General features: G+C 40.7%; 2 protein-coding genes across 2 annotated transcripts; both read right to left on the minus strand.

The window, feature by feature from the left end:
• Nucleotides 1-26,986: 26,986 nt before the first annotated feature.
• Nucleotides 26,987-59,658, minus strand: LOC122731059 (steroid transmembrane transporter SLC22A24-like). The gene is made up of 10 exons (XM_043970876.1): nucleotides 58,977-59,658; nucleotides 55,317-55,420; nucleotides 54,402-54,556; nucleotides 54,137-54,305; nucleotides 42,378-42,495; nucleotides 39,492-39,607; nucleotides 35,412-35,626; nucleotides 31,828-31,930; nucleotides 28,046-28,252; nucleotides 26,987-27,380 (listed from the first exon to the last, which is right to left on the minus strand). The coding sequence occupies exons 1-10, from the start codon at nucleotides 59,376-59,378 to the stop codon at nucleotides 27,314-27,316; spliced, it is 1,656 nt and encodes a 551-aa protein (XP_043826811.1). The 5' UTR covers nucleotides 59,379-59,658; the 3' UTR covers nucleotides 26,987-27,313.
• Nucleotides 59,659-83,702: 24,044 nt separating this feature from the next.
• LOC122731293 (steroid transmembrane transporter SLC22A24-like) lies at nucleotides 83,703-120,138 on the minus strand. Its single transcript, XM_043971305.1, has 10 exons — nucleotides 119,737-120,138; nucleotides 116,334-116,437; nucleotides 115,420-115,574; nucleotides 115,155-115,323; nucleotides 108,222-108,339; nucleotides 104,970-105,085; nucleotides 93,009-93,223; nucleotides 90,093-90,195; nucleotides 84,443-84,646; nucleotides 83,703-83,823 (listed from the first exon to the last, which is right to left on the minus strand). The coding sequence occupies exons 1-10, from the start codon at nucleotides 120,136-120,138 to the stop codon at nucleotides 83,757-83,759; spliced, it is 1,653 nt and encodes a 550-aa protein (XP_043827240.1). The 3' UTR covers nucleotides 83,703-83,756.
• Between the last annotated feature and the right edge of the window lie 1,758 nt (nucleotides 120,139-121,896).

Below are 121,896 nucleotides of genomic sequence, written 5' to 3' on the forward strand. Positions count from 1 at the left end.
TCAGCCTATTAATTCACATATTCATCCATATAAGCATCCCTCAATGTATTCCTCTCTTTATTCATTCTCTTCATCTACTTACCCATCCATCCATTTATCCTAGTAATATTTCTTATTACAGGCAGCTAAGTGCTGTAGGGATAGAGACAGAAAGATCTGAGTTCAAATCCTGCCTTAAAATTTACTAATTGGGTGGCTCCAGGCAAGTCATTTAACTTCTGTCATCCTAGTTTCCTTACCTATAAAATGGGGGTCTTGGCATCTACATCCCAGGGTTGTTGTGAGGAACAAATGACATAATACATGTAATTTGCAAACCTCAAAGTGCTCTCTAAATGGTAAGTATTATTTGTTGGCTTCATTTAGCAAATAAATACTTATTGTGTCCTTACTCTGTGTAAGGTTCTTTGCTAAGTGATGAGGTGGTAATATAAGATAAATTCAATAATCCCTTCCTTAAAGGAACTCAGTAAATCTGAATTCAAACCAAACTCCAGCCATTTATTCATCATTTCTTCCATTCACTTGTTCATCCTATCCAACCATTTCTCTGTCTCTGGGTCTCTCTCCCTATCCATCCATCCATACATGTTTCTATCTATCTACCTATCAATAAATCTATCTATCTACCTATCTATCTATCTATATACCCATCCATCCACCCATCCACCCATCCACCCATCTATCCATCTATCCATCTATCCACCTATGCATCTATCCATCTATCCATCTATCCATCCATCCATCTATCCATCTATCTATCTATCTATCTATCTATCTATCTATCTATCTATCTATCTATCTATCTATCTATCTATCTGTGTATTGCTCTATTTCTCTATCTACCATTCCTCTCTATCTAATCATCTATCTTGGCCTGGCTTTGAATCCTGGTTCTGCCACTTATTAGCTCTGCTGATCTGGGCAAGTTGGTTCTCCTCTTTGAGCTTATTTCCTTTTCTTTAAAATGAGAAAATTCCAGATGGTACCATGACTCAGTGGAAAAATTGATGCCTTTGGAGACAGAGGCCATGAGTTCAAATTCCATCTCTTAAGGACACTACTTGTATGGCCTTGAGCAAGTTATTTCAATTCCCTAGATCTCAGTTTACTCATCTAAAAAATGGGATTTGGATCAGATAGCCTCTGAGGTCCTTTCCAACTATGGATCTTTGACTCTATGACTCAGGGGTCTCAAACTTCTACTCTTAATTGTCACTGGCATACAGACTGAACCTATGATTTTATCCTTATGTAGATGTATAGGGAACACCCAGGTAAAGAAACTCAGACTGGTCTTTACTCAATAATCTATAGTCCGTGAGTTGCCTAATGCACTGAGGAAGCAAGTAAAGGGTACAACCAATTTAGTCATTTTTCTTGAATACCAATGCCATTTATTTCATTTTTTTCCCATGTTGTTATTGTTGTTCAGTCATTTTTTCAGTTGTGTCTGACTCTTTATGACTCCCCATTTGAGGTTTTATTGGCAAACATACTGGAGTGGTTTGCCAGTTCTTTCTCCAGCTCCTTTTACAAATGAGAAAAGTGAGGCAAACAGGGTTAAGGAACTTTCCAAGGGTCATGTGGCTAATAAGTGTCTGAAGCTAGATCTGAACTCACTTAACCACAATTGCCTTAAATATCCAGGGCCATCTCCAGTCATCCTGTTATACACATATTGTCACTGGACCCAGATGACTCTGGAAGAGAAAGTGAGACTGGTGATTTTGCAAAGCCCTCCTTCATTTAAATCCAAGTCACTGCAAGTCATGACATCACCTATTGAAACAATAGTCCTCTTCAAGAATGAAGGTCAAATAACAGTATTGAGGAGTTAAGTGATTTCCAGGATCACAAAGAGTGTGAGCATGAGAAGAGACTTGAACTCAGTCAGTCAATGAGCCTTCATTAAGTACTTACTACATGTCAGGCACTCTGCTCAGTGTAGGGGATGCAAAGAAGGGCAAACACAAGGTCCTTGCCCACGAGGAGCTCACATTGTAGTGAGGGAAACAACCTGCAAACAACTAGGAGTGTCTAAGAGATAGACAGTGGGAATGGGAGGTACTTCCTGGCTAGGAGAGCAGATCTCCTTCTCCTTTGCCTCTCAGGTACTGACACTCAAGGACCCCATAATACCATCTATTCCTGCCCCCAAGAGCTTCATGCTCTCAGATTTAGGTTACAATGGAGGCAACCAGAGGTACATCCTTTCCCCCCACAGTCCCTTGGAAGAATCAAGACTCAGTTTCATTTCAGTGTCCTTATCTTCCAAAGGTAGAGGTAGAGAGGGAGGTCTGAGCAGCCCAGGAAGGTCACAACCAAGCCAGCTTTAAGGATGGGCAAGGAGTTTCTCCTCAAAGATGACAACAACAGCAATAATAATAAAGTTGATATTTATACAGAGCTTACCGTGTGCCAGGCACTGGGCTAAGCACATTACAAATATTATCTAACAAAAACCCTTGAGGTAGGTTCTATTATTATGCCCATTTCACAGATGAGGAAATGGAGCCAGGCAGAGTTTAGATGACCTGACCAGGGTCATCCAGGTGGGAAGTATCTGAAGCTGGATTTGAACTCAAGTCATCTTGACTCCAGGCTCAGCACTCTATCATTGGGCTACCTAGCTGCCTCTTCTCTATCCCTTAGGCTACCTAGCTGTTGCTGATCCTATGCTACCCCTACTTTCCCTTTTCCCCTTGCCTCAAAGCCCACTCTCTTACCTTGAGGCAGAAATGCACTGGGAAGTATGAAGAGTCCAGCAAGGAGGAAGAAAGTCACTACTATTGTTCGACGGCCAAGGCAGTTCATGATAAGCAAGGCCCCAAACCTGCTGAGGAAGTTGGAAGCTCCCAAAAGAACCTGGAGCATTTGAATATTGCGCCCCAAGCTGTGTAGATCCAGAGAGAGTCCATAGAAAAGCATCCCTGTTGTGAAACTGCAGCAGACAGTGGGGAAGGGGGAGAGAATTCACCATATTTGGAGCCCAGGGCTCACCCTTAAATGCAGTTTGGTTCAACAAACTTTTATGAAAGACCTGTTGGGTCTGGCATGTTGGGGGTGGCATGTGTGTTAACACAGAAATAAGAGCAATTATTCCAAAAATTACACGAGAAATACATCCCTTTCTCCTGATTTTTTCATGTAGATAATGAATGACCTGATTGCTAGAGAATTGAAACCAATGTTCATCCTTAGCAGCCAAGAGAGTATAAGATGTTCTTTTAATCACAAATAAAGCAATTTTATCCACAGTTACATTAGGCCCTGTACATTCAGAAACACTACAGTTAGTACAGGTAACTTCCCAGTAACAAGATGAAGTAAACTAGATCTACTCTTCTCAGTAATATTGATATTCTCAACCAAGCAAAGTTTCCTCTCAGACAAGCCCGAAAGGTGTCAGTATAAGTCACGTTTTAATGCAGGCCCTGTAATGAAGAGTTGTAATATCCTGTCACAGGTCCAGTGGCCACCAAGATTTTCTGTATATGTCTATTGTCTGTCTGATTACCAATCCACCACGGCTCTGGATATCCCCCTATCTGGCGATGGTGTCCAGGGAATTCCAGCACCGAGAGTCATTATGCCTGTAAAGAATTAATTGTTATTTGAGGTTTTTATGACCCCATCTTTTGGCTAGAATTTTTTTAAAAACCTCGGCATGCACTGGCCTGGCGCTCCGCAAACCACATGGTGCTCCACCCACTGGTTGTAGCCATTGCCGTGGCACTGGCACCTCACGTCATCACCACTCACCGATGCCTACATGGGCCTGGCAAAATTATAATGATTGGAAGTCTAGTGAGAGAAGTCATGTGACTGTCAGAGAGGCCAGCCAAATGGCTGGGGGCTGTGTGTGGTCAGCCTGGGGTCTGCTGGGAAGAAGGGAATTTTTCTGGCATTCTAACTTGAAGCTGGAAGGTGACAGGACACAGCTATGTGTTCTCAGCTGATTCCTGGGTGGTGGTGGTGGTGTTCAGGTTGTATACTTTCCCTTTCCCCATTTTATTTCCTTTCCCTTGATCCTACTGATCCTGTTTGTGTTTTTTTAAGTTCGTTCTTGTTAAATAAATCCTGCTCTGTTTTGAGGGAGGCTGTCTGTCTCCTTCCTTGCCACAGTATTGCGGCAAGCCGCTTAGCTAACACTCCCCAATTAAAAATTGGTCCCCACATGCCAGGACACAAATTGTAAGCCACCAACCTCCGTACAGTGAGTCAAAGACATGCGACAGTGCAAAAAGGGGGGGTCAAGAGTCTGTCCACAATCCACGATGTCCATAGGGCGTTCTACAGGAGCCTTTAGTGGAATCACAGTCTTTTCCCAAAATCCCATGCATTGTCATAGAACCATCTCCATAAGCAGTAGTATATTCCTTTCCCTCACCTATATTTTTCAGGGTGTTAATAAAATCACTCATAGCTGAAAAAGCCAAAAAAGAGGGGTAAGGGTAATAAACATGTGTAAAAGTAACATTTGTAACCAGTGTATATACTTCGAGATTAACAACAGTAAAACACAAATGAGGAGTTTCTACTAACCCTAAAAAATTATATCTAAGGATTGTACCATTGGGAGTTTTATATGGTTCTTTTCCCTTAAATTCCTGATTCAGTGGATCAACACCTCTTAATTTAAAGGATCCATTGCCATACATTACCGGTTCTGGTATAAACTGATCCCATCCCACCATCTCTACCCATGGGGGGTTCTTCCATAAAACTGATCTCTTATCTTCCATTGCTTGCCCCACCCTGATCTGAGTCAGTAAATATATCATGCTAACAAGATGTGTCATCAGGCATCTTTGATGAGGCTTCCTTTTTCCTCTCCGCATCTGTCTCCTCCTTTTTTGCTCCATCCCCAGTTTCCTCTTCGACATCCCTTATCCATCTGACTGATAGTCACTGGAATCCATCATCTGAAATGACAGAAACATATCCTCTCCCCCTAATGCCTACAGGGTGTGGTCCATGCCACTGCCCCTGCTGATCTTTCTACATCACCTTATTTGATATTTTATCACAAACTTTATGCAAGAGGAGTGGTGGTAAATGCACATTTTTAAAGAATAGTTGTGAAGGAGGAGTTAAAGAATGAGAATTAATTGTTAAGTTATCAATGGTGTATATAGCTTGTGCTAAAAGCTTGCTTAGGATGTAGATTTCCCCCTTTTTGTTTTTGAAGAAACATTTTGAGAGTTTGATTCTTCTGTACCACTATGGTTTGTCCTTGTGGTAAATATTCCATGAATCACAAAAATCCTTAAAATGTTTACTAGTGTAGGCTGGACCATTGTCTGTTTTCAATATTTTTGGAGGACCAGCAATTTGAAAAGTATTAAGCATGTGTTCTATTACATTTCCTGCTCTCTCACCCATCAAACAGGTGGCAAAAGTAAATCCTGATAATGTATCAAATGTAACATGACACAGATGTCCAAAAGGAGAATGTGTGACATCCATTTGCCAAATATGCAAAGATGATGTTCCTCTGGGATTCACACCTTCCCGAATTGCTCTTTGAAAAGGAAGGCACTGAGCCAATGCCAGACCCCAGAGCCCCTATGCAGCGTGGACCTATGCCTGCTGGTGGCCCCCCTCCCCGAGGTCTTTTAGGAGATGCTCCAAATGACCCCCGTGGAGGGACTTTGCTTTCAGTCACTGGAGAAGTAGAACCCAGAGGTTACCTGGGACCACCTCATCAAGGGCCTCCCATGCACCACGTCCCTGGCCATGACAGTCGTGGCCCTCCCCACGAAATGAGAGGAGGGCCGCTGGGAGAGCCTCGACCTCTAATGGGAGAGCCCAGAGGGCCCATGTTGGATCAGAGGGGTCCACCCATGGATGGCAGAGGTGGAAGAGATCCCCGAGGGATAGATGCCAGAGCTATGGAGGCCAGAGCCCTGGAGGCCCGAGGCATAGATGCGAGAGCAATGGAAGCCAGGGGGATCGAGGCCCGAAGCTTAGAATCAAGGGCCATGGAGGCTAGGGGCATAGATGCAAGAGGAATGGAAGCGAGAGGCCCTGGCCCCAGAGGCCCAATGCCTGGGGGACTCCAGGGACCTGGGCCAATCAGCATGGGAGCAGGCGGCCCTCAGGGACCCAGGCAGGTCCCAGGCATGCAGGGATCTGGTCTTCAAGGAGGGGGTCAGCCTGGGGGATTTAGTCCTGGACAGAATCAAGTTACTCCACAGGATCATGAAAAGGCTGCTTTGATCATGCAAGTGCTCCAGCTGACCGCAGACCAGATTGCTATGCTGCCTCCTGAGCAACGACAGAGTATCCTGATTTTAAAGGAACAGATACAAAAATCTACTGGCGCCCCTTGAATGGTTTAAAGAAAGCTTGACCGAAATACTGCATGTCCAATTTCATAATTATGGAGAAGAATACAGAATCAGAAGTTTTTGTATCCCAACACTTGAATGATCTTAAATGGTGGTGGGCAGAGGGTATCTGACACCTCCACCAGAAGTAAAAATCTGCTTGTCCTGATTGTCGGGGTTTGGTTCATTATGGGGGGAGGGGGGAGGCGTCCGTTTAATTTGTATGTTTTATGTGAATTAAAAATAAATTTCCCCCCGCATTTGTGTGTACCCCTAATCAAGATGTGTTATGTCCTTTTTGCCTTGGAGTGGGGCCCAGGGAAGTCGTTGCTTTTGTTTCAGCTGAAGGCCAAGGGACAACTTGTTAGATTGTGGTTTCTGCTATTGTCCCTGAACTGTGTTCCCCAGCTCTGTTTCCCTTTGTATTTCAATAATTGATTGAACAAACATTAAGTGCTACTGTATATGAGATTATGCTAATCAGTCTTTTACTCTTCTTGATGGTCAATTATCAGCTGTAAGATTTTCTAGAACCAGCTTGTGTTCACTTTGTTTGTAGCCTATGTAACTAGAATGTGTCTTGTGGAAAACTACTTAGAATGTACTACTCTGTATCTAATAAGGTAAAATAATAAATTAATTGAGCCGAAGCTGCTTGCTCAGTTGGAGCAAGAAAATGTCCAGAAAGGCAAGAAAGGAGCAACATTGGCAAGACAGTATGTTGCTTCTAGAAGAGTCCAAATATCATGATGTATTTTGATGTCAATAGCAAATGAATTCTTGTATGTTGTTTAGAGTGCCAGCAAAGATGCTATGTTTGATAGTGATTACAGTATGTGTCATCTACGTCATAGAAATAGACAGCACTTGCCTGTTCTGACATAAAGCTCTCAGGTCTTTGGAAAGTCAATTAAAAACTGTTTTGGAGGTGTTAAAAAAAAAAAAAAAGAAAAAAAAAAAAAGAAAAGGAAGGCACTGAGTACAAGACTTTACTATTCTACAAGCCTGTTCTTTTGAAATAGGAAACATTTTTCTTAGTTGTTTAGCAGATTGATGAAATCTAGCATGAGAACAAGTAGCAGCCTGAAAGGAACAATATAAAAATTGATCAACTAAGTGATTACCTGAAAAAATAGGTCCTAGTAACTGGGTATGAGAAGGAATATGTAAAACATAAATCGAAGTAGATCTCTCTTGAATTATTGTTTGTAACTCTTTAAATAAGATAAATATCATCTTGGAGGAATGTTTTCTAAGAGAAGTCTCTATACGGCTTATCACGTGAGAAGCATATTTAGAATCAGTTATTAAATTAAAAGACTTGTCTTTATTAAAATATAAGGCAACCATAATGGCTGTAAGCTCATTTTTCTGAGTTGATTGAAAAGGAGTAGAGAATACCACAGTCTCTTTAGAGGCTTCATCGTAAAAGGCAGCTTTATTATCTTTGGTAGCATCTGTAAACACATTTTTCCTTCTATTGGACTATTCTTTACTATGTGAGGGAAAATCAAAGAAGTCTGACTCAAAAACTTAATGAGTCCCTGGGGACTTTGATATCTAAAAACAGAAGGGAACCACAAAAGGTTCTGCCATTGTGAAGATCATCTATTTGTTTATGTGTATAAAACAAATTAACATGTGCAGGTTCCGTTCCCCTTAACAGTATATGTCTCTTAACCATTTTCTCTATTAATTGTGCAACCAACTCTGGATAAGGACAGAGGGATGTGGATGGCTGGTGGGATGTGTAACCCCACTCTATTATTTTGTCCTGTTGAGTAATGGCTGCAGTGGGTGATAGTGGTGTGTTGATTATTGTCAAATCTGTGGGTAAATTTTCATTAATCCTGTCTAACCTGGCTGCATGAACAGCTTTCTCTACTTTTTGTAAAGCCAGTTCTGCCTCATGAGTTAATTCACGAGGAGACTTAAGGTTAGAGTCTCCCTCTGGTGTCCTAAATAATGGTTCCAGCTCATGGTTAGGAATTCCTAAGGAACTGCGGAGCCAATTTTTATCTCCCAGTAACTTCCTGAAAATCATTCAAGGTAGTCAACTTATCTCTTCTAATTTATAATTTCTGAGGTTGTGTATATGAATCAAATAATCTATATCTAAATATGAAATAGGGATCTCAGTCTGCATTTTATCTGGTGCTATAATTAAACCATACTCCTGTAAGCACTCTTGAAGGTAAGGAAAGGAGTTACTAATAACTTGATTCTCAGGATGAGCCATGAGAATATCATCCATGTAATGGATAACTACAATCTGAGGATATATTTCCCTATATTTTCTAAGGCTTTGAGCAACATAGATCTGACAAAAAGTAGGACTATTTTTCATTCCTTGTGGTAATACCTTCCACTCATAATGATCATAAGGTTCCTGTAAGTTAATAGAAGGCAAGGAAAAAGCAAATTTCTCAGAATCTTGAGGTTCCAATGGTATATTTAAAAAGCAATCTTTAAGGTCTATGACCCAAACAACCCATCCCTCAAGAATCATATTCGGGTTGGGCAATCAAGGCTGCAAAGCACCCATTGTTTCCATTCTCTCATTTACTTTCCTAAAATCTGTTAACATTCTCCATTTTCCTGATTTTTTCTTAAAAACAAAAACAGGAGAATTCCAAGGACTGGTAGATCGTTGTATATGACCAGCCTTTAGCTGTTCCTTTATGATATCTTTTAAGGCAGGGAGCTTTTCCTTGTTTAGGGGCCACTGGTCTACCCAAACGGGGTCCCCCGTTTTCCATTTAAGGGGTAGGGCCCTGTGCCCTCTGCTTTCCAGGGCCCCTAAGTAAAATGTTGACCAGAAGATAAAGTGACTTTCATTCCCTTTAGAATGTCACAACCCCACAGATTAGTGGGAAGGTCGGGAATGTATATTGGCCTAAAATGCCCTTTCATGCCCTCACATTCCCAAGACATGAGTTGTGTAGCTCAGTAGCCAGGCACCTCACCTCCCACTCCTCTAATGAGATTTTCTTGAACAAATCCTACATGGTGAGGCCAACTATATTTATTGAGAACAGGGCTATCTGCACCTGTATCAATTAGTCCATCCACAAGCTTTCCTTCCACTAATACAGCAAGCCTAGGTCTCATCAAACTAATATCTTGTGTCCAAAATGTATCCATTTTTCCCGTACTTGTCCTATTCCTCCCTGCATCAAAAACAGTTCATAATGAGGATTATGAATGGTTAAATTTAAAATTCCCTGTGTCCAATCCTTATGATTCATTCACTTGCCTAGGAGAAACCTCCAATTTATTATTTGGCTCAGTCAGTTAACACAATCGTTCCTGCACGTTCTTTTCCTTTTACCTGAATTTGCTTAGCTGATAGAGGGTATATAACATAGGATTCTGCTGCCTGGAAATCACTAAGCATTCTGCACTTTACTTGAGGAGGGGCCCCTTGGGGATCCCGAGATAACGTCTGTGTTGGGCCAAGTGTGGAGGTAGCGCCACCTCCTGGTCAGGATACAGTTGAGTCCCTCATTGTTTGTTGCCGGGCCCAGGGACTGGCCCCTGTTCTGGTTTCCCGACCTGCAATCTCTAGTCCAATAATGTCCCTACACTTAGGGCACTTCTAAGTAGGGGTTTTCCCCTTTCTACAATCCTTTTTAAATTGTCCTGGTCTGCCACAATTGAAGCAATTTCCAAAAGACTTAGAGGCCTGGGGGGGGGGGGCAGCTAGGTGGTGCAGTGGATAAAGCAACAGCCCTGGATTCAGGAGGACCTGAGTTCAAATCTTACTTCAGACATTTGACACTTACTAGCTGTGTGACCCTGGGCAAGTCACTTAACCCTCATTGCCCTGAAAACAACAACAACAACAAAGACTTAGAGGCTTCAGCTTGATAAAAACTGGCCATGACAGCAGCTTGAAATGAATATGTGCCTGCTTCCATGGCTTTCCTCACCATACCCTCTAATGAGGCTTGTGGAGGCAGGGCCATCAGTAATCTTTTACAATCAGCATTACAATTTTGTTTCACTAACTGTTTAACTAGTTCTTCTAGACCATGGTCTGGTCCCAATGTTCTTTCCATAGCTCTTTGCACCTCTGCTACAAAGTCTGAAAAATTCTGGTCTGCTCTCTAACTTAATAAATTGCTTTAAGGTCTTTTTATTTACCTTAATCCCTTTTCCTACAGTTACTAACTGCAGAGTATATACATCTTTATTGAGGTCTTTTAAACCTCGAGTTACATTTTGTCCCATTTTGGATCCAAGCCGATATCTTTCAAAAGGGAGAAAATTAAATTAACCCGAGCTAAACGGTGCTCAGAGTTCTTTTGGATCCTATCCCCCACTCCTGGTTTCTTACCAGATCCTGTAGCACATGCTTCCTTTTTCCCAGGGGATCTCCTACATGATCTGCAACAACACAGAGCCACCTACTCTGGGCACAGCTTCAACTGTCCCTCCGGGGTCCCAGTGGGGGCCCCTGTTCGGGCGCCAGTTGTCACAGTCATGGGTTTGGGCAGAAGATGGGAGTTGAGGATCAGAGACAATAAATAATTGACACGTCAGTACCACCTAATGGGTGAATAACTGTGCGTGATCTTTATTCAGGATCACTCAGTATTTAAAGCAAAAACCCACAAAGAAATCAAATAGAGTCTCTACCAGAATAATTCTAAGAGAATAAGAGTCATTTTTCAACCTTTCAGCCTGGACATGACATAACTAGTTCCAGGCCTTCACAGGGCGAGGTTAGCACAACTAGCTCCTCAGATCCTAGGATACCAGCCAAGCATTGTCTCTGGAATTCAAACTTTGACCACAAAATTCTCCCAGGAAACTCTTGCTGCTTCAGTGACCACGGCCTGAATCTGGGAAGGGGGAATTCAGTCAGAGGGATGACAGAGAGCCTTCTGGGTTTGCCACAATTTCCCTCCATTCTAAGGAAAGCTTATCTGATCTTTTCTTTTAAAAATGTTTTGGGGGGCAGCTAGGTGGCACAGTGGATAAAACACTGGCCCTGGAGTTTGTTGAACCATTGAGGCCAAATCCAGACTCAGACATGACATTTACTAGCTGTGTGACCCTGGGCAAGTCACTTAACCTTCATTACCCCACAAAAAAAGTTTTGTTTCCTTGATTTTCAGGCTTTGCTCCAAAGCCTCTCCATTCCCTCATCATGTTAGTAAAAGAGAAAATAAATAAATATGGCAGGTTTAGCATCTCCTTGGCACTAGTTCAAGGTTACAACAAATGTGTCTTGAATTTTTCTAACATTTCATCTCTTCAATCTTTATTAGAAAGATAAAATGTGTCTTTCATAAGCCCCATGAGCATTATAAATATAAATTTCTTCCTGGTTCATCCATCAAGAACGTCAAAGCACAGTACACTCCATGGGATCATCAAAGTCATTAGTGTGGAGGAAGAACCATTTGAAGAATCCTATAACAAACTTTTATACCTTGCTGAGTTGGAAGTCCCCTTAGAAATAAGAGATGGATTCAAAAAACTTAGAAACAAAACTATTCTATTTTAAACAATGTTGACACTGGATCATGAAATTTATTTCATACAAATTTCACTGGGACTGATTTCCTAAATGATCACGCATATTCCTGAAGTCATGAACAGTAATATAATCATATAATAAAACTTTCCTAATCTTGCTTCAAGGAAAGCTGTGCTACATTGGCTTAACATCTATTAATAGATCTGCTCAGTTACTAGCTCTGCCTCAGTTGACAGGAAGTCCTCTTGACAAGCAGATTATCTCAAGGCTCCAACCCTAGGACTTAAGTCAGTCTTGGGTTCTGACATTTAATGATTTTCAGAGTGGAAAATCAAGTCAAAGTTTCAGCCTTCATTTTCATACACAAGCAGAGAAATAAATGAGAGCCTGTGATAAGTAAACTATTTTCAGGGCTTCAGTGCTGCTGTTTGCAGGATCTGTCAACCAGCCAAAGTTTTCCTTTTTAAGTAATGGGCTTTCATCACTCATGATATTGCCATTTCTCCATAGCCTTTTCTCCCAGCATCATAATCCTTTCAATCCTCATCTTGTATCTGGTTTCCAGTCTTCCCTGTCTGTGCTGTCTACCCACTTTGGTACCTGTACCCCATCTGTGCAGATGATTCCATTCTCCCAGTGAGTTCCATGAAAGTACTCCATGGGATTTGGGGCATCTGTTTGGAGAAGTATTCTAGACACCAAAATTCCAATGTTGTTGTCATCACTTTATTCATACTCATGATGATTTCCTATATATCACCATTCTTGCCAAAGAGTTCATAGACCTGTTCTTCAGCTGTGTATAAGGAAAGGTTCCCAACATGCAAGGTGTAGGATTTATTCAAGAACTTCTCTTGGTCTCCTCATCTTAGAAGTGCAGAATGAAGTATTGGCCCAGCTGCATGTAGGAGTTGCTGTCCAGCAGGCTCAGGAACTCTTGTGACACAAAGAGTGGGAACCATGGTAACATGGCTGGGGATAGCAAGAATGGACCCACCTAAGGAAACAGCTGGATTCACTGCACAGATCATTATCCTGAACCATTGAGGCCAAATTAGTGCTGTCTGTGCACCTGTTCTTGATTGTCACACTGCTCATGTTGCTTGCAATTTTGCTGAACTGAAGGAGAAGATTCATCATCATTCTGGTAAGAAGCTAGAAGATGTCCCTAGATTCCTGAAATCTGGTGATGCTGCCATGGTTGACATGGTTACAGGCAAGCTCAGAGAGATTCTCTGATGATCCTCCTCTGGGTCATTTTGTTGTTCCTCATATGAGGCAGACTGTTGCAGTTGGTGCCTTCAGGGTAGTTGACAAGAAGGCTGCTGGAGCTGGCAATTTCACAAAATCTGCCCAAAAGGCCCAGAAGGATAAAAGAATATTCTGTGCAACACCTGCCACCCCAGTCTTAATCAGTGGTGGAAGAAGGGATTCAGAACTGTGTGTCTCAATTGGATATTCAAGTTCGATAATAAAAGATTGAGTAATGATTCCAGTACAATGTAAAAGCTTCAGGAGGAAAGGAATGTTTTTGTGGACCATTCATCTCATGGCAGTTTTAAGTTATTAGCTTTTAAAATCAGTCATTTTTCAATGGAAACAACTTGACCAAAAATCTGTCACAGAATTTTGAGGCCAATGGAACAGTTTAATGTGAAGAGACTAAAAGCTTATTGGTTTATGGATTGATTGTTATAAGGGAAGGTACCGTTCTGGGTTGGGAAGGAGGAAAGGATTATGGTACTAAAAATGAAAGCATCAATCAAACTTATTTTTAAAAAGTGGAGATGACCTTAATTCCATGTTCCTCTGATAGTCCTAGCTCTCCTCACATTCCTTCATCCCCTGAAGTGTCAGCTCGACCTTACCCTCTCTTCTTGTCTCCATATATTAAAGTCAGAATCTTCTCAACCCTCCCACTGCCTGACCCCAGGGTGGTGCCCAGGAAAACATATTTTCCAATAGCCTCCAGAAGAGAAATGGAATTGACTTTCATGAGTCTGCCTAAAGAACAGTTCTCTTTGAAACCAAGGCCTAACAACTTCAACATTGCTATTCTTCACAAGATGTTATACAGAATATGGACTGCCACAATATCTTAAGAATAGAAATTTTGAGTCCCCCAGAGAGCTGTGGAGAAATTCATGGAGGGCATAGACTGAAAAGTATCCCTAGAAAAGTTATGTAGCATAATTGAGGGATATCCTCTGGGCAGCCTGCATCATGCATGGGCAACAGGATCATGCCAAAATGTTGCCCTCCAGTGTTACTTCTTGGCAGCCTTTAAACGATTCATGAGAGATCATTTCAAAAGCCTTTCCTACCTAGACTGTAGAAAGTGAGACTCTCCTTAGCACCAGAGAAAGGGAATTGTAGTAACAGCTGTAATTGTCTTGCTAAGAGCTGTTTCTCTTGATGGAGCCAGAGAAAGCATATCTATAAGGATCTGTGAGATAAACTATGGAGAACACAGAAATAAGATGAGGAGAAACTACTTTCTTATTGAACCTCATTCAGCTGTTATTTTATGAAGAAGCTTCATAAAGGTCATTAGATGAGGAATGAGTCTGGAGAAAGATTAGTAAGTGGGAGAAATTGGAGTGACTGTTTTCCCATCATAGCTGGAGAGAAGCTGGAGAAGACAGAGAGAAAGAGGCATATTTTAAGGTGTAATTTTTTAACCTTTATCTTCAATAAATCAATAAACATTTGTTATATGCTTACAATGTGCCAGGCCCTGTGCTAATGGTGGAGACACAGGGAAAAGGCAAAAATAATGAACATCATCGAAGAGCTCACATTCTAATGGGGAGATTACACATAAAAACAAAATGGTATTTCTATAAATGCCTATATTAAATATAAATATATTTCTACTCAGCTTTAGTCTTTCCATCAGAAATTGTTTTTCAAAAAAAAAGGGAAAAATAAAAAGAAATTGTTTTTACTCCATTAGGATGTTGGCTTTGTTCAGTCATTTCAGTAAGGTCTGACTCTTCATGACCCCATTTGTTATTTGCTTGGCAAAGATACAGGAATGGGTTTTTTTTTTTTTTGCAATTTCTTTCTTTAGCTCATTTTTACAAATGAGGAACTGAGGCAAAGAGATGTAAGTGACTTGCCTAGGGTCAAACAGCTAGTAAGTGTCTGAGGCTTGACTTGAACTCATGAAGAAGAGTCTTTCTGACTCCAAGTCCTATATTCTATCCACTGTTACACCTAGCTATCCCACTAGAGCTTAGAAGGGATCCAAAAGGTCATAGAGTCTGACCCATTTATTTCAGAGGAAGAAATAGGTATTAGGAAGGTAAGTAATTTGTCCAAGTTTACATAGCTAATAAAGGATAAAGGTGGGGTTTCAACTCATGACTTCTTATTTGAAATTTAATGATTTTTCTATCTCACCTCTTGTGTCTTGGGATATTCTTCTTGGTATATTGTGGAACATCTGTTCATCACTAATAATTTTCATTTTATTTTCTTTACTTCTTGTAACCTAGAGATAATTTGATGAAGGTACCTGGATTCAAGTCGATCTCATCCATCTGTGAGAACCAAGAAAGCATGAGGTGACTTTTCTGAGATTTTGAAGGTCAGATTGATGCCCAGAAGTTACCTCTACCTTTAGGTCATGTCAATCAATGGACTTGAATGTGACCAGCCAATTAGCTTGGACCTGTGTGTGGGGCCACCCCTCTTCTTATCCAGCAGAGAGCTTCCACTCAAGGAGACTCAGAATCTCTCTCTTTCATTGGGGAACAAGCTCGTGGCTGCAGAAGAAACAGGCCAGGGTAGACAGGTTTCCCAGCTTTCTGAACTTCATGTGTTCTCTTGGATAGCTAGGTGAAGGAGGCTTTCTCTCTCTCTCTCTTTGCTAACCCCTAATATACTTTAATAAATGCTTAAAAGCCTAAACTGTTGCTAAATTTATCAGTAAATCTTAGCTAGTTTTCCCAAAAAAACTGGGGGGGGGAGGTAAGGACACACATTAGATTTAAAACATCACAGTTGGAGAGCCACAAAGTGGAGTGCTGACCCCCTCAATCTTCAAGTTGGGTAAGAAACTCTCTCTTCCTATGTGCCTATCCCTTTAATTTCAAAGTACTGCTAAGTACCAGCTATTTTCCCTTTAAATTTTTTTAACTCCCTAAGTACCTCTCTTCTAACTTTAGCCTAGCTAATCAGACAAGAAGGTGAAAAGATCATGTTAATGCTTGGTCAGTTTGAATTTAATGAATATTTTTTATTCCTATTCTTCTGTTTGCTGGGCTTTGTTATGTGGTATAGAAAGTTATGAATGTCATGGAGAGGATTAGAAAGAGTGATATTACCCAGGATTCCCCATTAGGAAAGCTATTCATGGATTGGGATGAGGGAAAATTTACAGTGAAATCAACCATGACCAGAGGAAAGCTTATTGAATTGTTTTATGTGGCATAGCATATTAGAGGAAGATGGCCCAAACATTGGTCATTTAATCTCCAAATACTGAGGCATTTGCAAAGAATCCTGTGCCACTGTCCACCTAAACATTCACTTTATTGGAAAATCTGGTTCAGAGCGAACATGGATTCTGATACTGGGAATAAAGGACAAAGAGGATCCAGGCCCCACCTTGAATCTGAGCCTGTTTCTCAGGCTAGAATGCCAAGTGGTCCAGCTTCTATCTCCTCTCCCTCTATTTCTTCTACAGACAATTCACCTCGAGAGGAGGCAGAGAAGCCCGAAATTCTTCCCTTTCAAGAGATCCTCACCCATGATTGAAAGGGTACTATATGTAGTAAAGCTCAGACAATATACACCTTTTGGGCCCAAAGATTTGAGTTTATGGAAATGAAATATTCCTAAATTTGATGAGGATCCCACAGAAGTTATCAATCAGTTTAGAGCAATTTTCAGAGGATATCAGTCCACTTGGGGTGATGTTACTGATCTCATGGAAACGATATTATCCCCAGGGGTGTAAAACCTAAAATTTCTGACTGTGATGTTTAAAATCTAATGAGTGGCCACCTAAAATTAGAAGCTTTGGCACCAGTCTTTAGGCATTAAGCATTTATTCAAGTATATTAGGGGTCAGCAATGGGGGGGAGGGGAGCAGCCTTCATCTAGCTATCAAAGAGCAAGCATCTGTCCTCCTGCCAACAGCCAGTCCCTGAACCAAAAGAGCAAGATCCTTTTCCACTTCCCCCAGAAGCCCCCTGTGAAATAGGAAACAGGGCCATCCTCACACACAGTTCCAAGCTAATTGGCTGATAGCACTGATTGACATGACTAAGAGGTGGTAACTTCTGGATGCCAGGCCACTTCCAGATGCTAAGTCCCATGTTTTTTTTTTTTTTCAGGGCAAAGCCGCCCTGGTTCTCACAATGTCCCTCTCAGCAGGGGGTGAACTCCTTAAAAACATCAGGAAAAGTTACTACTTGATGCCCTTTAGAAGACCCTAACTGGGACCCCAATATCCCTGAACATTTTGATATGTTGCAGGAAGCAAGGGAAACTTTGTTGAAGGCAATGGAATCCTGTGCTAGTAATACTGATAACTGGCAAAAATTTATAGATACAGTTCAAGAACCTAATGAAAAACCTAATATACTGTATGACAAACTGTGAAGAGTACCAAGCAATATATTAGACTAGACCCATTGGGTTCTAGAGATGCCCATTTTATGCACTAGTCCTTGCCAGGAATACAGAAATATTTTGAAAGGCAGTGTCCAGGTTGGAATGCCCCGAGTACTGACAAAATTAAGGAAATAGCAACATATATTTATGAAGGAAATGAGAGGGAAGAAAGGAACAAACAGAACATTTTAGCTCTATTACAGGAAACCATGAGACCGTGAGGTCAGGTAGTTGAGAATTGCTATCAACCCCAGTATCACTATCAACCCCCTAGATTTTGCTATTACTGTAATAGATGGGGGAACATAATGTGGTACTGTAGGACTATGCAAAGGAAACAGAACCGAAACAGATATAGTTTCTCTCAGAGAAGTACAGAGAGGCAGAATCAAAATAGATATAGATCTTTTCAGGGGGGTACAGAGAGGCAGAGTCAAAACAATTATAGACCCTTTCAGAGGGATATAGAAGGGCAGAATCAGAACAGTTATAGGCCCTCTCAAAGGGGTACAGATCAGAGAGATATATAGGACTGATGGTGTAGGAGAATCTGAAGACTTTACCTTTCCAGACCCCGAGATATTTAGCCCTCTTGTACCAGTCCATTCACCTCCCCAAAGTAATGAACCCCATGTAACTTTTAGGGTTGGGGATACTTATTATGATTGTTTATTAGATATAGGAGCCATGTGGTTCAGTGGATAGAGCACTCTGAGATCTGAGATCTGGCCTCAGACACTTGACACTTACTAGCTGTGTGACCTTGGGCAAGTCACTTAACCCCAATTGCCTCACCAAAAAAAAAAAAAAGAAGAAGAAAGAAAGAAAGAAAGAAAAAGAAAAGAAAAGAAAAGAAAAGATACAGGAGCCAAAAGATCAATCCTAGTAAGCAAACCTGACCCTGAATGTACATCTATTGGATCTCTAAATGTAGTTGGAGTCTCAGGGAAAACTCAAACAGTTACAAAATTAACCCCTCCCATGGTGTCTATGGGTCCATTAACAGTAGAACATTCATTTCTACTTATGCCAGACTCTCCTGCAAATCTATTAGGTGTAACCTCCTTTGTAAACTTAGAGCAACCATATCTTGTTCCCCAGATGGTGGCATTTCCCTGGAATTCCCAGAGGACACTGTTCACTTTCTGCCAATTTTGATTACAGACACTCAAGGAACAATAAGGGATATATCCAAAATCCCCTCTGACCTTCCTGAGTCCCTATGGGCCTCATCCTCTACTGAAGTGGGGCTCCTTAAATCTTCTATGCCTGTTACCTTTAAAGTTAAAGGGGGACCACCCCCATCCATTCCACAGTATCCATTGTCTAAAGAAGCTATAGAAGGAATCACCCATATAATTGAGGCTTTGAAAAGCCAGAGTATTATTGTTCCATGCCATCATTCTGCATGTAATACTCCCATTTTTACAGTTAAAAAACCCAAGCCTGGGTCTGATGGTAAACCTGTTTATCATTTCATACAAGATCTTAGAGCGATAAACTCTTATGTAATACTGAGACATGCCATAGTCCTTAGCCCTGCATATGATGCTACATGCTTCACTGTGGTAGACCTCTGCTCTGCCTTTTTCTCTTGCTTTCACCTGGAAAAATACACAGTAGACCTGGACTAGACTCCCACAGGGATTTGTACACAGTCCTACATTATTTTCCCAAATTTTACAGAAGAATCTGACCTCCATTACCTTTAAAGGCTCCACTTTAGTACAATATGTTGATGACTTACTTTTAGCCTCCCCTAATGCTGAAATCTGTCAGGAAGATAGCCATCACTTATTATTAGAGCTACACAAAAGAGACCACAAGGTTTCTAAGTCAAAAGTACCATGGTGCTTGCCCCAGGTAGAATATTTAGGTTTCATTCTGGCTGCTGGAACTCACTCTGTCTCTCCTGAGTCCAGGTCACTCAAAAACTTTCTTCCCCCACTACTAAGAAGCAGTTAAGAGCCATTTGGGGAGCTACAAGCTTTTGTAGACAGTGGACCTCTTCTTTCAGGGAGCTCACTGAGTTAGTTGAGAGCCAGTGAAATGTACTCCTGGAAATATTGACTCATTCCTGGTTGTTCAGCCCCTGGGGCAGTGACAGCAATCTGGTGGCAAGATGTCTGGGTGGAAGATCAGGGATGGATGTTTGAATTTCCCCTCTGAGCTCCTAAACAGGTGAATTCCAAGGGCCATCCTTGATTCCAGAAAACTAATATGATATGATATGAGGGGCAGGGGAAACCTTGGGGTCAGAATGTTGCTTAGGGTATCAGACAGGATCATTTTGTCAGTTTTGCTGAACTGTTTTTCTAGATCATATGATTTTGGCAAGTTATGTTGTCTGTGCATAGACAAGCATCTTGAGGGGTAGTTATGGAAAGAGCTCTCCTTTCCTTGGAATTTCCCTCAGCATGGGGCTTTCTCTCTGAGATGCCCTTAGGACCAATGGTTTCTGGCTGGGTTCACTTCCAATTTTTTGACACTCTAAAGAGAGCTACTATAAATATTTTTGTACATGTGGGTCCTTTTCCCTTTTTTATGATCTCTTTGCAATGCAAACCTACTTGTGGTATTACTGGGTCAAAGGGTATTCACAGCCTCTTACCAATTTGGGCATAGTTCCAAATTGCTCTCCAGAATGTCAGAAGAAGTATTCTTATATTTCTTTTTTTGATAATCAGTATTTTTATTTAAAGTTTTGAGTTCCAAATACTATCCCTTCTTTCCTCTCTCCCCTGTCCCCTCCCTGAGTCAGTAAACAATCAGAAATAGGTTATATATGTGCAATTATGAAAAACATTACCATATTAATCATTTTGTACAAGAAAACTTGAAGAAAAGAAAAGAGTGAAAGAAAGTGAAAAATAGCATGCTTCAGTCTGTGTTTCATCAATATCAGTTATTTCTTTGGAGGCAGACAGCATACTTCATCATTAGTTCTTTGAGATTGTCTTGGATCAGTGTATTGCTGAGAATAGTTGTCATTCACAATTCTTCATCAAAGAACTACAAAATCTACAAAAATACAAAGTGAAACAATCTTCTGGCTTAACATAACTGAGAAGATTTTCAGGAAAGGTCTGTCTTACCTGGGTTAAAGGGGAGTGCATCTCAGCACAGAGGGTGTCTGGGCAAACCAGCAAAAGGCTCTTAGCTACAGCATGGATCACCAGCTTAGGATCCTTGATCCTAGCTCAGCAAGCTAGTGGCATAGAAGGCCAATTGTGAGGCCTCCAGCTTCAATGCAGAAGGCAATCTGCCAACTGAGCTATCTGTTACCCAATAGGCCCAACTAGGCTGAGCCACTCTAGTGTAGTGAGCAAGATGTAAGCTGCTAATATTTCAGAGCAGAAAGCCAGGGACTGGGACCCTCGCCCCCAGCAAAAGAAGCTTGGAATAGTGTGTGCTGTAACCCAGAAAAGAACTCAACTTTAAAAGACATGAAAGAGGCTAAAATGTGAATAAGAAATAGAAAAGAAACCCTCACCATATAAAATTACTATGGCAACAGGGAGGACTAAAACATAAACTCAGAGGAAGACAACAATATCAAAATGCCTACACGTGTGGTCTTTAAGACCAATTGATCTCAAGAACAAAAAGCCCTCTTGGAAGATCTCAAAAAGGACTTTATTAACCAAATAAGAGAGGTAAAAGAGAAATTGGGAAAAGAAATGAGGGTTATGGAAGAGAAAGTCAATAATGCCTTAAAAATAAAATTGGATAAATGAATAAAAGGAGGTGCAAAAGCTGACTGGAGAAAATAATTCCTTAAAAATCAGAATTGGGAGATCGGGGGCAGCTAGGTGGCGCAGTGGATAGAACACCGGCCCTGGAGTCAGGAGGACCTGAGTTCAAATCCGGCCTCAGACACTTAAGACTTATTAGCTGTGTGACCCTGGGCAAGTCACTTAACCCCAATTGCCTCACTAAAAAAAAAAAATAAATAAATAAATGAATAAATAAATGTTGAAAACTATCTTTAATGTAACTGGAAAAAAGTAAAATACTATGAAGAAATTTTTTTTTATTTAAAAAGAGATAGTTTTATTACTTCATTGCCCATTCTTATTCCCTCAACTTCATTTCTTCTCTTATTGACATTGCTATAATTTCTAATAATTTCTAATACTATATTGAATAATATTGATGGTAATGAGTATCCTAATTTAGCTGCTGATCTTCCTGGTAAAGTTTATAACTTATCCCAACTACAAATAATGCTTTTGATGGTTTTAGGCATATGCTTCTTGATCACTTTAAGGAAAAATCTACTTATACATATTCTTTCGTGTTTTTGATAGAAATGAGTTTTGGATTTTGTCAAAAGCTTTTCTGCAGGGTCAGCTAGGTGGCACAGTGGATAAAGCACCTGCCCTGGATTCAGGAGGACCTGAGTTCAAATCTGGCCTCAGACACTTACTAGCACTGTGACCCTGGGCAAGTCACTTAACCCTCATTGCCCTGCAAAAAACAAAAAATAAAAAAGCTTTTCTGCATCTATTGATGTAATCATGTGATTTTTATTATTTTTGTCATTGATATAATCAATTACGTTAATATTTTCCTTTACATTAAACCATCCCTGTATTCCTGGTATGAATCCCACTTAAATACGTGTATAATGTTTGTGATATATTATTGTACCATGCTACTTAGCGTGTTATTTAGGATTTTTTTCCTGCAGGGCAATGAGAGTTAAGTGACTTTCCCAGGGTCACATAGTTAGTAAGTGTCAAGTGTCTGAGGCCGGATTTGAACTCAGGTCCTTCTAAATCCAGGGCTGGTGCTTTATCCACTGCACCACCTAGCTGCCCCCTATCTAAGATTTTTGCATCCACATCTTTTAAGTTAGTTGGTCAATACTGCTCATTCTCTGTTTTTTTCTCTTCTTGGGTTAGATATCAGTGCCATATTTCTTTCATAAAAGGAGTTTGGTAGGACTCCTTCTTTCCCAATATTCATTTAATATTGAAATAATTTGATCTTTGAATGTTTGGTAGAATTCACTAAAAAATTTATTTGGTACGATGTTTCATTTTAGGAAGCTCATTCATGCTCTATTCAATTTTTTTTTTCTAAAATACATCTATTTAGATATTCTATTTGCTCTTCCGTTACTTAATTTCTTTAGCACTGCTTTTCTTCTCATGAAACTGTACAAAATATGGGCTGCCACAGTAGCTTAAGAATTGGAATTGTGAGTCTCCCACAGAAATATGGAAAAATTCATGGAGGGCAGCTAGGTGGCGCAGTGGATAAAGCACCAGCCCTGGATTCAGGAGGACCTGAGTTCAAATCCGGCCTCAGACACTTGGCACATGTGTTCTCCTCACATGGGCTCCTTCTTCATGTTCTCTACTTATTCTTTTTTCCATGGATGGTACTTATAATTACAAGAAAATATTCTACATTGTGGTAAAAATTATTTGCGGTAAAGATTTAATGTTCCTATTTTTAGCTAACTCATTTGGGAGGGGCCACACCTGGCCCACCCCGAGGTTACAAAGGCAGTTTTTTGAAGGACTTCCCCTTTTGGGGGAGGGGAAATTGAATGCTCCTGGAAGAGAGGCAGGCTACTTCTGGTATGTGAGCTTGCTCTCGTTCTTTCTTTTGGTCCTGGCTCTTGTGGTGGTGTGTGCTGGTTCTCGGTCTGGCAGGCTCCTCAGGCTTGGGTGAGTTACTTACAGAAAACCCTAAATTCCTTTGAACTAGCTAAATTGGAAAGGGTCTGGGTTAAGCTTAGAGTTAAGAATATCTATCTGTATTTCTATTTTCCTATTTCCTCATCTTTGATTGTTAATAGTTTCACCTTTGTTGTTTAATTAATTCCCAAGTAATAAAATCTGATCCTTTTGTGAACTAAAACTTAGAGGCTCCTTTCTTATTGGCCTGGGAGAAATATCTAAAAAGGGCTGCTCAGAGGGGAGGTTAAACCTCAAAGGGTCCCTCAAATTTCTGGGACCCCAATATTAAGGCGAGTCACCCAAATAACGCTCCAAATATCCAATTTTGGTCCTCACACCATGAAATCTCACTCTGCTATTCAGGTCAGTGTGTTTTCTTTGAGCTGATTGTGTCCTCTGGCTGAGTCCTGATTGGAAAAAAGCCATCTGTAGGCACTTGTGAGCTATAGAGTTATGTGTGCCTACCCACAGAGGACTTTGTGGCCCTGCCTTAGACAGTCTTTTGGAGAGCTCTCCCTGCTGTCTGCAGAGTTTCTTCAAGGGGCATTGCCTCTTCAGTGGGCATGCATGAGGAAAATCAACCTGTTATATGCTTATGTTCTTACATTCCTTGTTCAAGATTTTGCACTCTTGGCAACCATTTGGGTGCCATCTATGGTCATATGGATCTCACCAAAAGGAAGCAGGAGTCATTTGCAGTGATGCCTGTTGGGAAATTACCTTTTATATGTTTAGCACCTGCTGCAGGAGGACATTCATGTGTTGTCCATTACTATAATCACTCCACCTCTGAGTCTCAGTTTCCACATCTGTAGAAAGAGGACAATAATACCTATAGTACTTGCCTCACAAGTAAGTCCATTTCACAGATTAGGAAACTGAGACAGACAGGCATCAGGCACTTATTAAATGGGTGACCCTTGACAGGCAGAGTGCCAAGGGTCACCCATTTAGTAAGGGTCTAATGCCTGATTTGAATTTGTCTCACCTTAGCTCCACAATACATGGTGAGTCTAGTTTTTCCTCCCTATTTTCCCTAAAGCCCTTCAGCTTATCTATTGAAGTATTGAAGCAGCTGGTGAGTTACTAAAAGTTAACATTTTACTAAGCACATTGCCCTGTTTGAGTGATCTTTTGACCCTATCTAATCTGAAGTTCAAGGTTAACCTCTGCATCATATTGTGTTGTTTAAAATCTAATGTGGGTTCTAATCTGTCCCCCCCCCAGTTTTGGGGGGAAAGTAGCTAAAACCACTGATAAATTCAGCAAGAGTATAGGCTTTTAAGGATTTATTAAAAGATATATTATAAGATAGTGAAGAGAGATAAAGATTGAGAACAGATTCCTTATAGCAAGGAAATCCTAGCTTTGCTAGCAGCCCCTGTGAAGTTCTGCCACCAAGCCAATGTCTTGAACCAAAAGAGGAAGCTCCAGTCCCCCAGCCTCAGTTTCCTACTTCCTGTCTTCCTCCCCGTCATGGGAGGTTCTTCAAGTTGATTGGTCGAGAGTGGTCTCCTGTTGATGTTGCAGTCCACAGCCTCAGGGTTGGCCACATGTGGTCTCAATTTAATCAACCTTAACTAGGTTCATCTTCTGAGAACAACACCCTACTCAGGGCCAGCCAGGTGTGGTCCTGATTTAATCATCATTAAGTCTCACCCATTCAATCAATTCCAAATCAATCTTCAGTTGGGGCTCCTGAACATCTGCAAAGTCCCATTATTTTATCACAATATGGATAGATCTTTATTTTGTTTCACTGAGAAAATCAACCATATTCTCGTTGTCATCTCACAGGAATCAGGAAGATGTTGGCCTTTGGGTCCAAGCACTTTCCTTTCTTTGATGTGGCTTAAAGCTGGTTAAAGCTTAGAGTAACTCTGGTCACCTGGAGATCAGGTACAGGTGGCAGCAAGGCTATGGGTACAGATCAGTCCCCTGAACAAGCCTTTAGACAACTTCAGTGAGCTCTACCACTAAGCAGGATCTTGGATGGTTTCCACCTGACCTTGTCTTTGCCATGGCTTTTGCCAAATTTCTGCTTAGGTCCAGCTGACCCTGTGGCCTTTGGTCTTGGTGGTGGGCTGAAGAGATGTCAGCTGCTCTCCCTAATTGTTGATCCTGAGCAAAAGCCCCTGGGAAAATTTTACTGCTGCTAGGCAGTGGGGTGGAAGTGTTGACACAGACACCATCTTCCCCAAGTGGGTCAAGGTCACTCACACATTTGCCACTGCAGGACCCCATAGTATCCTTTCATTCCTGCCCTTGGGGAAGGCATCTTTGTTGGGCTCCTTCAGCTTCCTGCTGTCTGTATGTCAGCTCCCAATTGCCAGGGCTCTTCTCTCCTTATGGGGGCATTTTTTGCTTCCTTCTGTAACTGTGTGTATTTCTCTCTTAGATGTGGTATAATCTTATTAAGCAAGTATTTGGGGTACAATATGCCATGCTAAGGAAGGTGAGGGAACATGGGGTGGAGACAGAGGGAAATGCCCTCCCTGTGCATCGCCCCCCCCCAACCAATGGTAGAAGTATAGCCCTAAACAAAACTCTTTCCCCCTTCCCAGAATGTGTCCAGACCTAGCAAACTCAGCATTTTCTCAGTTACCAATGGGCAGGACCATCTTTGGCCAGGAAATGGCAAGTTTCCCTTCTAATTCCATCAGGGAAACCCTTTAGCTTTGTAAAGGGCCAAAAGGAAAGAAACTCATCTTTGCAATTCCTAGAACATCTAGTACACCTTGTTTTCCTCTGTTAGATCTCTCTTACCTTCTAAGATTACACCATCTGAGACTGAGGGGAGCTGGGCAAGGGGCATTATTGGACATGACTGAAACGACTGAACAACAAACAATGTTCCAGGTACTGTGCTAAGTGCTGAGGGTACAAAGAAAAGCAAATGTGAGCTCTCAGTGAAACAGGGAGAGACACCATGCAAACAACTGCGTATGAATAAATGGCACAGGACAAATTGGAGATGATTGATGGGAGGCAGGCAGTGGAATAAAGAGGGATTGGGAAAGGTTTCTTCTATGATGAAAGATTTTAGTTGGGACTGGAAGGAAGCCCAGGAAACCACGTGGCAGAGAAGAAGGAAAGCATTCTGGGTGTGGGTGAGGTGGTAAAAAGCTCATCACCCCAAATCACAGACTTGGAAGAGAACCTTGACAGTCTCCACCTCTTCATGCAGTCATCATGGAAACTCTGCCTGAAGCCCTGCCAGCATGGGGAGTCCCCAGTCCTGGGGCAGCCACAAACAGGAGGAAGCTATTCCTGAGATCAAGCCCAAACGTATCCCTTTGTCACTGCCACTGTTCCTGGTTCTGTCCTCTGAGCAAAGCAAATCAAGCCTAATTCTTCCTGTGCACACCTCTTTGGGTGCTGGCACCCAGCTAGCCCATGCCCCTGAGCCTTCACTTCTTCAACCTAACGTGGCCAATTGCTTCAACTGATAGTCAGATATTACAGACTCTAGGCCCTTCAAGATTCCCCATGCTCTCTTCCAGATCTTCTCCAACTTATTGATGCTTTTCTTAAACCTGAGTGCCACTTTGTTGGAGGGCTTGAAATGGCTGGCAGAAGAGTTTGTCTTTGATCCAAAAAGCAAGAGGATACACTGGAGAGTTTTAGGGAGACAGAGAAGGAAAAATTAGAAATCACCTTTGAGTCCCCTTTCCAGACTGAAGCATGGGCAGCTAAATTCCCCTGGAAATACAAATTCTGTTCAAGGGGGAAACTTTTGGAGCAGGGACTGTCCTAGGACAGGCTTCAAGCCACTGACTTCTACATGGGGACACTCCTTGCATTGAGGGTTATGTCAAGTAAACAGAAACCGGCTCTCTGGGGAGTATTCTCTGGGACTCTTTATTTTAAGGATATTTTAAGGATATTCTATTTCTTTGTCTGAGTTTGGGTAGTGTCCCCAGATAGAAGATGATCTCATTGAGAGCAAAGCTTGCTGGGTTTTGCCATTGTATCTCCAGTGCCTAGCACTCAGTAAGTATTTAACTAATACTTCTTGACTCCTTCATACTTCTGAACCCTCCAGGGAGCCTGGAGTCCAAGCAGGACCACTGGTGCTATAAATAATGGATGCATTGCCTCCCCACCATGACAAGAGAAAAGCCAGGTTTGGTTACAGTCATTTTCTTCTCCGTCAGAATCTTGGAACAATCCTAAAAGTGGGTTATTTTCACCAGGCTGTCACCCGAATCTCTTGGTCTTGCTACTTCTCTTGAATGTCTTCCCATGAATCAATGGAAAGAAAAGAAACAAATGTGAGTGTGTATAATGGAAGGAAGGGAAAGAGGATAGACATTTATGAAGCACCCACTGTGTGCCAAGCACCACCCTTAATTACTTTTATAAATATTACCTCATTTGATTGGTTGGGAGGAAATTTATCTACAATGGGAGGCCAGGAGAATCTTGATAGCTATTTGATGGCTAGCAATGCCTTTTTGTTCAATGAGTTCATGTCTTTAGGCGCCCCCTGGTGGCAATCCCTACACCAGCTTCCCCTCACCCTCTGGAAGGGTAGATCTGGAAAGGTACTGAAAGCAATATTGGTCTTGCTCCTGGAAAGACCTTGTCAGTTGATTCCCCTGTGGATCCATTCACCCTCCCCGTGACTTTCCAGACCAAAACATTCCTCTAAGCCCACTATTCTCTAATGCATGTTCTCTTACCCTAGTAGAATGTAAGCCCCTTCAGGGTAAGAACATTTTGCTTATATATTGGTTTTCCAAGTGCTTAGAACAAAGCTGTATGAAGCGCACAGTGAGTGTTAAATAAATCCATGCATGCGTGATTTCATTCATCCAATCCAGTTTCCTCTTTTTACATATGAGGAAGATGAAACTCGGGTAAGTTAAGTGTCCTTCCAAGATGCCACAGGTGGTACTCACCCACATTCTAGATCTTGGATGGTGTCAGGCATTGGCTTGTTCCTGGTTTCAGGGAGGAAGAGGAAGACCACTAGGCTGGCAGTGATGGCTACAACTGCAAAGATGATCCGTGGCATGGCTGGCATATATTGCTTGAGTATATTCATCAATGGAGCCAGCATTGCCCCAATCTGATCTACCATGAGAATAAATCCCCCAGATATGTTCCTGTCAGGACAAAAAAGATCTGATTGTCCTAGATTCAACACCTGTTAATATTCCCTTCCTATAATTCCCTGGTTTTTTGTTTGTTGTTGTTGTTGTTGTTTTGCAGGGCAATGAGGGTTAAGCGATTTGCCCAGGGTCACACAGCTAGTAAGTGTCAAGTGTCTGAGGTTGGATTTGAACTCAGGTCCTCCTGAATTCAGGGCTAGTACTTTATCCACTGTGCCACCTAGCTGCCCCCTATAATTCCCTGTTATTAGAATCTGTAGTGTGTACTCATGGAATGCTGAAATTCTTAAAAACTGCAGGAAGCTCAGGGGCTCCTGAATGTTATCAATTGGAAGAGAAAGAAACTTCTGCTCATTCCCCAAATGATTTCTCAGCAAGAAAGCAGATATGTTCATTTCAACTTTTAACAATTGGAGTGACCCTTCTCTCATATCTCTTTCCTAGAAGAGTAAGTTCCTGTAGGGTAGGCCCTGTTGACTAAAAAAACTAGGAAAACTATGCACAATGAAGACAATACTATTAAATGGAAAGAATTGCAGAGTTATGAAAAGACACTCCCTCCCTTCAACTCCTTTGAGTTGAGATTTGAAAGGTACACAGGCATGAAATACTCTAGACATTTTCAGACTTTTTCTAGGGATCAATCAGTTTTACAGATTTTTTTCTCTCCTTCCTATTTTTCTTTTAAAAAAATGTTCTCTGTTATATGGGATGGTTCTCTAGGAGAAGCAGAAGGAGAAGAATAAGGGGAGAGATTTATCACTACATTTTAAAAAGGACTATGCTCATCTTCATTTTCAGAGATCATAATAAAATCCTTTCTTCTTTTCCTCCTTCCTTTCTCTCTTCATTCCCATTGTGCTCACTCTCACTTTTCTGTTTCTCTCCCTACCATTATTTCTCATTCCTTCCTTCCTTTTCTACAGGCAGCCTAATGTAAGGGATAGTTTATTGGACCTGGAGTCAGAAAGACTTGGTTTTGAATCCATGAACCCTGGCATGGACTTGTATAGACTCCAAGCATTGGTTAAAACCTCAGTGGCCATCTAATTCAACTCATGCAAGAAGAAATCCCCCCTATAGGTTCAGCATCTGTTGGAAGGTCTGAAAGAAGGAGGACCTCACTATCTCTTGAGGCAGCCCATCAGCAGGGACAACTATGATGCTAGGAAGTTTTTCCTGCAAAGACTAAATGTGCCTGTGAACATCCACCATCACTCGTGGTTCTGACTTTGGTTAGGGCCAAACAGAACAAGGCTACTCTCTCAAAAAAAAAAAAAAAAGACTAAATATGCCAATCCCTTCACTTGCTCCTGTTATGCCAGAAGCCCATGGCCCTTGGCCATCCTGGATTTCCTCTTCTGGATACATTGACATCTGTGGTGCCCAGATAAGATGTGCCAAACACACATATATGGTTTACATTGATCTGTATTCACTTTGATCTCCTCAGCACAATGCTCTTGCCTGTTAAAGTTCTTTTTTTGTTTTTTTGTTTTTTTGGTGAGGCAATTGGGGTTAAGTGACTTGCCCAGGGTCACACAGCTAGTAAGTGTTACGTGTCTGAGGCCGGATTTGAACTCAGGTCCTCCTGACTCCAGGGCCGGTGCTCTATCCACTGTGCCACCTAGCTGTCCCTTAAAGTTATTTTATATCCTGACTCTCTCTGCCAGTGTGTTAGAGATCTCTCCTACCTTTAGGCCATTGGCAGATTTGATGAGCAGGCCATGTATGCCTTTATCCAAGAGACTGACATAAAGAGTAAAGAGAACAGGGCCAGGCACAGATCCCTGGGGCTCTCCACTGCAGACTTCCTGCCACATTGACAATGAACAATTAAGAACTACCTTAAGATATAGCCATGAAAGCAGTTCTAAATAGCTGATGCATCCTCATATAATCCATGTCTCTCCATCTTTTCCCAAGAAGAATGAGATATTTTACCAAGTGTTTTGTTAAAATCAAAGTAAACTCTATCCACAGCATCCCCCTTATCTGCTATTTCAATAATTCTGTCCAAAAAGGAAAACCTGGGGCAGCTGGTGGTGCAGTGAGTAGAGCACCAGCCCTGGAGTCAGGAGGACCTGAGTTCAAATCCAGCCTCAGACACTTGACATTTACTAGCTGTATGACCCTGGGCAAGTCACTTAACCCCCATTGCCTCAACCAAAAAAAAAGGAAAACCTATTTTAATGTGACATGACTTGGTTTTGATGACACCACCTTCCTGACTCTTCATAACTAATGCTTCCCTTTCTAGATATCCATAAACCATCTTTTAAGTAGTTTGTTCCAGAATTTTCTCGGAATCCAAGTCAAGCTCATGGACATACAATTTCTAGTTTCTGTACCTTCCCTTTTTGAAATAGTCAAACATTTCTCCTCTTATCTTGTGGCACCTTTCCTGTTCTCTGTGATCACTGATTATCACTGACAAAGCTCAGTCATTAACCTATTGCTCTTACATGACTTGTTCTGGCAGGATCCCAAAATGCAGTTCATCTGGCCCAAGTCATTGAATTCATCACTCTTGCTGTCCCTTACTTTCCTTGGGTACAGCTAGTGGCATGCTGGCAAATGTTTAACAAAAAGTTCTCCTGGAAAGAGTCTGTCCCTCTTGTGAGTCTTTTGCTCACACACCAACTGCTTGATCAAAGATTATTCAAAGAGAACCACAGGGAGTCATCTGAGTTCAATGACAGAATACCTGACCATGCTCCACCATTAATATTTGGGGTTGCATCAGGCTGAGGGCAATGTGTAAGCCTGTAAGGGATGGGTTCTTATTGGTCAATCCCTGTTTAATATTTCTTCTTTCACATGCCATCACAGACTCGTGTGAGACAGGGATCAGCATAGACAGATCTATTTGGTGACCACCTGCCTTCTAGGACCTCGGATACCCATGTGTGAGTTGTTTATAATAAATCTTTATTATTTGCAATACTGGCTGTGACCGTACCATTATTCAGTATCTTTTATCTTGGCTTATGGAGGAACTTACTCCTCCTTTCCTGGAATCCAACAAGTTGAAGCTGCTAATGTTTTAGGTTGGCTACTTCTTGAGGTTGACTCTAGTCCTACATCTATAGAAACAGCTTCGTGTGCTTCATTCCAAATCTCCCTCTGAAAACTCACTGTAACATGGAGGGGATTCTGGATCTTCAAAGGTCACATGAGACAGAACCCATGGTGGCCTCTACCAAGCTGGAAAAGTTTCCTTGTGGGTCCAGGTACAATCTCTACCTTTCTTGTCTGAGAACTAGTATGAAAGGTTTCATGTCACCAATCATCAGTTTGGTTTCAAGGAAAATGGAAGTTTTTCTCCAGTGTCAAAAAATGTCTGAGAGAATGGTCTTCTAAGTTTGAGAGGAGCTGATATTGGTGTCGGGAGGAGGGAGGTCAAGATCTCTGGACCTAGAAGGTGAGAGCCTGGTTATGTCAGAGAAAGCCCCAGACAAAATCTCCCTGGTTTGCCACAAGGATCTAGTCTCTTGTGTCTCTCCTCATCCCCCCTCCTCCCAGAAATGGCAATGGCTGCTTCTTTTCCCCAAAATTCTCTGTCCTACCTGACTACTGTGGGTAGGAGCTCAGCATAATAGACAGCGTTACAGGAAATGCAAACCACAGCACAGACGATTGCCAGCATTACAAAAACCACACATGCAATTCCTATAAAGCAGAAGACCAAAAAATCTCAATAAACCAGAGTTCAACACAACTTGGAGCCATTCATTTATTTGGTCATTCATTCATTTATTCACCCTCTTAATTCACATATTCATCCATATAATCATCCCTCAATGTATTTCTCTCTTTGTTTATTACCTTCATCTACCTACCCATTCATCCATTTATTCTAGTAATATTTCTTATTAGAGGCAGCTAAGTGCTGTAGGGACAAAGACAGAAAGATCTGAGTTCAAATCCTACCTTAAAATTGACTACCTGGGTGGCTCCAGGTAAGTCATTTAACTTCTGTCATCCCAGTTTCCTTAAGCTATAAAATGGGGGTCTTGGCATCTACCTCCCAGGGTTGTTGTGAGGAACAAATGACATAATACAAGTAATTTGCAAACCTCAAAGTGCTCTCTAAATGGTAAGTATTGTTTGGGGTTTTTTGGTAAGTATTATTTGTTGGTTTCATTTAGCAAATAGTTATTGTGTCCTTACTCTGTGGAAGGCTCTGTGCTAAGTGATGATGTGGTAATATAAGATAAATTCAACAATCCCTTCTTTTCAGTAAAGCTGAATTCAAACCAAACTCCAGCCTTTTATTCATGATTCCTTCCATTCACTTGTTCATCCTGTCCAACCGTCTCTCTGTCTCTGGGTCTATCTACCTATGTATCCATCCATGTATCTATCTACCTACCTATCAATCTAATTTTTTTTTTTTGCTGGGCAATGAGGGTTAAGTGACTTGCCCAAGATCACACAGCTAGTTAGTGTCAAGTGTCTGAGGCTGGATTTGAACTCAGGTCCGCCTAAATCCAGGGCCGGTGCATTATCCACTGCACCACCTAGCTGCCCCCAACCTATTTTATCTATCTATCTATCTATCTATCTATCTATCTATCTATCTATCTATCTATCTCTCTATCTGTCTGTCTGTCTTTCTATCTGTCTATCTCTTTCTCACTCTATCTCTATTTACCATTCTTCTCTAGTCATCTATCTTGGCCTGGGTTTGAATCCTAGTTCTGCCATTTATTAGCTCTGCAGCTCTGGGCAAATTGGTTCTCCTCTTTGAGTCTATTTCCTTTTCTTTCAAATGAGAAGGTTTGGGAAGGCACCACGGCACAATTGAATGATTAATGCCTTTGGAGCCAGAAGTCCTGCATTCAAATTCCATCACTTCTTGTGTGACTTTGAGCAAGTCATTTCAATCCCCTAGATTTCGGTTTCTTCATCTAAAAAAAATGGGAAGGGGCAGCTAGGTGGCTCAGTGGATAGAGTACCGGCCCTGGATTCAGGAGGACCTGAGTTCAAATCCAGCCTCAGACACTTGACACTAACTAGCTGTGTGACCCTGGGCAAGTCACTTAACCCCCATTGCCTCGCCCCGCAAAAAATGGGATTTGGATTAGATAGAGGTCCCTTCCAACTGTAAATCTATAACTCAGTGACTTAGGAGTCATAAACTTCTAGTCTTGTCACTGGGAAACAGCCTGAGTCTATGATTTCATCCTTGTGTGGGTATAATGGGAACATCAAGGTAAAGAAATTCAGGCTACTAACTCAGCTTGGTCTTTTCTCTGTAATCTGTAGTCTGTGAGTTATCAAGTGCACTGAGGAAGTAAGTAAAATGTATGAATAATTTAGTCACTTTTTTTGAAAACCGATCCTGTTTATTTCATTATTTTCTTCCATGTTGTTATTATTGTTCAGTCATTTTTTAGTTTTGTCTGACTCTTCATGACCACATTTGGGGTTTTCTTGGCAAACATACAGGAATGGTTTGCCATTTCCTGCTCATTTTGCCAATGAGGAAACTGAGGCAGACAGGGTTAAGGTACCTGCCAAGGGTCGCACAGCTAGTATCTGAAGCCAGATTTGAACTCACTTAACCACAATTACCTTAAACATCCAGGGCCATGGATAAAGCACTGGCCCTGAATTCAGGAGTACCTGAGTTCAAATCTGGCATCAGACACTTTACGCTTACTAGCTGTGTGACCCTGGGCAAGTCACTAAACCCTCATTGCCCCACAAAAAATAAAAATAAAAAACAAAAACAAAAACATTCAGGGCCATCTCCAGTCATCCTGATATATGTCTTTTTTGGGGGTGGGGGAGCAATGAGGGTTAAGTGACTTGTCCAGGGTCACACAGCAAGGAAGTGTCAAGTGTCTGAGGCTGGATTTGAACACAGGTCCTCCTGAATCCAGGGTCAGTGCTTTATCTACTGTGCCACCAGCTGTCCCCCTTTTATATGTTTTGCCACTGGACCCAGAAAGCTCTAGAGGACAGAGTGACACTGCTGACACTGGGAAGCCCTCCATCACTTAAATCCCAGTCACTGCGAGTCATGGCATCATCTATTAAAGCCATAGTCCTGTTCAAGAATGAAGGTCAAATAACAGTATTGAGGAGTTAAGTGATTTCCCAGGATCACAAAGAGTGTAAGCATGAGAAGAGACTTGAACTCAGTCAGTCAATGAGCCTTCATTAAGCACTTACTACATGTCAGGCACTCTGCTCAGTGCTGGGGATGCAAAGAAGGGCAAAAACAAGGTCCTTGCCCACGAGGAGCTCCCATTCTAGTGAGGGAGATAACCTGCAAACAACTAGGAGTGTCCAAGAGACAGACAGTGGGAATGGGAGGTACTTCCTGGCTAGGAGAGCAGATCTCCATTTCCTTTGCCTCTCAGGGACTAACTGTCAAGGAGCCCATAATACCATCCATTCCTTCTTCATGCTCTCAGGTTTAGGTTAGAATGAAGGCCACTAGGGGGCAGCTAGATGGCGCAGTGGATAGAGCACCGGCCCTGGAGTCAGGAGTACCTGAGTTCAAATCCGGCCTCAGACACTTAACACTTACTAGCTGTGTGGCCCTGGGCAAGTCACTTAACCCCAATTGCCTCACTAAAAAAAAATAAATAAATAAAATAATGAAGGCCACCAGAGGTACATCCTTTCCCCCCACAGTCCCTTGGAAGAATCAAGACTCAGTTTCATTTCAGTGTCCTTATCTTCCAAAGGTAGAGGTAGAGGGGGAGGTCTGAGCAGCCCAGGAAGGTCACAACCAAGCCAGCTTTAAGGATGGGCAAAAAGTTTCCCCTCAAAGATGACAACAACAGCAATAATAATAAAGTTGATATTTATATAGAGCTTACTGTGTGCCAGGCACTGGGCTAAGCACATTACAAACATTATCTAACAAAAACCCTTGAAGTAGGTTCTATTATTATGCCCATTTCACAGATGAGGAAATGGAGCCAGGCAGAGTTTAGATGACCTGACCAGGGTCACCCAGGTGGGAAGTATCTGAAGCTGGATTTGAACTCAAGTCATCTTGACTCCAGGCTCAGCACTCTATCATTGGGCTACCTAGCTGCCTCTTCTCTATCCCTTAGGCTACCTAGCTGTTGCTGATCCTGTGCTACCCCTACTTTCCCTTTTCCCCTTGCCTCAAAGCCCACTCTCTTACCTTGAGGCAGAAATGCACTGGGAAGTATGAAGAGTCCAGCAAGGAGGTAGAAAGCCCCTGTTGTTGTTCGACGACCAACGCAGTTCAGGATGATCGAGGCCCCAAACCTGCTGAGGAAGCTGGAAGCTCCCAAAAGAACCTGGAGCATTTGAATATTGCGCCCCAAGCTGTGTAGATCCAGAGAGAGTCCATAGAAAAGCATCCCTGTTGTGAAACTGCAGCAGATAGTGGGGAAGGGGAGAGAATCCATCACACTTGGAACCCAGGGCTCACCCTTAAATGCAGTTTGGTTCAACAAGCCTTTATGAAAGACCTGTTGGATGCCAGAGTCTGTACTAGGGGCTAGGGACACAAACCCCTCAAGGAGTTGATATTCTGCTGGGGGTGGCAATGCTCCATGAATGCAGCTAAGTGAATGCCAGATACATTCAGGAGGGCAAGGGGATCACTAAGTGGAATGATCAGAACAGGCTTCAGTGGGAGCTGGTGCCTGGGGCTGAGCCTTGAAGGTAGTCAAGGATCCCAGAAGGCAAAGGTGAGGAGGGTGTGTGTTCTAGGCATAGAACAACTGCACATAAAGAGACACCGAGTGGGTGATGGAATCCCAAGTTCAGGAAATAGCAAGAACCTCATTTGGGGGTGGGGCAGCTAGGTGGTACAGTGGAAAGAGCACTGGCCCTGGATTCAGGAAGACCTGAGTTCAAATCCAGCCTCAGATACTTGACACTTAGTAGCTGTTTGACCCTGGGCAAGTCACTTAACCCTCGTTGCCCCCAGGAAAAAAAAAAAACATTTAGTTTGCAATGTACAGAGTGTAAAAGGATATAATTTTTTTCTTCAATAATATTTAATTTTTAGCAATTACCATTCGATTCAATTTTTAAAATTCATTGTGATTTTTTTTTTGTTTTGAGTTCCAACTTCTATCCCTTTCTCTCTCTCCCTGAAATGGTAAACAATGTGATATAGGTTATGCATGTTCAATTCTGTAAAAAACTGCCATGAGCATTTTATGGAAGGAAGGAGGGAGGGAGGGAGGAAGGAGGGAAGGAAGGAAGGAAGGAAGGAAGGAAGGAAGGAAGGAAGGAAGGAAGGAAGGAAGGAAGGAAGGAAGGAAGGAAGGAAGGAAGGAAGGAAGGAAGGAAGGAAGGAAGGAAGGAAAAGATAGTAATCTTTGATTTGGTGGGCTATCTATTCTACCTGCCATTGAGGAGAGATGGAGGATGAGAGCCTTGACAAAGAGAAGAGGCAAGGGAGATTGCTTGAGATGACCTATGTCACCACCACTTGAGAAGAGATGTAGGTTTGTTTGTTTCCTTGTTTATTTTTTTACCATATCTGCAGTTTCATAGATGATTAAGCTAGTGGGTAATGAAACAAATTCTCAGTGGAAATTGTCATTTTCTCTGCAACTTAGTCTGAGTGACTTTTGTAGAGCCCTTACAGGTTAAGGCATTACCCAGAGACACAGGACACTCCCAGGATATGGGAGAGGTGTGCCTTAGTCTGAAGGAAGGTCTACATCCACTGCCCAGTCCTTAAGGGGAAAATACCCTCTTCTTCTACTGAACAAGCTTCTATTCATCATCAAGATCAAGGTCTGTGGTTTTAAAAAGATTCCAAACCACTTTTTAATGCTTTCATTGAGTTCAGAGAAATTATTATTTCCCCAAGTAATCACCTTCTAAGACTTTTACATAATCAATATGTTAGGAATCGAATGGAGCTCATAACTTTCTGCCCTTATTGAATTTTTCTTTCTTTTTCATGTCCCTTCTTGCCCTAATGATAACAGAGGGGAATTTATACTATTCATCTTCCTCATCTCACAGTGAGCTTTTGGGCTCCATTGGCTTAGGTACAATTTATGGGAAATTTACCATCTCTACAGAAGAGACTTTATAATATGCTTGGCATTCAAATGTGTTTGTCTTGACAGCTGTAGATACTGTCACTTATCTAATTGTGCACTGATGCAGATCTCTACCTGTCCTTACCTTCCCATTCTATGGGATTCTTGTCTATGTCCTCCAAAAAGTTTGCCACGGTGGGATGTTTTCCTTGCCCTCATCTCATAGCCAGGCCATATTATCTTCCTCTCACAAATTCCCTAAGGACATCTTTAATTCAGAGTTTCTCATTGGCTCTATTGTCCACAGTCATTATGTGCCTTCCTATCCCCCACTGGGTGATATTCATTATAGTTCTTTGAAGACTGGAGTTTCATATCTCCCTGCCATATACAATGCTGGTAGTATATCAGCATTAGAAAAAAAAAAGGGTCTCTATTTTGGTGAGACACTTATAGTCATTAAAGGAGTTTTACAGTCTTTTGAAGGCAACCTAGTATGCTTCACTCTTCCTATTGCTTTCTTGGTTCATCACATTGGTCACATGTGAATTAGATCATGCTATGAAAAAGGGAACATTTTCATCAAAGGGAAACATTCAAATATAAAAGAGAAGATGCATTGGGGAATCCTGGGGACCCTGGAGGAAAAGGGGCACCTTGTTGTGGATTAAAATGGGGAAAGATGTTCTCAAGCCTTCACATAGGACAAGAGCTACAGGATAAATCTGAGTTTTTCTTTTTAAGTGGCACCAAAGGTATCTTCAGAATGATACATGATTGTACCTGACATGTAGGAAGAGTGAGGGAAAAACAGCTGAGCAGCCCCAGTGCTTCACTGATACTTAGGAAATGTGAAGAGACCTAGAGGAAGACTGACAACTGAGTTGCACAGTGGGTAGAGAGCAAGAACCTGAGTCAAGAAGCCCTGAGTTCAAATGCAGCTTCAAATACTTAATAGTCATGCAACTCTTATCCTCAGTCTGCCTCAGTTTCCTCCTCTGTAAAATGGGACAATAATAGCACCTATCTTGAATGGTTGTTATGAGTGACAAATGGGAAGATATTTGTCAAATGCTTTGCAAATCTTACCGCATCATTATAAATGCTAGCTATCATCACCTTTATCACTCCACCACTTTGGATAGATTGTGATTCACAAAATAGTAGATCTTCAAGAGAGATTTAGGAATCAAAAGGTATAAACAAGTACACGTGCTGAGAAAGGTGACAATGGGTTTAAATATTCAAAAGTGGAGGAAGAATGCATGTCCCTGAGGTGCTGAATCCATGAAAGCTTAATGATAATTATCGGATTCCTAGAGATAGATTTCCATGATCACTTAAGAAAGTGCTAGGGGTTCTTCTTGGCCCGGGTTTTCTCCTCTGAAATAGGACTAGATTGAGTGCCCGAAGAGGGGAGCAAAGATGCTGAAGGACATCATGCTCTTGCCACTTGAAGATCACCTAAAGACAGTGGGGATGGTTCATTTGGAGAAGAGAAGCCTTGGGGAGGAGAGACATGAGCGCTGCCTTCAGGGACCTGCAGGGCTGACACATGGAAGAGAGCAAACATCTGCTCTGCACGGCTCCAGAGGCAGAACTAGGAACTATTATTGGTGGGAGTTGCAGAGAGGTAGATTGTAAAAGACCTCATGATACTTAGAGCTGTCTGAAGGCAGGACGGACCGTGCCAAGAGATAATGGATTCCCTCTCACTAGCAGTTCTTGGGCAGAAGCTGGATAAGAGTTAGTGGGGCTAAGGTGAAGAATAGCAGTGAGTGACTTTTTTTAGTCAGATTAAATTAAATGGTCTCTGAAGGCTTTTCCAACTCTGTTGCAGAGTTCTTTCACTTGTATCTGACTCTTCATCATGCCATTGAAGGTTTTCCTGGCAAAGATACTGGAGTAGTTTGAAATTTCCTTCTCCAGCTCATTTTACAGATAAGGAAACTGAGGTAAACAGACTTAAGTGACTTGCTCAAGTTCACACAGCTAGTATGTATCTGACATCTCATTTGAATTCAGGAAGAGGAATCTTTCTGATTCCAGGGCTAGTGTTCTAGCCACTGTGCCACCTAGCTCTAAGATTCTACTATTTTGTGAATCACATCTAAAAGATTACAGCTCAGCCTGTGCTTTTCTACTGCCAGGTTAATGTGTCTACCTGAGAGATACTTTTGGGGTTGCTGGTAGGCTTTAAAATTCCTCATATATTATAGGGAACCTACCTCGTCAAGGACAAACAGAGGATTCTTGCACGCAGGATGGGGAAGCGAAATAAATCCAACAATGTGTAATAAGTTTGTCCTGCATCCAGTTCTTTCTCCATGGTGGATCTCAAAGCCTTTTGGGAGAAAAGCCAAGGATAGAGTCAACCTTCAGGTTAGAGTGTGGAAGAGCACAAGGAAGGAGAAGAAAGGATTGGGTCAGTAAGAGATTCTAGGCAGGGACTGGGACCAAATAAGAGTTCATTGGCTTTGACCCCAAAGCCTCATCAAGCCTTTCCTTACCTCAATGACAAGCTCTATAACATGCCCAGGGGAGCCATGCCAGTGACTAGAGGACCAGAGGAGTACTATTGAGAAGCCTCAGGCAGTGCAAGATCAGCAGAGACAGCAGGCTGTGCCCAGGTCTGTCACTACAGTATGAGGGGCACACCTTAGCCCCATATTTGCCCTGTGGGTGCTCCTCCATGGAACTACTGATGTAAATAAATGGAGCCCTCTGTGCACCATCGGTTCATTTTAAGAAAACTTTAATGGAAATGCATCATAGGCACTACCTGATTGAGATGGCTAAATGTTTTTGAGAACTTAGTCACCTCTAACATATACACATCATAAAAGCTTAAAATCAACACAAGGGAAAATATTAGCTTTAGCACTGGCCTGGAGACAGAAAACCTAGGTTCAAATCTTGCCATTTATTCTTCCTATGTACCCTAAGCCAGTCCCTTATTCTCCCTGTGCCCATGTTTTTTTTCAATTTGTAAAATGAGGAAGTTCTGGGACAGCTAGGTGGTGCAGTGGATAAAGCACCAGCCCTGGATTCAGAAGGACCTGAGTTCAAAGCCAACCTCAGACACTTGACACTTACTAGCTGTGTGACCCTGGGCAAGTCACTTAACCTTCATTGCCCCATCAAAAAAAAAAATGAGGGAGTTCCCCTAGAAAGCAGCTGAGGTCTCTTCCAGCTTCAACTCTGTAAGTGTATGGTCCCTGAATATGTCCTGATCACACACATTCCCTTTGTGTGTGTGTGCCTCTCAATGCATATGGAGTAGGGAAGAAAGAGTGATGACTCTGGAGCCAGAATACCTGGGTTTAGATCCTTTCTCCCTTTTATATTTCTATGAACTGGTGCGAGTCACTAACATCCTCTATGAACCTCAGTTCCCTCATCCATAGCATGAGGGGTTTGGGCCATGTGACCTGAAGAGACCCCTATTGGGGATTTAATATTGTATGATCTCATGTTTCCTGAACATGTCCACTCTGCATATTGATGCACTCACTGTAGTAAAGAGATTAAATGTATTCCCCAGATTTATGGGGGAAAAGTTTTACTGATATTTTGTTCTCACACTATTTCATTAAATGCCTTTGCTTTGGTTCATATTCATTGGTGGGGCAGTAAAAGCAATCATACCAATGGGGGCTCATGAGCTTTGGTTCTGAGAGGATGTAGCTTAACAGAGAGAACACCTTGCTTCTGTAGTATTTTCCCCTCCCCCTTGCAGCAGGACAGAAGGCTGAGGCTTTAGCTTGGACAGAGGGCACTTTTCTTTCAGTTGCTGTGACAATTTGGTCCCATTGTAATTCAAAGTGTAGGACCCAGGGATGATCCTGTTTGGTACCCCATATATGAGTTAGGGAAATTCCCCTTGGAGCTACATATAGATGAGGGACCTGAGGCCTAAGAGATGAAGGGGCTTGTCCATAATGACCCAGTCAGGATGTGGCTGAGGAAGATTTAAACTCATGTCTCCTGACCAAAGAACATAGTCTTCTCTCCACATTGTCTGCAGGGGCTGGCTTTTATGCATACCTTGTGATCCTGTAATTTATTAGAGCACAACTCATAGAACTCATTTCATTGAGACTCTTTTTCTAAATTGGACATGTGTGAGTAGGTGATCCTTGGCATCCCAAGTCAGAGTTTGGGGCAGCTTGGTGGCCCACTGGACAGAGTATTGGCCCTGAAGTTGGGAGGACCTGAATTAAAATCTCCCCTCATATACTTAAAAGCTGTGTGACCTTAGGTAAGTCACTTAACAACTATTGACTTAAATATCCAGGGCCATCTCCAGTTGTTCTGATGTATATCTTGCCACTAGACCCAGATGGATCTGGGGTTAGACTGGTGACCTTGCACAGCCCTCCCTCACTTAAATTCAATTCACTGCACTGCATGACATCACGTTGATGTCATAGTCCTCTTCAAGAAAGAAGGACAAGCCACAGTTAAGCTTGCTGTGGGGCCAGAGGGAGGCAGGGAATAAGCACTTCTTAAGTAGCTACTATGTGGCAAGCAGTGTGTTTTCCAAATAAAATCTCGTTTAATATTCATTATATTATTGTCCCAGGAACCATTTTACGTTATCTCCATATGGAGTGGCAGGACTAGGGTTAAACCACTGAGCAAGGAAGACATTAGGGAAAAGAAAGCAGAAAGATCAGAGAGGAAGGAACATAGAGAATGGCATTTAAGACTGGAGGGGAGAAGGGCAGAGGGCTGCAAGGATCCTCTTATAGCAGAGGAGAGAGATTCCATTCCCGACCTCCACTAGGGCATCCTCACACCTTCCCATAATTCAGGTACCTCTCCCCCACTCTGCTTTCTCTCTGACACAGCTAGGCAGCCCCAAAGGTTGATGTCTTCAAGTAGGCCAGTTTACTGTGGCCTCCAAGGACCCTCAGTCCCCCAGTCCTTCTACTGGCCCAGCATGGTTTAGAAAGCCAGCCCAATCCCTTACCTGTTCCCTTGTCCACCAAGACTTGGAGAAACATCATCAGAGATTGGACATTCCTCTTGGTAGGCCCCTGGCTACTAGGCTTGACTTGAAAAGTCACCATTTCCCACTTGCCAGCCCTGGCTCCTCCTTCCCCTCTCACCTCCACAGTGAGGGTCCGCTTCTTTACTCCATTGATTTTTGCAACTTGTCTGAGCACCTTTAAGGCATCATCACATTTGTTGTGGACAATCAGCCATCTAGCAGACTCTGGCAACCACCTAATTAAATAGTGCATGGCAAATATAGTTAATTCTTTATTCCCTGCATATTCAAAGAGCCAGTTGGGATTTGGGGGTTTGTGGTTTTTTTTAGTTCTACAATTAGTTCTAATTACTTTGCATTATTTAACATGCAAAAGAAAGTAATCAAGTGTAAATGCTTTCATCCCCAAACCTCTGACAAGATGACCAGAGATCAACTGTACCCCTTCTGGATTTTCTCTTTAAATGAGTCAGGGCAGGTTTTTCTTTTTTCTTTTTTTTCTTTTGTTTTGTTTTGGTTCAGTTTGGGTTTTTTTGTTTTGTTTTTTGGGGCAATGAGGGTTAAGTGACTTGCCCAGGGTCACACAGCTAATAAGTAAAAACCCCACAGGTTTTTCTTTTGGCTTAAATCTGTCCTCCCCAATTCTTACTGGGAAAAACTTCTAAAACTGCCAATAAGTTAGACACCATTTAAATCACCCTTTCATTCCTTGAAGTTTTAAATGAGAGCAAATCTCCTCCTCTGTCTCATGGGAGTAATAATCTTAGGTACGCAGCTGAGCAAGAATGCAGTCCTTGTATCATCAATGCAAATGCAGAGAGAATCATTTGTATGTGTCTTGAAGCACTGACCAGGAAATAGACATTTCCCTCCATTCTAAGCGCAGCTCATCTGATCTGTTCTATTAGGAATGTTTTGTTTCCTTGATTTTCAGGCTCTGCTCCAAAGCCTCCCCATTCCTTTATCATGCCAGTAAAAGAGAAAATAAATAAATATGGCAGGTCTAGTATTTGCTTGTCATCATTTCAAGGTTGGAACAAATTCTTCCTGCATTGATCTAATACTTCAAGTCTACAGTCTTTATTAGAAAGATTAAATCTGTGTTTAATAAGCCCCATTAGCATTATAAATATAAATTTCTTTCTGGTCCATACATCAAGAGCATCAGAGCAATCTTCCTGAGATCATCAAGTCATTAGTGTTGAGGAAGAACCATTTAAAGAATTCTCTAACAAACTTTTATACCTTGTTGAGTTAGAAGTCCCCTTAGAAATAAGAGATAGGGGGGTTTTTTGTTGTTTTTTTTGTTTTGTGGTGCAATGAGGGTTAAGTGACTTGCCCAGCGTCATGCAGCTAGTAAGTATCAAGTGTCAGAGGCCGGATTTGAACTCAGGTCCTCTTGAGTCCAAGGCCAGTGCTTTATCCACTGTGCCACCTAGCTGCCCCCTATTTCTAAGCTTTTTTAAAAGAAAATCTATCTCTTGGGGGCAGCTAGGTGGCACAGTGGATAAAGCACCAGCCCTGGATTCAGGAGTACTTGTGTTCAAATCTGGCCTCAGACACTTGACACTTACTAGCTGCGTGACCCTGGGCAAGTCACTTAACCCTCACTGCCCGGCAAAAAACAAAAAACAAACAAAAAAGCTTAGAAATAAAACCATTCTATTTTATAGAATTTTGACAATTGATCATTAAATTCATTTAATACAAATTTAATTAGGACTGGTTTTCTAAATGATCGCTCATATTCCTAAAGTCATGAACAGTAATATAACCATAAAATAAGACTTTACTAATCTTGCTTCAAGGAAAGCTGTGCTACATGGATTAATATCTGTTAATAAATCTGCTCAGTTACTAACTGTTTCTCAGGTGACAGGAAGTCCTCCTGATAAGCAGAGCAAACCTCAAAGGTCTAACCCTAGGACCAAAGTCAGAGCCTTAGGTCATGACATTTAATGATTTTCAGAGTGGAAAAGTCAACTCAAAGTTTCAGGCTTCATTCTTGTACATAAGCAGAGAAACAAACGAGAATCTGTGATAAGTAAACTATTTTCAGGTCCTCAGTGCTGCTCTTTGCAAGATCTGTCAACCAGCAAGTTTTTCTTTTTTTTTAATGTAATAAATATTTTTATTTATAGTTTGGGGTTCCAATTTTTATCTCTCCTTTTATGCCTCCCTTCTCCGCTCCCTGAGGCAGCAAGCAATTAGATATGGATTTTATATATATATATATATATACACACACACATACATATATGTGTGCATGTATATGTATATGTTTGTATGTATATGTATATATACATACATATATGATTATGTAAAACATTATCCTGTCATTTTGTGCAAGAAAACTTGCTGGAAAGAAAAAAAAAAAGAATGAAAATGAAAAATAGCCTGCTTCAGTCTGTTCTATCAATATCACTTCTTTCTTTGGAGGTGGATAGTATGTTTCATCAATAGTACTTTGGAATTGCCTTGGATCATTGTATTGTTGAGAATAGTCAAGTCATTCACAGTTCGCCATCAAACAATATTGTTGTCTCTGTGCACAATATTATCCTGGTTCTGCTCACTTCACTATACATCAGTTCATACAAGTCTTTCCTGGAGTTTCTGAAATCATCCCACTTCTTATTTCTTATAGCACAAAAATATTCCATCACCATCATATATCACAGCTTGTTTAGCCATTCCGCAATGGATGGGCATTCCTTTGATTTCCAACTCTTAGCCACCACCAAAAAAGAGCTGTTATAAATATTTTTGTACAAATAAGTCTTTTTTCTTTTGGGGGATATCTTTGGGATATAAACCTAGCAGTGGTATTGCTGCATCAAAGGGTATGAACATTCCTATAACCCTTTGGGCATAGTTCCAAATTGCCCTCCAGAATGGTTGGATCTTTTCACAACTCCACCAAGAATGGATTAGCAGCCCAGGTTTCCCACATCCCCTCCAACATCCAATATTTTCCATTTTTGTTATATTTGCCAAAAGTTTTCTTTTGTAAATAATGGGCTTTCATCACTTATGATATTGCCATTACTCCATAGCCTTTTCTCCCAGCACCATAATCTTTTCAATTCTCATCTTGTATCTGCTCCCCTATCTTCCCTATCTGTGCTGTCTGCCCACTTGGGAACCTGTACCCCATCTGTGCAGATGATTCCATTCTCCCAGTGAGTTCCATTAAGGGTACTCCATGGGATTTGGGGCATCTGCTTTGCAGAATTCACATATTGCTGTCATCACTTTATTCACACTCATGATGATTGCCTTTATATCACCATTCTTACCAAAGAGTTCATAGACCTGTTCTTCAGTTGTGTATAATAAGGAAAGGTTCCCAGCATACAAGGTGCAGCATTTCTTCAATAACTTCTCTTGGTCTCCTCATCTTAGAAGTGCAGAGTGAAGTATTGGCCCAGCTGCATGTGGGAGTTGTTGTCCAGCAGGTTCAGGAACCCTTGTAACACAGAGAGTGGGCAGGACAGGCCAGGGTGCCTGGAGGTCTTATAGGGACCCACCATTAAGGGGTTAAACTGGAACTTCTGACTCCAAGAATGCTCCCTTTCTGTATTTCAGTCTGTCAAAGATGGAGGTAAGGACTGGACCTATGATTTCACCAGAATAAGAAATTCCCAGGAGATGGAAATCCCTCTGGCATGGTAATTTTGTCTTGGTGGGCTCCCTAGAGCATAGAGAAGTATAGTGACTTGCTCAGGGTCACACAGACAATTTTAGTTAGAGGTAGGACCACTTTTGGTTAGAAGTAGGACCATCTTTTATATGTATCTTATATTTTTATATATACCTACATGTGTTCTTTGTGATGATTAAAAGGTTGAGAAACAGTTTCTGATAATTTGATCATATTATTAATAAGGCCAGCACATTATTAATAAAAAGATGGTCATTTGAATCTCTGTCAGACAAAAGACAATCATGGTGGCAGGGCTCGCAGATGATATACCCTTGAAACAGTAGGTGATGAGTAGAGCAGAGAGTTGCCCCCTGCACAGAGAGATTATCTCTACTCGGTTCACCCCCAGCCTTGGGCTATCAATTCAAAGGATGTACCCCTCTTCAATGGGTCCCCCGTAGAGGACTCTTCTCCTATCTAGACAAGAGGATCTGTCTCCACCCAGGCTTGAGAACACAATGAGCTTTCCCTCCCTAGACTAAATTTCTTTCATTTGTGGGTTGGGTCTTATCAAGATGAGGGTAGTTATGTAATCTCCTTCAGTTATTTCCTCCAGGAAAAAGTAACTTTTTAAGAAAAGGAATTTAGCATAAGGGGAGAGTCTCTGAATCTGCCAAAGATATTGGTTATTAATCATCATTTCTTATAACCTGTTATCTCTTCTGATGGCATCATCTCCTTGAGGACAGAGCCTGTTAATTTTTGTATTTGTGTCCCTATCCTAGCTAGTGCCTAGCACCTAAAATAGAAGCTTATGACTTTTTTTCACAATGGATTGGCTGCCAGAACACAGATGTTGTAAAAATCATCTTTATGCCTCCACAAACATGGAGAAAGAGAAGACTCACATTATCGTTGTCATCACTGGAGATGTAAACTCTTTCAAGTCCACCACTACTGGCCACCTCATCTCCAAATATGGTAAAATTGATAAGAGATTGGTTGGGAGGTTTGATAAAGGAGGCTGCTGAGATGGGAAAGGGCTCCTTCAAATCCTCCTGGAACTTGGAGGAGCTGAAGGTGAATGTGAGCATGGTATCACTACTGACATCTCCCTGTGAAAATTCAAGACCAGTAACTACCAGAGGACCATTATTGATGCTCCAGGACACAGACTTTATCAAGAACATGATTACAAGCAGCACATCCCAGGCTGACTGGGCTTTCCTGATTGTGGCTACTGATGTTGGTGAATTTGAAGCTGGTATTTCAAAGAATGAGCAGAGTAGGTAGCATGCCTCTGGCATTCTCACTAGGTGTGAAACAACTGATTGTTGGTGTCAACAAAATGGATTCCACCCAGGCCTTCAAACTGTCAAAGAAATCAGTACCTATATTAAGAAAACTGCCTACAACTATGACAGAGTAGCTTCTATGCCAATTTCAGGATGGAATGGTGACAACATGCTGGAGCCAAGCTCTAATATGCCTTGGTTGAAGGGATGGAAAGGCATTTGGAAAGTGAGGATGGCAATAGTAATGGAATCTACTCCTCCCAGATGTCTACAAGATTGGTGGTATGGGTACTGTAGCTGCTGGGTGAGTGGAGACTGGTGTTCTAAAATTAGGACTGCCCCAGTCAATGTTACAACTGAAATAAAGTCTTTTGAAATGCACCATGAAGCTTTAAGAGAGGCTCTACCTGGGGATAATGTTTATTTCACTGTCAAGAATGTGTCCATCATGGGGCAGCTAGGTGTCGCAGTGGAACACTTACTAGCTGTGTGACCCTGGGCAAGTCACTTAACCCCAACTGCCGCACTAAAAAAAAAAAAAAAAAGAATGTGTCCATCAAAGATGTCCACCATGGTAACATGGCTGGTAATAGCAAGAATGGACCCACCTGAGGAAACAGCTGGATTCACTGCACAGGTCATTGTCCTGAACCATTGAGGCCAAATTAGTGCTGTCTGTGCACCTGTTCTTGATTGTCACACTGCTCACGTTGCTTGCAATTTTGTTGAACTGAATCATTCTGGTAAGAAGCTAGAAGATGGCCCTAAATTTCTGAAATCTGGTGATGCTGCCATGATTGACATGGTTCCAGGCAAGCCCAGAGAGCTTCTCTGATGATCCTCCTCTGGGTCATTTTGTTGTTCCTCATATGAGGCAGACTGTTGCAGTTGGTGCCTTCAGGGTAGTTGACAAGAAGGCTGCTGGAGCTGGCAGTTTCACAAAATTTGCCCAAAAGTCCCAGAAGGATAAAAGAATATTCTGTGCAACACCTGCCACCCCAGTCTTGATCAGTGGTGGAAGAAGGGATTCAGAACGGTTTGTCTCAATTGGATATTTCAGTTTAATAATAAAATATTGAGTAACGATTCCAGTGCAATGTAAAAGCTTCAGAAGGAAAGGAATGTTTTTGTGGACCATTTGTCTCATGGCAGTTTTAAGTTATTAGCTTTTAAAATCAGTAATTTTTTAGAAACCTGGAAGGACTTACATGAACTGATGCTGAGTGAGATGAGCAGAACCAGCAGAACATTGTACATAGTATCAACAACATTGTGTGTTGATGAACTGTGATAATCTTGACTCTCCTCAGCAATACAATGTTCCAAGATAGTTCCAAAGGACTCATGATGGAAAACGCTCTCCACATCCAGAAATTTGATTTGAACTCAGGTCCTCCCAAATTCAGGGGAGTGCTTTATCCACTGTGTCACCTAGCTTCCCCCATATCAATATATTTCTACTCAGCTTTAGCCTTTCCATCAGAAAAATATTTCCTCCAATAAGATCTTGTTTTTATTCAGTCATTTCAGTAACATCTGACTCTTCATGGCCCTATTGGGGTTTTCTTGGAAAAGGCATAGTGTGAGATTAAAATTGGATATTAGATCATAAATCTACCCTACTTAACCTTTCCCTTAATTTATCTCCCAGACTAGTAAATGGAAGAAGCTTCTGGTTTTCTAGATAGACCTTTTATTGTATGGTAGTCACAAGGTGATGTTGATTAGAAGGATAGGAAAGTAGAAATACAATACAAATTGTCTTAATTCTAGGCTTAGTCTATATTCTGTATAAAACTCACCAAAAGCCGAAGGCCACCTTTGGGGAGAGAGACCGAGTCAAGCGCGTGCTGTTAACCGAGAGCCGGGCCGAGTCAAACTCCAGTCCGCGTCTGTCTGTGTAGCGCAGCCAGGAGACCAGCATAGCAGGAAAAAAAGGCCTCACTTCCGTTCTCTCCTTGCCTTTTAAGCTCGCACCCCAGAAGTCGAGTGCTCAGCAGGCAATCTGGCATGCGTCGCAGGCGGACTGGTGTGCATAGCTCATGATGTTGGTCTCCTCCCCAAAAGGGTGGTCCTAAAAAAAAAATACTGGCGTCTCTCCATTATCTAACCGACTGTTAAAACTTTTTACCACAATAGGAATGGTTTGTTTGCCATTTATTTCTTTAGCTTATTTTTATAAATGAGGAACTGAGGCAAAGAGAATGAAGCAACTTGCCTAGGGTCATATAGCTAGTAAGTGTCTGAGACAGGTGTGAGAATTGGAATGACCCCCCCTTCTGGGAGAGATATTGCAGGGAAGCTCTGCCATGAGGAAAAAGCATGTGATTTAGAAACGATGTGACTTTAGGATCCAGAAGTTAACTGGCATCCAGAAGTCACATCTATAGAACCACCTGTGGGCCCTGTCAATCAGAGCTACCAGCCAATTTGCTTGGAGCTATGTTTGTGTGTGTGGATGGCCTTGTTTCCTGTTTGACAAGAGGTTTCTGGGAGAAGTCCCGGGAGAAGGGGCTTTCGGTGGGACTCTTATAAGCTACCAATTCAGCCAGGCACGACAAAAGCAAGGCTTATCAAACTGTGTTTTATGTGACATAAAAAATATTCTATCTTAATGTAAAACAAATGGTTAGAGAATGGATCTTTTGACTACTTAACACTGAAAAATTTGCAAATAATCCTATACTTTAAGTCCCCTAACAATTTAATTTATTGGGAACTATGGAATAAAGCAAGTGAGGAGCTTATACAGGAAGAGACATCAGCTTTTTCAGATTCTAACCAAAGTATTTCTCTAATTTTGCATGCCTGGAGGCAACGACCCAACCTCTAGAAGCCTTTGTCCCCCTGGTGGTGGGGAAAGGGGAGTCCAGGCCTGAGTTTGAATCCAAGCCTGATTCAAATTGCCCTGGTCCCTCCCCAGCTGAGCCAACATGTTTGAGTGTAAGTGCTGCAGCTCTGCAGCACATGGGAGAGATGGTCCTGCCCCCTCCTCTCGGGACCCCACCTCCTCCCCCTCCTCTGGTGGCACCTCCTACTCATCCCATGGCCATGCCCCTTGATTCTCCAGCCAGGGAGGCCACGAGATCTAATCCACCCTCCCCAAGTCCTGAGCTGGCACATGTGCAGCCTCCTCTACCTGTACCCCCAGCTTCTACTTCATTACCAGAGCAACCAGCCTCAGCCCTACCCCAACCAAGCTGTAATTCTAACTCGACCTGCTGTAATTCCCCCAAACCAACCTTACAAAACCCTTTAAATTCCAGATATGCTCATTTTGTTCATAATCATTTTGTTAATCTGCTTTTGTCTATAATTAGTAACCTTATAAAGCATTTGTATATGAGAGGACCAACAGAGAAAATAAAGGGGTTAAAGGGAAACAAGAGAAACTTAAGCTGAATAAAAATGTACAAGACAATTATCATCATATTTCAAGAAAATGTTTCTACTTCCATAAACAGGGACATATTTTGCAGAAATGTAGAAGTAAACAGCAAGGTATTAATGTGAGAGTTGGGGATTTTAGATATCAAATAAAAAATTATCTAAATTCACTCAGAGAAAAAAAATGTTAGTTCAAAGGTTACATAAGGATTTCTATGCTATTGTATCTACATTTTGAAATTAATAGTATGGGTTTATTTTCATGATTTTAAGATTGTGTTTTACACTTAGCTTAAAAAGGGGGAATATTTGGGGACAGCTAGGTGGCACAATGGATAAATCACTAGCACTGGATTCAGGAGGTCCTGAGTTCAAATCCAGCCTCTACACTTACTACACTTACTAGCTGTGTGACCCTGGGCAAGTCACTTAACCCTCATTGCCTCACAAAAAAAAGGGGGGGGATATTTGCAAAAGTTTTTATATTCATGTGATCAAATTTATATTTTGTAATACTCTTATTAATATTAAGTTCATATTCATTTAGATTTCCCCAGTTTGAATTTCATTGTCTTTTATTCTTCCATGTGTATTTTGTTCTATTCATCTATCTCTCCAATTTTGAAACAATGCAAGATGGATTTGATTTCACAATACAATATTAAGTCTGGAAGTATTATTCTCCCATATTCTAAATTGTTTGTTTTTCCAACTGATTATTTGATCAAATTCTATAAAGCATTTCCCGAGCAAATTGGTTGCCATGGCAATTGTAAATTAATTCTAGAAGTATAATGTTTGATAAGCATATATTTAAAAAAAGAGGAGACCATTTGCAAAAGTTTTTTTCATATTCCTGTAATCAAATTTATTATTGCCATAAATAGGGGCATATTGTATAATATAATAATATGTGATTTGGGGGTTTTAGATATTGGGAAAAAATGTAATTTTTTAAAAGTCAGTTCAAATGTTACGAGTTTCTTTTTTATGCTATTGCAACTACATTTTGAAATCAATAGTATAGGCTTATTTTTGTAGAGATTCTTATTCTTTTAAGATTGTGTTGTGTTTTGACTTGTATTAAAATATGTTCTGATTTTTCACAAAAGTAATTGTTTACTTAGTAAAAAAAGTTAGTACTTGGAATTATCGCATAATTGTATATTATATTCTGAGTTAAGGTACATTCACATTTTTTGCAAACATTATTATCCTCAACTTTTAAATCCATATGAGACTTGGATTGTGGGAACTTATCATTTAAGACATTAATTGCCCTTCATCCTGAGTTATCAGATGCCAGTTGGCCAGGATGCCATCCAATGACAAGAGGAATACATACAAGAGCAGACATTGAACTGTCATATGAGGGGAAACATGCGCAAAGTACAGGTACTGCACTGCTTTGGGAAAGACCGAAAAAACGGCTATTGACAAGTGTCGAGGTTGTATTTCCTTGGTTTAATTTTCCTCCACATGGCACCGGGCGGGCTATGCCATCTCATTCAACACCTGACTTCAATTTCCCGTCCTATATGCATGATTGCATGGACATCTCAATCCTATGCATCTGATTAAGTCTGACTCAGTTATTTCTCTGTTCTTTTATGGTAACCCCCATAATTATCTCAGGTATCATGATAAATACAATGTTGGATTTGGCCTTGACATCTGCTACCAATTATATTAGATTCTTTAATTTCTCCTAATGGCATGAGGACAATTAGGCAGATGATGCAAAAAGTGATGAAACAAAGATTTAAATTATTTTCTAAATTAATATCACAATTGTCTTCTCAATTTATCCTCCAGAGGGTGGAGTGTAGTAATATTAAATTTTAGAGAATTTTTCAATTTTTGTTTTTATTATGTTTCATGTGTAACAACAAAGATTCTGAATTTCCTTAGACATGGTTTTTCTTTTTTTAGAATTCTCATTGTTTGATTTGATTATTGGCAAAGCTATTTAAAGTTGTGTAAAGCTCAATTTTGTAGGAAATTTTCCTGGCTGATTACCAGCATCTGAAACACCTGAAAAGACTTCCATTCCACGACTACACCCAGAGGACATCCCAAGAATCATCAGAAAAGATTTCCAAATACTTAAATGGACATCTTTCTGTTTTCCTTTTCCACATTGTATACACTGTTTATAATGTCCACTTATTAAGGGGAGTGCCCCCTTTAGTTTTTTCTGTTTGTAATGTCTACCATGGGGCAGCTAGGTGGCACAGTGGATAAAGCACTGGCCTTGGATTCAGGAGGACCTGAGTTCAAATCCAAACTTAGACACTTGACACTTAACTAACTGTGTGACTCTGGGCAAGTCACTTAACCCTCATTGCCCTGAAAAAAAATTTATTATTGTAATGTCCACCTGCTAATAGGAGAATGGCCCCTTTAGCCTTTGTTAATGCATCACTCAATTTCTTTTTGCTCTCTTTTCATTCCCTTGACTTAGTTAGTTATAAGCATCTGTAATGTTATTCCTTCATGTAAGGAAACAATGTTTCTTCCCATGAAGTACAGGGGAGACAGTGAGAATTGGTATGACACCCCCTGCTGGGAGAGATATTGCAGGGAAGCTCCACCATGAGGAGAAAGCATGTGATTTAGAAACCATGTGACTTTAGCATCTGGAAGTTGCATCTATAGAACCACCTGTGCGACCTGTCAATCAGAGCTACCAGCCAATTAACTTGGAGCTGTGTTTGTGTGTATGGATGGCCCTGTTTCCTGTTTGACAAGAGGCTTCCAGGAGAAGTCCCAGGAGAAGGGGCTTTCGGTGGGAGACTTTGGCAGGGGAGCAAGAGACAGGCAGGATAGGGAGAGCAAGCAAATTTCAGATTTGATCCATGTGTTTCTCTTTACTTACCCCTAATATACTTTAATAAATACTTAATGCCCAAAGATTGGTGCTATACATTTTCTAATTTAAGCTGACCACTCATTAGATTTTAGACATCATAGCTAGAATTTTAGCCCCTTACACAGGACTTGAACTCATGAAGAAGATTCTTCCTGACTCTAAGTCCAATATTCTATACACTGTGTCACCTACCTGCCCATGGAACTATAAGGGATCCAAAAGGCCCGAGAGTCTGACCCATTTATTCAACAGAAGAAGAAACTGGGATATGGGGGAGTTAAGTGAATTGTCCAGGCTTACTCACCTGATAAAGTGGGATTTGAACTCATGACTTCTGATTTGAAATTTAATGATTTTTCTATCTCACTTCTTGTGGCTTTGTTTATTCTTCTTGGTACTTTGGGGAAAGTCTGTTCATCACAAATAATTTACATTTTATTATCTTTACTTCTTATAATCTAGAGATAATCTGATGAAGGTGCCTGGCCTCAAGTCTGTCTCATCCACACATGGGTTTTAACTCCTTTCTGGCACCCAGGTCCAGATGGGAAACATTCCCATCCTCTTACTAGATTTGAAACTTCCTGCAATGAGCTTTCCCATATAGAGAAGTGTGGGATTCTTTACTCTCCATCTGTAGTCTCTTGGAGAGACAGCAAGAGCCCAGGGACACTTACCAAGATATCAGGAAGAAGACAAAGAAGGGAGCAGATACCACCAGCTGGAGTTTGCGCCAGTCATGGATGCCATAAGCCAAAACCCCAAGAAACAGATGGCCCAGGCTGAGGCACAGGCCTATCATGACTGCTACCAGGGGCCGCTGCTGACTGGCCATCCACTCCATGACTGCAAGGAAACCCCAGCACAGGATGAATTTCAGACACAGGTGGAATCTCAGAGGACAAATGTAAATGTTGAAGGAGCCCCAGAAGGAAGACTTACCAAGGGATGCACTGCCAAGTATGAGTCCTGACATTGAAAACCCCAGCAGGAATCGAAAACAACAGTAAGCCAGGAATGATGGGGCAAAGGCAGCCCCAGTGCTGGAGACAGCCACCATGAGGAAACTTGGAAGCAGCATGCGTTTTCGTCCAAACCTACATCATGGGAAACCCAATGGATGTGACCTCAGGGCAGAGGCAAAGTATCATGTCTCTGCCCAGCAGTCCTCCCTATACATTGTTTTCATTGCTATCCCTCCATCCCTGATATGTCTTCCCCTTCATCTCCTCTATCTAGCTTCCTTGACTTCTTTTAAATTTCAGCTAAAATTGCCTCTTTAGCAAGAAACCTTCCTCATTTCCTGTTAATGTCAGTGTCTTCCTTCTGAGACTACCCCGTCCCCTAACCATTTATCCTGTGTATTTCTTGAATGTACATAGTGGTTTGCAAGCTGTCTCCCCTAATAATATGAAAGCAGGGACTGTTTTTGTTTTCTTTTCTATCCCTAACTCTTAGCACAGTTCCTTGCACATGGTAACTGTTTAATAATTGTTTGTTGACTGACTGTGGACTGACTGACCTTTACCCCATATTCAGCCCATCACCAACCTGACTATCTTACTTGTTTCTTTCCAGTATGAGACCCACTTCCACCCTCAGCTCCAAATCTAGCCCTGAATCTTCTCCCTCTTATTGTGGACTATTGGAATAGCATGGAAATGAAAAGAAAGTCCTGGGTTTGAATTCTGCTTTTGTCTCTAGGTATGTGACCTTGAGCAAACCTCTTTACTTCTCTGGGCCCTGGTTTTCTTCTTTGTCAAATGAGTGGAGTACACTAAATTATCTTCCAACTTTCAGCTCTATGGCCATGGGTTCCCTGAGTTTCAGAAACATCTGTGTCCAGGTGAAACTCACCTGTCTGAGAGATATCCCCATATGAGATATCCCACCAGAATCCCAGCAAGGAGTAGTGACTGAGACAAAGGCTTCAGTGTTTGGGAGTCACACACCAGGTCCCACTGAAAGGGAAGATGAGAACATCAGATCTTAAAATGTGGCAGGAGAATTTGAGGCTCAGGACTCTTACTGCCTATGTTTGATGAGAAAGAAACTGACTCAGACTTCTTGCTCCACTTTGATCCTCCATCATATATACACATTATACACTATTATAATGAATATGTGGACCACCTAGATTTGATGGGGCTGCCTTATTATCCAAATGGATTTTATGAAACCCTGGGTTAATGGTAGCAAAATGCCCTTTTACTAAACTTGAAACTGTACCAAGATAGTTAGCAGATGAGTCCCTATTCACTAACTTTTTTCCCCAAGACAGCAAATATATCTTATTGTTCTCTTTATCAAATTTCTAGGCATTCTTGTTCTTGATAAACCCTTTTTCTTTCTTTAAGTTGTTATAGGATTTGCTTTATGTTGATTAGTATCTTGCTAAGGAAGTTACCCTACAAGAGAAAAAAATTAGGTTTATATAGTATCATAAAAAAAGGGGAACCTTTGAGAGCTCTTCCTTTGGAAGGGGTCTTCACATGATTCCTGCTGCTTGTACTTTGGACAAATAAATTGGTATTATGTCTTTCCTGTCTGTCTCTGATCTCGTTTTTCCTGTAGGAGATGTTATAAAAATAATTTCTGTGATCTGTTTTTTTCTGTAGGAAACAGGCATAAAAAACAAAAGTTAACAACACTCAGGTTTGGGACATTAATTTCAAGCTCATTTTGACCCTGACCTCCCTGATGTAGACATCCTTATTGTTCCCCTTGTGACATGCATACCCTCAGCCCCGCCTCGTGATTTCTGCAAAAGTCTATTGTACCAGGTTATGGGTACTGATTTCTGTGAGTTCAAGAACCTAGTATCCTGACTTCTAAGTTATCCATTAACTGAGATCTGAATCCTTTTTAGAGCTAATATCTAAATTAGAGCTTGGGTCTTAGGATTTTCTGTTAACCCCTTTTTTGTCGCCTACATCAAGATGATACTTCTAACCCATAAGAACTTGCTCATTATTAGTGCAGCTGAATGAAGTATACTTAGAGGGCACAGGTGTGAGTTGAATATGAAGAGATGATATCTTTAAAGCATTTATTTATTTTTTTGTGTGTGTGCGGTAGTCAGGGTTGGATCGCTTGTCCAGGGTTGCATAGCTGGTGAGTGTCTAGTAGGTCTGGTTCCAATTAGGGGACACTCTGATCATGAGAAACATGAGAAAATAATTATTAATAATGAATTTCTTGGAGGGACCCAGAGATCAGTTTGTTCTTTCTCCTCCCCCATTCCAAAAAGTCCAATTCTTGAGGAAGTTCAAATCTTATCTGGGACAAGCCCAAGAGAACAGAAGAAATGGAGATTGATTCTTTTTGTCTAGATCAGTGAATTGATAGGATTAAACCACACTTTTTCCTTCACCCTACAGCAAGGGTGTCATCCATTAGGTCATTGTGTAGAGTTCATTTTAATTTGGACCAATGGAATTGAATGATGCTAAACAATTACCTTTGATCAATATATATAATGGCCCACCTCTATCAAAAGAGGATAAAATCCTTGGCCAGGACTATGGATCATGGGCTCTCTTGGTTTGAGCTCTTCCTCTTAGAACAGGGTAGGTTTTGTAGGTCTTCTGAACTCTACTTAAGTCCACGTGCGCTCCCTCTCTGAGAGGCAACATGGATCTGGGGCTTTTCTCCTGATTATGCTAACTGCCAAGTGGTAATATATATGAATTAATAATAAATGCTTACTACCAAAACAGGTGCAATAGCCATTAACATATAAATAGCAATTAATTTATAAAATATAGTAGCCACAATAATTTAAAAAAACAGAGAAATAGGGGCAGCTAGGTGGCACAGTGGATAGAGCACCGGCCCTGGATTCAGGAGGACCTGAGTTCAGATCCAGCCTCAGACACTTAACACTCACTAGCTGTGTGACCCTGGGCAAGTCACTTAACCCCACTTGCCTCACAAAAACAAATCAATAGACTTGAAATACCAGCCAATTAGCTTGGAGCCGTGTGTGGGGACCATCTCTCTTCCAGACCCACATGTAGCTTCTGCTCTCATAGGCACAGGATCTTCCTCTTTTGGGTCTGAGACTCAAAGCTGAAGGCACTTTTGTTTCTCTCTCTCTCTCTCTCTCTCTCTCTCTCTCTTTCCCCTAGATCCTAGCTAGGCTTTTCTATCTTTCAGAGCCATGTGTGTTCTCTTTACTAATATTTAATATACTTTAATAAATGTTTAATGCCCCCAAACTGGTGCTAAAACTTCTAATTTATAAGTAACAAATATATTAGAAACCCCAGCTAATTTTCCCCAAACTTGAGACAGAAATAAGGTGACCACACATTTAATTTTACATGTCACAATTACTATATCTGGAAACTGACTATTTATATCTTCTGACCATTTATCAATTGGGGATTGGCTCTCATTTTTATAAATTTGAATTAGTTCTCTATATATTTCAGAAATAAGGCCTTTATCAGTGAAATTTACTCCAATTTTTTTCACAATTGTGATTGCTAACTGTATTTCCCTCCATCCTATAGACTCCTGTTTATTCTAGTCTCTCTATCCTTTTACCCTGTTGCCTCTAAAAGTGCTTTGCTTTTGACTGTTGCATCCCCTAATCTGTCCTCCCTTCTGTCAGCCCTTATTCCTTCTTTTATCCCCTTCTCCTGCTACTTTCCTAGAAATTTCAATACCAAGCAGAGTTTGGCTCTTTGAGCCAATTCCAATGAGAATAAGATTCAAGCATTTCCTGCCATCTCTCCTAGGCTCCCCTCCATTGTAAATGTTCTTTCTTGCCTCTTTTATGTGACATAAGTTACCCCAATCTATCTTTCCCTTTCCCTTTCTCTCAGTGCATTTCTCTTTCTAAGTCCATAATTGTATTTATTTAGATATCATCCCATCATATTCAACTCACAACTGTACCCTCTGTCTATACATTTTCCTTCTAACTGCCCTAATGAGAAAGTTCTTATGAGTTACAAGTGGCATATTCCCATGTAGGGATTGTAAACAGTTTAACCTTATTGAGTCCCTTATGATTTCTAATATCTTACCTTATTCTATTCAGTTCTTATCTTTTCATCAGGAATGCTTGAAAGTCCTCTATTTCATTGAATATTTGCCCCCGCCCAGCCAGAAGGATTACACTCAGTCTTACTGAGTAGATGATTCTTGTTTGTAATCCTAGCTCCATTGCTCTTCAGAATATCATATTCTAAGCACTCTGAGCCTTTAATACAGAGTTTGCTAAATCCTGTGTTGTTCTGGCTGTGTGGACCTGTGCTTAGAGCAAAAAGAAAATCTGCAGCATAACTCTTTCCATATGGTTTATTTGGTATTATCAGCAGGACCTAATAAAGGGATGTCTCATTAATTTTTGTCACAAAGGGAGCTGTAAGTTGGAGGGGTGACAGGGGAGAGAAATTGAATTCTGTAATTTACTAAGGGAATCAAGTTTTAAATCAGTGTTACCCTTTCAAAAGGAAAATGAAATCTTCCTGGGATGGGAGTGGGGCAGCAGGAAGGACCTCTTACCTCAGTCACAATGGAAGAAGTGATGGTGCTTTGGTCGTAAACCCAGCCATCCACACATGGCTGCATCTCCAGCTGGCTCAGGTTTTGTCCTGTGACATTTGCAAGCAAGGGCTGCCCCTGTGGCCAGAAGAATCGGCGACACTTCTCTAGTTTCCCATTGGAGTCCAGAGGGATGGAAAGCTTTAGTAGGGAACTAAAATTAAGATTCCCACTGACATTGAGCAAAGCCGAGGTATTGTCAAGCAAGGGAGCCCAGCACCTGTGCTCAGGGACAAAGGCAGTGACGTTCTCTAGCAGATAATGGCAACCTACAAATACGTAACTTATAGCAACATAAAAGACCTGAAGGATTTGGAATCTTCCCTTCTCTCCAACTTCAGGTAGGAGATCCTCAAAAGCCATCGGGACTGGGATGCTAGCCCTAAGAAGAGAATTTCTTCAGAGACCTACTGAGTGAAGAAAGTAGTCACTTGATTGCCAGATTTACATTGTCCCTAGCTGGAAGGACACATCAATCCTCCACTTTGGGCACTTCAATACCCATTCTATGGGAGCCCTTTAACACAGATAATCCTTAATAAAACTCCACCCTGAACATAGAGTCCAAGGTAATGGCAGGGTAACATGTAAAAGAACTCCAGATACTTCCTCAAAAGTGAGGTGTTTTCACTCTAAGCTAGAAACCAAATAGTGCCAGTTTTCTGGGTTAAGTACAACAAAGATAAATTTACAGACTGGATTAGTTAAAAATCAACTCCATATTGAAGATAGGTAACTTTGACATGGCTGAGTTATTTGAGAGCCAGTGCGATGTGTTCCAGGAAACATTGATTCCTGATGGTTCTGCCCCTTGAACAGTAACAGGCAATGTGGTGGCAAGATGGCTGGATGGGAGGTCAGGACAGACTGTTTGAGTTTCCCTTCTGAGTTCCTAAATACAGGGGAGTTCCAAAGGCTAACCTTGATTCCAGAGAACTAGATTCAGCACTCTATGTTTTCTATAGAGTGTCACATTTTATTTCTGTACCTGTCCTCCTATGAGGGAAAAAACCCGAGATCATAGACCTGCTAGGGAAAACACAGTACCAGTTTATTTGTCCCAAGAATAAGCAGGCATGAATCAGGCAGGTAACACCTGTCAAAGAAGGAGCTCAAAGACTCTGTCTTTCTGAGGGTATATAAGGTTTCTTTACTCACTGGTTACAAGTTGTTATTACTTTCATTAGCATGATACAAATCAATTGTTAATGTATTGACCACCTGGATTTGATGGAGCTGCCTTATTATCCAAAATGGATGAGACCCTGGATTAATAGAAGCAAAATTCCCTTTGACTAAAACTTCAAACTGAAACCAGATAGTTGGCAGATAAGTCCCTATTTACTAAGTTTTTTCCCCAAGAGAGCAAACAAATCAAAATGCCCTTTTTTTTGTTTTGTTTTGGTTTGGTTTGGTTTTTGTTTTTTTGCCGGGCAATGAGGGTTAAGTGACTTGTCCAGGGTCACACAGCTAGTATCAAGTGTCTGAGACTGGATTTGAACTCAGGTCCTCCTGAATCCAAGGCCAGTGCTTTATCCACTACACCACCTAGCTGCCCCCCAAAATGCCCTTTTGACTAAACTTCAATTGATAAGTCCCCATTCATTACATCAAAGACAATTTATATTTATACTCTCTGTGTATAATCCTTCTGTCTCCCCAAATACATTTACAATTATCTTCCCATGTAGGGATGTAAACAGTTTAACCTAATTGAGTAAATTTTTTCCCCCTGTTTACCTTTTTTTTTTTTTTTTTTAGTGAGGCAATTGGGGTTAAGTGACTTGCCCAGAGTCACACAGCTAATAAGTGTCAAGTGTCTGAGGTCAGATTTGAACTCAGGTACTCCTGACTCCAGGGCCAGTGCTCTATCCACTGCACCACCTAGCTGCCCCCATTTACCTTTTTAAACTTCTCTTGAGTCTTGTATGTTAAGATTGAATTTTCATTCAGTTCTGGTCTTTTCATCAGGAAATATTGAAAGTCTCCAATGTCATTGAATGTCCATCTTTTCCCCTGAAAGAGAATGAGCATTTTTGCTGGGTAATAGATTCTTGGCTGCAATCCAAGCTCCTTTGCCTGCCAGAATATCATATTCCAAGCCTTGCAGTCCTTTAATGTTGAAGCTGCCAGGTCCTGAGAAATCCTGACTGTGGCTCCATGATATTTAAATTGCTTCTTTCTGGCTGCTTGGAGTATTTTCTCCTTCACCTGATAATTCTGGAATTTGGCTACAATATTCCTTGGAGTTTTCCTTTTGGGATCTCTTTCAGGAGGTGATCAGTGGATTCTTTCAATGACAATTTTATCCTCTGATTCTATAATATCAGGGCAGTTCTCCTTAATAATTTCCTGGAATATGGTGTCTAGACTCTTTTTCTGATCATGGCTTTCAGGCAGTCCAATGATTCTCATATTGTCTCTCCTGGATCTGTTTTCCAGATCAGTTGTCTTTCCAACGAGGTATTTTGCATTTTCTTCTATTTTTTCATTCTTTTGATTCTGCTTGACTGATGCCTGGTGTCTCATGGATTCCTTATCTTCCAACTGTCCAATTTTAATTTTTAAGGCATTATTTTCTTCAGTGAGATTATGCACCTTTTTTTCCAATAGGCCAGATGAATTTTTTAAGGAATTGTTTTCTTCAGTCAATTTTTGTGCTTTCTTTTCCAAGATGCTGATTCTTTTTTCATAATTTTCTTGTTTTGCTTTCATTTCTCTCCCCATTTTTTCTCCTTCCTCTCTCAGTTGACTTTGGAAATCCTTTTTGAGCTCTCTTCCTATTTTTTCTTCTACCTCTCTCTTTTTTTTTCTTTTTTTTTTTTTAGTGAGACAATTGGGGTTAAGTGACTTGCCCAGGGTCACACAGCTAGTAAGTGTTAAGTGTCTGAGGCCGGATTTGAACCCAGGTACTCCTGACTCCAGGGCCGGTGCTCTATCCACTGCACCACATAGCTGCCCCCTCTTCTACCTCTCTCAATTGATTTGTTTGTTTGTTTGGTTGGTTGGTTTTTGCAAGGCAACGGGGGTTAAGTGGCTTGCCCAGGGTCACACAGCTAGTAAGTGTCAAGTGTCTGAGGCCAGATTTGAACTCAGGTACTCCTGAATCCAGGGCCGGCGCTTTAACCACTGCGCCATCTAGCTGCCCCCTCTCAATTGATTTTTAAAATCCTTTTTGAGCTCTTCCAAGAAGGCTTTTTGTTCTTGAGACCAATTCATCTTCCCTCTTGAGGCTTCACATGTAGGCAATTTAAGAGTATTTTCCTCATCTGAGTTAGTGTTTGCCTCTTCTCTGTTGATACAGAAGCTCTCAATGGTGAGAGCTCTTTTTTTTTTTCTTACTCATACTGCAACTTATTTATCTATTTTTTTTAAGTTGAGGTCTGCTCTGGGGGCACCAGAGTCCCTTTTTCAAGCTTCTTGTGCTGGGGTATAGGGGCTGTGTCACTGGCTTTCTACTCTGAGGCCTCTCTGGCTTGTGGATTTCTCCTCACCCTAGACTTCCTGTCTGAGCGCGCTGGGATCGTGCCTGTCCTGTGTATGGCCCTCCAGCTGGCAAGCTGCCCTCTTGGCTAGTGCAAGTGGATTTCACCACTGTCCTGCTGTGCCACCAGATTTTTAATCCAGGATCCAGGGGCCTCAGTTGCTTGGTTGTGGCCCACAGCTTCCTGTTGACTTGCCCCAACTCCCTCAGCACTGTGCTGCCGCCCTACACTGCGCCTCCCTTTTGCCCGAGTCAGACCGACCTTTCCTGAAGTCTTCTAAATTATCTCTGGTTGGAAGACTGTGTCTCTCTGTCTCTTTGCAGGTTCTATAGTTTCAAAATCTGTCCAGAGGCTTGATTTAATTTTCTTTTTGAGGGAACAGAAGGAGAACTCAGGCAGCTTGCTGACTCCTCTCTGCCATCTTGGCTCTCTGCCTGTTGGTGTCTAATGCCTATTTTTAAAATAGGAATGAGTATTGCATTTTGTCAAAAGCTTTTTCTGCTTCTATTGAGATAATCATATGATTCCTGTTGGGTTTGTTATGAATATGGTCAATTATGTTGACAATTTTCCTGATATTGTACCAGCTCCGCATTTCTGGTATAAATACCACCTGGTCATAGCCTGTAATCTTTGTGATACATTGCTATACTCTCCTTACAAGTATTTTATTTAAGATCTTTGAATCTATATTCATGAGGGGAAAAAAGTCTCTACTTTTCTAGTGAAGGTATTGCCAAGGATTTCTGTCCCACTAGAAGCTGGAGGCTACAGAGACTATCTATCACCCACCAAGCACAGCAATGAACCCTTCAGAGAGGAGGCCCAGGGAGCCCGGCAGAGTGACAGCCTCTCCCTGAAACATCCTGCCCAGAGAGGAACAACACACAGACATCTCAGAACAGCTTCTAAGGTATGAGTTGCTCATGCATGTGTCTTCTGCTCTTTCATGAACACTTTTCTTCTTTTTTCCATGGCTAGGGCTTATAATTTCAAGAGGATAACTGAGGGTGGGAGGGAGAAAATATTCTACAATAAATCTAGCTATGTTATTCAAGTCAGTTTTTTTTCTGGGTTAATGTGTCTTCTAGGTAGGTCATGATTGGAAAAAAAGTCCATTTGTGGAGACTTGTGAGCCATAGATTTATGCATGCATACCAAAGGAGAACCTTGGGTCCTAGGTCAGGTACCCTTCTGGAGACCTCTCCCTGTGATGTTCTATAGCTGCTCATGTGAAAAACAAACCCGGATGCTTATGTTCTTCCTTTCACGGTCTAAGACTTTGTATTCTTCCAAGCTATTTGGGTAACATTCATCATGGTCCCATGGATCTCACCTTAAGGGAGTCAGGGGCCTTTGTCTTGACAAGTGTTAGGAAATTCTCTATTATATTTTTGGCATGTGCTCCAGGGAGACTTTAGTGTCATCTCCATTACTCTTATCTCTCTACCTTTCTGAGCCTGTTTTCTTTCTTTTGATTTGGTTTTTGGTTTTTGGTTTTTTTGGCAGGGCAATGGGGGTTAAGTGACTTGCCCAGGGTCACACAGCTAGTAAGTGTCAAGTTTCTGAGGTCAGATTTGAACTCAGGTACTCCTGAATCCAGGGCTGGTGCTTTATCCACTGTGCCACCTAGCTGCCCCCTGAGCCTGTTTTCTTATCTGTACAATGAGGATAAAAACACCTCTGGTACTTAATCCACAGGTGAGTACAATTATTGCCATTTCAAGCAGGCAGAGGTGAAGTGACTTGTAAAGGGTCACACAGTTAGTAAGTGTCTGAGGTCAGATTGAACTCAGGTCTTCCCTCAGCTACAGACTATCTGATTGGCCTAGTTTCCCTCCCTGTTGTCCCTAAAGACCTTCAGCTAACCTATTAAAGTATTGAAGCAAATACTGAATTACCAAAAGTCAATATTTTACCGAGCACATTCCCCTACATTGAAATAGTCATCTTTTGACACTAGTAATGTAGTGTTTGATAAACCCAAAGACTCCAGCTTCTGGGATAGGAACTCAGTATTTGACAAAAACTGCTGGGAAAACTGGAAGATAGTATAGCAGAAATTAGGCATAGACCAACATCTTACACCTTATACTAAAATAAGGTCAAAATAGATACATGCTTTAGACATAAGAGGTGATACCATAGGTAAATTAGGAGAGAAAGGAATAGTGTACCTATCAGATCTTTGGAAAGGAAAACAGTTTTTGACCAAACAAGAGATAGAGTATATTATAAAATGCAAAATGGATGATTTTGATTATATTAAATTAAAAAATTTCTGTACAAACAGAAGCAATGCATCCAAAATTGGAAGGGAGGCAGAAAGCTGGGAAACAATTTTTGAGGCCAGTGCTTCTGATAAAGGCTTCATCTCTAAAATATATAGGGAATTAAATCAAATTTATAAGAATCCAAGTCATTCCCCAATTGAGAAATGGTCAAAGGATATGAACAGGCAGTTTTCTGATGAAGAAACCAAAGCTGTCTATTCCCATATGAAAAAATGCTTTAAATCTCTAATGATTAGAGAGATGCAAATTAAAACAACTCTGAGGTACCACCTGACACCTATCAGATTGGCTAAAATGACAAAAAAGGAAGATAATTAATGTTGGAGAGGCTGTGGGAAAATTGGAACACTAATGCATTGTTGGTGGAGCTGTGAGCTGATCCAACCATTCTGGAGAGCAATTTGGAATTATGCCCAAAGGGCAATAAAGCTGTGCATACCCTTTGACCCAGCAATCCCACTTTTAGGTCTTTTGCCCAAAGAAATCATGGAAAGGGGAAAGGGACCCACATGTACAAAAATATTTATAGCTGCTCTTTACGTGGTAGCAAGGAATTGGAAGTTGAGGGGGTGCCCATCAATTGGGGAATGGCTGGACAAGTTGTGGTCTATGAATACAAAGGAATACTATTGAGCTGTAAGAAATGATGAGCAGGAGGAGTTCAGAGAAACCTGGAGGGTCTTACGTGAGCTGATGATGAGTGAGATGAGCAGAACCAGAAGAACATTGTACACAGTATCATCAACATTGAGTGTTGACCTACTGTGATGGACTATATTCTTCTCACCAATGCAATGGTACAGAAGAGTTCCAGGGAACTCATGATAGAAGAGGATCTCCAAATCCAAGAAAAAAAAGAAAGAAAGAACTGTGGAGTATAGATGCTGATTGAACCATATTATTTCTTTTGTTTTGGGTGCTGTTGTTTTTTTTTTCTATTTTGAGGTTTTGCATCACTGCTCTGATTCTTTCTCTTGTAACAAGATTAATGCAGAAATAGGATTAATGTTATTATGTATATATATATGTGTGTGTATATATATATATATGTATATGTATAGAGATATATAGATATAACCTATATCAGATTACCTGCTGTCTAGGGGAGGGAGGAGGGAGGGGAGGGAGGGGAGGGAGGGAGAAAAATCTGAAATTGTAAAGCATGGATAAACAAAAGTTGAGAACTATCTTTACATGTAACGGAAAAAATAAAATACTTCATACATTAAAAAAAGAAGAAGAAAAAAAAGAGTCATCTTTTAATGGGCTTTAATATGAAATTCAGGGCTAATCTCTCTATCATATTGATTAATCTGTATTATGTTTAACTGAGGAAACCAACCATATTCTTATTGTCATCCCACAGGAATCAGGAAGGTGTTTGCCTTTGGGCCCAATCACTTTCCTTTCCTTGTTGTGGCTTAAGGTCTTAAAGCTGATGCCCTCTGATTAACTGGAGACCAGGTGGGGGGGGGGGCGGGCGGGAAAGCTCTGGGCTCAGATCAGTCCACTGAGCAGGCTCTCCCCATCAAATGGTATCTTGTATGACTCCAACCAGAGGCCATCTTTTCCAAGGCTTTTGACAAATCTCTACTTGGGTCCCCCTGACTTTGTGGCCTTGCTGCATTCTTTGGTCTTGCTGGTGAGGTAAAGAGATGTCAGGTGCTCTCCCTGATCATTAGTAACAATGCCATGGAAAACTTCACTGCTGCCAAGCAGTGGGATGGAATTTCTTAACAATGACAGCATCTTCCCTGAGGGCCCTGGAAACCTCAGTGTGGAATGCTGCTGAGAATGTCTGTTCCACTGAAAGGGAAAAGCAAGTGGGTTCCCATAACCACAAAGGCAGCCCTTAGAGCCAAATGGCTCAGTGCTCAATGTCAATAGGTCACACCTGGCCAGATATATTGACAGACCTATGACCAAGTGTCTTCCCCTCTACCATTGTCACTGGGGTAGGAGGTGACACAATCAGCCCCAGGTGTCTAGAGAGGAGAAGGGATGGTCAGGATATTGAGCTGGGATGGTCCTTGGTCTCTCTCAGTCAAGGATACATGTATAGACCCTCTCAGAGCCATTCTCAGCTTTCCTCATCATGTTCCATTGTGTTTCTTTCCTTCTCTTCCAGTAGAACCTGATGGAGGACTCCCAGTCACCTAAAGCAGATTTCTCAGACCATATGCCTGGTGGGAATTCTCCTGGGCAATGTCATCTGTGGCTGTTTCAAGAACCTGTTTGGTGCTCTCTGCTCTCACATCCCAGATCTCAGATGGGGAAAGCATTTGGGGCTCCTTCTGGAGCCCAGAATCTCAGCTTAGAAAGCTTCAGAGCACTGAACAAAGGGAGGAAGCATTCCCTAGGGCCCCCTTACCCCCTTGGGGACAAGGAAAGAGGGTCTTGGTCTAGTCTAGGAAGCAGAGTGGCGTGATGGAAAGGGCCACCTGGACTTGGTCATGGCTTCTCTTCCACTCTTCCACTCTGGGCTCACCCTCAGTTTCCTTAACTATAAAATGAAGAGGTTGGATTGGATAGCCTATGAGGTCCATTCCAATTCCAATCTTGTATCCTATGAGTGCAGACTCATTCAAAGTCTATGTGTCCCAAAGCAGCCACCAGTGGGTTGTAGATTCTTTTCTCCATAGACAGAACTTTTTCCCACACCAACCATAAAGCTGGGATGCACTCTCCCATGGCTGCACACAGCACCAGTGGGAAGAGTGGGCACAAACTTGGAGCAGAATAGTAGTGTGTAAGGAACACATGTGGTATGATGAAAGATTTTAGTTGGGAATTGAAGGAAGCCCAGAAAGCCAGGAGGCAGATAGGAGGAAGTAGGAGAGCATTCTGGGTATGGCTGTGATGATAAAAAGCTCATTGCCTGAAGCCCAGAATTCCTGAATCTGAGAGTTGGGAGGGAACCTCAGCAGGCTTCAATTTACCACTTCCATGAAAGAAATCCCCTTAGAACATCTTCACTGAGTTAACATGGAATTTCTGCCTGAAGCCCTCCCAGCAAGGAGAGACACCAGCCTTGGGGAAGCCCCAATTCATGGGAGACTTTTCCTGACATTAAGCCCAACCAATTGCGTGTCTCTTTGTAACTCCTACTGTTTCTGGTTTTGTCCTCTGAACCAAGCAGATCAAGCCAAATCCTTCCTGCACCTGCCTTTGCATCCAGCTAGCCCATCTCCCCTGAGTCTTCACTTCTTTAGACTAAACATGGCCAATTGGTTCAACTTTTAGTCACATGTCACAGACTCCAAGATCTTCAAAATCATACTTACTCAGGGGCAGCTAAGTGGTGAAGTGGATAGAGCACCAGCCCTGGAGTCAGGAGTACCTGGGTTCAAATCCGGCCTCAGACATTTAACATTTACTAGCTGTGTGACCCTGGGCAAGTCACTTAACCCCAATTGCCTCACTAAAAAAAAAAAAGCATGCTTACTCTCTTGTAGACCTTCTCCCCCTTATTGATGCCTTTCTTGAATCAGGGTGCCCTGTTCTAAAGACACAGTACTTCAGATGGGTTCTGCTACTGCCAATGACAGAGGTACTTGTGAGATTTAAAATTGGATATTAGATCATAAATCTCCCCTACTTAACCTTTCCCTTAATTTATCTCCCAAACTAGTAAATGGAAGCAGGTTTTAATTTTCTAGATAGACCTTTTTATTTATATTTATGATAGTCACAAGGTGATGTTGGTTAGAAGGATAGAAAAGTAGAAACACAATACTCAAAACTCAAATCCAGATTTTTTGAATGCCCTTGTACCAGTCCATTCACCTCCCCAGAGTAAAGAACCACATGTCACCCTAAAAGTGGGGGAGACTTATTATGATTGTCTGCTAGACACAGGAGCCTCTAAATCAGTATTAGTAAGCAAGCCAGATGCTGGGTGTAGACCTGTAGGATTTTTGAATGTAGTAGGAGTCTCAGGAAAGAGCCAGAGAGTGGCAAAATTGAATCCTCGCATGGTATCTATGGGGCCCTTAACAGTAGAACATTCATTTTTACTCATGCCTGATGCCCCTGTAAATTTATTAGGTCGTGATCTCCTTTGTAAGCTTAGAGCAACCATATCTTGTGCTCCAGATGGGGCTGTCTCCCTACAATTGCCAGAGGATACTGTTCATTTATTACCAATTTTACTTACAGAAGCTCAAGGAACAGCAGGGGAGGTATCCAAAATCCCCTCTGACATTCCTGAGTCTTTATGGGCCTCATCCCCTAATGAGGTGGGGCTCCTTAAGTCTGCCATGCCTGTTACCTTTAAAGTTAAGGGGGGACCACCCCCCTCCATTCCACAGTATCCATTGTCTAGGGAAGCAATAGAAGGGATCACCCCTATAATTGAGGCTTTGAAAAGCCAGGGTATTATTATTCCATGTCATCACTCTCCATGCAATACTCCCATTTTGCCAGTTAAAAAACCCAAGCCTGGGCCAGATGGTAAACCTGTTTATCGTTTTGTGCAAGATCTTAGAGCGATTAATAATTATGTTATTCCTAGACATTCCATAGTTCCAAACCCGACTACGATAATTTCATCGATTCCCTATGAATCTACATGTTTCACAGTGGTAGACCTTTGCTCTGCCTTTTTCTCCATACCAGTACATGAGGACTTCCAATATTTATTTGCTTTTACCTGGAAAAATAGACAGTGGACCTGGACTAGATTCCCACAGGGATTTGTAGACAGTCCCACATTATTTTCCCAAATTTTACAGCAGGATCTGGCCTCTATTACCTTTAAAGGCTCCACACTAGTACAATATGTTGATGACTTACTTTTGGCTCTCCTAATGCTGAAATTTGTCAGGAAGATAGCCGTCACTTACTGCTGGAGCTGCACAAGAGAGGACACAAGGTTTCCAAGACAAAGGTACAATGGTGTTTGCCCCAGGTAGAATATTTAGGATTTATTTTGGCTGCTGGAACTCGCTCTGTCTCTTCTAAGCGAGTCCAGGCCATTCAACAACTCTCTGCCCCCACTACTAAGAGGCAGTTGAGAGCCATTCTGGGAGCAGCTGGGTACTGTAGACAATGGATACCCTCTTTTGGTGAAATTACTAAACCCCTCATAGCTCTTACAAAAAGTTCTGTTCCAGACATTTTACAGTTGGATCCCCAGCATCTCTCAGCCATAAAAGAATTAAAACGGGCCTTGTTATCAGCACCTGCCCTAGGACTACCAGATTATAGTAAGCCTTTCACTCTCTTTGTGCATGAACAAAGGGGGGTGGCTTCTGGAGTCCTGACTCAGTCACTGGGGCCTAACCAACGTCCTATAGCCTACTATTCAATTCAGCTGGACCCTGTAGTGGCTGGAGCGCCACCTTGCCTTAGAGCAGTGGCGGCCACAGCGCTTTTGGTAGAAAAAGCCTCTGATTTGGTCCTAGGTAACCCTCTAACTGTGCAATGCCCTCACGAAGTGGAGGCTCTCTTACTACGTCACAGGACACAAGCCTTTTCAGATCAAAGGCTGGCTAAGTATGAAATAACCCTGTTAGGTAATGAGAATATCACTTTAAAACGCTGCACAGTTCTTAATCCAGCAACACTACTCCCTAATTTACCATTCTCGGGGGGAACCGTTGCATGACTGTGCTTCTTTAGTTGATATGGCTGAAAAACCCCGTGATGATCTTTTTGATACACCTTTAGAAAATCCTGATCTTGTCCTCTATACAGATGGTTCCTCATTTATAAGAGAGGGAACCCGTTTTACTGGAGCTGCTGTAGTTTCTGATTATGACACCCTCTGGGCAGCTTCTCTGCCTTCCCATTTTAGTGCACAGGCTGCTGAACTTGTGGCTCTTACACAGGCCTGTAATATAGCTAAAGATAAGAGTGCCACCATTTTTACTGACTCGAAATATGGCTTTGGCATATGCCACTTTATTGGTATGATTTGGCGTCAACGAGGCTTTCTAACATCCTCGGGCAAGGCTATTGCCAATGGGGACCTTATCAAGGACCTCTTAGATGCCCTAAAACTGCCTTCTTCCCTAGCCATTGTACATTGCCCTGCCCACACAGGGAATAGTGATCCTGTTTCAAAGGGAAATGCACGAGCCGATTCTGCAGCCAAGCTTGCTGCATTAGAAGCTCCTGAACATGTATTTAACCTTTCACCTTCTGAGGATATTCCTTCCAACCTAACCTATGACGATTCTGAAGTAGAAAAGTGGAAAAAGAAATTTAAGGCGAAACAGATCAATGGCATCTGGGTGTCTCCGGAAGGTAAGCCATTTCTTCCCCGGAAATTCTACCACCAGGTATGTCTCTCTGTTCACAGAAAAGGCCATTTTGGTACACAAGGAATTGTAGACTCTATTAAGAGAACCTGGATAGCACCAGGTGTGACTAATACAGCATCTCGAATCTGCTCGGGCTGCTCCACATGTCAGTCTTATAATCAGTATGCTTTTAAGGCCAAAGCTTATGGATGGGCGTCCTCTAGCATATACACCTTTTGAGCACTTACAAATTGATTATATTACTATGCCAAAAGCAGGACATTATAAATTTTGCCTTGTTATAGTTGATCAGCTCACTCGGTGGGTGGAGGCCTTTCCCAGCCCCCGAGCCACAGCTGCCTTTGTTGCCAAAATTCTTCTTAAAGAGATAGTACCTCGTTTTGGCCCACCAGCCCGCATCGATTCTGACAAAGGCACACATTTCACTGATTCGATTTTATCCCAAATCTACTCTTTCTTGGGAGTGACTCCAAAATTCCACACGCCCTACCATCCACAAAGTTCAGGCCAAGTCGAACGTATGAATAAAGAGCTTAAGAGTATGATTGGCAAATTATGTACTGAAACCCATTTGAAATGGCCTGATGTTCTACCATTGGCATTATTCTATCTACGAAGTAGACCAAGAGGAGAACTTCATATATCTCCTTATGAAATGCTTTTTGGTCACCCTCCTATCCAAGCTAAAACTTTTTCCCCAGTTTATACATCACTGGTGGGAGGTGATACTTCTGTTGCTTCCTATATACAGGAATTACAGACCAGGCTACGTGAACTCCATGAGGCAGGAGCTGTGGTCCAGGCAGGACCATTAGACTTTTCATTGCATAACTTCAACCCAGGAGATAAAATATATGTAAAGAATTTTCAGAGAACCAGTGGAACTCAACCTGCCTGGGAAGGACCTTTTCAGGTATTATTGACAACTCCTACTGCCATTAAAATTGGTGAAAAAAGACTCATGGATTCATTGCTCTCATATAAAGCCTGCACCATTCATAGGTGAAGAGATTTCAGATAGACCTGAGGTAGACGCTAAAGAGGTAAAAACCCTAACGATAGCAACTGTTAAAGAGCAAAGAGAGTTCAGAGGAAACAGGCAGTTCCCATTTGATAATCCCACTGATCAGTTAAATGCTTTGGGACTCAGTCTTCGTAAAGTATCAGGAGACGGAAATTGCCTTTTTAGGGCTTTAGCAGACCAGCTAGAAGGTCACTGTAGAAATCATCTCAGACACAGACAAGAAGCTGCTTCTTATATGATTAACCATAGACAAGAGTTTGAGTCTTTTAGAGTAAATGACTCCCCTTTTGAAGAATATGTTGATGAATTAAAGAAATTTGGAAAGTGGGGAGGAAATGATACAATTGTAGCATTTGCTAAGCAGCATCAGCTGAATGTTGTGGTTCATCAATTAAATCAGCCTTTATTGAAAATCAGTGGCACAGACAAAACTGATGCTACAGAACTCCACATTTTCTACCATAAAGAACATTATGATAGCATTAGAAAAATTAACGACATACTATAACCTCTTTATTCCTGGAAGCTATAAACCTCTTCTATAGCCTTCAGTTACGTTCCCTTGTTTTGACTCCCTGTCCCATCTCGATGCCCTACCCAGGAAGAAGGCAAGAAAAACACAACCCATTAGAAGTCTTTATAGTCATGAAAAAAAGATTCCATATTAACCATTTTTTAAAAAAGAAAAATAGAATAAAATATGCTTCAATCTGTACCCTGAATCTATCAGCTCCATGAATGTGGATAGCATTTTTATCATGAATCTTTTGGAATTGTGATGAGACATTGTGTTGATCACAGTTCCTCTAATCTAAGTTTTTCACAGTTCATCATCTTTACAATATTGCTGTTACTATATAAAGTATTCTTCTGTTTATGTTCACTTTACTTTGCTTCGGTTCACATAAATCTTCCTGGGTTTTTCTCTGAAAACCCTTCCCCTCCATCCTTTCTCATAATACAATAATATTATATCACTTTTGTATATGATAACTTCTTCAGCTATTCCCCAATTGATGGCAATCCTCTCTATTTCCAATTATTTGCCACCACAAATAGAGCTGATATATATAGATGCTTTTCCTCTTTCTTTGATCTCTTTAAGTATATGGACATAGTAGCAGTATATCACTTAGGCAAAGGTATGTACAGTTTGATAGTTTTGGGGGCATCGTTCCAAATTGTTCTCAAGACTGGTTAGACTAGTTTATGGCTCCTCATAAAGTGCATTAGACACCACTTTTTTCCATTATCCCCTCTAGCATGTCATTTTCCTTTTCAATCATCTCAGTCAATCTGATAGGTGTAAAAAAAGCAACAATCTGATGGGTGTGAGGTGGTACCTGATAATTATTTTAATTTGTATTTCTTTAATGATTCATGATTTAGATCATTTCTTAATGTGACTATTGCTAACTTTGATTTCTGCCTTTGAAAACTACCTATTCATATACTTTGACCAATTTTCAATTTGGATATGACTCTTATTCTTATAAATTAGATTTGTTTTTCTTAATGGTGAAAAAATATCACCTCAAATTCATATATCAATATTGAAACAGCCCTGCATTCCTGGTATAAAGCCCACCTGGGTAATAAATTGCTGTAATCTTTTTCCTAGGGTTTTATTTAAAGTTTTTGCATCAATATTTATTAGAGAAATTGGTTCATCATTTTCTTTCTCTGTTTTGGCTCTTCCTGGTTTGGGTTTCAGCATCATATTTGTGTCATAAAAGGAATTTGGAAGGACTTCTTCTTCACTTATTTTCCCAAATAGTTTTTTGGCTTTTGGTTTTGGGTTTTTTTGTGGGGCAATGAGGGTTAAATGACTTGCCCAGGGTCACACAGCTAGTAGGTATCAAGTGTTTGAGGCCAGATTCTGAATCCAGGGCTGGTGCTTTATCCACTGCGCCACCTAGCTGCCCCCCTTTCTTTTTTTTTTAATTAATTAATTTGTTTATTTATTTCTTTTTTTTTTTTTTGGTGAGGCAATTGGGGTTAAGTGACTTGCCCAGGGTCACACAGCTAGTAAGTGTTAAGTGTCTGCGGCTGAATTTGAACTCAGGTCCTCCTGAATCCAGGGCCAGTGCTCTATCCATTGTGCCATCTAGCTGCCCCCAAATAGTTTTTATAGTATTGGGATTAATTGCTCTTTAAATTTTTTATAGAATTCATTTGTGAATCCATCTGGTCCTGGGGATTTTTTTCTTAGGAAGTTCATTGATGTCTTGTTCAATTTTCTTTTCTAAAATTGGGTTATTTAAGTATTTTATTTCTTATTCTGTTAATACGGGCAATTTTTATTTTTGTAGACATTCATCCATTTCATTTAGATTGTCAAATACAATTGGGCAAAATAGTTCCTGAAAATTATCTCAATTTTCTCTTCATTGGTGGTAAATTCACCCCTTTCCTTTTTGATACTAGTAATTTGGTTTTCTTCTTTCCTTTTTTTGATCAAATTAACCAGTGGTTTATCTATTTTATTGGTCTTTTTCATAAAACTAAGATCTAGTTTTATTTATTAATTCAATAGTTTTCTTGCTTTCAATTTTGTTAATTTTTGTTAATTTCTTGACCATATCTTACTGACCATATCAATAACAAAACCAACAGCAATGATATGATCATCTCAATAGATGCAGAAAAAGCCTTTGATAAATACAGCACCCATTCCTATTAAAAACACTAGAGACCATAGAAATAAATGGAGCTTTCCTTAAAATGATATGTAATATTTATCTACAACCATCAGCAAGTATTATCTATAATGGAGATAAGCTAGAATCCTTCCAATTATAATTAGGGGTGAAGCAAGGTTGCCCATTATCACCTCTGTTATTTAACATTGAACTAGAAATGTTATCTATAGCAATAAGAAATGAAAAAGGAATTAAAGGAATTAGAATAGGCAATGAGGAAACAAAACTCTCACATTTTGTGAATGATATGATGTTATACTTAAAAATCCTAGAGAATCAACTAAAAAACTATAAGAAATTACAGACAGGACAATTTCAGAAAGGCTTGGAAAGACTTGTATGAACTGATGTATAGAGAATTGAGCAGAACAATATTGTTTAATGAAAAACTGTGAATGACTTAACTCTTCGCAGCAGTAGAAATGATCCAAGACAATCCCAAAAGATTAATGATGAAGCATACTATCCACCTCCAAAGAAAGAACTGATATTGATTGAACACAGACTGAAGTAGGCTATTTTTCACTTTCTCTCTTTTTTCCTTTTTTCTTTTTTTGAGTTTTCTTATACAAAATTACTAATGTGGTAATGTTTTACATAATTGCATTTGTATAACCTATATCTGATTGCTTACCACCTCAGGTAAGGAGGAGGGGGGAAAGGGAAGGTGGGATGGAATTTGGAACTCAAAACTTTACATTTAAATATTTATTATTATTTTTTAAAATTAAAAGTTAAACTAAAGGATACTTGGTATGCCAGGAGAAAAAAAAAGAATGTGATCCCAATCTCCCCAGCGCCACTCAACGCTGTCTGGAATTCTGGGAACACTGAGGAAAGCTTGAATTTATAATCCTTAGTGCTTTACAGCATGCCTGGCACATAGTAGAGTATTGGTAATAATGTGATGGAGTGGTTGTGTTAAACATAACTATTCAGGACAAAAGGAACCCTAAGACAGGAGCTCACCCTGTTCTTTACCATTGATAAACTGTAACTAGGCACAAAAATATTTATCTTTTGGGGGGGGGCAGGGCAATGAGGGTTAAGTGACTTGCCCAGGGTCACACAGCTAGTGTGAACTCAGGTCCTCCTGAATCCAGGGCCAGTGCTTTATCCACTGTGCCACCTATCTGTCCCCCAAAAAACTTATCTTTGACTTCATCAGCATTTGTCATAGTTTGAGGATACACTCATGATGTTGGCATGGCATTTTCCGGCAAGTAATAATCACATTGTCACAAGCCTGTTGTTCACTCCTTTGACTAGATTAGTTTTGACTCCAAAACCTACACCAGCTTCCCTGCACTCCCCTTCATGTCTACCACTAGAGAAAAACCTATATCCAATTCCTACATCAGTAAGCTGGCTTTCATTTGCCAGGCTTCTTTTACTCAGGTCTGTTATTTGAATACAATATCTGCTTAGTTCTCTCACAAGAAAAGCTGTTTGTCTTTCATATCTACTGGATTTCATGCTGTCCATAAGCATGCATACATGAACAATTAATACTTCTTTTTAATAGTATTTTACTTTTCCCAATTACATATAAAGACAGTTTTTAACATTCATTTTTAAAGGCTTTGAGATCCATATTTTCTTCCCTCACCTGTTCCCCTTCTATGGTGGTAATCAATTAAAAAAAAATTTTCCAAATGCATGTAAAGATATTTTTGAGTTCCAAATTTTTCTCCCAACCTCCCTTTTCTCCCCCCTCCCAAAACCAGCAAGCAATCAGATATAGGTTATACATTACAATCATTTTAAACATATTTCCACATTAGTAATGTTATAAAAGAAGAATCAGAACAAAAGAAAAATGCAAGAAAGAATAAACAACAACACAAAAGCAACAACAAAAGTGAAAACAGTATGCTTCAATCTGCATTCAGACTCCATAGTTCTTTTTTCTAATGTGGGGAGTATTTTCCATAATGGATCTTTTGGCATTGTCTTGGATCATTGTATTGCTGAGAAGAATTGTCATTTGTAGTTGATCAATGTACAATATTCCTGTTAATGTGTACATGTTTTCCTGGTTCCACTCACTTCACTTGTGTCATTTCATGTAAGTCTTTCCAGGTTTTACTTAAAATCAGCCTGCTCATCATTTCTTATAGCATCATAGTATTCCATTACATTCATATATAACAAATTCTTCAGCCATTCCCCAACTGATGAGCATCTCCCTGGTTTTCAATTCTTTACCAGCATAAAAAGCTGTTATAAATAATTTTGCACAAATAGGCTTCCTCCACTTTTTAAAATCTCTTTGGGGTGCAGACCTAGAAGTATCATTGCTTGATGAAAGGTAGTTCTAAATTGTTCTCCAGAATGTTGGATTAGTTCACCAACAGTGGATTCTACCAACAGTGAATTAGTGTCCCACTTTCCCCACATCCCCTCCAAAATATATTATTTTCTTTTTCTGTCATATTAACCAATATAATAGATGTGAGATGGTGCCTCACTGTTATTTTAAACTGCAATTCCCTCACCTATAGTGATTTAGAGCATTTTATATGACTATACATAGTTTTGTTTTCTTCATCTGAAAACTTCATGTTCATATCCTTTGACAATTCATCAACTGGGGAATGACTTGCATGCTTATAATCTGTATGCTTATAATTGCTCTATATATTTCATAAATGAGGCCTTTATCAGAGATAATTGCTGTAAAAAGTACTTCCAAGTTTTCAGCTTTCCTTCTAAACTTGTTTGCATTGGTTTTGTTTGTACAAAACTTTTTTAGTTTTATATAATCAAAATCATTCATTTTATATACTGTAATACTGTTTATCTATTATTTGGTCATAAATTCTTCCCTTCTCCATAGATCTGTTTTTGTTTTGGTTTGGTTTGATTTGGTTTGGTTTGGTTTGGTTTGGTTTGGTTTGGGGGGGTGGTTCTGACAGGTAAACTATTCCTGGCTCTCCTAATTTGCCTAGGGTATCACCCTGTATGTCTAAATCATGTACCCATTTTGACCTTATTTTGATATACAGTGTAAAAGGTTGGTCTTTACCTGGTTTCTACCACACATTTTTTTTTGTTTTTGTCAAATAAGTTCTTGTCCTAGAAGTTGAGGTCTTTGGGTTTATCAAACATGAGATTACTATGGTCATTTACTACTGTATCCTGTGTACCTAATCTATTCCACTGATCTACCACTCTGTTTCTGAGCCAGGACTAGATGGTTTTAATGATTACCACTTTATAATATAATTTGAGATCTGCTATGGCTAGGCCACCTTCCTTTGCATTTTTTCATTAATTTTGTTGGTATTCTTGACCTTTTGTTCTTCCAGGTGAATTTAACTATTAATAGGTTTTTCAAAGCTTTTATTTCTTTTTCTTCTGAACACTGCCTTTTCCATATGTTGGCCATCTACCAATTAGAGAGTGAGACACCTGGCTTTCTCTTTTTGGTTCCCAGATAATTCAATTACAAGTCAAAGTATCATTGCCTTATAAATGGAGATTTTATTTTTTTTTTGCAGGGCAACAGGGGTTAAGTGACTTGCCCAGGGTCACACAGCTAGTAAGTGTCAAGTGTCTGAGGCCGGATTTGAACTCAGGTCCTCCTGAATCCAGGGCTGGTGCTTTATCCACTGCACCACCTAGCCGCCCCACAAATGGAGATTTTAACAAAATGAATTTATTGAGGTTTCACAAATTGAATTCCACCTGATTCTATGCAAATTTCAAAGTTTAATGATCTCTCTTCAAGTTGGTTTCTAATAATTCAGCTTTATTCGATTTAATTCAATAAACATTTATTAAGTCCCTATTAGATCAAGCACCATTCTGAGGGAGGAGGACCTGGAGAGGAAAAAAAGAAAGAAAACAAACAAAACAAAAGCAATCCCCACCTTCCAGAAATTTACATTCTATAGTGTGAATGGTAAATGTAGTAAATATTGAGGAATGAATATAGAAGGCAATTTGAGGAAGGAAAGATGGCTGATAATTAGGAGACTGAGGAATGTTTATCCTTTGGAGTTGGTACCAAAGCATCATCAGAGGTGTAACGATTGGAATGGCGCCACCTGCTGGAGACTTACTGTAGAAGAGCTCCGCCCATGAGGTGAAGGTCTTTGAGGACAAGACCAGAAGTCTTTTCTTTGGCATCAGGAAGTGACGTTTGCTTGTGGGAGGAAGAAAGGGGAGTGAGGCACTCTGACTCTGGCTCTTTCCTGTGGACTCTGGCAGAGAGGGGAGCTAGAAATGCACTCTCCCTCTAATAGATAGATAAATATAGGCCTTTCTCTCTCTCTTTACCAAATTCTTATTCTCCTTAATAAATGCTTAAAAGCCTAACTCTTGCTAAAGCTTATAATTTATTGGCAACCACTCATTAGATATTTTAGACAGAATTTTAGCCTTTAACAGATGGCTGACCACTGTAATGATTGGAATGACACCACCTACTGGAGACTTACTATAGGAAAGGTCCACCACGAGTAGAATGCCTCAGAGAGCAAGGCCATGTGGCTTTTCCTTGGCATCAGGAAGTAACATTTGCGCATGGGTACTGTCCACCAAGGCTACCAGCCAATCAACTTGAGGAGCCTCCCATTTTCTGGGAGGGGACAGGAAGGAGGAAGGAGGGCGTGCGCAGAGAGGGCTCTCTCTTTTTGGTTCCTGACTTTATGGTGGGGGGGGGGGCAGCAGAGGAAGTCACAGGAAAATTGAGGAAAGATAGGATTGCCATGCTGTTGGAATTCTGTTCTCAATCTTTCTCTTTCTACCTTTCAATAAACCCTTAAAAACCTAAATTCATTTCTATCAGTGATTTTAGTCAGTTTCCCCAAAAACTGGGGGAACAGATTAGAACCCACATTTAGAATCTTAAATTACACACCACGAAGAGGAAAACTGAAACCTCCATCTTCTGATCTTCCAGTTGGGTAAGAAATTTCCCCTACCCTGTCCCTTTAAACTGCTAAGTACTGGCTGTTTTCCCTTTAAATTTTTTCAAATGGACCTTTTAAACTTCCTAATTACCCTATTTTTTATTTTAGCCTGTTTAACCAGATAAATGGGAGATTAGATCATGTTAATGCTTTGTTTTTGTGGATTTTCTATTTTTATTTTTATTTTTGTTGGAGGAGCCAGCAAGGTGCTCACACAAGGGAATATAAATATCCCCCCCCCCTCCCAGCCATGCTTTTTCAGAGAAACCTTGCACTCCTGCATTTTTTTCAAATTCTAATGATGAGAGATTCTCTAATTTTGCATGCCTAGAGGCAACAACTCAACCTCTAGAAGCTTTTAATCCCCTAGCAGTGGGGGTAGGGCCTGAGCTCAAAATCAAGTCTGATTCAAATTGCCCTGGTCCCTCCCCTCCTCTCCAGACCCCACCTTCTACTCCTCCCATGGCCAAGCCCATTGCTTCCCCTGCCTGGGAAGTCCAGAGATCTGATGCACATGCTCAGCTTTCTCTACCTCCATTTGTAGCTTCAGGTTCAGCCTTTCTCCAGCCTGGCTGTGCTTCTGAGACAACCTTAGAAAACCCTTTAAATTCCAGATATTCTCCTTTTGTTCATAATTTTGCTAATCTGCTTTTGTCTTTAATTAGTAACCTTATAAAGCATTTGTATGGTGAAAGGACTGACAGACAATATAGAGAGGTTAAAGAAGAAAAACTTAAGCTGAAAAAGAATGACAATCATAGTTCAAAACTCCGCTTCTTTTGCCATGGAAGGGTATATATTTTACAGAAATGTAGAAGTAAGCAGCAAGGTATTGATTTGAGTATTGGGGATTTTAGATACTGGAATCAAAAGTGTTCTGAATTCACTCAGAGTAATAGTATCAGTTCAGAGATTACATAGGATTTCTATGCTATTACGCCTACATTTTGAAATTAATGGTATGGGTTTATTTTCATAAAGATTTTCATGCTTTTGAGATTGTGTTTTATACTTAGTTTTTAAAACAAGGAGAATATTTGTAAAAGCTTTTTATAGTCATGTGATCAAGTTTGTATTTTATAATACTCATTAATATTAAGTTCATATTCATTTAGATTTCCTTAGTTTGAATTTCATTGTCTTTTATTCTTTCATGCTTATTTTCTTCTATTCATTCATCTATCTCTATTTTGAAACATTGCAAGATGGTTTTGATTTCATAATACAATGTTAATTCTGGGAGTATTGTGCTCCCATATTCTGAATTGTTTGTTTTTGTTATTTTTCTCTCAACTGATTATTTGATCAAACTCTTTAAAGCATTTCCCTGGCAAATTGGTTGCCATGGCAAGTGTAAATTGATTCTAAAAGTATTATTTTTGATAAGCCTATTCAAAAAAAAAGAGGGGAACATTTGTAAAAGTTTTCTTTTTTCAAAAAAAAAGTTTTCTTTGAGATTGTGTTGTGTTTAACTTGTATTTAAATATGTTCCGATTTTTCACAAAAGTAATTGTATACTAAGTTTAAAAAAAGGGGTATTATTTGAAATTGTTGCATAATTGTATATTATATTCTGAGTCAAGGTACATTCACATTTTTTGCAATCATTTATTATCCTCAATTTTTAAATCCATATGAGACTTGGATTATGGGAATTTATCATTTAAGACATTAATTGCCTTTATTCTGAGTTATCAGATGCCAGTTGGCCAAGATGCCATCCAATCACAAGAGGAATACATGCAAGAGCAGACATTGAACTGTCACATGAGGGGAGACATGCATGAAGTCAAGGTATGGCCGAGGGAACGGCTTTTGGCAGATGTTGAGGTTGGATTCTCTTGGTTTAATATTTTATTTTATTTTTCCCCACGATACTATACAGATGGCTGGAAGTTTGATCCCACCCATCTCATTCTTCACCTGGCTTCTATGCCCCCTCCTATATGCCTGATGCCATGGACATCTCAATCCCATGAATCTGATTAAGTCTTATTCAGTTTCCTCCAATATGTTCGGTGGCATGGACATATATTCCATCCACCTATTTTAAGCCTGGCATACTGCATGGGCAGTTTATATTGCTCAAGTGTGGGAATGCTCATATCCCATCATTTCTCTGTTCTTTTATGGTAACCCCCATAATTATCTCAGATGTCATGATACATACAGTGTTGAATTTGGCCTTGACATCTGTTACCAATTATATTAGATTTTTTAATTTCTCATAATGGCATGAGGATAATTAGGCAGATGATGCAAAAAGTGATGAAACAAAGATAAAAATTATTTTTAAAAATTAATATCACAGCAATTGCCTTCTCAATTTACCCTCCACAAGGGGGGACCATATTAATATTAATTTTAAAGAATGTTTCAATTTTTGTTTTATTATATGTTTCATGTGTAACAACTAAGATTCTAAATTCGCTTAGACATGTTTTTGAGAACTTTCATTGTTTGATTTGATTATTGACAAAGCTATTTTAAAGTTGTGTTAAGCTCAATTTTGTAGGAAAGATTCCTGGCTGATTACCAGTATCCACACATCAACCCCTGAAAAGACTTCCATTCCACGACTACACCTAGAGGACATCTGAGAAAAGACTTTCTGAGACTTTAAATGAACAGTTTTGATTTGTTGTTTTTGTTGTTTTCTTTTTCTCTTTCCGTTATAATATACACCATCTGTAACATGTACTCTCTGCAGAGGCTCTCCCTTTGCAAGACCAATGTCAAAGCGCCAGTTCATAAGGACAAAAAAACCCCGCCCCTCTGGACAAAACTTTCCTCTCTCCCTTTTCTATATTGTTATTAACATATTGTTAGTTAGCATAGGTTGTTATATTCTGTTATTTTTGACTGTTTCATCAAGGAAGCACCCCATTTCTTGAAGAAACAAAACGGGGACTGTAATAATTGGAATGACGCCACCTGCTGGAGACTTACTGTAGAAGAGCTCCACCCATGAGGTGAAGGTCTCTGAGAGCAAGACCACGTCTTTTCTTTGTCGTCAGGAAGTGATGTTTGCTTGTGGGAGGAAGAAGGGGGAGCCTGGCGCTCTGATTCCGGCTCTTTCCTGTGGACTCTGGCAGAGAGGGGAGCTAGAGATGCGCTCTCCCTTTAATAGATAGAGGAATCTAGACCTTTCTCTCTCTTTTTACCAAATTCTTATTCCCCTTAATAAATGCTTAAAATCCTAACTCTTGCTAAAGCTTATAATTTATTGGTTACCACTCATTAGAGATTTTAGACAGACTAGCTAGAATTTTAGCCCTTAACAGAGGGAAAGGTAATTTAGGGAAACAACCCAGGCATGTAGGTAGGCACAGCCTGTGAAAAGACATGGAAGTAGGAGACTGAAAGACAGACAAGTTTGGTCAGAAGAGAAGTGTGATAAGGGGAATCATGAGAACTAAGTTTGGTCGGAGTGAATTTGTGGAGGGCTTGAAATGACTGGAAGAAGAGTTTGTCTTTGAACCTAGAGACAATAATAAATACTGGAGAATTTTGAGGAGGTAAAATAGGAAAAATGAGAAGTCACCTTTGAGTACCCTTTTCAGGCTGGAGGTCCTGAAAAAAGGGGCAGCTAAATTCCCTTGGAAATACAAGTTCTGTTCAAGGGAGAACCTCTTGGGGCAGAAAGTGTCCAAGGGCAGGGCTTCAAGCCACTGACTTATGCATGGGGACACTCCTTTGGACTGAGGGTTGTGTCAAGTAAACAGAAACAGGTTTTCTGAGGAGTGTTCTCTGAGACTCTTTATTTTAAGGATATTTTGGATTTCTTTATCTGTATTTGGGGGGTCTCCCCAGATAGAAGATGATCTTGAGAGCAAAGCTTGCTGGTTTTTTATTGTATCTCCTAGCACTCCATAAGTATTTAATTAATGCTTCTTGCCTGCTTCACACTCCTGAACCCTCCAGGGAGCCTGGAGTCCAAGCAGGACCACTGATGCCCTAAATGCTGGATGCATTGCCTCCCCAACATGAGAAGAGAAAAGCCAGGTTGGACTACAGCCATTTTCTTCCCAGTCATAATCTTGGAACAATCCTAAAAGTGGGTAATTTTCACCAGGGTGTCACCCTCATCTCTTGGTCTTGCTTCTTCTCTTGAATGTCTTCCCATTAATGAAAGGAAAGAAAAGAAACAAATGTGAGCGTGTGTAATGGAGGGAAGGGAAAGGGGATAGACATTTATGAAGCACCCACTGTGTGCCAGGCACCACCCTAAGTGCTTTTACAAATATTACCTCAAGTGATTGAGGGAGAGGAAACTTATCTGAGATGGGAGGCCAGGACAATCTTGATGGCTCTTTGATGGGTCTCAAAGCCTTAGTCGCCCCCTGGTGGCAATCCCTACACCAGCTTCCCCTCACCCTCTGGAAAGGTACTGAAAGCAATATTGGCCTTGTTTCTGGACAGACCTTGTCAATTGATTCTCCTGTGGATCCATTCACCCTCCCTGTGACTTTCCAGACCAAAACATTCTTCCAGGACCATGATTCTCTAACGCATGTTCTCTTCCCCTAGTAGAATGTAAGCTCCTTTGGGGGAAGGATGTTTTGCTTAAATATTTGTTTTCCAAGTGCTTAGAACAAAGGTGTATGAAGCAGTGAGTGTTAAATCCCTGCTTGCATGAATTCATTCATCTAATCCAATTTCCTCTTTTTACATATGAGGAAAATGAAGCTTAGATAAGTTAAGTGACCTTCCCAAGATGCCACAGGTGGTACTCACCCATATTCTAGATCTTGGATGGTGTCAGGCATGGGCTTGTTCCTGGTTTCAGGGAGGAAGAAGACAACTAGGCTGGCAGTGATGGCCATGATTGCAAAGATGATCTGGGGCATGGCTGGAATGTATTGTTTGAGTATTTTCATCTGTGGGGCCAGCACTGCCCCAATCCGATCTACTGTGAGAACGAATCCCAAGGACATGTTCCTGTCAGGACAAAGAAGATCTGATTGTCAGATCTGATGGTTCTAGATACAACACCTATTAATATTCCCTTCCTATAATCCCCTGCTATTAGAGTCTGTAGTGTGTACTCATGAAGTACTCAACTTCTTAAAAACTAAAAGAAGCTCAGGGGCTCCTGGAATTTATAAATTTGAAGAGAAAGAAACTGCTGCCCATCCCCAAATGACTTCTCAGCAAGAAATCAGATATGTTCATTTGAACTTGCTTTTCCTAGTTCTCTTTCATATCTACAGCTGCATGTGTGGTGTGTGATTGTGGTGGAATATTATTGTGCTCTGGGAAATGAGGAGCAGGATGATGTCAGAAAAACCTGGAAAGACTTATATGAACTAACGTATAGTGAAGTGAGCAGAACCAGGAGAACATTGTGCACAGTAACAGCATTAGTGTTCTATAAGCAATTGTGAATGACTTAACTACTCTCAGCAATACAATGATCCAAGACAATCCCAAAGGACTAATGATAAAGCATACTATCCTCCTCCAGAAAAAGAACTGATATTGAATGAACACAGACTGAAGCAGGCTATTTTGCATTTTCTTCTTTTTTTTTACTTGAGTCTTTTTATATAAAATGACTAATATGGTAATGTTTTACATAATTGCGCATGTATAACCTATATCTGATTGCTCAACTCCTCAGGGAGGGGGGAGAGTAAGGAGAGAGGGAATGAGAGAAGGATAGAATTTGGAACTCAAAACTTTAAATAAACAAACAAACGAATGAATGAATGAATGAATGAACAACAAATGAATGGATGGACAGATGGATAGATAGATAGATAGATAGATAGATAGATAGATAGATAGATAGATAGATAGATAGATAGATAGATAGATAAATGAAAGAAAATGAGGGGAAAAAATAAAATAAAATGAAGGCTCTGTGAGGAACCAGCCAGTCAGAGAAGGAGAGTCCAAGGGTAGAGGGTACTCCTGGTATTAGAAGTGCAGGGTTGTGGTGAACTTTCAGAGTAAAGAAGTTTCTGTGGCATGGGAGAGAAAATCTATGAAATCAGGAGTATAATCTGAAGAGGAATGAAATTAGATCTAGGTAACAGGGTTTTCCCAGGAGATGGATTTTTCATTTTCCTTAAACTCATATCTACTGCTCAAAAGTCCACAGTGTTTCCCAAAATTATTAAGAATTCCAGATAGCCTAATGAAAATATCTTCTGAAAACACCTTTGGAACACATTATATATTTCATTTTGGTTTTATTCAATAATTTTTTAAAATATATCTACAGCTACATGAGTAAAGGATCAACCTCCTTCATCTCTAATAAGGATGAAACTCCTCTCCTGGTGGCACCTGGGAAGGTTACCACCCTTCTTTCACATCTCTATTACTAAAAGAATAAGCTCTATGGACTAGGAAAACTAGGAAAACTGCATAACGAAGACAACACTACTAAATGGAAAGAATGACACAAAGAAGTTATAAAATGACACTTCCTCCCTTCAATTACTTTGAGCTGAGATTTGAAATGTACACAGGCATGAAACATGAAGGACATTTTCAGACTTTTTCTAGGCACTAATCAATTTTATGGGATTTTTTCACTGCTTTTTCTTTTAAAAAATGTACTTTGTTATATGGGATAGCTCTCTAGGAGGAGGAGAGGGAGAAGAAAAGGGCAAGAAGTTTAGCTGATGTAAAAACAAAATATATCACTACATTTTAAATTTTTTTTCCAGATTGTTATTATTATTTATTTATTTAGAATTCCAGAAAAAAAAAAAGGAACTGGGGCAGCTAGATGGCGCAGACATAGGGGGCAGCTAGGTGGCGCAGTGGATAGAGCACCGGCCCTGGAGTCAGGAGGACCTGAGTTCAAATCTAGCCTCAGACACTTAACACTTACTAGTTGTGTGACCCTAGGCAAGTCACTTAACCCCAATTGCCTCACCAAAAACAAACAAACAAACAACAACAAAAAAGAAGTCTTTGTCTGGAAAATGGCTTCCTTCTGTTCTTTTGTGGGTTCTGTTGCTCCAAGAATTGTCTTATGGCATTATTTTGAAAGTATGTGGATGGTTTGTGTCAGACCTCAAATGGTCACAGCCTTTCCTCTGCCATCTTTATCACTACATTTTTTTTTTAAAAAGACTAAGCTCAGGGCAGCTAAGTGGCGCAGTGGATAGAGCACTGGCCCTGGATTCAGGAGGACCTGAGTTCAAATCCGGATTCAGACACTTAAGATTTACTAGCTGTGTGACCCTGGGCAAGTCACTTAACCCCAATTGCCTCACCAAAAAAAAAAAAAGACTAAGCTCTTATTCATTTTCAGAGATCATAATAAAATCGCTTCTTCTTTCCCTCCATTCTCATTGCCTTCATTCTATCCTTGTCTTTTTCCATCTATCTCTTTCTTTCTCATTCCCTTCTTCCTTTTCTATAGGCAGCCTAACATAGAGGATAGTTTATAGGACCTGGAGTCAGAAAGACTTGGGTTTGAATACATGAACCCTGCCATGGACATGTGTAGACTCTAAGAGTTGGACAGAACCTCAGTGGTCATCTAATCCAATTCATGGATGAATGAATCCTTCCTCTAATACACCCAACAAGTCGTTGTCCAGCATCTGTTCAAAGGCCCCCAGGAAGCAGGTCCTCACAACTTCTTCAAGCAGCTTGTCACCAGCCCAGTTGGGTACAACTATGATGTTAGGAAATTTTTCCTGACGTCAAGGCTCAATGTGCCTATGAACATCCACAGTCACGCCTGGTTCCGACTTTGGTTAGGGCCAAACAGAACAAAGTTACTCCTTTCTCCAAAAGACAACCCTTCAGATACTAAAAGACAAGACTCATGCTCATACTGAATCTGCTTTTCTTAAGACTGAAGATGCCAAATCCCTTCAGTTGCTCCTGTTATGTCATAAGCTTATAGCCATTTGATATCCTACTTGTTCTCTTCTGGATATCTGTCAGCTCACTGACACCTTTGGTGCCCAGATAAGGGGTCATAAAGGTACATACGTGGGGTTGGTCTTTTTTGTTTACATCTATTTGTGTTCACGTTCATCTCCTCAGCCCAATGCTCTTGCCTCTCAAAGTCCTTTTGCATCCTGTTAGAGATCCCTCCCACCTTTGGATCATTGGCAGGTTTCATGAGCATGTTATCTAATGTCTCTATCCAAGTGACTGACAGAAAGGATAAAGAGAACAGGGCTAGGCACAGATCCCTGGGGTACTTCTCTAAAAACTTCCTGCCACAGTGACAATGAATCATTAGGAACTACCCTTGGAGTCTAGCCATGAAAACAGTTCTGAATAGCTGATGCATCCTCATATAACCCACATCTCTCCATCTTTTCCCAAGAAGGGCATGAGATATTTTATCAAGAGCTTTGTTAAAATCAAAGTAAACTCTATCCACAGCATTCCCCTTCTCTACTATTTCAGTAATCTTGTCCGAAAAAGAAAACCTATGACATTAGTCTACCATGACATGTTCTTGATGACACCACCTTCCTGGCTCTCCGTAATCAATGCTTCCCTTTCTACATATCCACAAGCCATCTTTTTAATGGTTCATTCCAGAATTTCCTAGGAATTCAAGTCAAGTTCATCAATCTAGAGTTTTCATGCTCAGTTCTCTACCCTTCTTTGAAAATTCATATATTTCTCTTTCTCTAATGGCATGACACCTTTCCTGTTCTCTGTGATCATCAGTTATCACTGACAGAGCTCAATCATTAGCCCATCACTTTGTAATCACTACTAGTTCTTACAGGATCCAAGAATGTAATTCATCTGACCCAAGTCACTTAGATTCATCACTTTTGCTGAACTTTACTTTTCTAGACAACAGCCCATGACAGCATGTTGGCAAATGTTTAGCAAAAATGCTATAATGGGGGGGGGGCAGCTAGGTGGCGCAGTAGTGAGAGTACCAGCCCTGGATTCAGGAGGACCTGAGTTCAAATCCAGTCTCAGACACTTGACACTTACTAGCTGTGTGACCCTGGGCAAGTCACTTAACCCCAATTGCCTCAACAAAATCAAAAAAATTTAAAAATTAAAATGCTATAATAAAAAAAATCAGTCCCTCTTGTGAGTTTATTGCTTACAGACCAACTGCTGGATCAATGACTATTCAAAGAGAACCAGAGGGAGCCATCTGGATGATGTAACAGAATTCCTCCCCATGATCCAACATTCACGTGTCCAGTAGCATCAGGCTGAGGACACTGTGCATGCTTATAAGAGTAGCTTTCTTATTGTCCAATCACTGTTTATTATCTCTTCTCTTACACGATAATGATGATAATAACTAGGCTTTAAATGTTATCTCATTTGATGTTCATAAAAACTCTGGGAGCTAGCTGCTGTTATCACCCCCATTTTACAGATGAGGAACCTGAGGGAAAAGCAGGTTAAGTGTTTTTCCCAGGGTCACACAGCTAGTCAGTATCTGAGACTAGATTTGGACTAAGATTTTCCATACTCTAGGTCCAGCATTTTATCTGTTGTACTACCAAGGTACCCCAGTGGCATGTCTAAACCTTTGCGAAAATTTTAAAGTGCTAAATGAATGCTAGCTACTACTATCCCAGGATACTAACTTGCCTTCACGCACATCGTTCAAGTCCATGTTCAAACCAGGGTGGAAGTAAGAGAAAGTTCAAATGGCCTGATGCCCACAGGCTTGTTAGCATTGCCCATTCATTCTGCTAGTTCACTTTGTTTTTTGGTTTGTTTTTTTTAGTGAGGCAATTGGGGTTAAGTGACTTGCCCAGGGTCACACAGCTAGTAAGTGTGTGTTAAGTGTCTGAGGCCGGATTTGAACTCAGGTACTCCTGACTCCAGGGCCAGTGCTCTATCCACTGCGCCACCTAGCTGCCCCTGCTAGTTCACTTTGTATAGCTGAAGCTACTGTTGTTTTAGGCTGGCTAATTCTTGAGGCTGGCTCTAGTCCTACTTCTAGAGAAACAACTCCATGTACCTCATCTCAAATCTCCCTCTGAAAACTCACTGTCACACAGAGGGGGTTTTGGGTCTTCAAAGGTCACATGAGACAGAAGCCATGGTGGCCTCTGTCAAGCTGGAAAGGTCTCCTTGTGGGTCCAGGGGCAATCTCTACCCTTCTTGTCTGAGAACCAGTGTACATGGTTTCAGGTCACCAGTTATCCATTTGGTTTCAAGAAAAATGGAAGATTTTTTCCAGATCCAAAAAAGATCTGAGAGAATGGTCTTCTAAGTTTGAGAGGAGCTGATATTGGTGTGGGGAGGGGGGAAGTCAAGATCTCTGGACCTTGAAGGTGAGAGCCTAGTTATGTCACAGAGAGCCCCAGACACAGACAACATCCCTGACATATCTCCTGGGGACACCAGTCTATTGAGTCTCTTCTCACACCCAGAAATGACTGCTTCTTTATCCTGAAATTATCTATCCTACCTGACTACTGTGGGTACAAGCTCAGTTGCATAGACACTGTTGCAGGAAATGAAGATCACAACACAGCTGATTGCTAGTATTGCTGAAACCACAAGCAAAATTCCTATAAAGCAGAAGACCAAAAAATTTCAATAAACCAGAGTTCAATATATCTTCAAGTCATTCATTTATTTCATTCACTCATTTATTCACCCTATTAATTCATATATTCATCTATGTAATCATCCCTCAATTTATTCCTCTCATCATTCAGTCCCTTCATCTACTTACCAATCCATCCCATTTATCCTTAATATTTCATAATATATCCATAATATTTCTTCTTAGAGGCAGCTAAATGCTGTAGGGATCAATTGTGAGACTACAGCTAAGTGCTCTAGGGAATAGAGTCAGAAAGATCTGAGTTCAAATCCTGCCTTACTAGCTGGGTGGCTCCAAGCGAGTCATTTAACTTCTCTCAGCTCAGTTTCCTCATATATAAAATGGGGAACTTGGCATCTCCCTCCCAGAGTTGTTGTGAGGAACAAATGACATAACACATGTAATTTGCAAACCATCTAGTGCTCTCTCAATGGTAACTATTATTTGTTTGTTTCATCTAGCAAACAATAAATCCTTTTTGTGCCTTTACTGTCTGTACTAAGTGCTGAGGGGGTAATGTAAGATAAATTCAACAATCCCTTCCTTTAAGGAACTCAGTAAAGCTGAATGCAAACCAAACTCTGGCCATTTATTCATCATTTCTTCCATTCGCCTGCTCATCCCATCCATCCATTTCTGTCTCTCTACCTATCCATCCATCCATATATCTATCTACCTATCAATCAATCTTGCTTATCTATCTATCCAACTGTGCATGCATCCATCTATCTTTTCATCCATCTACCTATCCCTCTCCATCTATCTATACATCCATCCATCCATCCTTCTATCTCTCTACCATTCCTCTCTATCTTCTCATCTATCTTGGCCTGGGTTCAAATCCTGGTTCTGCCATTTATTGGCTCTGCAGCTCTAGGCAATTTGGTTGTCTTCTTTGAGCCTATTTCCTTTTCTTTATCATGAGAAAGTTCAGGAGGAGCCGTGGCACAGCAGAAAAATTGGTGCCTTTGGAGCCAGAGGACCTGAGTTCAAATTTCACTTATGAGACTCGCTACTGTTTTGAGTCATTTCAATTCCCTGGACCTCAGTTTTCTCATATGTAAAAAAAATGGGATTTGGATTAGATAGAGGCCCCTTCCAGCCCTACATCTATGATTAAGGTATCTCCAACTTCTAGTCTTAATTGTCACTAGGGAGAGAGACTAAACCTATGATTTCATTCTTATAGAGGGAACACTCAGATAGAGAAATTCAGTCTAGTAACTCAGATGGGTCTTTTCTCTGCAATCTATAGTCTGTGAGTGGCCTAGTACACTGAGGAGGTAAGTAAAAGGCTATGAGCAATTAGGTCACTTTTCTTGAATACAAATCCTGCTTGCTTCATTTTTTTCTCCCATGTTGTTGTTGTTCAGCTGTTTTTTAGTTGTGTCTGACTCTTCATGACCCCATTTGGGGTTTTCTTGGCAAAGATACTGGAGTGGTTTGCCATTTTCTTCTCCAGCTCATTTTATAAATTAGGAAAGTGAGGCAAACAGCGTTAAGGGACTTGATGAGCATCACACAGCTAGTAAGGGTCAAGTTGGGTTTGAACTCAGGTCTTTCTGACTTCAGTTATGATACTCTGGCACAGTGTATAGAGAAAGCACTGGCCCCGAAATCAGGAGGGCCTGAGTTCAAATCAGCCCTCAGATACTTGACATTACCACCTGTGTGACCCTGGACAAGTTACTTAATCCCAATTGCCTTAACCATTCAGGGCCATCTCCAGTTGCCCTGATGTATATTTTGCCACTGGGCCCAGATGGCTGTAGAGTGAGGCTGGTGACTTTGCACAGCCCTCCTTCACTTAAATCTATCACCTCCCCGTGCCATGGTCCTCTTAGAGAATGAAGGACAACACTAAGGAGTTAAGTGCCTTGCCCAGGGTCACACAGAGTGTAAGCATGAGAAGAGACAAAATCAGCCACTCAGTGAGCCTTCATTAAGCACTTACTATATGTCAGGCACTCTGCTAAGTGCAGGGGATGCAAAGAAGGGCAAAAACAAGGTCCATGCCCCTAGGAAGCTCACATTCTAGTGAGGGAGACAACATACAAGAGACAGACAAGGGAAATGGGAGGTACATCCTGGCTTGGAAAGCACATCTCCATCTCCTTTGCTCTAGGGTATTAATGCTCAAGGAGCCCATAATGACCATTCATTCTTGCCCTGAAGAGTTTTGCACTCTCAGATTTAGGGTAGAATGAAGGCCACCAAAGGTTCATCCATTCCTTGCATCTTCCCTTGGAAAAATCAAGACTCAGTTTTATTTCAGTGTCCCTCTCCTTGAAAGTGAGAGGTAGAGGGGGAGGTCTGAGCAGCCCAGGAAGGCCATATCCAAGCCATCCTTAAGGGTGGGCAAGGAACATCTCCTCAAAGGTGACAATAAAAAATTTAAATAAAAAAGATAACAATAACAACAACAATAATAAAAATAATACTATAGTTGATATTTATACAGAGCCTACCATGTGCCAGGCACTGGGCTAAGCATATTACAAATATTATCTAACAAAAACCCTTGAGGTAGGTTCTATTATTATGCTCATTTCACAGATGAGGAAATGGAGCCAGTCAGAGTTTAGGTGGCCTGACCAGGGTCACCCAGGTGGGAAGTATCTGAGGCTGGATTTGAACTCAAGTCATGCTGACTCCAGACTCTGTCACTGGGCTACCTAGCTGCCTCTTCTCTGTCCATTAGGCCACTGAGCTGTTGCTGATCCTATGCTACCCCTACTTTCCCTTTTCCCCTTGCCTCAAAGCCCACTCTCTTACCTTGAGGCAGAAATGCACTGGGAAGTATGAAGAGTCCAGCAAGGAGGAAGGAAGCCATCATTATTGTTCGACGACCAAGACAGTTCATGATGATCAAGGCCCCAAACCTGCCTAGGAAGGTGAACGTTCCCAAAAGAACCTGGAGCATTTGAATATTGTGCCCCAAGCTGTGTAGATCCAGAGAGAGTCCATAGAAAAGCATCCCTGATGTGAAACTGCAGCAGACAGTGGGGAAGGGGAGAGAATCCATCACACTTGGAGCCCAGATCTCACCATTAAATGCAGTTCAGTTCAACAAGCCTTTGTGAAAGACCTGTTGGGTTTCAGGGTCTGTACTAGGTGTTAGGGACACAAACCCCTCAAGGAGTTGATATTCTGCTGGGGGTGGCAATGCTCCATGAAGGCAGTTAAGTGAGTACCAGATAAACTCTGGAGGACAAAGGGATCACTAAGTGGGATGGTCAGAACAGGCTTCAGTGGGAGCTGGTGCCTGGGGCTGAGCCTTGAAGGCAGCCAAGGATTCCAGAAGGTAAAGATGAGGAGGGTGTGTGTCCTAGGCACAGAACAACTGCACATAAAGAGACACCAAGTGGGTGATGGAATCTCTAGTTCAGGAAACATCAAGAAAGTCATTTAGGTTGCAATGTACAGAGCTTGAAAGACTGTAATTTTTTCTTCAATAATATTTAATTTTCCCAATTATAATTAAATACATTTTTTTAATTCATGGGGATTTTTTTTAAGTTTTGAGTTCCAAATTCTTTCCCTCCCTCTGAAATGGTAAGCAATCTGATTTAAGTTACTCATTTTCAATTCTGTAAAACATTTCTGTAATCATTTTGTGGAAGGAAGGAAGGAAGGAGAGAGGGGAGGAAGGGAAGAAGGAAGGAAGGAAAGAAGGAAGGAAGGAAGGAAGGAAGGAAGGAAGGAAGGAAGGAAGGAAGGAAGGAAGGAAGGAAGGAAGGAAGGAAGGAAGGAAGGAAGGAAGGAAGGAAGGAAGGAAAGAAGGAAGGAAGGGAGGGAGGGAGGGAGGGAGGGAGGGAGGGAGGGAGGGAGGGAGGGAGGGAGGGAGGGAGGGAGGGAGAGAAAAATAGTAAGCTTTGATCTGCATTTAGAATCCGTTGGGGGGCAGCTAGGTGGCACAGTGGATAGAGTACCGACCCTGGAGTCAGGAGGACCTGAGTTCAAATCCGGCCTCAGACACTTAACACTTACTAGCTGTGTGACCTTGGGCAAGTCACTTAATCCCAATCGCCTCACCCAAAAAAAAAAAAAAAAAGAATTCATTGGTTCTTTCTTTGGAGCAGATAGCATTTTTTTATCATGAAGCCTTTGGTTTTATCTTGGATCATTGTATTGCTGAGAATAACTGAATCATTCACAGTTCTTAATTGTACAACATTTCTGTTATGGTGTACAATTTTCTCCTGATTCTGCTCAATTCACTCTACATCAGTTCATGTAAGCTTTCCCTAGTTTTCCTGAAATTATCCTGCTCATCAGTTCTTATACCACAATAATATTCCATCACAATCATATAACACAACTTCTTCAGTCATTCCCCAATTGATAAGCATCCCCTCATTTTCCTATGCTTAGCAACCAAAAAAGGAAATGCTATAAATATTTTTGTACAGAAGTTATTTTCCCTTTTTAAAATCTCTTAGGGATATAGACTTAAGAGTGGTATTGCTGGGTCAAAGGGTATGCACAGTTTTATAGCCTTTTGGGCATAGTTCCAAATTGTTCTAAACACTGGTTAGATTAGGTGGAAACAACACAAATGGTGCATTAGTATCTCACTTTTCCCATAACCCCTCCAAAATTTATCATTTTAATTTTCTGTCATATTAGCCAATCTGATGGCTGTGAGTAGGTACCTCAGAGTTGCTTTAGTTTGCATTCCTCTAATCTGTAATGACTTATAGCATTTGTTCATTTGACTGTAGTTGACTTTGATTTCTTAGTCTAAAACTATCTATTCATGTTCTCTGACTGTTTATCAATTCGGAAATGACTGGTATTCTTATAAATTTAACTCAGTTCTGTGATGTTTAAAATCTAAAGGTACGGTCACCTTAAATTAGAAGTTTTAGCACCAGTCTTTGGGCATTAAGCATTTATTAAAGCATACCATGTATTCACGTGGAGTTCAGAAAGTTAAGAAAAGGCCTATCTAGCCTAGAGTTCTCGCCTGGTAGGATTCTTCCTCAAGTCCTCTGCCACGAGCCTGCTTCAACAACGAACTCCCCTCAAACTGAGTGTGGAAGCTTTTTATCAGTCCAAAGCATAGGAGGTCCTTACACACTGCTTGAAGGTGATTGGTTAGCGTCATCCAAATCCATTGGACTTGAAGGTGGTCTCGAGTTAAGTTCAAAGTCTTTAGCTTCTGAGAACAATACCGTCTTAAGGGCTAGCCAGGTGTGCTTACAATCTAGTTAACCTGAAGTAGGCTAATCATCAGTCAATCACTCTCACTTAATTCAATCAGTTTAGATTAATCTCCAGATAGGCCTTTGAGTATCAGCTAAATCCCATTATTTTATCACAGTTCTCTATATACTTGAGAAATGAAGCCTTTATCAGAGATACTTGCTATAAATCCCCCCATCCCTCATTTTCTGCTTTCCTTCTCATTTTAATTGCATTGGTTTCCTTTGTGCAAAACCTTTATAATTATATATAATCAAAACTATCCATTTTACATTTTGTGATGCTTGCTATATCCTGTTTGGTCAGAAATTCTTCTCTGACCCATAGATCTGAAAGGGAAACTATTCCATGCTCTCCTAACTTGCTTATGGTATCACCCTTTCTGTGTAAATCACATACCTATTTTGATCTTATCTTGGTATACAGTGTGAAATGTTGGTCTATACCTAGCTTCTGCTCTACTATTTTCCAGTTTTCCCAACAGTTTTTGTCCAATAATGAGTTTCTATCCAAAAGCTTTGATCTTTGGGTTTGTCAAAAACAACATTACTATGGTCATTTACCACAATGTATTGGGTACCAAAGCTATTCTACTGATCCACCATTCTATTTCTTAGTCAATACCACATTGTTTTGATGATTACCACTTTAAAATACAGTTTGAGGTTTGACATGGCTAGGCCACCTTCCTTCATATTTTCCCATTGATCCCCTTAATATTCTTGACCTTTTTGTTCTTCCTGATGAATTTTGACATTGTTTTTTCTAGCTCTAAAAAAGAGTTCTTTGGTAATTTCATTGGTATATGACTGAATAAATAAGTTAATTTAGGTAAAACATTAATTTTCATTATATTGGCTTGGTCTAACCATGAGAAATTAATACTTTTCTAATTGTTTAGATCTGACACTATTTCTGTCAAAAGTATTTTGTAATTATATTCATATGTTTTGAGATATTGTCCTGGCAGGTAGTCTCAAAAGTATTTTATATTGTCTACAGTTATTTTAAATGGGATATTTCCTTCTATCTCTTGCTGATGAACTTTTTTGGTAATATATAGAAATGCAGATGACTCATTTGGGTTTATTTTCTATTCTCCAACTTTGCTAAAGATATTAATTATTTTGACTAGTTTTTTAGTTGATTCTCTAGGATTTTCTAAGTGTACCATCATATCATCTGCAAATCATTGTCATTACTGACTATATGCACGTGTATATATATATGTATATTTATATAGTCATAGCTAACATTTATATAGTGCATTATGGGTACATAGAAGGGAGAGAGGGAAGCAGGGGGATAGAGGAGTGTTTGTGAAGCATCAGAGTCAAATCGAGACCTAGCTATGAGGAGATGTGACCTCCCTGATCTCAGAAAGAAAATGACCTAAAAGGGATAGAGTGAAGAGTATAAGGAAAAGATTAAAATGGGAAGGAAGGGAGGAGGCCTTTCTTTGAATGGGGAGGGTTCCATTCATGAATACCAATATGAGGATATAGAGACAGTTGGATAGGGAGATGAGGATCTTACACTGGATGAAGTCTGGGGGTTTGCTGCTAGAAAAGATTATATGTTCAGGGAAGAGTGTACAGTTGGAACCACTGGCAGTCACTGACACCTGGAGGCATGGGAGAGCATGAATACAGGGAGGACATTTCCAGGAAAATGTAGTAAAAAATGGTCAATAAGAAAGGATATAGACCAGTAGTAGAGGAGGGACCCTAACATGGGACATTGCACTCTCTGATACCTGAAATAATTGGCATTTTTCTGAATGGGAGGCTTGAAGGAAAAGGGGAACTTCTGGGGTCAGCCCTACCAGACAGTGTTAAGAATTATCTAGAGAGAAGAGCCATTATAATGGATCCCTTAGGGGCAGCTAGGTGGCGCAGTGGATAGAGCACCGGCCCTGGAGTCAGGAGGACCTGAGTTCAAATCCGGCCTCAGACACTTAACACTTACTAACTGTGTGACCCTGGGCAAGTCACTTAACCCCAATTGCCTCACTAAAAAAAAAAAAAGAAGAATGGATCCCTTAGGGGGTAGCTAGGTAACCCAGGGGATAAAGCACTAGCCCTGGATTCAGGAGGACCTCAGTTCAAATCCAGCCTCAGACACTTGACACTTGCTAGCTGTGTGACCCTGGGCAAGTCACTTAACCCTCATTGCCCTGGAAAAAAAAAGAAGAATGGATACCTTAGAAACTTTCTTTGCAAGATGAGTACAGACAAAAGCCAGAAACTATATAATTAGAGGGTTTATGAACCAGAGAATGAGAGTTTAGAGTAAAGAGAAAGAGATGAATAAAAAAGAAATTCTTTATGTAAAAGGTCTCAAAAATTAATTTTTTAAAGTAATGAAAAGAACTAGTTGAAGCGGAGAAGAAAAGGAGGAAATCTTGACTAAGAGGAAAAAAGAAGATGAAAAAAGGTGGAATGAGATAAAAGTGAGAGAAAAAATCAATACACAGGGGGCAGCTAGGTGGCACAGTGGATAGAGCACTGACCCTGAATTCAGGAGGACCTGAGTTCAAATCTGGAGACAGACACTAGCTGTGTGACCCTGGGCAAATCACTTAACCCTCATTGCCCTGCAAAAAAAAGAAAGAAAGAAAGAAAGAAAGAAAGAAAGAAAGAAAGAAAGAAAGAAAGAAAGAAAGAAAGAAAGAAAAAAGCAAACAAAAAATCAATACACAAAACTCTGAAGGGAATGGGATAACAAACAAGGAGAAGAGAGCCAGGAAAACAGGGTCACTTTAAAAAAAGATTAAGGGAAAATAACTGAAGGAATATAATACTATGTTTATAGCAGCAGAGGGCAGGAATCAACTTGAAAAATATTTTCAATTTTAAAAACAGATAGAAGAAAATATAAACCTAACTCTTATAACTATAAATATGAATGGATTAAACAATCCAATAAAATGAAAAAGAATGACAGAAGATAGTATGGCAGAAATTAGGCATAGACCAACATCTTACACCTTATACTAAAATAAGGTCAAAATGGATACACGATTTAGACATAAGAGGTGATACCATAGGTAAATTAGGAGAGAAAGGAATAGTCTACCTATCAGATCTTTGGAAAGGAAAACAGTTTTTTGACCAAACAAGAGATAGAGTATATTATAAAATGCAAAGTGGATGATTTTGATTATATTAAATTAAAAAATTTCTGTACAAACAGAAGCAATGCATCCAAAATTAGAAGGGAGGCAGAAAGCTGGGAAACAATTTTTGAGGCCAGTACTTCTGATAAAGGCCTCATCTCTAAAATATATAGGGAACTAAATCAAATTTATAAGAATCCAAGTCATTCCCCAATTGAGAAATGGTCAAAGGATATGAACAGGCAGTTTTCTGATGAAGAAACCAAAGCTATCTATTCCCATATGAAAAAATGCTTTAAATCTCTAATGATTAGAGAGATGCAAATTAAAACAACTCTGAGGTACCACCTGATACCTATCAGATTGGCTAAAATGACAAAAAAAAGAAGATAATAAATGTTGGAGAAGCTGTGGAAACAAATTGGAACACTAATTCATTGTTGGTGGAGCTGTGAACTGATCCAACCATTCTGGAGAGCAATTTGGAATTATGCCCAAAGGGTGATAAAGCTGTGCATACCCTTTGACCCAGCAATTCCACTTTTAGATCTTTTTCCCAAAGAAATCATGGAAAGGGGAAAGGGACCCACATGTACAAAAATATTTATAGCTGCTCTTTACGTGGTAGCAAGGAATTGGAAGTTGAGGGGGTGCCCATCAATTGGGGAATGGCTGGACAAGTTGTGGTCTATGAATACAAAGGAATAATATTGAGCTGTAAGAAATGATGAGCAGGAGGAGTTCAGAGAAACCTGGAGGGTCTTACGTGAGCTGATGATGAGTGAGATGAGCAGAACCAGAAGAACATTGTACACAGTATCATCAACATTGAGTGTTGATCTACTGTGATGGACTATATTCTTCTCACCAATGCAATGGTACAGAAGAGTTACAGGGAACTCATGATAGAAGAGTATCTCCAAATCCAAGAAAAAAAAAGAATGACAGATTAGATAAGAAAAGTGAGTCCTACAATCTATAACTTGCAAGAAACACATTTTTTTAAAAATACATAAGGGGCAGCTAGGTGGTGCAGTGAATAGAACATCAGCCCTGGAGTCAGGAGGACCTGAGTTCAAATCTGGCCTTGACACTTACTAGCTGTGTAACCCTGGGCAAGTCATTTAACCCGAATTGCCTCACCAAAAAAAAAAAAAAAGACATATGAAAATTAAAACTGAGGGAATGGAAAAAATTTACTAAGCATCAAATGAATACAAAAAAACAGAAATTACCATCATTCTATCAGACAAAGTAAAAACATTAAAAAATTGTAAAAGGATAAACAAAAAAATTATATTGTACTGAAAGGAACAGTAGATAAAATCCAATATCAGTTACTAATATATAACAAATCCTTTAGATTCCAAATTCATGAAGTAAACACCTGATCTTTAAGAAGATAAAGCAACATTGTAGTGATAAGAAATTTTAATGTAACTTTATCGGTTTTGGATAGATCTTTAAAAGAAAATGAAAATGTAGAACTCAACAAATTTCTGGAGACACTAAAGTTAACAGATATGATATCTTCTAAATACGAGAGGGAAACAATATTTCTCTGTACTACATGTAACTTTTCAAAAGTTGGCCATGTACTAGGACACAGAGATATTGCAAAAAATGTAACAGGCAGAAATAGTTAATACTACTCTGCAGACCATAATGCAATGAAAATAAATATTGGTGCAGGAAACATAAACAAAAGATTCAGACCCAAATTGAAATTTAACAACACAATCTTAAATGAGTAGGTCAATGAACAAATCATAGAAAAAATTAATATCTACGTAAAAGAAAATGATGGGGCAACTAGGTGATGCAGTGGATAGAGCACCGGCCCTGGAGTCAGGAGTACCTGAGTTCAAATCCGGCCTCAGACACTTAACACTTACTAGCTGTGTGACCCTGGGCAAGTCACTTAACCCCAATTGCCTCACTAAAAAAAAAATTAAAAATTAAAAAAAAAGAAAAGAAAATGATAATGATGAACCAATATACCAAAATTTCTGAGATGTAGCTAAAGCAGTCATCAAAAGGAAAATCATATACTTATAAACATACATTAGCAAAGTAGAAAAAGAAAGGATCAATGAATTAAATATGATTTTTTTTTTGTGGGGCAATGAGGATTAAGTGACTTGCCCAGGGTCACACAGCTAGTAAGTGGCAAGTGTCTGAGGCCAGATTTGAACTCAGGTCCTCCTCAATCCAGGGCCAGTGCTTTATCCACTGCCCCACCTAACTGCCCCCTAAATATGATTTTTTTTAAGTAGAAAATCAAAAAAGAAGCCTGAAATAAGCATAAAGTAAGAAATATTAAAAATTGGAGGGAAAATAGATAAATTGGAAACAAAGAGGATTCTTGTTTGGATATAAGTGAACTCAGAGACCTCGGAGGTCCCTTTTGCCATTGAGACTGCAAGATTCTCAAATGGAGCCATCAATTCAACCTGCCATAGGAGGAGAGATGGAGGAAGACAGCCCTAACAGAGAGAAGAGGCTTGGAAGAGTGCTTGAGATGACGTGTGCTGCCACCACTGCTGTCTTGAGAAAAGATGTAGGGTTTTTGGTTTGTTTGTTTCCCTGATTGTGTTTTTTACTGTATCTGCAGCTTCAAAGATGAATCAAGGGGCAACTAGATGGCACAGTGAATAGAGCACCAGCCCTGGAGGACCTGAGTTCAAATTTGGCCTCAGACACTTGACACTTACTAGCTGTGTGACCCTGGGCAAGTCACTTAACCCCAATTGCCTCACTAAAAGAAAAAAAATTTTTTTTTAAAGATGAATCAAGCTAGTGAGGGAAGAAACAAACTCTCAGTGGGAATTGTCATTTTCTCTACAACTTAGTCTCAAAGACTTGTCTAGAGCCCTGACAGGTTAAGGCATTACCCAGAATCACAGGATGTTCTCAGGATGTGGGAGAGGTGTGCCTTCATCTGAAACCAGCTCTATGCCCACTGCCCTCTCCTTAAGGGAAAAATGCCTTCCTCTTTTACTGAACCAGCTCATATTCATCATCAAGACTAAGGTTTGTGGTTTTCAAAAACTTTTCTAGACCGCTGTTCAGCACCTTCATTGAGTTCAGAGAAATTCTTTTTTTCCCCAAGGAAACACCTTCTAATATTTTAACATATTCAAAATGCTAGAAATCCAGTGGAGATCATAGCTTTCTGGCCTTATTGGGTTTTTCATTCTTTTTCATGTCTCTTCTTGCCCTAATGATTACATAGGGGACTTCATGCTATTCATCTTCTTCATATTCTCTGAGTGAACACCTGAGAATTCAGACAGTGGCCCATACCACTTACCAGTTTATATAAGGTCCCTTCCTCCAAATATGCTGTTTGTACAGTGAGCCTTTGAGTTCCAATGCCTTAGGTATAATATATGTGAAATTTGCCATCTCTGCATAAGAGACTTTTTAAGATGTTTTGTATTCAAATGCATTTGTCTTGACAGCCAAAGAGGCTATCACTTATCTATTTGTGCATTGATGCAGATCTCCACCCATTCTTACCTTCCCATTCTGTGGGACTCTTGTCTATGTCCTTCCATAAGTTTTCCACAGAAAGAATTGGAAATTGAAGGGATGCCCATCAATTGGGGAATGGCTGAATAAGTTGTGGTATATAAATGCAATGGAACACTATTGAGCTGTAACAAATGATAAGCATATGGATTAAAGAAAAACCTGAAAAGACTTACATGAACTGATGCTAAGTGAAATGAGCAGAACCAAGAGAACATTGTTCATAGTATCAACAACATTTTGTGATTATCAACTGTGATGGACTTGGCTCTCCTCAGCAAGGCAATCCAAGACAATGCCAAAAGATTTATGGTGAAAAATGCTCTCCACATTCAGAAAAAGAACTATGAAGTCTGAATGCAGATTGAAGCATACTATTTTCTTTTTTGTTGTGGCTTTTTTTGTTATTGTTCTTGTTTATTTTTTCTTGAGTTTTTTTTTTCATTTTGTTCTGAATGATGTGGAAGTACACTTAACATGATTGTAATGTATAGCCTATATCAAATTGCTTACTGGCTTCCAGAGGTAGGAGGGAAGGGCTGGCAGGAGAAAAATTTGGAACTCAAAAAGTATCTTTACATGTAATTGAGAAAAATTAGAACAAATAAATAAAATTTAAAAAAATAAATGCCACATTGGGGCACATTCCTTTCCCTCACCTCATGTCCAGTCCATATTATCGTCCTCTCACAAATTCCCTAATAACATCTTTAATTCCTGTTCTTCAGAGTTTCTCAATGGCTCTATTGTTCACACCCACTATGTGCCTTCCCATCCCCCACTGGGAGATATTCATTTCAGTTCTTTGAAAACTAGTGTTCCACATCTCCCTGCCATACACAATTCTGGTAGCATATCAGCATTAGAAATGAGGGTCTCTGTTTTGGGGAGAGGCTTATACTCATTAAAAGAGATTTGCAGTCTTTTGAAGGCAACCCAGTATGCTTCACTCTTCCTATTGCTTTCTTGGTTCAACATATTGGTTGGTCAGGTGTACTATGTCTACCAATGGATTAAATAACACTTAGAAAATAGCAAAAATGTTTCACCAAAGGAAAACATTCAAATATGAAAAAGAACTAGCATAGGGGAAGTCTGGGGGCCCTGGAGAAAAAGGGAGATGTTGTGGATTAAAGAGGGGAAAGTTGTTTTCAAACCTTCATATATAACAAGATCTACAGGATGAATCTGAGTTTTTCTTTTTAAGTGGCATGAAAAGCATCTTCAGAATGATACATGATTGCACCTGACGTGTAAGGAGAGTGAGAGATATACAGCTGGGCATGCCAAGTGCTGCACTGATACCTGGGAAATGTGAAAAGACCTAGAGGAATATTGACAACCAAGTTGCACAGTAGGTAGAGAGCAAGACCTGGAGTCAGGAAGCCCTGAATTCAAATCCAACATCAAATACTTACTACCTGTATGACTTTGGACAAGTCACTTATCCTCGGTCTGCTAAAGTTTCCTCCCTCCTCTGTAAAATGGGATAATAATAGCACCTATCTCAAAGGGTTGTCATGAGGGACAAATGGGAAAATAGTTGTCAAGTGTTCTGCAAACCTTAAGACATCTTATAAATGCTAGGTATGATCATCACCTTTATTCCTCTACCATTTTGAATAGATCCTCCAAGGAAGACTTATGGATTGACAGGGATAACCAAATACACAAGATGAGAAAGAAGGTAGCAATGGGTTTTAATATTCATCAGTGAAGGAAGAATGCATGTCCCCAAGGTCTTGAACCCATGGAAGCATAATGATAATTTTAGGATTCCTTGAGATGGGTTTCCATTATCAATTTAAAAAGTTCTGGTGGGGGGCAATATTCTTGGTCTGGGTTTTTATCTGAAACGTGGCTGAGTGCTGAGAGGAGGGTAGCCTGGATGCTGAATAATATCATGCACTTGCCACTTGAAGATCACATGAAAAAAGTGAGGATGTTTCATTTGGAGAAGAGAAGTCTCAAGGAGGGGGGACATGAGCGCTGCCTTCAAGGACCTGAACTGTTGACACATGGAAGAGAGTGAACATTTGCTCTGCACGGTCCCAGAGGCAGAACTAGGAGCCGCTGGTGGAAGTTTCAAAGAAACTGGAGGCTCTACATAAAGAACAAATGCAACAGATAGATCTGCCTGAAGGTAGGCTGAACTGTGCCAAGAGATCATGGATTCCCTCTCACTAGAAGTTCTTGGGAAGAAGCTGAATAAGAGTTAATGGGGCTAAGGGGAGGAATACTGGTGAGTTATTTTTTTTTAATCTGGTTAAATGAAATGGCCTCTGAAGGCTTTTCCAACTCTTTGTTGTTCTTGAGTTCTTCCAGTTGTATCTGACTTTTCATAATGCCATTGGGGGATTTCTTGGCAACAGTACTGGAAAGGTTTCCCATTTCCTTCTCCATCTCATTTTACAGATGGGGAAACTGAGGTAAACAGGGTTAAGTGACTTCCTCAGGGTCACACAGGTAGTAAGTATCTGACATCACATTTGAACTCAGGAAGAGGAATCTTTCTGTTCCCAGGGTTGGTGTGCTATCCACTGTGCCACCCACTGTGCCACCTAGCTCTAAGATTCTATTCTTTTGTGAATCACATCTAAAATACTGCAGCTCAGGGGGCAGCTAGGTGGCACAGTGGATAAAGCACCGAGCTTGGATTCAGGAGGACCTGAGTTCAAATCCAGCTTCAGACACTTGACACTTGCTAGCTGTTTGACCCTGGGCAAGTCACTTAACCCCCATTGCCCTGCAAAAAAATTTAAAATACTGCAGCTCAGCCAGTCCTTTTCTACTGCCTAGTAACTGTGTCTGCCTAAGGGATTCTTTTTGGGGTGCCTGTATACTTTAACATTCCTCATATATTATAGGGAACCTACCCTGACAATGACAAACAAAGGATTCTTTTACGCAGGATGGGGAAGCGAATCACATCCAACATGGTATACTGTGTTTGTTCTGCAGCCAGCTCCTTCTCCATGGTGGAACTCAAAGCCTTTTGGGAGAAAAGCCAAGGATAGAGTCAATCTGCAGGTTAGAGTATGCTGTTATTTATCCTTCATTCTCAAAGAGGACCATGACATCAGGGTGATGTCATGACTTGCACTAAATTGGATTTAAGTGAGGGAGGGCTGTGCGAAGTCACCAACCTCACTCTGTCATCCAGAGCCATCTGGGTCCAATGGAAATATATCTATCAGGAAAAAGAAAAGATATATATCTGTCAGGACAACTTGAGATGGCCCCAGATAATTTAAGCTAATTGAGATTAAGTGACTTGCCTAGGGTCACACAGCTAGTAAATGTCTGAAATGAGATTTGAACTCAAGTCCTCCTGACTCCGGTGCTCTATCCACTGAACCATCTAGCTAATCTATAGTATATAAGAACAAAAGGAAGGAGCAAGAAGGATTGGGTCATTCAGAGATTCTTGATAGAGACTGGGCCCAAATGAAAATTCACTGGCTTTGACCCCAAAGCCTCATCAAGCCTTTCCTTACCTCAATGACAAGCTCTATAACATGCCCAAGGGAGCCATGCATATGCCCATAGGAACGAAGGAGTACCATAGAGAAGCCTCAGGTAGTTCAAGATCAGCAGAGACAGCAGGCTGTGCCCAGGTCTATCAGTACAGCATGAGGGGCACACCTTGGCCCCATACATCCCCTGGGGGTGCTCCTCCGTGGAACTACTGATGTAAATAAATGGAGCCCTCTGTGCACCATCAGTGCATTTTAAGAAAACAGTAATGGAAACGCATCATAGGCACTACCTGACTGAGATGGCTAAATGTTCTTCAGAACGTAGTCACCTCTAACATATACACGGCATAAAAGCTGAAAATGAACACGAGGGAAAATATCAGTTTTATCACAGCCTGGACACAGAAACCCCAGGTTTAAGCCTTGCCATTGATTCTCCTTGTGCAGCCTAAGCCAGACCCTTATTCTCCCTATGCCTGGGTTTTCTTATTTGTAAAATGAGGGGGTTCAGCCAGAAAGCAGCTGAGGTTCCTTCCAGCTTCAGTTCTGTGACTATACGGTCCCTAAGTATGTCCTGATCACACACATTCCCCGTGTTCCTCTCCATGTATATATGGAGCACAGCAGAAAGAATGCTGACTCTGGAGCCAGAATATATTGGTTCAGATACACCCACTTTATATTCATATGAACTGCAGCAAGTCACCAACATCCTCTATGAACCTCAGTTTGCTCACCCATAGTATGAGGAGTCTGGTCTATGTGACTTGTAGAGACCCCTATTGGGGATTTAATATTGTATGATCTCATGTCTCCTGCACACATCTGCTCTGCATATTGATGCACTATAGTAAAGCTGTTGAATATATTCCCCAGGTTTATGGGGGGATGTTTTACTGATACTTTGTTGTTATGCTATCTCATTAAATGCCTCTGCTTTGGCTCATGTTCATTGACTGGACAGTAAAAGAAATCATACTAGTGGGGGCTCATGAGCTATGGTTATGAAAGGATGGAGCTCCACAGAGAGAACATCATGCTTCTGTAGTATTTTCCCCTCCTCCTTGCAGCAGGACAGAAGGTTGAAGCTTTAGCTTGGACAGAGGATACTTTTCTTTCATTTGCTATAAAAATTGGGGCAACTAGGTGGTGCAGTGGATAGAGCACCGGCCCTGGAGTCACAAGTACCTGAGTTCAAATCCCGCCTCAGATACTTAACACTTACTAGCTGTGTGACCCTGGGCAAGTCACTTAACCTCAATTGCCTCACTAAAAAAAAAAACAAAACCATTTGCTATAAAAATTTTGTCCCATTGAAAATCAAGATGCATTTGGGTTGTGCTGTTTTGGTAACCCAAATTTCTGAAGGAAATTCCCCTAGGAGCTATATATAGATGAGAACCTGAGGCCTGAGAGATGAAGTGACTTGCCCATGATGACCCAGACAGGATATAGCTGAGGAAGATTTAAACTCATGTCTACTGACCAAAGAGCCTAGTGTTCTCTCCACATTGTCTGCAGGGGCTGGCTTCTGTGCCTCCCTTGTGATCCTGTAATTTACCAGAGCATAACTCATCTAACTCATTTCATACAAATTTCATTAGGACTCTTTTTCTAAATTGGCCATGTGTGACTAGGTAAGTCTTGTTAGCCCAAACCACAGTTTGGGGCAGCTTGGTAGCACAGTGGATAGAGCACTGGCCCTGAAGTTGGGAGGACCTGAGTTCAAATCTCCCCTCATATATGTACTATCTGTGTGCACTTGGACAAATCACAACACCAATTGCCTTAAAAATCCAGGGCCATCTCCAGTCATCCTGATATATATCTTACCATTGCACCCAGATGGCTCAGGAGGAGAGAGTGAGTCTGGTGACCTCCCAGAGCCTCCCTCACTTAAATCCAATTCAGAACAAGTCATGACATCAATCTGATGTCATGGTCCTCTTCATGAACAAAGGAAAACAACAAGCCACAGCTAAGGTTGCTATGAGGCAGAGAGAGGCAGGGACTAAGCAACTTAATATTTGACAAGCAGTGTGCTAAGAGCTTGCCAAGTAAAATCTCATTTAATGTTTATTATACTATTGTCTCATCAACCATTTTACATTATCCCCTTATGGAATGGAAAGGCTAGGGTTAAACCACTGAGCAAGGAAAAAATGAGGGAAAAGAAAGCAGAAAGAGTAGACAGGAAGGAACATAGAGAATGGCATTTAAAACAGGAGGGCACTTAACCCTCATTGCCCCGCCCAAAAACAAAAAACAAACAAAAAAAGCAGGAGGGGAGGTCAGAGGTCTGGAGGGACCCTCTTAAACCAGAGGAGAGAGATTCCATTCCTGACTTCCACTAGGAAATCCTCACACCATCCCATAATTAGAGTTGCTCTTCCCCCACTCTGCTTTCTCCCTAACACAGCTAGGGATCCCCAAAGGCCTCCATAGACCCACAATTACTGAATCTCTCTACTTGTCCAGTATGGATTAAAGAAGCTTCCCCAATCCCTTGCCTGTTCTCTTTTCCACCAACACTTGGAGAAACATCATCAGAGATTAGACTTTCCTCTTGCTAGACCTCTGGCTACTGGGATTGACTTGAAAAGCCACCATTTCCCCCATCCCAGCCCTGGCTCTTCCTTCCCCTCTCACCTCCACAGTCAGGGTCTCCTCCTTTACTCCATTGATTTTTGCAACTTGTCTGAGCACCTTTAAGGCATCATCACATTTGTTGTGGACAATCAACCATCTAGCAGACTCTGGCAACCACCTAATTAAATAGCGAATGACAGATGTAGTTAATTCTTCATTTTCTGCTCATTCAAAGAGCCAGTTTGGTTTTTTTAATTCTGCAATTAATTACTTTGCATTATTTAACATGCAAAAGAAACTTCATGGGTAAAAGCTTTCATCCCCAATTATCCTATGCCACAGACATCTAACAAGATGCCTGTGTTACTGATCAACCATAGCCCTTCTTGATTTTCCCCCTTAAATGAGTAAGGACAAGTTTTTTCTTTTGGCTCAAATCTGTCTTCCCCAATACATGTTCAAATAGAATTATCAGAGAAACCTTCCAAAATTGTCAATCAGTTAGGCAGCATTAAAATCACCCTTTCACGGGGGCAGCTAGGCGGCCCAGTGGATAAAGCACCAGCCCTGGATTCAGGAGGATCTGAGTTCAAATCAGGCCTCAGACACTTGACACTTACTAGCTGTGTGACCCTGGGCAAGTCACTTAACCCTCATTGCCCTGCAAAAAGAAAAAAGAAAAAAAATCACCCTTTCATTTCTTTATTTTTTTTTTATTTTTTTTAGGCAATGGGGGTTAAGTGACTTGCCCAGGGTCACACAGCTAGTAAGTGTCAAGTGTCTGAGGCCAGATTTGAACTCAGGTACTCCTGAATCCAGGGCCGGTGCTTTAACCACTACGCCATCTAGCTGCCCCACACCCTTTCATTTCTTAAAGCTCTAAATGGGAGTAAATCTCTTTGTCCTCTGTCTCATGGGGCTAATCATCTCAGGTGCACAATTCAGCAAGAATTCAATTCTTCTATCATCAGTGTAAATGCAGATAGAAGAATTATATCATTTGCAAATGTCTTAATCACTGAACATGAAATAGACATTTCCCTCCATTCTAAGGGAAGCTTATCTGATCTCTTCTATTAGAAATGTTTTGTTTCCTTGATTTTCAGGCTTTGCTCCAAAGCCTCCCCATTCCCTTATCATGCTAGTAAAAGAGAAAATAAATAAATATGGCAGGTCTAGCATCTCCTTGTCACAATTTCAAGGTTATCACAAATGCCTCCTAAATTTATCTAACATTTCATCTCTAGAGTCTTTATTAGAAAGATTAAATTATTTATTTATTTATAAGCCCCATTAACATTATTGGACCATCCATCAAGAGTATCAGAGCAGAGTATTCTCCCTGGGATGGTCAAGTCTTTAGTGCTAAGGCAGAACCATTTTAAGAATTCTCTAAAAAACTTTTACACCTTGTTGAGTTAGATAGAAGTCCCCTTGGAAATAAGAGATAGATTTAGAAAACTTAGAAATAAATCTATTCTATAGAATGCTGACACTAGATCATGAAATTCATTTCATACAAATTTCATTAGGACTGGTTTCCTAAATGATCACTCATATTCCTGAATTCGTGAACAGTAATATAATAATAAAATAAGCCTTTCTTAATCTTGCTACAAGGAAAGCTGTGCTAAATTGGATTAATATCTATTAATAGATCTGCTCAGTTACTAACTATTCCTCAGGTGACAGGAAGTCCTCCTGACAAGCAGATCAAACCTTGAGGCTCCAACCCTAGGACAAAAGCCAGTCTTGGGTTCTGACATTTAATGATTTTCAAAATGGAAAGTCAAGTCAAAGTTTCAGCCTTCATTCTCATACAGAGGCAGAGAAATAAATGAGACCCTATGATAAGTAAACTATTTTCATAGCTTCAGTGCTGCTCTTTGCAGTATCTGTCAACTGGCTAAGTTTTCTTTTTTTAAAAAAATGGGCTTTCATCACTCATGTTACGACCATTTCTCCATAGCCTTTTCTCCTATCATCAAAATCCTTTCAATCCTCATCTTGTATCTGATCCCCAATCTTCCCTGTCTGTGCTGTCTGCCCACTTTGGAACCTGTACCCCATCTGTGCAGATGATTCCATTCTCCCAGTGAATTCCATTAAAGTATTCCATGGGATTGTTGGCATCTGCTTTGCAGAATTCACATGATGTTGTCATCACTTTATTCATGCTTATGCTGATTGCCTTTATGTCACCATTCTTACCAAAGAGTTCATAGATCTGTTCCTCAGTTGTGTCAAAGGAAAGGTCCCCAACATACAAGGTACAGCATTTTTTCAATAACTTCTCTTGGTCTCCTCATCTTAGAAGTGCAGGATGAAGCACTGGCCCAACTGCATGTGGGAGTTGCTGTCCAGCAGGCTCAAGAACCCACTTGACACAGAGTGTGGGCAGGGTTCCTGGAGGCAGGTAACCTTATAAGGACCCACAGTCAGGGTTCTAAACCAGATCTTCTGACTCCAAGAATGCTCCCTTTCTGGATTCCCATCGGAGAAAGGTAGAGATAAAGACTGGACATAGGATTTCACTAGAATAGGATATTCCCAGGAGATGAAAATCCCTCTAGCACTTCAATTTTTGATTTGGTAGATTGCCTAGAGTATGGAGAAGTATAGTGACATGCCCAGGGTCACACACACAGTTTTGATTAGAGATAGGACCACCTTTTGGTTAGAGGCAGGACAACCTTTTATATATATTTTTTATATTTTTATATGTACCTTGTGATGATTAAAAACTTGAGAAACACATTTTCTGGTAATTTAATCATCTCTGTCAGAATAAAGGCAATCATAGTGGCAGGGCTCACAGTTTATATAACCTTGAAACAGTAGGTGGTCAATGGAGCAGAGAGTTGACTGCACAGAGATTATGGGTACTCAGTTCACCCCCAGCCTTGGGCTATCAATTCAAAGAATGTATCCCCTCTCCAATGGGTCCCTCCCCCTTGAGTTCCCCCCACAGAGGAATCTTCCACAATCTAGACAAAAGGATCTGTCTCCACCCAAGTTTGAGAACACATTTAGCTTCCCCACCCTAGATTAAATTTCTTTCATGGTTGGGTGGGGTCTGAACAAGATGAGGACAGTTGTGTCATCTTCTTCCTTTATGTCCTCCAAGAATAGTGGACTTTTTAAGAAAAGGGATTTCAGGGCAGCTAGGTAGTGCAGTGGATAAGCCACTGGACCTGGATTCAGGAGGACCTGAGTTCAAATCTGGATTGATAAGGAGACTTCTGAGATGGGAAAGGGCTCCTTCGAATATGCCTGGCTCTTGGGTGAGCTGAAAGTGAATGTGAGCATGGTATCACTATTGATATCTCCCTGTGAAAATTTGAGACCAGTTAACTACCAGGGGACCATTATTGATGCCCCAGGACACAGAGACTTCATCAAGAACATGATTACAAGCACATCTCAGGCTGACTGGGCTTTCTTGATTGTGGCTGTTGATGTTAATGAATTTGAAGCTGGTATTTCAAAGAATGGTCAGAGTAGGTAGCATGCCTTCTAGCATTCACAGTAGGTGTGAAACAATGGACAAAAATGGATTCCACTCAAGTCTTTCCATAGTTAGAAGAGATATGAGGAAATCGTCAAGGAAATCAGTACCTATATTAAGAAAACTGCCTACAACCCTGAACAAGTAGCTTTTGTGTAGATTTCAGGATGGAATGGTGAGAACATGCTGGAGCCAAGTTCTAATATGCCTTGTTTGAAGGGACAGAAAGCCATTTGTAAGGATGGCAATGCTAATGGAACTATGCTGCTTGAAGCTTTGGATTGCATCCTGTCACCTACTTGTCCAACTGAGAAACCCCTGCATCTATCCCTCCAAGATGTCTATAGGAGTAGTGGTATGGGTACTGTACCTGTTGGGTGAGTGGAGACTGGTCTTCTAGAATTAGGATTGCCCCAACCAATGTTACAACTGAAATAAAGTCTTTTGAAATGCACCATGAAGCTTTAAGAGAGGCTCTGCCTGGGGATAATGTTGGTTTCATTGACAAGAATGTGTCCATCAAAGATGTACACCATGGTAACAAGGCTGGTGATAGCAAGAATGGACCCACATATAGAAACAGCTGGATTCACTGCACAGGTCATTGTCCTGAACTATTCAGGGCAAATTAGTGCTGCCTGTGCACCTGTTCTTGATTGTCACACTGCTCATGCTACTTGCAAATTTCCTGAACTGAAGGAGAAGAATCATCGTCATTCTGGTAAGAAGCTAGAAGATGGTCCTAAATTCCTGAAATCTGGTGATGCTGCCATGATTGACATGGTTCCAGACAAGCCTAGAGAGCTTCTCTGATGATCCTCCTCTGGGTCGTTTTGCTGTTCCTCATATGAGGCAGACTGTTGCAGTTGGTGCCATCAGGGTAGTTGACAAGATGGCTGCTGGAGCTGACAATTTCACAAAATCTGCCCAAAAGTCCCAGAAGGATAAAATAATATTCTGTGCAACACCTGCCACCCCAGTCTTTTATTTGTTTGTTTGTTTTTGTTTTTCTGTGAGGCAATTGGGGTTAAGTGACTTGCCCAGGGTCACACAGCTAGTAAGTATTAAGTGTCTGAGGCCAGATTTAAACTCAGGTATTTCTGACTCCAGGGTCGGTGCTCTATCCACTGCACCACCTCGCTGCCCCAGCCCCGGTCTTAATCAGTGGTGGAAGAAGGGATTCAGAACTGTCTCAATTGGATATTTAAGTTTGATAATAAAAGATTGAGTAATGATTCCAGTGCAACGTAAAAGCTTCAGGAGAACAGAAATGTTTTTGTGGACCATTCATCTCATGGCAGTTTTAAGTTATTAGCTTTTAAAATCAGTCATTTTTCAATGGAAACAACTTGACCAAAAATCTGTCACAGAATTTTGAGACCAAAGAAACCGTTTAAAGTGAAGAGACTAAAAAAATAAAAATAATAAAGTCAAGAGACTAAAAGCTTATTGGTTTATGGATTGATTGTTATAAGGGAAGGTACCGTTCTGGGTTGGGAAGGAGGAAAGGATTATGGTACTAAAAATGAAAGCATCAATCAAACTTATTTTTTAAAAGTGGAGACAAGACTTTATTCCATGTTCCTCTGATAGTCCTAGCTCTCCTCACATTCCTTCATCCCCTGAAGTGTCAGCTCTACTTTACCCTCTCTTCTTGTCTCCATATATTAAAGTCAGAATCTTCTCAACCCTCCCACTGCCTGACCCCAGGGTGGTGCCCAGGAAAACATATTTTCCAATAGCCTCCAGAAGAGAAATGGAATTGACTTTCATGAGTCTGCCTAAAGAACAGTTCTCTTTGAAACCAAGGCCTAACAACTTCAACATTGGTATTCTTCACAAGATGTTATACAGAATATGGACTGCCACAATATCTTAAGAATAGAAATTTTGAGTCCCCCAGAGAGCTGTGGAGAAATTCATGGAGGGCATAGACTGAAAAGTATCCCTAGAAAAGTTATGTAGCATAATTGAGGGATATCTTCTGGGCAGCCTGCATCATGCATGGGCAACAAGATCATGCCAAAATGTTGCCCTCCAGTGTTACTTCTTGGCAGCCTTTAAACGATTCATGAGAGATCATTTCAAAAGCCTTTCCTACCTAGACTGTAGAAAGTGAGACTCTCCTTAGCACCAGAGAAAGGGAATTGTAGTAACAGCTGTAATTGTCTTGCTAAGAGCTGTTTCTCTTGATGGAGCCAGAGAAAGCATATCTATAAGGATCTGTGAGATAAACTATGGAGAACACAGAAATAAGATGAGGAGAAACTACTTTCTTATTGAACCTCATTCAGCTGTTATTTTATGAAGAAGCTTCATAAAGGTCATTAGATGAGGAATGAGTCTGGAGAAAGATTAGTAAGTGGGAGAAATTGGAGTGACTGTTTTCCCATCATAGCTGGAGAGAAGCTGGAGAAGACAGAGAGAAAGAGGCATATTTTAAGGTGTAATTTTTTAACCTTTATCTTCAATAAATCAATAAACATTTGTTATATGCTTACAATGTGCCAGGCCCTGTGCTAATGGTGGAGACACAGGGAAAAGGCAAAAATAATGAACATCATCGAAGAGCTCACATTCTAATGGGGAGATTACACATAAAAACAAAATGGTATTTCTATAAATGCCTATATTAAATATAAATATATTTCTACTCAGCTTTAGTCTTTCCATCAGAAATTGTTTTTCAAAAAAAAAGGGAAAAATAAAAAGAAATTGTTTTTACTCCATTAGGATGTTGGCTTTGTTCAGTCATTTCAGTAAGGTCTGACTCTTCATGACCCCATTTGTTATTTGCTTGGCAAAGATACAGGAATGGGGGTTTGGGGCCATTTCTTTCTTTAGCTCATTTTTACAAATGAGGAACTGAGGCAAAGAGAGGTAAGCGACTTGCCTAGGGTCATACAGCTAATAAGTGTCTGAGGCTTGACTTGAACTCATGAAGAAGAGTCTTTCTGACTCCAAGTCCTATATTCTATCCACTGTTACACCTAGCTATCCCACTAGAGCTTAGAAGGAATCCAAAAGGTCACAGAGTCTGACCCATTTATTTCACAGAGGAAGAAATGGGTATTGGGAGAATAAGTTATTTGTCTAAGCTTACTCACCTAATAAAGGGTAAGGGTGGGGTTTGGACTCATGACTTGATGTGAAATTTAATGATTTTTCTCTCTCACCTCTTGTGACTTTGTTTATTCTTCTTGGTACTTTGGGGAAAGTCTGTTCATCACAAATAATTTACATTTTATTTTCTTTGCTTCTTATAACCTAGAGATGATTCAATGAAGGTACCTGGCCTCAAGTCTGTCTCATCCACACATGGGTTTGAACTCCTTTCTGGCACCCAGGTCCATGATGGGAGACATTCCCATCCTCTTACTAGATTTGAAACTTCCTGCAATGAGCTTTCCTATATAAAGTGTGGGATTGTTCACCCTCCATCTGCAGCCTCTCAAAGAGACACCAAGAACCCCAGGAACACTTACCAAGCAGTCAGGAAGAAGGCAAAGAAGGGAGCAGATACCAGCAGCTGGAGTTTGCGCCAGTCATGGATGCCATAAGCCAGAGCCCCAAGAAACAGATGACCCAGGCTGAGGCACAAGTTTAACATGAGTGTTTTCAGGGGCCTGTACTGGGTCGTGTTCCATTCTGAGACTGAAAGGAAACCCCAGCAAAGAATTTATTTCAGACATAAGTGGTAACTCAAAGGACAAATGTAAATGTTGAAGAAGCCCCACAAAGAAGACTTACCAAGGGATGCACTGCCAAGTGTGAATCCTGATAAGGAAAACCCAAGCAGGAAGCGAAAGCAACAGTAAACCAGGAATGACGGGGCAAAGGCAGCCCCAGTGCCGGAGACAGCCATCAGGAGGAAACATTGAGCCAGCACACGTTTTCGTCCAAACCTACATCATGGGAAACCCAATGAATGTGACCTCAGGGCAGAGGCAAAGTATCATGTCTCTGCCCAGCAGTCCTCCCTGTACATTGTTTTCATTGCTATCTCCCCCTCCCTGGAATATCTTCCCCTCGTCTCCTCCTTCTAGCTTCCTTGGCTTCTTTGTGTTTCAGCTAAAATTCCCCCTTTAGCAAGAAACTTTCCTCAGTCACCACTAATGCCAGTGTCTTCCTTCTAAGACTATCCCTCATTTTTCCTGTATGTTTCTTGAATGTACATGGTGTTTTGCCTGTTATCTCCCCAACTAATGTGAGCTCCTTGAAGGCGGAAACTGTTTTTATTTTGCTTTCTATCCCTGGCTCTTAGCACAGTTCCTGGCAGATGGTAAATGTTTAAGAATTGCTTGTTGACTGAGTGTGGACTGACTGTTACTTTGCCCCATATTCAGTCCGTCACCAACCTGACTATCTTACTTGGTTCTTTCCAGGCTAAGACCCACCTCCACCCTCAGCTCCAAATCTAGCCCTGAATCTTCTCCCTCTTATTGTGGACTATTGGCATAGCATGGAAATGAAAAGAAAGTCCTGGGTTTTCATTCTGCTTTTGACTCTAGGTGTGTGACCTTGGGCAAATCTCTTTACTTCCTTGGGCCCTGGTTTTCTCCTTTGTCAAATGAGTGGGGTATACTAAATTATCTTCCAACTTTCAGCTCTATGGCCCTAGGCTCCCTGGGTTTCAGAAACATGTGTGTCCAAGTGAAACTCACCTGTCTGAGAGATAGCCCCATATGAGATATCCCACCAGAATCCCAGCAAGGAATACTGATTGAGACAAGGGCTTCAATGTCTGGAAGTCACACACCAGGTCCCACTGAAAGGGAAGATGAGAACGTCAGATCTTAAAGTGTGGCAGGAGAATTTGGGACTCAGGACATTTGCTGCCAGTATGGCAAGAGAAAGGCTATGATGGGAAAGAGACTCTGGCTCAGGCTTCTTACCCCACTATGATAAGAAAAGGACACTTCCTTCATCGTCCAATAGGACATTATACAGTCAGGCTTGGGACATAATTCCAAGCTTGTTTTGACTCTGACCTCCCTGAAACTGACATCCTTATCTTTCCCCATGGAATGTGCATACCCTCAGCCTCCCCTCATGCTTTCGGTAAAAGCTCAGTGTACCAATATTGCTTATGTATTTCATATTCTATATAAAGTTACTGAAAGTCTGACCTCCCTTTTTTCCCATACAGATGAGCCTGTGCTTCTAAATTTTTTTAAATGTTCTTTATTTCTTCACAGAGTAAAAAAAAAAAAAAAAAGGAAAAGAGGCTCATTCAAAGGGGAATTCATTAAGATCATCAGATTTATAACCTTAATTCAGAAATTCTCTTGCTTGCCTAGTTAATGTATGGTGATATTAATAAGACAGAAATACATAGAACAGAAAATAGGTGGACCCCATCTATACATTTACTTGTAGAAGTGGTATTCTTAATGAAAGTAGTTTCTTGTTTCTAAGGTAAACATTTCTTTTTTAAAAAAATGTTTCCCTATTTACATAAAAAAAACAATTTTTAACATTTCTTTTCTAATAGTTTGAGTTCCAAATTCTCTTTCTCCCTCTCTAACCCCTTCAAGGAGAAGGCAAGCAATGTCATGTAGCTTATACATGTATAGTCATGCAAAATGTATTTTCTTATTGTTGTTTGTCCTTCATTCTCAAAGAAGACCATGACATTAGGGTGATGTCATGGACTTGCAATGAACTGGATTTAAGTGAGGGAGGGCTGTGCAAAGTCACCAACCACACTCTTCCCTCAAGAGCCATCTGGGTCCAGTGGCAAGATATACATCAGAATGTCTGGAGATGACCCTGTATGTATAAGGCAATTGGGGTTGTGACTTTGCCAGGGTCACACAGTTAGTGTCAGAGGTGAGATTTGAACTTGGCTCCTCTTGACTCCAGGGCCAGTACTCTATCCACTGTGCCACCTAGATCCCCACTTCCTATTAGCCATGTTGTAAAAGAACACAAAAAAAATCAAGAAAACTCATGAAAATTTAAAAAAACAACTATGCTTTGATCTTCAATCAGACTCCATCAGTTCTTTCTCTGGGGATGGATAGCATTTTTCAACATAAATCCTTCAGAGTTGTCTTGGATCATTTATTTCTCAGAAAAACTAAGTCTTTCACAATTCATCATTTTAAATTGTTGCTGTTATTGAGTACCATTTTCTCCTGGATCTACTCATTTCAGTTTGCATTGGTTAATGTAAGTCTTTCCAAATTTTGCTGAGAGTATCCTGCTCATCATTTCTTATAGCACAACAGTATTCCATCACAATCACATACCAGAACATGTTTAGCCATTCCCCAATTGATGGGCATTACCTCCATTTCCAATCCTTTGCCAGGAAAGAACTGCTATAAATATTTTGCACATATAGGTCCTTTTCCTTATTTTTTTATCCTTTTTTGATACAGAGGTAGTAGTGGTATTTGGTTAAAGAGTATGCGTGGTCTTTTATTCCTTTAGGTATCATTGCAAGTCAGCTACATAATAGTTGAATCAGTTCACAACTCCACCAACAATACCTCAATTTTCCCACATCCCCTCCTACATTTGTCATTTTCCTTTTCTGTCATATTAGCCAAACTGGTAGCTATGAGGTGGTACCTCAGAATTATTTTAATTGCCATTTCTCCCATCAATAGTAATTAGAGCATTTTTTCATATGGCTATAGATAGCCTTGATTACTTCATCTGAAAACTGTTCATATTTTTAACCATTTATCAATTGGGGAATGGCTTTCATTTTTAGAAATTTGACTCAGTTCTCTATATATTTGAGAAATGAGGTCTTTATTAGAAGAACTAGTTTCATTTTTCACAATTATGATTGCTTATTATATTTCCCTCCATCCTATTTGCTCCTATTTATTCTATTCTCTTACTCCTTTTACCATGTCCCCCCTAAAAGTGTTTTGCTTTTGACTGTTGCCTCCCACAATCTACCCTCCCTTCCATCAGCCCCTTCCACCCTTCTTTTAGCCCCTTCCCCTCCTACTTTCCTATAAGGTAAGATAGATTTCAATACCAAGCAGACAGTGGATGTTATTTCTCTTTGAGCCAATTCCAATGGGAGTAAGATTCGAGCATTTCCTGCCACCTCTCCCAGGTTCCCCACCATTGTAAAAGCTTTGTATTACCTCTTTTATGTGAGATAAGCTACACCATTCTATATCTCCCTTTCCCTTTCAGTGCATTTCTCTTTCTGTCTCTAATTGTATTAATTTAGATATCCTCCCATCATATTCAACTCACACCTGTGCCCTCTGTCTATATATTGTCCTTCTAACTGTCCTAACAATGAGAAAGTTCTTATGAGTTACAAGTATCATCTTCCCATGTAGGAATATAAATAGTCTTACTTTATTGAATCCCTTATGATTTCTAACTTCTGTTTACCTTATTATGCTATTCTTGAGTCTTGTATCTGAAAGTAACATTTTCTATCCAGTTCTGATCTTTTCATCAGGAATGCTTGAAAGTCCTCTTTTCATTGACTATTCATTTCCCCCATACCCACCCCCTGAAAGATTATACTCAGTTTTACTGGGAAGATGATTCTTGTAATCCTAGCTCCTTTGCTCTCCAGAATAACATATTCTAAGTACTCTGATCCTTTGCTAAATCTTGAGTTATCCTGACTGTAGGAACCTGTGCTTGGAGCATAAAGAATATCTCCAGGATAACTCTCTCTGCCTTGTTGATATGGTATTATCAGCAGGGCTTAATCCATGGATCCCTCACTCATTTTTTGTTTGTTTGTTTTGTTTTGGGGTGGGTTTTTTTTGGTGAGGCAATTGGGGTTAAGTGAATTGCCTAGGGTCACACAGCTAGTAAATGTCAAGTGTCTGAGGCCAGATTTGAACTCAGGACCTCCTGAATCCAGGGCTGGTGCTCTATCACACTGTGCCACCTAGCTGCCCCTCCTCACCCATTTTTATCACAAAGGGAGCTGTGAGCTAGAGGGATGTCAGAGGAAAGAAATCTAATTCTGTCATTCACCAAGAGAATCAAGTTTTAAATCAGTGTTACCTCTTCAAAAGGAAAATGAAATCTTCCTGGTATGGCAGTGGGGCAGCAGGAAGGACCTCTTACCTCAGTCACAATGGAAGAAGTGATGATGCTTTGGTCATAGGTCCAGCCATCCACACATGGCTGCATCTCCAGCTGGCTCAGGTTTTGTCCTGTGACATTTACAAGCAAGGGCTGCCCCTGTGGCCAGAAGAATCGGCAACACTTCTCTAGTTTCCCATTGGAGTCCAGGGGGATGGAAAGCTTTAGTAGGGAACTAAAATTAAGATTCCCACTGACATTGAGCAAAGCCGAGGTATTGTCAAGCAAGGGAGTCCAGCACCTGTGCTCAGGTACAAAGGCAGTGAAGTTCTCTAGCAGATAATGGCAACCTACAAATACGTAACTTATACCAAAATAAAAGACCTGAAGGATTTGGAATCTTCCCTTCTCTCCAACTACAGGTAGGAGATCTTCAAAAGCCATCGGGACTGGGATGTGAACTCTCAGAAGAGAATTTCTTCAGATACCTACTGAGTGAAGAAAATAGTCATTTGATTGCAACAAAACACAAGATGTATTTTTTTAAGATCATTGTGGATACCTCCCCCAAAACATTTGTCCTCACTTTGATGGAGCTGTGTAGACAGGCAGTGTTCTTAGTCTTAGTATCAAGCTGGAAGGATACACCAACACTAACCTTGGGCACTTAAATACCCATTCTGTGGGAGTACTTTCACCCAGATAATCCCTAGTAAAGCTCCACCCTGAACATGGAGTCCAAGGTAATGACAGGATGACCTGTAAAAAGAGATCCAGCTACTTCCTTGAAAGTGAAATGTTAAAAAAGAAAGAAAGAAAGAAAGAAAGAAAGAAAGAAAGAAAGAAAGAAAGAAAGAAAGAAAGAAAGAAAGAAAGAAAGAAAGAAAGAAAGAAAAGGTAAAAAAAGAAAAAGAAAATTAAATGTTTTCACTCTAAGCTAGAGACAAAATAGTGCCAGTTTTCTGGGTTAAGCACAACAAAGATAAATTTATAGACTGGACTAGTTAAAAATCAACTTCAGATTGAAGATGGGCAGCTTTGACATGGCTAAGTTAGTTGAGAGCCAGTGGAATATGCTCCAGGAAATACTGACTGATTCCTGGTGGTTCTGCCCCTTGGGCAGTGATAGGCAATGTGGTATCAAGATGCCTGGGTGAATAATAATAATAATATTGTAATATGCCTGAAGGGGCAGCTAGGTGGTGCAGTGGATAAAGCACTGACCCTGGATCCAAGAGGACCTGAGTTCAAATTTGACCTTAGACACTTGACATTTACCAGCTGTGTGACCCTGGGCAAGTCATTTAACCCTCATTGCCCCACAAAAAAACAAACAAACAAAGAACAAAAAGATGCCTGGGTGGAAGGTCAGGGCAGACTGTTTGAGTTTCCCCTCTGAGTTCCTAAACAGGAGAGTTCCAAAGGCCAACCTTGATTCCAGAGAACTAGATTCCCATTCCATGTTTTCTATAGAGATACAGGGGGCAGGGGGAACCTTGGGGTCAGAATGTTGCTTAGGGTTATCAGTCATGATTATTTTGTCAGTTTTGCTGAACGGTTTTTCTTTATCATATGATTTGGGGCATGTTAGGATGTCTGTGGATAGACTGGCATCTTGAGGGGCAGTTGTGGGAAGAGATCTCCTTTCCTTGGGACTTCCCTCAGCCTGGGGCTTCCTCTCTGAGATGCCCTTAGAGCCAATCATTTCTGCTTGGGCTCACTTGAACTCACTCACTCTGGGACTTCTTATTCACTGAATGAACTTGGCTGCACCTCAGAAAGGAGCAGCTGGATCTACAGTTGGTTAAATCCCCCCTCATTGACCCCTTTGATATCATAGGTCCTGGTCTTTCCAAGACCAAGTGCCCTTCACTTAGGAGGCTGGGTTTGCCTCCATACATCAGGGCCCCTGATTCCTTTTTCTTGTTTTCTAAATTTGGAGCCTTGTGTCTAAACCTTTGAAGCCATGGATTTACTACCACTGGTTCTTTCCTTGGATTTTTGTCTGTTGTGAAGTTATGAGGTTCTCAACTGCTAGTCTCCTTCATTTTAGCTGCTTATCTTGGCTAGTCCTAGGCCAATTCAGCTTTTTCATTTAAAGCCCTTTTGATAGGCTTACAAGAAATATTCTTTCATTTATTTTTTATAATAAACATTTTTATTTAAAGTTTTGAGTTCCAGATTCTATCCCTCCTTTCCTCC

This window comes from Dromiciops gliroides, chromosome 6 (assembly GCF_019393635.1).
Source record: "Dromiciops gliroides isolate mDroGli1 chromosome 6, mDroGli1.pri, whole genome shotgun sequence".
Taxonomy (NCBI): Eukaryota; Metazoa; Chordata; class Mammalia; order Microbiotheria; family Microbiotheriidae; genus Dromiciops; species Dromiciops gliroides.

Coding starts and splice junctions, on each gene's coding strand:
- LOC122731059 (XM_043970876.1), bottom strand. CDS start 59,378: ATGGCTTTTGAGGATCTCCTACCTGAAGTTGGAGAGAAGGGAAGATTC. Junction 31,931..35,411: donor CAGTGCATTTCTGCCTCAAG/GTAAGAGAGTGG, acceptor TCTGCTTTATAG/GAATTGCATGTGTGGTTTTT. Junction 27,381..28,045: donor ATCCAAGATCTAGAATGTGG/GTGAGTACCACC, acceptor ATTCATGGGAAG/ACATTCAAGAGAAGTAGCAA.
- LOC122731293 (XM_043971305.1), bottom strand. CDS start 120,138: ATGGCTTTTGAAGATCTCCTACCTGTAGTTGGAGAGAAGGGAAGATTC. Junction 115,575..116,333: donor TGGGGCTATCTCTCAGACAG/GTGAGTTTCACT, acceptor CCCATGATGTAG/GTTTGGACGAAAACGTGTGC. Junction 93,224..104,969: donor CTTTGTTTGTCATTGTCAGG/GTAGGTTCCCTA, acceptor TGTCTGCTGCAG/TTTCACATCAGGGATGCTTT.